Here is a 107786-nt window from a genome sequence, read left to right on the forward strand (position 1 = left end):
CGTACCCGTCTGGCGTCGACTTTTCCAACACGCGTTGGAATAGCGGTGTAGCCCCAGAGTGTTTCAAATGAGTTCAGCCTTCAGGACATATTTTATCTCACCTTCGAATTTGAATGCATTAATAAACATGCATCCCTTATATTTTGTTTTGATGTGTCTCTTATACATATATGGGAGGCGGTTCAAGGCTCCATGATGAAGAAGTATATGTCAAAATATTAAAAAATATCATCATGGAGTCCTCAAGGCTGGCCTGTCTGGATATTACACTGCACAATATTTAATGTATGGGACTAATCTTGAGTTTGACTTCGGCCACAACTTTACCCTTTTGCAGCTTCATTCATAAAAAACGGACAAACTCATTCATCATTACTTACCCTGACAAGCTACAATATGTAGAGATGCAAAGACTACGAGAGCATAACAATACATTTCAAAGAACAGTCCTTCCACTTAACTTTGGGCATTTTAATTAGTTTCTAACAGACGCCAGAGTTGGTACCGGTACCAAAAAGTAGGAATTTTCACTTCGCATCGATCGCACCGCATCGCGTCGGTCGCCAAAAATGCAAAGCCCGCCCTCTGATACCGTCCGCTCTAAGATCTAGCTCTCGATCTCTCTCGATCTATATATCTCGAGACTCTCAGTTAGATCAATATTTTTGTGTTGACGGTTACAGAAGTCAGAACATTTCAACCAAAAGCTGAAATAACGGGAAAATGCGTTTACTAAATACATTGATTCAGAGGTTTCATAGTTGAGATTTCAAGAAGTTAACCATGTCAACGGTAATTATTTTATTTTAATCGTTGGTTCCCCCTTTTTTTCTTAGTAAGTATGTTGCAGTTTCATGTCAAGCCATCATCATCAGTTGCCGTCCGGCCGCGCCGGCAGGCGGCTCCGCCCGGGTATCGGCGGGAGAAACGATCCCGCATCGTGATCCAGGGATTGCTCGGACGTGGGGCTGGCATACTGGCATGCATGGCAGCATACACTCACACTCAGCTCGACCCCGGAGCTCGACAGTTGCAGTCTGCAAAGCAATCAACCCTATTTAATCTGCTAGTATACAACTACAAAGCTGTCAGTTTCAATGTTAACATTTTTGAAATATTTTATTTTAATTTCACCTCGTTCTGTAATTTGTGAGTGGAGCCAACAGAGTTTAAGTGATCATTTCACTTTGTTCTATTTTTAAAAAAATTCTCATTTTGGTTCTTGAATATGGGCTAAACATTAGGCTTATAGTGTAGAAATACCATCCCAAAAGTTTCAAAGTATCATATCTACAGGATCAATTTTAAAACTTTGGAGATGTAAACCAAAGTTTGAAAATAATTGGGAGTTGGTTTCAATGACTATGTGTATACCGGTAGAGCGAATCTGTGCAACACAACACAGTAACTCTAGATGAACACAGCATGACCTACATATAGTGTGTACAAGGTATACACTGAATGTACAGTGCAGCTAATAATAGCGTGTGTATAGGAGATACACACAGGAGGAGGCAGTCAACATAGCCGACGTACTTTTTGAATTGGAGAAAACTGGTCATAAGCTGGAACCCATCTACTAGACGGTTCTCAAAATCAAGCTAATAAATTGCTACTTGTATCTTAATTAGAGTTTTTCATCCTATATTGTGGTCTGTTTCAGGGTTTTTTAGGACAAATACAGGCACTCATACACATTTTTTGTCTCAGTTTGAGAATTTTTTAAATCAGCTGCTCATAAAGTTAAACGATCCCTTTAAGCGGAACAACCACATAGTAAAAATATAGCATAACTTTGGTCTCTTTTTTATGCTATTATTTGGTTGTTCCGCTGCACTCCGTTCAGGATTTTTTGCTCACAGATACTGCAAAATCAGAGCATAAATGTTCACGTCTATTGTAGTGTATCCAGTTTGCATCATTTTAAAGCATCTTCATAATTTGGATAACTTTTGCCTAAGGCTAAGATAATTTTACAAACTCGTTTCTGGATTCTTTCTAGTTTCTGTACATGGTCTAAAGTTAAACTTCCATAAAACACAGGCACACAATATTCTAATACAGGGCGAATGTATCTGATATATATTTGTATTAAGTCAGAAATTGGTAATTTATATTTTTTCACTACCGGTAATCTAAACATATAGAGCTTTTTATTGCACTTTTTTAACATTTCATTTGTATGGATGTCCCTTTTTAAATTATGTTGGATATAAACTCTAAAAATCTTTAAAGTATCAACGTTAGGCAGTTTTGATTCGCCAATATGCGAAGACTCACGAAAGGGTGCATTTTCCATTAATGTTATATTCATGAGTAAATTCTAAGTTTTTTTTTGCTTTTTAAATTGAATCTAAGCAGATGTTGGTATTTGTGTTTGCTAACTAGACCTAGGTCTAATTTTATTTCTTTTTAGCTGCATATTCCATGGCTCTTTCCAATATGTTCGTATCAAGTTCTATCGATGCCCTGTCGATCGTCGACGGCTTTAATTATGGTAAACCTCGCGCACAATATACCTTGAGCTAGTCGGCGCAGTGTCGATGATCACCCACAATACACCACACCTCAACATTTGTTCGAAGGAGCAGACGAGGTTGCAATTTGGCAAATCAGGCCCATATAAGTATTTCCATCAGAAAATCAATTCTTAATGCAAAACTATGTTGTATGATATTTTAAGCATTTTCTGTCATTTTTTAGATATAAATAAGGTAAAAAGTAGATTTTTTGGCCTTGTTTTTACAATCTTGTTCTTCTTCTATGTATTGCTCTGTGAAATTGAACTGCAGAAGTCTTACGGTACGAAATCGTTTTCCTACGCAGTAATATGTGCGCCTGACAGTGCGTCGGGAATCATGATAGTGTCCGCTAATACAATATGTGACTATACTTTGTTTTAGAATGCAATGCAATTGATTGTTGTCCACTGAATTTGTTTTTAACAAGTTAAGGCCTACATGTACTTTTAGAATGAGACATCTGCTACTTGATCTAACTAACTAAGTGCTAAGTTAGATAAATAGATCTAGGATAGGACTTTACAGCCGTGTGTTGCTGCCCTCTACGTTCAAAGATGTACAGCACAATGTCAAAATGGCGGATAGGCGAAAGACGTTGACTGCTCAGAACAATGTCCAAAAAGCCCCCAAATTATCGATAAAACTTCATCCAACCCTATAAAAATAATGCTAATAATGTGAAAGGTGAGGATTAATGCTAAATATGTTTATTAAAAGATATTATTCAATCAACTACATCTGATGAATGCAGATTTTTAAAGTGTTCTTGGCACAGTGGCAGATACAAATTTTGACCAACGCGAGTATTGTGTCATCGCTATAATGCAGAAAAAATGTGTATTGATTAAGTTCTTTTGTCGATAGTTTAGTCATCGATATCGGTAAGATATTTTTAGCGATATATCGACAGAGAATTTTCTCAACAATAACAGCCCTAGTAAATGCAATAACTTCAGTTTAACTTAACCTAGGCTCATTTAATTTGGTGTGTTTGATACTAGCATGGATCCCAGGGATTATATCGATTTTGAGGTCAGAAGGTCAAAGGTGAAGTCACCACCTTCCACTTTCTTGCTTGACCTACGTGTATAACTCCATTTTCGGAGTTCAGGAGGGTGTGTTATGTGCTCGCCTTAAGCCCCTTTCACAATTGACGTACGACCACTTGCGACCTTTTGGTCGTGCGACAGGCTGCAACAGGCATCAATCGCCAGTCATCTCATAATATCGCACAGAGGCTTTCACAGTTGCAACAGCTGTCGTACAACAAAAACAACCAGTGAAACCCGTTGCACGAGTAAGTCGCTTATGATCCTATTGTGCTCGTGCGATCACATGCGAGTGTTGCACGAGGGATTGCGAGGGGAACGGTCGCACACAACGGTAGTGCAATGTTGTAAGCCGTTGCGATCGGTCTTGCAACAGTCTTATGGCCCATCATATTATTGCACCCAGTCGCAAGACAGGTCTCTGTACATGTAGGTCGCTAGCACATGTGCAAGTGTTGTACGACCTCCAGTCGAGTAAATGTGACTACTTAGTTGTGCAACCTCTCGCACCAGGTCGTGCAACGTTGAACAACACTCCCACGATGATCGCCCGACCGATGGTACGACCCCGGATACGAGCTGATGCGAGTGAATCGGTCGTATTTGATCGCATTCGGATTTTGAACATGTTCAAAGTTCAGATGTGACCAGTCACGACCACCTCGAGTTCGTGCGACCGTCTACAACGACTGCGAGTGCTCGCAAGTCACCAAGAGATCGATCGTGCAACAGCAGGAAAAAACTGTTGCAGGCGGTCGTAAACTGGTCGGATGTCAATTGTGAAAGGGGCTGTACGGTCGCATACATGCGAATGCAACGGTAGTGGAATGTTGTAAGCCGTAATTTCGATCGGTCTTGCAACAGTCTTATATTATCGCAACCAGTCGCAAGACTGGTCTCTGTAGGTATCTAGCGCATGTGCAAGTGTTGTACGACCTCCAGTCGACTAAATGCGACTATACGTAGTTGTGTCACCTCTCGCACCAAGTCGTACAACGTTGAACAACACTCACACGATGATCGCCCGACCGATGGTACGACCTGATGCTAGTAAATCAATCGTATTTGATCGCGTTTGGATTTTGAACATGTTCAAATTCAGATGCGACCAGTCACGACCACCTCAAATTCGTGCGTTCGTCTACAACCACTGCGAGTGCTCGCAAGACACCAAGAGATCGATCGTGCAACAACAAGAAAAAACTGTTGCAGGCGGTCGTAAACAGGTCGTACGTCAATTGTGAAAGGGGCTTTAGCGACACTCTTGTTTTAATATCACAGACTAGGTCTAGTAGGTATATCTTGCCAATTTTAGGAAATTGCTGGGTATGTTTGCTAATAGCCTTTTTAAAATTACAATTCTTGAGGATCTTTTTTTTATCACCAGTCCAGAGTGCTCAAAACTTGTATATTTGAGCAATTCAGGGAATAATTTTACTTCTAAACTTTGATGAGCATTTCTTGTTGCTAGAGAAAGCTATGTTCTGTACAGTCCTATGTAAAAGAAAGAAAGAAAAAAAAGAAGCTACACAAAAGAAATTTGTGTAGTCATAAAAAAAGTGTGGACCAATTTTCGATGTAGTCCAATGAAAATTTGATATTGTAAAAAGTTTTTTTTTAATGTAACCAGCAAACTCTCCTTTTAATTTTTAAAAAGTACTAGTAATTTCAAAATTCAATCTAGTTTTTTGACAAGGCAGATCTAAGTGTAGTTAAAACTGACTGCCAAAAAATCAAGCATTTTTTTATCCAATAATAGATCCGAAAGAAAAAATCCAAACACTGGAAACCTTGTTTCAGCACAAAGGCCTGGGTTTTAAAGTCACTAAGTGGTATTCCAGGCTCAAAATTATATGATTTGAACCATAGAGTAAAATCAGACAAACAAAAAGAGTAAACTGAAAGTTTCATAAAAAAAATAAGCAAGGAATAACATTTGAAAATTTATAAAGCTTTGCATTATTTTGGATTTACATTTCTATTCCTGTCTTCATAATACGCATTGAGCAAGCTGATGATGTCTTATCACCACTTATTCTTTTATATTTTGTTATATTTACAATTATATACATTTTGTCCACTAAGAACAAAAAATTTGGATTGACAACTGATAATGCAAATAAACTAAATTTCTGCTATATTGTTTTGTATATGATATCTGTCTATGAATGTCACTCAATGGACATTATGTACATGAATGTTTTATTAATACCAGCAACACTGAATAATAAGGGGCTCATCAATCACTTTCAATCTCAAGTTCTCTCAACTGCTTCTCATGGTAGATCAAGTTACAGTGACTCTTTATTGGAGAGGGAAAGATGAGGCCAAAGAGCAAGAGAGGGAGAGGGGGGGTGCAAGGGAGTGGGAATAGAGGGGGACCACTGTTCAGACAAAAAACATTATTAAAGGACAAGTCCACCCCAACAAAAAGTTAATTTGAATAAAAAAAGATAAATCCAACAAGCATAACACTGAATATTTCATCAAAATCGGATGTAAAAGTTATGACATTTTAAAGTTTTGATAATTTCACAAAACAGTTATATGTACATCCTGGTGGGTATACAAATGAGGAGACTGATGACGTCATCCACTCACTATTTCTTTTGTATTTTATTATATGAAATAGGGAATATTCTATTTTTCTCCTCATTGTCGAGTGAAACAACAATTAATTCCTCCCTGAATATGTGGAATGAACATTGATTTATACTATTTGATTCAAGTCAAATTGGTCCTTATTGTCAAATCTATAAAAAATGAAATATTGTATAATTCAAACAAAAAACAAAAGAAATAGTGAGTGAGGGACATCATCGACTGTCTCATTTGAGTTGTACATATCACTGCTTTGTGAAAAATAAGTATCTCTAATGCACATTTTCTAATGAATATATGGTACCCAAGGCGCTGCATATTAAATAAACAAAAACATTTGAAATATTCACAACTAAAATCATCAAACATAACATTCATATGAGGAAAAACATGGACTTCTCTAATATGATTTCATCTTCATATTGTGTAAAAACTAGAAAATTCGCTTAAATCTGAAAAAGTAATTCTTCATACAGTCAACATTAAAATGATGAGATACAGGTGGGTTTGTTTACACCATTTTTCTGGACTACTTAAAGCTTCACCGAGAATCCGAGCTTGCACAGTGTACATATTTCAGGCTTGAATGACCCCCAAAATGTAAAACTTGTTTTCTCCTTATTCTTTTAAGGCTCTTATTGAATTTCTTCATCATTCAGTCAAGTACGTGTGTAGGTTATTTCAGGTCAAATTTGAATGAGTTATTTATCAATTTAAGTCTGAAGATGTGTTTTTAGAGCTCAAAGATAATCTCAAAATTCATTGATTTTGGGCAACTTATTCTTGGTGGGACTAGGTCATACGCTTAGACATGCCTGTTATGGTTTTAAAAAAAAATCAACTTAAGAATTGTAGAGAATAGAGATCTCTTAAACATATTATGGGTGTAGCTGGCCCTCATTCATATTAGGTTCTTACAGTTTTTTACAAAGCCCCACCCTCTTATACTGTTGTGTCAGGGGCCGCGGAACCGGGGAAGGGGCTTCAGTCCCCCCACTTTTTTCCCAAAACCGTATACAAAAAACCATACAAATTACCATTTGGGGCCTGGTGCGTAATTTGCCAAATGTTTCACCCTGGCAAACTGTACTGCCATTGACAATAACATACTGAAAAACTCTGGAAAAAAAAGCCAGAGATTTTCTTTCATGCAAATTGCAAAGTGCCACTGATTTTTTTTTTGCATGGTCAGCCCCTCCCACACACACACTTTCAAACCCTTTTGTGGTCAGCAAAGCATTTCCTTTGAAGAAAAGCATTAAATTGTTTATGTCTGTACACTAAATGATCATAACGCAGGCATATTTAATTGTGGTACATGTACATGCATATTTTGTAGATTGTTGCCCTTAAATGCAGTGGCTTATGGGTAAAGCTTCGGAGACCAATTGACATGTGAGACCATTGACTTCCTACAGGGAAATCATGCTGAACTAGCTTTACCAGCACACCTTGTATGAATGGGCCTTCAAAGTTGAATAGAAAACATTTTTGCACATGTCATATTATTTTTTTTAAATTTGCAGTCAACTTTGTTGTTTACTCTGAATGGGGATGGGTTCTTTCAGTGGTCATACTTATGTGTTTTCTGAAAATGTTTGTTATTATTATCTACTTTAGATGTAAATGTATTTTGTTATTATTATCTACTTTTTTTTTTATTTGCAGTCAAATCTGTCATTTACTCTGAATGGGGATGAGTTCTTTCAGTGGTCATACTTATGTGTTTTCTGAAAATGTTTGTTATTATTATCTTCTTTAGATGTAAATGTATTTTGTTAGACATTAAATATAAGATATTCATACTTTATCCATTTATGATAATGAATTTTTTTAAGCCTCATTAGTCATAGTTTATTCATTGAATAGATATAATTTTTCTTTCATTGCTACAGATTTCCTGTGAAATCTTAATGATTGATGGAATTTTGAATGAATTTTTCTTCAAATTTGCAGGTGAAAACAGGGTTTGAGGATTCAATCACACTATAATATTTTAGTGATTGTATTTATTAGACCCACCATGAATTAAAAATACTCGTATATTTAAAAAAAAAGATTCAGTATGTGTTAATTTCTCTCTCTCTCTCTCTCTCTATCTCTGACATGAATTTTACTGAACATTCTATTTCAAATGCTATGTAGCCTACCACAAAATATGACCAATTGTCCTGAACTGGAGTAATCGTAGGAACAATTAGAAAAATGTAACATTTCTTTTCCCTTTCTCTTTCCCTGTTGTTATATACATGTAGCCTTTAATAGACCCTTCAGCTCACAGTAGTTCTGCTGGTACATTTGAAATATCAGAAGGAGATCCAAGTGCACAAGCTGACAAACCTGGTACATGGTATGTAAAAACATATTCCACAGTTTACCATACAAGTCATGAAAGGATAAAAGAATCCCCTGTTCTTCTAATCTTTATTGAAAAGAAGTAGCATTCAATTCAACTCAATTCATTTATTTGACATACTTTAAAAATATACAAACGTATGTACAAGTATAATATGATACAACAACAAAAGGGTAAAAGAATTTAAATCACAGTATACTATAAGCAATAAAAATGGTAGAAATATAAAAGAAATGAAAAGAAAATGTAGCGGATGTAGGAAGTCAGAAAGGCCATTGATCTGCCAAAGCCGACTCCCTTGATTACTACATTATGGTACGATTAAAAACACAAATAGAATAGTGCCAAAAAATAATAACAGACACAAACATATCAACATCATCCCCACCCCCCCCCCCCCTTAGATAGGCAGTTGGAATTATATCTTGACTATAAGAAGACAGTTGCTTTTGTTTCAATCTACGTTTAAATGATGAGAATGTAACAGACAATTTCAAAGTATGCTGTGATCAAAATATGCAAGTTTGAAGCATGCTGTGATTATAATATTTATTGACAAACATTGTGGGAGGAATGTTGTGAAGAGTAGCAGATAATTATTCATCATTCTAATGGGCGTATGTATACTTGGTCGGAATGATGCATTCTGGGTAAGGATCCAGGATTAGATCTTGAACTGGATCCCATTTAATATAGACTTATAGTAACTTATACACAATTTCATGAAAAAAGTTTATTATCAAATTGAATGATTTCATTAGCTTTAAACTGTTATTGCAAATTTGTTATTATAACATGTTTAATGATACAGGCCGCTGGTTTTGTTGGAATTGGCATTAATTAGACAGGTCTAATGGACCACATGTTTAAATTAAATCCTACTGTACATGTTTGTTTGAACACGGACTTTCATGAAAACTACTCATTCTCAACATTGATAATTTCTGTTATGCCTATAATGGTTTCTGTAAAAATCACAATGATCATAGCAATGTTTTCCTGGCTTTTTGTCGGGAACCCCACTTTTAGCAGTCAGTCCAGATGATCAGATTTATTTCTAATCATTTTTTTATCATATATATATATTTGATTTTTTTACAGGTGGTTCCAGAAATCAGAGCTGAAAGAGTACAGAAATTCCCTCCTTGTGTCTTTCATATTGCTCATAACAGGATCAGGTGAGTTATCAAATTGAGCAAACATCACGAAAATAATATTTTTTATTAAAAAAAATAGAGTGTTTTTTTTTTCTTCAAAATTCTATGTAATATCTGCAGAAAAGAGAAGGTGGAGGGGGGGGGGGGGACCAGTGCTGGAATGGTCATGCATGAATAACACTGGGTACATATTATGAGATGACTTATTGCTATTTAATTACACCACTTATGAAGACTGGTATATTTTTTTTTCTGATGGTATTCAGTTTAACATAATTTTTCATTTTGTTTGCTTTTTCTTATTTCACAGCCCTTCTCCTGATAGGAATTGTACTTGAAATAGGACAAAGACGTGAGTTTGATGTTTCTTTAAATACTTTTATTATGGCCACTGTATGTCAATTTCTATAACAGATTTTTTTTTTTTTTAAGAAAAGAGGCAAGGGAAACCGAAAAGGAAAAAAGATAGAGAGAGGAATTTTCAGAGGGTTGTAGATTATTATTATTTTTTTTTTACTTTTCATTATTTAAGAAAATGGGAAAAAAGATAAAGAAGAGAGGGGGTCATCTAAAAAGCATGTCAAAAGACATTAAAACAATGACATGTGTATGACATGACAAAATGTATTTATTTGAGTCTAACCCCTCCTAATGAAATTGCATGTTATCATTGTTTATTAATGTTTTTTTTTTTTTAACCTTTTACAGAACATGCAGCTGGTAGTGTGTGCATTGTCATTGGAGTTCTCATGTTCATTCCAGGATGTGAGTATCTCAGGAGAAATAACTTTATGTCACAACCCTTGAACAATCAGCAGAATAAATACAAACGTTTTACGGCAGATACATTCATTTACTATTCACATATTGAATAAATAATAATCGCAAAATATGGAGGGATAAAACAAACATTCAATAAAGTTGTACAATATTTATCTTGAAATCTCTATGATTCCACTGTTTTTTATTTAGTTGGTTTATGTTTTATCTTGTTTACATGAGATATGTAAGAGTTTCTTGTTGTGAATATCAAGAAACTCCTCCCACCTCCCCCATCCCCCCCTTGACAAAGAAAGTAAAAGAACAGATCAAATGGTTTCGAAGAGTATCTTCACGTATAGGTTGATAGTTCCTATCCCCTTTATAGATCCCTACAAATAATGTATTATATACATGTATATTGTATTTTTCTTTGTTGCTGTTCCCTGCTGCATTTCTCTGATTTATTTTATCTTTCTCCCCCCCATCCTTTTCTTTTCTTTCTCTACCCTGTCATTTCTTTCCATTTTTATTATTATTTTTGTTCCCTCTTTTTCTTTTCAATTTTTTCCTTTTTGTTTGGCTTTCCTTTCTTTATTTTCTCTTTCTCTTCATCCTATTTCTTTCTCTATTGTTTTTTATGTTTTATTTATCAAATATTTATTACCTTCTTTTCTATTTTCTTCTTTTCTTCCTTCATATCTTTTATAACAGTGTACTACACCGGCTATGCTTACTTTGCAACCAAGGGTTATCAGGGATTCAACCTGAGTAATCTAAACTACTTCCGGCTCAGCAAATGACGACATGATCATCAGGTTATAAGTATAAACAAAGATGGACATTCATAGCATTTTACATCAAGAAATAATACAATTACGGCCTTACCTTTTCTTGAAATATCAATATTGGTACAAATAGTATATTGTACAATGAGTAATTATCTTTTGCAATATGTTCAATATTGTGTCACAGGTTTGGTTTGGTCGGCATTTGTGAATTTGGACTTTATCCTACATATTTTAATGACTTCTGCGTTAAGGCGACCGCACACCTTACGATTGGTCTGCGACCCGATTTCAGAACAAAATGTTGTAGAATTTGATGCTAATATTGAGACTTGGAATATCTAACTGTGTAATGTTCGAAATCATCGTACGAATACCTATGTTCAAATCTGTGACTATGCTATCATCCTTCTTAGAATAAAAGCAAATTTAATATCTAGTCGTAATGACGTCATAGCAGTCGTACGATTGGCTACGTTTTGAAACTAATTAATTTGGCCTTTACTCCAAAATAAAGGTTTGCAATCTTTCAAAATGGTTATATAAGTATTCTTTTGATTAATCTTAACCTCAAATAAAATGATATGTTCCATTCACATTTTCAGAAAATGAGCAAAGTGCGATTTATTCCAAAATCGGATCGCGAACAGTCGTAAGGTGTGCGGTGGCCTTAATGTGTTTCTTATTGCATTATTAGATTGCTACCTTCAGTATATTTTTTATGCATGTGTTAAAACGGTATTGGTATGTTAATACCAAACAGTGACCAAGTTCAATTGATTTATTTTGAGTTCTGAATACAAAGTATGTATTCTATTGTAGGTTTGCAGCATTTTATTACGTGAGAAGATCAAGGTCCTGTGTGAGATTTGTTTATAAAATTAACTTGATAGCTGATTTATATACAACTATACTCTTGCCACTCTTTTTTTTTACAAAATGAAATTAACTGCAAACTTTTTTTAGAATATTGCTGGAACAATCATTTGTCCAATTTTTGTCTCGCCTGCGTAGCGGAGCGAGACATAGGTATCACTATTTCCGGCGTCGTCGGCGTCGTCGTCGTCAACAATTGTGTTGTACACCCAATAACTTTCTATAGCTTCGAGGTAGGATCACCAAATTCATACCAGAGGTCCATCTCTTGAAGGCACAGGTCAAGTTTGAATATGAGTCTAATTTGATTAAGGTCAAAGGTCAAAGGTCAATGAACTTTCCATGACTGGCACTGTGCTATGTTGTACACCCAATAACTTTCTATAGCTTCGAGGTAGGATCACCAAATTCATACCAGAGGTCCATCTCTTGAAGGCACAGGTCAAGTTCGAATATGAGTCGAATTTGATTAAGGTCAAAGGTCAAAGGTCAATGAACTTTCCATGACTGGCACTGTGCTATGTTGTACACCCAATAACTTTCTATAGCTTCGAGGTAGGATCACCAAATTCATATCAGAGGTCCATCTCCTGAAGGCACAGGTCAAGTTCGAATATGAGTCGAATTTGAATAAGGTCAAAGGTCAATGAACTTTCCATGACTGGCACTGTGCTGTGTTGTACACACAATAACTTTCTAAAGCTTTGAAGTGAGATCGCCAAATTCATAACAGAGGTCCATCTCCTGAAGGCACAGGTCAAGTTCAAATATGAGTCAAATTTGAATAAGGTCAAAGGTCAATGAACTTTCCATGACTGGCACTGTGCTATGTTGTACACATAATAACTTTCTATATCTTCGAGGTGGGATCACCAAATTCATACCAGAGGTCCATCTCCTGAAGGCACAGGTCAAGTTCGAATATGAGTCGAATTTGAATAAGGTCAAGGGTCAAAGGTCAAAGAACTTTCCATGACTGGCACTGTGCTGTGTTGTACACACAATAACTTTCTAAATCTTCGAAGTGAGATCGCCAAATTCATAACAGAGGTCCATCTCCTGACGGCACAGGTCAAGTTCGAATATGAGTCAAATTTGAATAAGGTCAAGGGTCAAAGGTCAATGAACTTTCCATAACTGGCACTGTGATGTGCTGTACACACAATAACTTTCTATATCTTCGAGGTAGGATTGCCAAATTCATACAAGGGGTCCATGTTTTGAAGGTGCAGGTCAAGTTCGAATGTGAATTTGATTAAGGTCAAAGGTCAATGAACTTTCCATGACTGGCACTGTGCTGTGTTGTACACACAATAACTTTCTATAGCTTCGAGGTGGGATCGCCAAACTTGTAACAGAGGTCCATCTCTTGAAGGTACAGGACATTTTGCCCTCACATCTATCATAGCCTTTAATCAAAATGTGCTTATAAAAAAAATGCACTCTTTTAAACTTCCTACTCATACCCTATTGCTTATTTTATCTTGTAGTACTTACTTCACTCTTGCATCATTTACTTATCATATGCACACAGATCAATTTAGAAAACCCTACTGCTAAAATGAAGGCAAGATGGCTAAAAATCACACACAATAAGTTTTTATATTTATCTTTCATGCACAATCTTTCCTCCATTTTTTCAAACAATAAGTTTGCCTTAACACCTTAATAATTAATTTAATTCTACAATTTTACTCACATTATTATTAATTACATTCTTTTTCACTAACATTCATTTCCTTACTTGCATGGAAATAATTATAGCTTCATAGTATTAACAGCATTCTTAGTGTTATCTGATTTTCTAGGGATAAAGTAGGCCTATACCATTAATGCATATGTAAACTGTCAATACCACAATTCACCCCCTAAACTGCTGACAGCCTCAGATGTCATATAGCATAGTTTTGACATGCAGTCTCTTCAGGACTGCAATATGTAGGCGAGACAACGCTTGGCGTTTGCCTTGTTATTTCAATTGATTTAACAAAACAATATTTCTATCAGATCTAACAAATAATATGCCATTTGTTTTTTGGAGGCAATAGATTTTTTTTTCAATTCAATCAATACTTTTGTGCTCTATAAATCATATATCAAATTAATGAAAATATTAGATAGCAACAACAAATTCAAGGTTGCTGTAATTTAAACTAAAAATATTGCTGTTCATTGCAATTCTTAGAAACTTTATCTGACTAAAAATCATTACATGATTCAAAGTTCTTACTATTCACAGTATTAAAGTGCTTACTCAGCTTGCCTCTTCAAAGCCTTCCAGAAACAGTAACAAAGTCAAAGAGTGGATAAATTGTTGATATATTATTCTATTTTTTTGTTTAATGATGACAAGGTCAGCAAACATTTGTAACACAATGTTTTGGTATAGAAACTGTGAGTTATGTAATTACTTTATTTCCATCCATCCATCCATCCATCCATAATTTATTGTTCGAAATAGACATGAAATGTTTGTTTATTATATATTATATATTATTTGTATCTTATCTGGTTATATTTCTTGAAAATACTGAATGAGTTAGAATGTACTTCATAAAAAGAAAAGAAAATAGCAATAATGACAAGTATAACAAAACCAAAACAAACCACTGAAATAATCTTCAGAACTAAGAATTGATTGACTTGTATGTCCAAATGATCAACAATGTTTTTCATTTCTATTAAAGTCACAACCCTTTACTTGACCATTGAAGAAAGTAAACATATCAGACCTCAGATTTGAATTTTCACTTCAAAAGTGGATGAAAACATATATGTACAGTGATCTTGTTACTGTTAGTGAAGTTTTACATCTTTTTCCCCTAAAACTGATTTTTGACCTGAAAGATGTAATTTTATTCTTTTTTTAATGTTGATATTTGATAAATTGTATAATAGGAAAAGTAATTTATCAAAAATGTATCAAGTAACAATCCCTCACAATTTGAATGAAGAATTTTTTGTTGTTGGGTTTGTTATCATTTTCTCTACCGTGATAGTTTTGTCAAACATTTTATATATGCACATGCGGACCTGCCAACTAGAACAATTCTCCCGGAGACTCTATTTAATATGGTTGTTCAATTAAAATATGGGCATGCAAATTTTCTTGAGTTTATTACGACTTTTTGACAAGTAAAGAAAAAACAAACATCAAACTATCCAATCATTCAGTAAAATAGGATAAAATAGCCTAGGAAGCAGAACTTATTACATGTAGTTTTCTACAACATGAGATGATATTGTTGAATCTGCCATGAGAGACCTCATGTTTGAAGAACCTTTAGATCTGACTGATATTATAGTATATCTTCCATTGTGTTTGATTTTTATCTGCATAGCAGTGAACTATATAAAGGGTTTTTTTTATATAAAATGCAGGGCTTGGGGTCACAGAATACAATTTTTAATTCCAGAGGTTGGCAGTTAACTCGTATGATTATTTAACCACTTTAGGGGGTTAATATTTTATTTGACATTATCATGGCTGATCAAGAAACTGCTTCAAGGATAAGTGCAATCGACTTGTAGATGAAAGATTTTGGTTTACATATGTACATACTTTATTATTGTAAGTCTTATTCCTGTATATACTCTAGTTAGGCTTGGTTTAGGGTCATATTTTGTGTCTTCCAAAAGTTTCCATTCTAATGCATCCACAAGCAGCATGCAATTGTTTGCACCTGTACGACTGTCTGTTGTAAATTTATCTTATTTTGAAAAATATAGTCAAACTATTTTTTTTAATAATGACAAATACATACCGTACATCCCTTGGCCATTGAAGAGTGAAACCACAAATCCAGTATTATTATATCGTAAAAATGATGAGGAAGGTGCATGTTACTTCTAATTCTTGGGGGCTACCCGTGGTAGATTTTAATGATTTCAGGCAAGTTACTGCTTTTCAGGGAATTGCTCAGGTGAAGCTTCACTTTCATGGCTCTAATGTATTCTGAATTTTACATTCTTAAATGTATTTCATTGATCAAACATGGACTGTGTCAATTAATCAACTATAAAGAGGAAACAAGTTTTCAGACCAAAATATGCAACACATTCATAGTTTATGCTCTCATTAAAATTCCAATTTTGTGATTAAAAAACAGATAATTGTGGTCCAGGAGGGGGGCGGGGCACAGCTGGCCCGTGCTCCCCCCTTTAGAACCATAATCAAAATTTGTAATGTAAAAATACAGTTTTTAATCAAGTGTGCCCCCTCCCCCTTTTTAAAGTGATGATTTTTTTTTCTTGTAACATTTTTGCGAACGAAATTACCTTCAATTTTAGGTGAAAACTTTTTTTTTGCTTGTCACATTTTCATTGGGAAAATGTGCCCCCCTTTTGGAAAATCCAGGATCCGCCCCTGGATATTGTTGTATTATGCTTGCAGTGTCATATACATACCTGTACATATATGTGTACAGACATGTAGAAGTAGTTTCCCACAATTTGCAAATGACAAGCCAAATGGCATCTCAATCACTTAAAAGTTGAATTAGCAAACATTGAAATAAATTTTAATTGTTGATTCTGTAAACATACATTTTACCAGTGCAAAATATGTTATTAGCCACGATTCAAGTGAACTTCTTGGAATATTATGATACATTTATGAAGTGAGCATTAAACACTGTTAAATTTTGGCATATCATATTCAATTGAGCTGTAAGAAATGGCTCCTTGGTGTGTTTTTATATTATCCTGTTGGCTGGCTTTAGTTTATATTGCTTCTGTACTTCAAGGCCGAGTGTACCTTTAAAGGTGTGTTCATATCTCCTTTGCAAAGGCAGAGTGAGGACACGTTCAAGCATGCATAATATATTTATATATCCTCAACATTAATGATGTTGAAAGAATCATAAATATTAGCCATTTTGTGGGGAATGTTGGCACAGCAATTTGACAAATATTCACTGGAAGAATAAAAAGATTGAACGTATTGACTTTGAGAGGTGATCAATCATTGAGATCGTGCATATCATTCTGGATCGAAGAGGGGGACAATTGTTGGAGCATATAATCTGGGGAGTGTTTCATCAACATTTTTGTTCGACAAGTTGTCAGATCTGACATCTTTCCTTGATGTTGAATGGCTAAGAAGCACTGTTACTATGGCAACTGTCGGATAAAATGGGACTTGTCGGATAAAACGTCTGACAAGTCCTTTTATGAAACGCTCCCCTGCTCCTCAAATATTGAAGAATTATACAATTGGCTTTTTAACTTTGGAAAATGACAATGTTTTTTTTTTCTTTTAATCAACCCCAATTCTCATGGTTTTGCTATTTACATTGCAACTTATTCTTTGTTTTTTAATGAAGATTGCATCACCTTGTATTATCTTTAATGTATTCAAATCTCTTGTTGGCTGTGTTCCTATATGCTATTTATAAATAAATGAATGATAGTGGTTTTGCTGTTGTTGTTTCAGTTTATATGAAACATATCATTCACTTATGAATATTTGTGCCTGCCTGATTGTTAAGGATAGGCTTTGCAAAGGATAATCTATTTGTATGTGCTTATTTTGGAAAGGTATTCATCTTCTGTGTATCTACATTTGTGGGAAAAGTACTAGTATAATTCTCTATATTTATAGAATGATGTGTCTGACTGGTGTGTAGTTTTGTCAGGCATGTTACATGAAACATTTTCTCTTAGCCAATCAGCTGCAAAGATTTCACCTTATTACAGCTGAAAGTCGAAAAAATGATTAAGTTGCATCATATAGAACATTCCTGGGGGGGGGGCGTTCATGAAGCTGTTTGGAAGTAGACGCAGCTTTATGCATGACTGACTGATGAATATTCTAAGGTACCAAATGAAATTCTCATTTTGAATTTTGATACCCAAGAGCTAAAGTTGAAAACAGATCTATGTCGATTCTTGTTGTAAGCAAGGATCTTAATGCAAAGTATTTTATAGTCAAAGTTTGTTTGTTTTGCGTTTGTTTTATAGGAAGTTTATTCCCAGTATGCTATGACAGGAAGATATTGAGGTATATCATTTAGTACAAGAACAGGTCACCGGTCGTGTGTCAAGCGGTGCATAACTTATGGACAGCTTTGTGCAACAACACCCTGGGCCCCATGCATACCACGGTAACAATGCTTATTATCAGCCAATCAAAATCAAGGATTCCATGAAGGTCACCATTGGATGGCAAAGTTACCATAATAGTAACTTCTATGCAACTGGGCCCTGGTGTTTTGGGGAAATGTCAGTAATGTGACAGAATTGTTATTCTTCACTTTGTGTATTCCTATTCTTTGTCTTTCAACTATGATACTCTTGCAATATCAGATATATAATAATTTTAATATAGTCTTTATGAATGCCATAATATCTGTGGTAAATTACCCATGTAATACTTACCATATTACATGTTTGATATAGTTTTGTCGTTTTCATACTTTACTGTATTGTTGTTGATATATTTTGCAAGCACGTAGCCCTAATTAAGGATGTTTCAATGTTGGTTTCCAAATTTAAACGGCAACATGAATCATGATTAAAAACGTGATTATATTACGCGGATATAATAAAAAACAAAGGGTGTTTTCGATGTCGTCTATTCCCGGTTGTAAAGTAAATGTTTTTCAAATCATGATTCGGAGGAAAATTCAAACGTCAAAAAAGATGCGTTTGTAAACGCGATCAGCTCAGATCTTACATGGACCTTCAGCATCGCAAATGCGACATTGAACACGTATGAGTTTTGAAACGTCTTTAAATTTGCTCTCACAGTGGGAACCTACACAAGCAGGTGCCAGAATTGACCTTTCTTGTGATGGGTCAATCTGCGCACTAAAGCTGCGCTAATAAAAGCGGGAAATTTAAAGATGGTTGACAAATAATCAGCTTTATATTTTCAACACTGAACAGTGCACCGCTGATTGTTTTTGGGTCGTGTGTTGCTGTATAAATTTGAAAATCGACATTGAACACACCCTAATATATCCTGAATTCACCATTACAATGATGATGTTTTATAGGCCTCTACCCATGTAGTACACACGGTTGTATCAAGCTGCATTTGAAGGGCAGTATTGGCCATCTAAGGTCCTACAAAATTCTGGATTCATGTTTAAGATGTTACAGTACTTATTTCAATCAGGATAGATGATTTTTTTTATTACCTGTCTACACTTGAAGTGGTAAAATCATTTACCCACCCCCCTGCATTTTCTTACAAACTATGGAAATGGCACCTGATCATACTTTTGTTTTGTTTTTGAGCAAGCAGAGTGTCACTATAAACCTATCTGACTGAATGTATATTGTGTACCATTCAAATGTAACTGCAGTATTCACCTTTTTTTAGGTTTATACAAGGTGTTCAGTAGACTTTAAAAAATATTTTTCTGTATTTTGTCTTTTCCTATAATATTCATATATTATCTATTGGGGGGGGGGGGGGGGGATGGGATGTGGGCAATGCATGCCCCCCTCTGATCATCAGGAATAACAGTAGAGCTTACAGAAAGTGTGACAATAATCAATTTGTGTGGTTTATCTCATTTTATTTTTTTATATTATGTTACTGTTAGCTGGAATGGACCTTTCCTCTCAGTCGGTCGTACATATCAGATGACTTTACATTTTTTAAAAACCTTTCATCAGCATCAGTAACAAGACTGATATGTAAATCTCACTTTTTATTCTAAGAAAAGAGGACAAGGTGCAGCTGTATCTCATAGTATTGATTATTTTTGCCAAACTTGTCGGATGTTTTATAAAGGTGTCCATACGATACGTATGACTTTATAAACAATAGGAACATATCCCCTTGTTCTTATGTGTTAAATCAGGGTCCTGTAGCACAAAGGTTAGCAATTAATTGTACGCTTGATTTTCACAATTGATTGTAGGCTACATTGTAGTCAATGCAATCAATCGTAGCAAAATGTTCTCTGATCATTGCTAAGCTTTGTGTTATGGGCCCCTGATTCTCAAACATTTTGTTTTCCCATCATTTCACATTGAAATCAAATAAGCACCTAGTATGAATTTTGATATTTATCAAAATTTTAGAAGTACAGTCTTCTTTTGTGAAAAGACGAGGTTGAAATTTGGGGTTTTCATTTTCTAATAGTATAAGAACAAATTCAAGCGCGATAGCTCATTCAGTAGTCTGATAGAGCGGGGGTTTTGAATTCCGGTGACGCGGGTTTGATTTCCAATTGTGCGTTGTTAGTGCCCTTTGGTAAGGCATTTAAATCCCCATTACCAGGTCCCTCAGAGAGGACCTTAAGCAGTCAGTCCTCTGGTTGCTTGCTTGCTTATAATTATAAGAATTCATGCTTTCTTAGCAATCAGGTAAAAAATCACAACCATTAGTCGGGTAGATATGATGACTTGTAAAGTTGTGTATTATAATGTGGAGCGTTGTGGCCCAGTGGATTAGTCTTCGGACTTTGAAACAGAGGGTCGTGGGTTTGAATCCCAGCCATGGCGTAATTTCCTTCAGCAAGAAACTCATCCACAATGTGCTGCACTTAACCCAGGTGAGGTAAATGGGTACCGGTAGGAAGTAATTCCTTAAAAAGCTGTGTGCGCTATTAACGCCTAGCTTAGCCGGGTAATATAGGAGCGCCTTGAGCACCTAACAAGGTGGATATGTGCGCAATATAAATACCCTATATTATTATTATTATTAATGGAGCAGCCCCAATGCATCAACATTTGATTCTGCATGAAAAGATCATTTACGTAATTACTGTTTGGGAAACTGAAATTCTACCTTGAAAATGTACTATTTCTTGGACTTGTGTGTGTACTAGACGATATCCACTTTCAATATCCTTTGTGCAAATTAAAAATTTTCTTCCAAAGGCTAAGGACCTATCCTAAGTCAGATCAAGTATTTATTCAGATGTAGATTTGTAAATATATTTTGGAATGGTCATTTTTCACAATCAATAGAATACTTTAGTGCCAAATTATGTATGTTTCTTCCACTCAAAATGAGAAGGTGAACAAAAGTTATATTAGTAAATATTCTGTTTTAGGGTGATTTATCTATTGGTACTTGTATTATACACCTTGTGGCGAATAAAATTATGTATACTTTAAAAGTCCATCCATTTTTTATTTATTCATTATTCATGAATTGGTGTAGATTTTTATTTTCATTATATAGAGAGAAGCCAGTGCAGGGTCTTCTTGGCATTTTCGAATGAAAATACAGGTGCTATATTACAAGACACAGTACATTCGTATTTCCTTCCTTATTCCTTCCTTCCTTTCTTTATTCTTTTTCTTTCTTTCTTTCTCACTATATTTCTTTCTTTATACTTTTTCTTTCTCCCTTTCTTTTTCCTTTCTGGTATCTTTCTTTTTCCCTTTATTTGTCCCTTTCTTTCTCTCCCTATATTTCTCTTTATTTATTCTTCCTTCTTTCTTTCTCCCTCCCTCCTTCCTAATAATTGGACGATCATTATTAAGTGGAGAGCGCAAGACTTAGACGGACTTAATAAAAGGACATACTGTAGAATTGGGATGGATAATAAATTACATGGATATATAAGGAAGAGGGGGTGCCTGTGATAGACAAAATGGCGGTCTTCGTATTTTTTGTTCTATCGATTATTTTACCCCTTTCTGTGTTATTGACTAAATTAATCATCCTTCCTGATACAGAAATGAAATGAGAACAGACAACATCACAACCATTGACAACACAAAAATGTTCTTTTTTGGTTTATTTTCTCTGATTTGAATTTATTCACAAATTAAAATAAGACTGGTACCGAAGACTGCGCCCGTATATACACCGGGCATGCACAGACTCGATTCATAATGCACATCAAATCATATGTATATATATATATAAAAGAATATATAGACAATACTGTATATCAGCTTAGGTAAGATAAATTTGATTAAGTCTTTCTACTAGGAGTTGTGTTAATTGGATAAAGGGAAGAAGAAGAAAGAAATTGGAAAACAATATCGCATCAGCTTTAGATAAAGACCAATCAAACACATGAAACAGCAATATCAATGGATCCTCGCTAGTATATTTTGTTGTCGGTTTGCAGAAAATTATCAGATATTTACATTTGTAAAAAGAAAATAATAATGTAAAAAGAAAATAATAATGTTAAAAAAACACTTATCATTACTTGCTATTGGTTAGCAACATTTAGGATAATTTCGCAACACTGCTTACAAGGTTTTCGTGTAGTTATTGTACCTCTGATCTACATGGGAGCTCCTGTCAACATGGTCAAGGTAGTTGATACACTAAATGTATTTCTTGTGTCATTTATGAATGAAATTAATCAACTAATCAATCACTTAAGACCGATCTAAAACTCAATGCGATCGGTGTTTAGACCCTTAAAATATATTTTGATTTTAAATAAGTCAATTTCTTGACTGAGAAAATCGATTTTTAGGTATTGGTCTTGCGGATCACTTTAAGATTGATAGTAAGGAATTTGAGCTGCTATATTTTCAGGATTGATGGACTCGATGGTCAAAATTGTTTGCTAACCTCAATGATAGTGCCTCAATCTAAAAATCGATTTGATGAATCGGTTAACAATTATCAGGGTTTTTGTTAGCTCAGTAGGTTTTGTCTAAAAAGAAAAAAAAATAATTCGGCATAGATCAATTTTCAATGATTAAAAAACGAAAGATGTGATATAAGTTTAACTTTTCTCGGCGTTCAGAGCCATGGCCCTGGAAAGCGGGGGTGCTGAGTGTATTATTCTCCATATAGGCAACACCCCCTTGGAACTCTGCTAGTGACCCACCCCCCTTCTTTTATCTTTTTTTTGCTTATCAAATTTCTCGGGACCTAAATAAACTTCATTTTTTAATTGAAACCCCCTTTTGGGGGCTTGTCAAATTTACATCAGCACCTCAATTAAAAAATCTTTTCCAGTGCCCTGTTATACAGCCGGTTTACATTTAGATGACTCTACACAAATTCCAATTCTATTCTTACAAAGAAATATTCGGTTGTTACTTATTATAATCGTGTATAAGCGAGGTAGATTATTTATTGATTATAATTATTGGGTTAGAACCTACAAAATATCCATACGTAGTTTGCATGCAGTTTATCCTAAAAATGTCAATGGCATGTAAATTAAGAAGGACAGTAGAGTACATTATCCTGATTTTGTACTCATTAGGCAACACCCTATGCAACGACTTATTGCTAATTATTACTATTCTCAATTATGAAATTAGATATGACAATGATTGTACAAAAATACCAAGGCCACAATTTGGCACATGCAACACTTTCTTACTGGACGGCTGTATCAAAGATTTGAACTAAAGATGTATAAAATAGTTATCACGCAAACATTATGTACATGTATAGGCCTACATAATTATTATGTCAGGCATAATTATGCCTGACATAATAATTAAATAATAATTAAAAAATAATTATAATTTCGTCAAGTTTTCAATATATCCACTCACGTTTTGTGATCAAATAAAATTTGAAATATTCCCTATTTTCAACACAATCACTTTTCAGTTTTCCCATGAAACTGGCGGCATTACAGTACACCTGTGTACTATTTGTTTTACTAGTACTCATTAGAAATTCAAATTAACTTGCATTTCGTTGTCACTCTGGATGTCCTTTTTATCTCCATGTTCAGAGTATGATCAGAGGGATCCGTGTTAGGGTTTTTAAAGACCTCACGAATGCGAAAAAAACGAATTGATCGATAAAAAAACTCATAAGCTACAAAATACAACTCTGCTAATCTCATGCACTTTTCATAACATACCAGCAGAGCATTCATGCTTTAGAAACAGCAAAATTTTCGAACATTAAGTAAGGCTTTTTTAACATTGCACTACTCGCCAACGAGAAATCAATGACGCGATTACATTATGTGAGTCGTATCTAAAAAAAAAAAAAAAAAAAAAAAAAAAAGCTCGATTAGTTTGTTTTCCAAACTTTTTAGAAAATTTATAGATTTTAAAATGAATTGCACAAATTGCAAGCTTACAACATATACCATATTTTGCGATTTACGTAATCTCAATTCTGTTGACATTGACACATTACAATTCAGGAGATTCAGACATGTCAACATTTGAGTGTGTGTTTTTTTTATTCGAGCAATAATAGGCACTCAAAATGTATGTAACTTGCTTTCTTGTATTCTGTTTCTTTAATGTGTTCCATTAATGTAGTTGTTTTGGTTTCTGATGTGGTCATGGTCTTAATGCCGATCGAGTTCAAAATAAAAATGAAGCTGTTTAATTTTTCTTGAAAACGAAGCTGCAACCAAAGAAAAATACGATAAAACAAGACACAAGTTAATCATAATCAACAAATAATTCATGTATTACCTTAATCATGATAATCATGATAATTTTTAAACATCATATATATTATTTTCGTACATTGTTATAGTTGTTTCTCTTCAGACGTTGAATCGCCGATTTTATCATTTTCACACTCCCCCTCTCTCTCTCCCTTCCGTCTTTCTATCTGTCTTATAATCCCCCTCCCTTCCTTCGCTTTATTAATCTCTTGATAATAGCAGTCATTTAAAGTGATCACCTTTCGGCGTTTTATGTTCTTTTAATCTTTATTATTGTCGTAGCTTAAGATAAACCATAAATGTTATGTTATAATCCAATATCAATCGAATTAACATCACCTGCCACTGCTTAAATTGTAGATGGGGGACAGATAGCCTGTATAAACACTCACCCATCTATCAAGGGAAAATGTTCATACCAATTAAGATCGAGATATAATCTTCTTAAGTAGTTGGAAACTCCCTCGGCAGATTTAGTAAAAATTGAAACCCGACTATGAAACTTACATAAACTTTAAAAGCCGAAAAATCTGTCTGAAATACCGTACTCTAGAAAGTCGATCAGAGTAATTAGAAAGAACACTATCGACACTTAATATAATTAACATTAACACTTTGCTGTTCATATATTTTGAAATAATTAAACCGTAAAACAGGCAGAACTTTGCGAGTGTTTCCTATATTCTGAACCATTTCAAGATATTAAACAAGTCCTTCAGCGATGTCCAATATTCTATATTGCAATTCTATTCAGAGGAATTCAAAGAAAACTGGTCCTTAAAGGCTATATCCCGTTGGCTTTCAGTATGATCGTCATCACCCGTAAATTTTGCTTTGCCGTGATTGTTTTGGTTTGCATGAAGAATATTCATCAATAACATCATCCTAATCATCATCATCATCCTAATCATCATCATCATCAACATCATCATCATTATCATCATCACCCTAATCTTCCTCATCCTCCTCCTCATCATCATACCACCAACACCGCATCATGCATCATCGTCGTTGTCATCATCATCATCACCATCATCATCACTACCACCACCACCACCACCGCATCATTATCATCATCGTCGTCGTCATCGTCAGCATTATCATCTATTATCGTTCTGAAAGACGGTACAAAGGATGGATTTCTCAGTAAAGATCCTCATCATGAAGCGGAGCGTGATGTCGGCTTGAAAAGTTGACGGTATGACGCAATAGTGACCGGGTTCGAGAACGAGGCGAGCGACGACCTCTCGATGATTGATGTAATCACCTGACCCTCCGATTGAATGCATGTACATGACGTCATCTCGAGTCAATGGACGGTCGATATTGTTAGTCTGTGAAGTGGAGAAGAAGGAGAAGAAGAAGAAAAAGAAGAAGAAGAAAAGAAGAAGAAGGAGAAGAAGAAGAAGAAATATAATTGTATCAAATACACTGTAAAAAGGTCTAATAATAATAATGGTAATACAATCGAATGATTCCCGCCATAATTTTTCATCATAATTTCATTTTAGGTTTAAGATCCTATACAACGAAACTTGTCTCATAAGATTCAATTCCACACTAAGACATTTTTTTGTTTTTTACGAATAGAAATTTAAAAGAATTTGAAGTTTGGCGCCCGCTTTTTTCTTCTATATAATTGTGACATATTTGTTTGTAAATTTCACCCATAATAAAAAAGGATTTTAGGTCACGTACGTTTCCTCACATTAATTTTGTTCGATGATTGTTTGTTTTACGTAAATCAGTAATAATACACCATGTAAACGTAGTCGTTAGTTTTATCTCAGATTAATGCAGTCTCTTATAATTCATATTGAAAAAAATTCAAATCATCATTTTTATCGATATTTCTTGAATGACCGTCATATGTAGATTTACCCTGTATATTCGGAAGCCAATAGACTGTTTCTTGGTTCGTTTTCTATTCCGTATTCTCCGATACTCTTGAAGTAAGGTGACAATGAGGGCACATTTCCCCCTATTTTCTGATGGCGTTCCGTTGTCAGGATACCAATCATCTGAATGAGAAATAAATATTAAAACATTTGTAGGTCTATGATCATGCGCAAGTGGTGGAGATAAAATCTTCAATTATTTAATTACAGAGAAGAGTCTGGAGCAATCTGCCAGCGCGCTTTGGCGACACTAAGCACTATCAATCTTATCATGTGATAAAAAATGCCTTATTTTAAACCCAGTTTTAACATTATATTTCTTGATTACTTGGAAAATTATTATAATTAGATTTTTATGAATCTCTTCAATTATATATATATAAGTCCACGAAAGGTTAGGGGTCAAAACCTAGGACCTTTGTGCAAAAAGTCTGCTGTTTCATTACGCATAATGATACACATGCTGACAGCTCTGAATCAGTGGCGTAACATGCGGGGGGGGGGGCAGGGGGGGCAAGTTGCCCCCCCTGGCGGATTTCACCTGGAAAATATAAAAAAAACGGGAAAAAAGAAAAGGGAGGGAGAAAGAAAGGGAAAGGGGAAGGAAAGGGGAAAAGGAAAGGAGGAAAAGGAAAGGGAAAAGGAAAGGGAAAGGGAAAAGAAAAAGTGAAAAGAAAACGAAGAAAATATATTTTGAATGAAAAAGGAAGGAAAGCGGGAAAATGAACGAAAGAACATTTGAGAAAGAACAAATCATTCCGAAATAGGCCTATGTTATGCAATAGCATGATGGGAAATAAATTAAAAGATGACAAAGAGGCAAACAATAACGGGAAATGAAGGTAGAATGTAATTAGTCAAAAGCTAAATTGGAAAACAAAGAAAAGGGACAAGAAAAAAAACTTAATAACATGACCGGGCTGCCGAGGATAGAAAATAAAGAGCGGGAAGAAAGATGGACTGCATACAACATTGTGCTATAAGCTTGCGAAATTCAGTATGCAAATAAGCTACCGGGGCTTTGCCCCAGACCCCACGCAGTAGGGGCTCTTCATCTATAACCTTCAAATGGCTCTATAACGCCCCCCTGTAGGGACCCTTCCTACATTAAGAGTTAACGTATAATAAAGTGAAAGGAAACAATGAAATGTGTTATTTGCTGAATATAATGGATATCTATCACATAATTAAAATTCAATTTCAATAGGCTTTTTTTTTTCAGCTCGCTTTGCTCGCTGGCGACTTTTTACAAACTTTCCCACATTGCTATGTTTTGCCCCCTCAAAATATCAACTGCATTAAATAAATGTGTTGTGTAAAAGCTATATTCTGTATATACCCGCGATTTGATTAAAAATAGCGGCAATCTGCGAGCTTTAAATGGCTTTGATATCACGAAGTTCCGGGGGCTCCAGACGGACCCCAACCGCGAAGCACTGCCGTATATGATTATGGAAGGGTTGGGCCATGGTCCCCAAAAGTTCTACAACCAAGAAAAAAAGGAGGAAAGAAAAGCAAAGGAAAAGTGTAGGATATGATTTTATTTACTGAATACATATAAACAAATATCTCAAAGTTAAATTCTCATGAAAATGTGATTTTCATTCTCGCTCGCTTCGCTCGTTCGGGACTTATATCAAGCAGCTTTTTAGCACTTACGCCATACTGCGCCTCTAGTTTTTTTAATATTCACGCTACTGCTGCAAAGAATCATGTTCAGAGTGGCATACAGACCACTATAAAGGAATGGAAAGAGAGAAGAGTGAAATATATTATTTTCTGGATATCATGTCAAAATCTATCACAAAATTGGATTTTTGTATTAAAAATGTCAAAATTTTTGCTCGCTCGCTCGCATCTTTTTTTTAAAAGATAAATTCTGCCTGATACACAATGTCTGGCCCTCTCAAAATCGTCGCCTCATTACACCATTACGCCTGTTCATACCATGATATGACCGGGAAATTTTTGGCTCTTGCCCCCCCCCCCCCCTGGCCACCGACCCCTGTTACGCCGCTGCTCTGAATACATTGTATAACAAAAATCTTAGTGGTTTAAATATAGAAACCAATGGGGTTTTTTACGTGAAACAGCGACGTTCATTTTTCAAGCAATAAATAATAGAAATTGATCAATGCTGTACAAGTGTCAATACTTTTTTGTGAAATTAGAATCCCATTTTATCAGTTAAAAAATCAGGTGCGTTATATCTTTCTAATTACGAGTAATTATCTGGTCTCAAAAAGTACAATAAAAACGATCTTTCAAAAAAAAAGATACTCTGACCAATTTGAAAACAAACCTGGTTCTAACAGTGAGATGATGATCTGGGGATTGGAGCAGTACCCTTGCTGAAGATAGTTGGGGCAACCTCCAGCATTGATACCAGCCTTCCATTGCCCGGTCCGAGTTACCAGATGGAAACCACGAGCTGATCACAACAGAAAGGCGAAACGCAATTTATAAAGTATAATTATCAACCGTTTAAGTTATCAAAATTGTGAGTTGAAGTGGCGAAATTCTTTCTCAAAAACTATGAATCAAAACCAAAAGTGAAGCAATATAGGACAAATTCCATTCACTGTACTGTACTCCGAATATTGGAATATTTCCCAAAATGTCTTGTATCATGCATATTATTCCGTTTGACCGTCATCAATTCACCAACCATCGTATTGTTTAATTGCCTCATATTGGCTATTCCGTGTTTCTATTAATGCAAATTGCTTGAAAACATGTCTGTTTCAGTGACCTTTTTGTCTATGTTTTATTTAGTAATATCATACGTTGTATTTAAAAAAAAAATAATAATTACACTTATCTTCGTTCAAACAAGCAAACAACACAAATTACAACATTACCATCTTTGTTTCCATGAACATTCTGAATACTATTTGAATTGAAGTGAATTCATTGAACCTCACTGGCATCTGCCAGTATTCTGTCCCCCTCAAAAAATATAAAACATAAAAAAAACATATATAAAATTTGTATTATCCATAGTATTAAACAAACGAAATAGGGTGGAACTGACTATAGACACATACCCGTGTTGTTTACAACATCAGGTATCCCATCTCCGTCAAAGTCAGGTCCAACGGTTGAAATGACAACCTTTGTAAACTCAGATAAGAAATCCTTATAAGACATCCTTGAGAAGAAATAGAAAGAATTTTCAATACTCAATATATCAAAATTATGTAGAAAGATATAGGCTGTTGTATTGGCGACTCTTCCGGGCATACTTTGTTAATTCATCGTTTTGGAGCAATACACTACCGTTGACCCCCATCCCATAAACTATCGATATGTTTTCTTTGATATTTCCCCCCCCCAAAAAAAAAAAAAAAAAAAAAAATCTTTCTCTTGTTGTTCGTACAATTAGTGAATGTCTGAGATCAGAATCGCATTTCGTCGGCATCTTGCAAAAATGGGTAATTTTACGATTATTTTCATAATATGATCTTTTTAATTATTGATATTGAGTTTTACTTGAAATTTCGAAATATCTTTTGCGTCATTGGATAGCGTAAGATGTACTCTTTCAATATTTTAAATAAGAAATAACCGTAAAATTATTCTTAATGCCTTCTTCCGGAGAGCCGCCGATTTAATAATGATCCATCTTCAATATTGAAATACTGTAAGGCGAAGGTCCGAAATTACATATGAAATAAGGACTCAGTCTTATTTTAAAAAAAATGTAGGATAAACCCATTGATTTGTCTCTTATGATAATCGTTTGACATAGATTTCTGATCTTAGTTCATCAACTTCTATTTCACTTCTATCCAGGCGCGTAGCCAGGGGGGGGGGCGGTGGGGGCGGTCGCCCCCCAAAAAAAAAACGTCCCCAAAAAGAAAAAAAAAGAAGGGAAAAAAGAGAGGAAAAAAGGGAAAAGGGAAGGGAGGAAAGGGAAGAAAGGCAGCTTTGTCGGGTTTTTTTTCTTTTTATTCTTTATTTTTTTTCTCAAAAGAAAAACTCCTTCACTCTTGCTCTAAATTTATATACGAATTTTGCTTCCGCGCTGCGCGCGGTTAAATGACAATATTGAAGTTCTCCATTGTTTCCCCCACCCTAACCCTGCTTTCCACCTCTGCTATATGTGTTTCTTGCCAGTTAAAGTTCAAATGTATACATTAGGGCATGGAATTAGAGTAAGGTCAGGCAGAAGTATAATGAAGTTATCTTTTTTTTTGGGATCGCGCAACTTCTGGTCGGGTCGGCTCCGGGCGGGTAAAATCTTTATATCAATTTCTGCCGTCACCTCCATAAAGTCAACTTCTCCCACTTTTCAGCTCATTACTAAACAACCATAATTTGGGGCAAACGGGTTCCTAATTTAAAAAGAGGAATGTATAAAATTCGTGTCGTATTGAATAAAAAAGTACAATATTTTTTTTCAAATTCTATTAATCTTCATGTTATTTCCCTGCACATTCATCTCCTGTCCTGTTTTGCGCCCTCAGTTTGAAATTTTGAATGACACTTAGGTTTCTTTATAATTCAAAATGAAGCGCTTCAGGATAAGTCAAAGAAATTAGGCATCCTTTTTTTTTAATATAATTTCAATAAATCACTGAAGTTTCAACTTTTTGCGCACTATTTTCCTTGTAATGAAGTTCAATAATCTTAGGAAATCAATTGAATTAGAGCCGATGGGGTATTAGAGATATCTGCATTTGATGAAACGTCCGCCCTTTGAAATTTCAGAGTTTTATTGCTCTGCGCGGGGAGGAATATCTTCCTCCCGGCATATACACTTCTTCTCCTCTGTTTTGCGAGTTAAAGATATATGCACTGTCGCTAAATTGTTTGTATTCAAATCTGATCTTTCCAAGGGAAGTATTCAATATATCTTTGAGAATACCCTTTTCTCGGGACCCTTTTCATGGCAAAAAAATTGATAAAACGCTTTAGCTTCCGCGCTTCGCGCGGGGTTATGATTTAAATTTCCTCCATTGTATTCCTTTTTGTGCGTTCACAATCACATTTGAAAACAAGGTTCAAAATCACAATATAGTCAACTGAATTGGAGCTGATATAGGTACTAGAGTCAAGAGAGACGGCTCCTTTTCATTTTAATTTATGAAACACCAAAAGCTTCGCGCTTCGCGCGGGAGGGGGAAACTCCCCCTCCCTGCACCCACCCCCTAGGGAGCGCGCTTCGCGCGCTCTGTAAGTGTTGGCACGCTTCGCGTGCATTTACCGCCCCCTCCAAAATGAAATCCTGGCTACGCGGTTGCTTCTATCAACACTTTTCACGAATTAAAGCGAATTCCTAATCAACGGTGGCAGCGCTGGGGTAGAAACAAAATGAAACTTTTACTTTCATGATACCGGTTTACAACATCGGGTAAAGTTATAACTCTAAAACCGAATATTAAAGGTGTTCGTTGATATTTATAAACGCCATTTCAATGTACTGTAAGATCATAATTTTTAAAAATTTTGAAACCTGATCTCCGGGTCTAAAACTTCAAGGAGTCATAGAAAAGTTGTGTATAGGCTTATTCATTTGATCATCTTAGGTTTTGTATTGTATTGTATATAACATGTTCTCTGTCGCAAATGGCAAATTGAGCCCAATTATGGGCCTCATGTTTGGATGTATTACAATCATCATAAATAAACTTTACCCTCATATCAATAACAGAGCAATGCGTAGATCTGAAATTGAATTACAAACTTCACTGTATTAGAATAAGAACTGAGTCAAATCAAAATATATCAATCCTATTTATCTGACCCTATAAGCATAAACAATTACATTTCTAGCTTGAAAAAAAATCAAGTAAGTAGTTGCAAAAATATTGCACAATATGTCTTTGTCACACTCGGGGAAAACAAAACCCGAATAAAAGAAATTCTGTATTTATGGTGGCAGCGGTACTATAAGGGAAAATCGTGCAATTTGAATGGTTTTCATTGTTAAAAACAATACCAGTCGGTGTTGTGAAAGGGTCATCCCTCATTGGTGAAAATATATCATGGAGTTTTATGATAAAAAATATATATAACTATAAACTCGATCACGGGGAATATCTTGAAGGGATTGTTAAACTAAAAAAACTAAAAACATCTTGTTCTTTTGCAGCTGGAACATTATATTGCTTGCATTGAAAGCATGTTTAGGGCCCCACAAATCAGATTTTTGGAAACCTCCACAAAGTTACTCAATCACTTATCACTAACTTCTCCACCTATCTCGCTTAGACTCGATCCTTTGGGTGGGGTTTTTAAACATTATTTTGTAACGATATTTGCATCTTGCAAATTCTCGCAAGGAAACTTACCAAAATTCACCATCGCTCAAAGATCGCTCCTCGCCCTCCTCGAACTCAGCTTTGTTCTTCAAATTATTCCAAAGTTTGGAGCTATTTCATTGAAACACATTGAAAATGTTTTTTTACAATCATAATTAAAAGGCTGTGTTTAACTGAAAATCATCTGTCGCAGGATTTCTTATATCAATTATGTGTATTTTTAAAGAAAGGCTTTGCCCGTCCCATGTCATATAGAATAAGTTAGAATAAACTACAAGGTTTTTATATATAATATGCCTCTTTAAGAAATAAAATGACGCATGTTGACATTGCCTCCCTTTCAATTACACCGACTCCTACTAAAATGGTTTGTTTGTTTATAATCATAGTTAAAATAAAAACTTATCATTGACATGGCTGACCAAAAGTCCTCACCTATCGCTCCATTTTCCTTTCCATTCTGTCGAGTTGGCCCACGGGTTTCTGATTTGGACTAAACGAACCCTGGAACCGTTCTGTAGAACTCCTGTCTGAACCCGGTTTATGGCGTAAGAATGTCCCGTAACTATACCTAGGTTGTTGGTTTCATTGGCTCGCCAATTACCCTATATACAATGAAATAAATAAATATATATGTTATTGTCCAGTTTGATATTTTTAATAAGCCATTTGAACATTTTTATTAAGCCATTATTTGTGCTTTTTATGATCCCTCTATATGGCAATACAAGTATCGAGATGCATATTGAACATTGTATTGATTGTTGCTCTTTTTAAAGTGGAAATGAATTGAATTGAATAAAGAACATGTTGATTATCAAAATAGTAAAGGTATTGCTTCATGTCCATTTTACCCCATAAAAATAAAATGTAGAGGGAAAAATTATATTTGAGAGTCATAGGCCTATCTTTTTAACTCGTCATCCTTGTCACATATTTCATGATACAATACATCAAAACATGATAGAGGTTAAAACGTGGGTTTTTCAGCAGTTTAACAAAGACGAGTGATAATAAGCACTCAATGATTTACTATGGTATAGTTCTTTATCCATTTTCATTTCACCAACTCTTCATGTCGTCTGGCAAGTGCATGGTCAGATCTGACAACTTTCCTTGATTATGTTTATCTGAGAAGCCTAGGTGTTGGACTGTTACTATGGTTACAGAAGGATAGACAAACTTTGTTGGTTACAACACCTAATCAGTCAAGTCCTATTATGAAAAGCTTTCCTGATTATACCACAGGGAGATTTAAAAAAAATGTGAGACTGACATTGGCGGCGGAAGCCAACAAATTTAGGGGGGACCATTAAAAAAAAAATTGACAAGCAAAAAAAAAAAAAAAGTTATCAACACAAAATATAGGCACCTCAAATTTAGGGGGGGGGGACAGGTCCCCCCGCTTCCGCCGCCTATGGAGACTGATACTGCTTTCACACCAAGGTATGAAATCATGGTGTGAAAACATTTCATCGTATTCAGCGATCGTTTTTTGGTCAAAAACGATCGGTCGCGGAGTACGGCCTGAGAGGTACTTCAGGGACCGATGCAAGCTTGATGTGAAAGCACATTGTACTCAGTGACCGATCGAAATGCAATGACCCACTCGACATGCCCAAGCACTATCTCTACTTCCGCTTCCGGCTAGGTCAGCTATACAGCGACCGCTATGGGCCTGACCAAATTTTGACGACGGGGTGAAAGCACGTCCGATCCGTCGCTGGGTACGGTCTCTGCGACCTGGTGTGAACGCGTGTGAGACGCGACTGTCGGATGTAATAAAACGTATTTTTGTATAAGGAAAGGGTTTGTATAAGGAAAGAACATTTTGAAAAGAAATAAAATCCATGATCTTTAGAATGAACTAGAGGCATTCAATCAAAAATATGATTTTCGTTATGTAACCAAATTTTTGACAGCGTCTTTCTCATTATTTTTTTCTATAATTGTTCTATTTGCATGAAACAAATCCAATTCTTGGCAACCTGGAACTTACCAGAGAGTTTCCAGACATAGCAACAGCTAATGTATACAAACACGATTCCAAGTATGAGATATTGCTGTATATTATACACAACAAAGAAACGAAAACAACGACCAATGCAAGTTTATTGTCTGATGCTGACATAGCAACATCAGAATACGGAATCTGAATTTTCAAAACGGGATTTTTGCGTAAAAGAACGTTCAACTTGTCAAAGTTTAGGCCTTGGTTGTAAACAAAGGTTGTTGACAACAAGCGCCGGCCGCAAAGAAACGTTGTTAGCATAACAAAAAACCCAGTCGCATCTTTCGGATTGTGAAGTCAAAACATTTATTTCAATGTGTAAGTAATGCACTGTTGTAACATTAGGCATCGCTGCCACATTACTGGTTGTAACAGTGCCTCTGTTAGCGCGTTGTTAGCGCTAACAACGTTTATGTGCAGTCAAAAGAGAAAGCTTTCCAAGTATATCAACAAGCATGACATGTAAAATATATGCAAACTGGATTCCGAGTAGTACTATTCTTAATTACTAACAGGTTAAAGGAGTAGGGCATACCTCGTTTCTAGGTTCTCGAAAAAGAGCATCCATAAAAATTAATGTAGACCACTTTTTTTAGGTCATTGATCGCCGGAATGCGACAGGGATTTTCCTACATGTATAACAACCGCCAGGTCATGGACCCTACTGAGAATAATGAGTCAATCTGTGATTGGTGGATTGTCATTTTATGCAAATTACAATGGGAATAATAAACATTCGTATGAACATTGCAAACTTCCTATCGGTTGGTTAATAGGGCCTTTTCACACGTTAATCTTGAATCATCATTGTAATGATGATTGCAGTTGGTCTTTATAGAGTCATCGGACCTTTCCGACACTCACTCGAAAACTGTGATTCGAATTCCCGAGTGCATGACAATTATATTATCTACAGAAGTGCTTGAAAGGTCACGTAAGCTCCGCCCCCAAAGATGTTTTGGAGGTCAAGCCTTTCACACGCATAATTCGTACCGTAATTTGAGTGAAATTTAATTGGTATTCACTTCCGGAGTAGAATTTGAATTCGTGATTGTGATAAGCGTTCGGGATTCTATATTATATAGTTTTGTTTCACATGTGCTAAAAATTCATCATCAGCCTTATTTTTTCACTGGAATCATCATTCAAGCTACGAATTTTTACCGTGTGAAAGGGCGGTAATATGGTCTTTTCGTCACCAAGATTTTTTCTGGAATTTGACAAAAATCCCATTCATTTTAGAGCAAAATCTTCTTTTTTTTTTGGGGGGGGGGGGGGGGGGGCTTGTCACTTTTTTTTTCGAACCAGCACCCCTCTTCAAAAATCTTTTGCAGGACCCTGGGCAGCACATGGCGACACGAAACTTAAAGCTAATGCCAACAGAGATACGGTCGGTTACTACGGCCATCATTCACAAAAATAATGAATCCCTGACAGTCAACACTCTTTTGTTCACTCAATGAAAAAAAGAACGCTCAATACTATTGGTCAGTGTCGTTGGCCTAGTTTTTAATCAGATGAGAGGGTCAAATCGAGACAATCCAGTTCTAAGCTTCCTTTATTACTTCATTACATCACTGCAGTTTAACCAACAGTTAAATAAATGAATATTTTTTTTAATAAATGAATTCATTTTCGTCAGATTTCATTAAAGTTGTTCATAATCACAGCCCTTATTTTATTATATAGAACTTACGATCCCAGTGTGAACGCGACTGTAAACTCTTGCGGAATCTCATGCAGATGCAGATTACCCTTGATTCCTGGCATTGCATGGAACCAATGAAGCACTGTGGCGATTGTTCAAGAAGGAAACTATGGATAACAGATTGTCCTATATAGGGAGATTCTCAGTTGCAAATTGTCCTAATACCTAACATAGCACCCAACAATAAAGCTACATTCCTTGTCCCGTTTGGGGATTTTCCACAGAAGAACTGAACATCTCGAGTGTAACCAACCGAAGAATGTTGAAAGGTATAAATGAAGAACCTCGTAGCGCCTTCTTCACTTCTTCGCACGCGTACTAATAGGAGCTGCCACTCGCCCCTGACGCCATCATCTCTACCGAGCTTTCTCGTCGAATTTCCCGACCAACTGCAGACCGAAAATCTCGCCGTTCAAGATGAGGTCCATTGCGTGTCTACTGGTCCTCTTGGCTGTGGCATACGGCAAGCCCATCATCGCCGACCAGGACTCGACGTCATACAGCCTGTCCGATACCAGCAAGTACCTTGAGAGCATTGCTCACATGGCCATCGTCGAGTCCCTCTCGCCTCTACACATCTCGCTCTCATCCCTGGAATCTTCGGTAAATCCTTTTGACATTTACATTTAAATCGTTCCATTACCACATTATTTTGTGTGCTACATTACCTCCAACATTGTCAATTCGAAGGAAACATTGCCAATTCGAAGGAACACCCTTTTCATCATCTAAACTTGATAGGCATAATATTTGTTTTTCATTCTTATAATTATGACGCATTTCGAACAAAGAAAAGATACAGAATGTTCAGGCATAAAATAAAGCGGACATCGTATTTCAAATCGGTTTAAAAGGTATTAATCGATCTTTTTTTTTCTCTCAGTGGATAAACCTTGTGAGCATTGCTATCCAGGAACAAGTTTCCATTCCACAACCTACGGTCCCGAAAAGTAAGTGTCCCTTCTTTAAAGGTCAAGTCCATCCCAGAAAAATGTTGATTTGAATAAGTAGAGATAAATCAAAACTAGCATAACGCGGAAAATTTCATCAAATCGGATGTAAAATAAAGTTATGATTTTAAAGTTTCGCTTATTTTTTCAATATTTTATTTTTTACAGATTTGACAATAAGGACCAACTTGACTGAACCATATAGTATAAAACAATGCTAATTCCACATGTTCAGGGAGGAATTGTTTCACTTGACAATGAGGAGAAAATTAGAATATTTCATATAATAAAATATAAAGAAATAGTGAGTGGATGACGTCATCGGTCTCCTAATTTGCATACCGACCAGGATGTAAATATAACTGTTTTGTGAAATTAAGCAAAACTTTAAAATGTCAACTTATTTTACATCCGATTTTGATGAATTTTCAGTGCTATGCTTTGATTTTTCTCTTTTTATTCAAATCAACTTTTTGATGGGGTGGACTTGTCCTTTAAATCTTTGGGAAGTGGTTCCATTAAGAAAAATAACTGCATGACTTTTGACCATGAAATCTCTTTAACGGTTTTGAAGAGAAGTTTGGAGATTAACCCCCATGCATGGCCATGCTTCAAGTTTTACCAATTTCCAATTGGTTCTTTTTTTATTGCAATCAAGTAGAGGTATTTTGAAAACTATTTTCTTCACTCTCGAGTAGGAAAAATATCAAATAATGGGACGGGATACACTTAGCAATAGCCAATTTAAATTAAAAGTACATGTTACAATTAAGTTTTGAATCTAAAAAAAATGAGGCAGTTGCAATAATTTTTTTTTCAAATTATTATTTTTGAATAATTATTAGTTTTAATGTACTAATATTTTACGTGAATATAGTACTACACGAAGATTAAACATTATATACTGTTCGGGGGGCGGATCCAGGAATTCCAAGGGGGAGCAAATTTTTCCGAGGAAAATTTGACAAGCCAAAAAAAGGGTCTTCACTTTCAAAGGGGGGCACGTTTCTGTTTTAACGGCATTTTTACATTACAACTTTTTTAATTTTGCTTCTAAGGGGGGGGGGGGTACGGGCCGGATGTGCCCCCCCCCCCCCCCGGATCCGCCAGTACTTCTGTTTGTAGTCGAGCTATAACTCATTCTATTTTTTGTTAACTAGTAGCACGCAACTTTGCTTTCTTATAGTTGACGTGATGAGCATGCTGACATGTAAGGCCAAGTATTCTCCCAAATACTCGATGGTCCTAAAGTACATCACCGACCATCGAGACCAGATCCAGGAGCACATCGTGAATGCCAAGAAACTCGAACAAGTTCTGAAGTTCACCTCTCAACTCGTTATGTACAAGAAGAGCGATCCGGGTGAGTAATGGACTCAGCAGCAGAAAAATAATACAATCCTTTCATACAGTGGTGTAAAGAGCCAAATATTATAATGGGCATAACGCAGCATATGGGGTACAAATGTATTTATAAAAAAGGTGAGCGAGCGAAATATAATTCAAATTATGAACGAGTGTAGGCCTTTTTGTTAATCTGAAAATTAACGCCACGTTTATTTTTTTCTCTCTGTCGTGGAACTTGGGGGCAATACAACCGAATCAAATAAATCTAAATGTGATTTTGTAATATATTTTGAACAAAAATTCATTTCAATTCAAAGTCTTCTTTATTCGCATATTGCAATAGGGTAATTTGTACTGTATTATAGTAACCTTTCCAGATTAACTGTCCGACACTTATTATGACACGCATGTGTTGAAAGTGTCGTTAATTTTTTATCAATCAATAAAAATGCACATACAAAATGAGAATTAAAACAAAGATTATATTAAAAGGTATTGGTCGTATTGCAGTAAGCGAATATTGTCATCTTTGATCTGTAGCCTCATCCTCGTCAGACAGTAATCCATCCTATAATCCCGGTGCCGCCCGTTAGTAGGCCTATTTGAAATTAACTTGGAACTTATTAGTTATAACTTTTTTCCGTTTAGATACCAAGGATGCGATGACACGGGTCTCGCAGATGGTGAGCGATTACCTGAAAGAGTATTCGACAACCATCTCATCGATCAAATCAACTATCTGCAGAGATCAACCAGATGCAAGCCATCGGGATCAACAGGAGGACAAACCCGAGGATGATCATCAGGATCAAACGAAGCCTTCCCATCCATTGAGCGAGTAAGTGTTGATTTGTCTATCTAAGAATATCCATTCAATATGAAATGAGCTTTCGCAAAAAGAAATAGTGCGAGCTGTAATTATGATAAGTTATATTAATTACGAGTGTATAAATAAATGAGTGCTCACAAACATTCGTATGGCGTCTCTTGCATATAAAACAGGAACTTCCGTTTCAAGTATAAAATGTGGCAAAATATTATTAGCTATGCTTAGCTATATCAGTTCTGTTCAGTATGGAATCGGGTGATATGACTATAGGTCCCTTGATTTAGAAATTAAAATGAGCTGTTTAATCTGAAAAGAAATTTGAAATGCTGCAATCGATAGTCAAAAGTTAAGATTTTAGAAAATTATATGAATATAAAATGCCTACGAGATAATAGTTGCAATGGCTATACCAACGTTTATTCACAAAACAATTTCTTATCTAAAATAATGGAAGTCTAATAAAATTAAGACTATCCCATTTTGTAAACCTTCATAAGCACATGAAATTGAAGGGATACCATAAGATCGAAGTCTTTATGAAATCAGAATAATATTACTATGTAACAACACCAAAATTATTAGCGTAATAAAGGACAGTCGTTAACTGAACTTCTAAATAAAACTAAAATTAAATACTTTTATAACATAGGCTAATTTCTGACAATATTTTATTTGATTTATAGGGATTACATGGAAACTCCACTCTCCTTGTTCTTGAAAGGGTAGGTGGAACAAATATAAAATTTGAAAATTTAATCCTATGTAAAATAATTAAAACCGGTGTAAATGTCAAAATCCACCTCAGAAAATATGGATTTGAATCAATAGAGAAATCAACAGGCATAATGCTGAACTCAATTCGTGTTTTGTTGCATTTCGTTTGAATTATACAATACTAGTTCAATTTTTACAAATTCGACAAGGACCAACTTGAAGAACCATGTATAAAGTATTAAAACAATGGCAATTCCACATGTTCAATGAGGAATAAAACATTTTGTTTTACAGATCACAATGAGGAAACTTCTATAAAATTCGAGGAATAATGAGAGCATTGTTGACGTCATAGTCTCATTTGCATACCGACCAGGATGTGCATGTAACTGTAAAATTCACCCGAAACTTTAAAATATAATTTTACATCAATTTGAAATTTTCAGAGTGTTTATTTAAATAAACTTTGTGGTGAACTTGTCCATCTTCGATCGAACCTTTCCTAATATAATAAACTTTGTTTAACCATTGTTTTTATGGTATTTTTTTCCTTAAACAGCACCATGCCCACTGTAAGTATTTAACTTTTAAACCTTACATTGCTCAAAACAAAATGCACTTTTAATTTAAGTGTTTTCTACAAGTGGACAGTCACACAAGTTCATAGACCTCGAAAATTTTGTTTTGAAAGATTTTTATCGAAAAATCATTTTTCCTTATTTTATTTAGGGCGCTGGAGTGACTAAGGGGTAAGTACTTTGATTGGAAAAAGGAAATTTCTTTATTTTTAGACTCTTTGATATTTTAAAACAACACAATCCACATGCTAAAAGAAATAAACTTTGGTTTACATTTCATCTATAATGAGAAGTAAATAAGTTTTCATATTTCGTATAATAAAATTCATGAATTACGATGCCTAATCAAATCTGTATCCAATTTATATTTTGTTAACATCAAATTTATAACACGAAATATCTTTTTCCCCGAACTTAATCCCTTTACAGAATCAGTCCGATCGTAAGTTAACCGTTTTATCCATATATCTTTATAAGAATAAGACTGTTCGTATGGATCACTTTAAAATCTATTTAGACCAGTCATCGGCAATCTCGTCGGTGCTTTCATATACTATATTTTTTGTCTTTTTTCACTATTGTCCTTATCATATTAAATGGCTATACGGTTAGTAAGAATAAATTCATGTTACACTATAAAAGGAATTTTCCAATTCTGAAGTCTCTATGTAAACTACAATAGGGCCTATCCATGAAAATATTAACATTCTACATTATTTTCTCCCATGTCTAGCGCGGTATAGTCGACAAGGGGTACGTATATTGTCTTCAAATCGTTTCATTAATAGAAATCGGAATTTCAAGTGTACTTTGGAAATAGACTAAATATTGTTTTTTTTAATTTTTTTTTAATATCTCCTTTCAGAGGATTAAACTTGGGTAAATTGGCTTAAAGCAAATTGTATATTAAAATACGTATCCCCCAATCACTGAAGATAAAATCCAGAATCAATCAATCTTAATTCATTTCGGTATTCTTAACTTAAAAACTAGCAGGGAATAAAGTGTTCAAGAAAATTAACAACTATACTTATTGTAACAGCGCTGTTTAAAATTTTATTTTTACTGTCAAGTTAAACTATACACTTCCATTCAATTTATTTTGAAAAGAAAAATATACTAATTAAAACCTCTGCTCATATTCATCCTTACAGATTCGACTTGAACGTAAGTAAATTCAAAATCGCAAGTATAGATAAATTTGCCATTGCCAATAATTTGACCTAAAATTATTAATTAAATTATCATTTTAATCTTTTTTATCATTTTAGGGCGATGGAGTTGGCAAACGGTGAGTACTGGATTAAATAGACAAATGATATCACATTTGCAACAATGATTTCACGCAACATCGACGATTTTCATTTTTTTTCTTCATTTTTTCCCCCAATGTTTCTCCGTTTTAGGTTCAGCCCGAGTGTAAGTATAAAATTGCAAATTTGTTGGACAGGCGTGAGCCTGATGTGCTACCAGTTTGTTGTCGTCGTAGCGGGAGTGAGATGGGAGAATAGTGAGTTTCATTAAATTCAAACTTATGAAATTTTAAAATAGTCTTTTTTTCCTTTACAGGGCGGTGTAGTTGGCAGAGGGTGAGTACACTTAAAATAATCTTACATTGAATTAATTGTATGGATAGTTCATCGAAAGCTTATATTATTCTCTATAATATAATCTTTCTGTCTCTCATTTTCTTTCCACAGATTCGGCTTGGACGTAAGTTACAATTATTCACTATCCTTAGAACTTAAATCTGCTTTCATTACCATGCAACGTCATTGATTTTGTATGTCTTAATTATTAAAAAAATTGTGTTTTGTTTCTTTTATCTCCTAGGGCGGTGTGATTGACAAAAGGTGAGGAAACTGTTCTAGAACCCCTAATCTATATAGACATGATTTAAACTGCAATATTGTAAATCCTTAAAATCACGTTAAGTAATGGTTAACGACTACAATTCTAAGGTACGTTAAATAATATAGAACCTGTACTAATTAGGGCGATGGAGTTAGCAAACGGTGAGTATTAAATTAGACATGAAATCCAATTTGTAAGAATGGTTTCACGCAACATCAATTTCAATTTTTTATCCCCCCCCCCAATATTCTCTCCGTTTTAGGTTCAGCCCGAGTGTAAGTATAACATTACGAATTTGTTGACAGGCGTGAGCCTGATGTGCCGTTTGTTGTCGTGGCGGGAGTGAGATGGGAGGGTAACGAGTATTCATTAAAATCAGACTATGAAATTTTGAAATTTCTTTTTTTTTCTTTACAGGGCGGCGTAGTTGGCAAAGGGTGAGCACACATCTTTCACGTTAAAATCATCTTAAATTAAATTAATTGCATGGATAGTTCATCGAAAACTTCTCTTATTTCTCTATAATATAATCAATCTGTCTCTCATTTACTTTCCACAGATTCGGCTTGGGCGTAAGTTCCAATTATTCACTATCCTTCGAACGTAAATCTGCTGTTACCATGCAACGTCATTGATATATTTTGTTTGGCTTAATTATTAAAAAAATGTTGTTTTTTTTCTCTCCTTCTAGGGCGGTGTGATTAATAAAAGGTGAGGAAACTTGTTCTAGAAACCTAAAGCTACAGACATGATTGAAACCTACAATATTGTAAATCCCTAAAATCACGTTTAGTAATGCTTAACCATTACAATTCTAGGATATTTTCAACACTTAACAAATTCTTGTATTTTATTTATTTAATCACGGTTAAAAAGCCTGCTTTCAGCTAGAAGCTGCTTTTCAGCAAGGCCGTGGACAAATGATAATAACAAATAATATCAACAATATTCTTACCAATATCAATTTTTACTTTCTACCCTTCGCAGATTTGACTTGACCGTAAGTAATTCGTTAAATTTTTGATGGGGGAATGGCTTAACTACCAAGTATTTCAATTTAAATCCGGCAAAGCCTCCTAGTTATCGCTACGAAGATCACATTTTTAACATTTGTTTTAATTTTTTCTTTCAGGGTGGTGGAGTTCAAAAAGGGTAAGTGATTCCTTTGAAGAACCTACCAAAATATTGCCATTCAAACAAATGCATGCAGCTTTCTAATACAAATTTCTCATTTCCTTTTATGCAGATTCAACCTAGACGTAAGTATAATTTCAAATCTAATCCTTTGAATATTTTAATATTGTACTAAGTTTAAACGTAATTACCCCGTCAAATGATATGTAATTTGGACACATCTTCAGGTCATAACCAAGCTCATTTAAAACACTTTTTACCTTTTTAACCATCTGCATGCAGGGTGTTAAAATTGGAAAAGGGTAAGTTATATCTTATTTCATATTTGTAATACTACTAGGCCTACCATGATTTAGCACAACTTCACAGATTAATATTAATATTCAGACACTTTGTGTTGGTAGTGTTAACCTTAGCAATCAATACTTAAACATCTTTCTATTATCTATTCATTACAAATATTGCACTTCTCTTCACAGATTCAACTTGGGTGTAAGTATATTCTATTTTTGATTTCATACAATTAACCTTAAATAAAAGTAAATTTATTACTTGAGCGTGAGTATAGTTTCTCTGTATTTAAATACTTTCTATTTATAGTCGAGAGTTAACACTATCCACGAACGGTTTCCTATTCCACAGGGATCCGGCGTATGGTAACCAAGGTTGAATCAAATGGCACTTCAGAGGTAAAAAGAACTGTATAATGGCATTGATAATAGCTTATAAAACAATTATTTCATTTCATTTATTGGTTTTTGCAACATTTTTCATAACAAAATTCTGGAATACATATCTGAAACTTGACATCAAGATAATAAACAATAGTTTTGTATATAAATCCTAAAACATATCTTACATAAATGAAAATCATTAAGTTATAGTATCCATTAATAACCTAATACTAAGTGTAATATTTTTATAAACTTAAAATACTGTTTAAATATAACATACTTTGACTCGCGGTAAACTTTCATGAATTCATACACATTAACTAGATAATTTTTGTTTTCTCTGCAGGTCTGAATATCGTCAGTTTCAAACGCCTCTTCATGTTCATCAACTTGGTCACCATGTTTTAAAATCAAATTTTAATTATCTACCATCAAGTCATTGAAGTCTGGCATATTAAATATCTAGCATCAAATGCAATTAAAAAAGCTCTCCCTTTAGTTATTGGTAGTACACATTCTGTGTAAAATTAGTAAATAGACATTCTGTGTGAAAGCGACCAGATAAATGTACGAGAGGAATATGATAGAAAATACAGCGAGTGAATTGCGAGTGTTTTTGAAGTGACCAGTATTGAATGATATGATGGAAAATATTGCATAAAATGATTCAAAACGTAATTGTATCTAAATATTCGATTTGATCATAATTTTATGCAATATTATCGTACATTGAAAGTTTGAATAAGGAATATTAGAACAATATTAATATTTAAGATTATCGGCAGGAATATTTTAGTATATAGAACATTGGTTTTTGTTTTTACGCGAGAGATTGATAAGCGGCATGAGACTGTATGAGTAAAGCGATTAAATTCAGCATCACTTTCCCCCCGGAAATTTGAATCCATTCTAGTCTTTCGCACTCATCCTATTTCTGCCTCATCCCGTACTTGTAACATTTATTTCCAATTCGTCTTCTATAATTTGGTTTACCATCAGATCGTCCACTCACCACATGGTCTACTTTCATTCAGTCTAATGCCATTCCGTCTAATAACCAGTTGGTTCAATACCCATTTAGTCCATATACCATTTGGTCTAATTAAACTGAATGTTAATTGTACAAAGTGAATGAATGAAAAGAAAATGGGTATTAGACCAACTGGTAAGACGAAATGATTTAGATCAAATATTTATTGAACCAAATGGTGGTTAGATGAACTGTTGATGGACGGAACGGCATTAGACTAAATGAAGGTAGACCATGTGCTGAGTGAACAATTTGGCAGTGGACGAATTGGCAATTTACCCTTATAGCCACCTTTTCAAATACTCTCCCCTAATTTTAGCAAAATTCCTCCCCTTCTCTCTGGTCAACTCTCGGTTTCTCTACAAATCTCAATCTCTTTCCTATATCATCTCTCTTCCCTTTTCCGAGTCCACCGCTATTCTTCTCCCCATCTCTAACCCCCTTAGTTCTCTCCAACTGTCATTCATCTCTGCTCCCTTCCCCTCTCAGCATGCATGCCTCTAATATTCGATCCTGCGTCCTTACCCTCGCTCGCAGCATCAACTCTTCTCAATTCATTGACTCACCCCGTTCAAGTTTCCACACTGCAATGCAGAACCAATCATAGAACATAGCTAATGGAAACCTGATAGGTCTTTGTCGAATTGAATCGAACAGCAGTTTCGTCCGTTTCAAAACTTGACAAAATTGCAAAATTATGTCACGGCCGAAATATTTCGATTCACCAAAGATTATCATGAAGGTCATTAAAGCATTCTCTTTTTGAGTTCTGCGTCGATCTCCCTATTCTCTCACCAGGAAAATTGTTAATGACTTGTCCTTTTCCCCATATCATCCGGATCCCATCTATTGTTCTCATCTCCCTCTTTCGTTATCTCTCCCTCGTTTATCCCCCTCTCTCTCTTCTTCATCTACCGTAGAATTTTGTTTTTGTTTCTCTCGACGTTTACCATGAGTAAAAAAACCCTCTAATTTTCGGTAAAACCCCGTATGCATGCCTTCATTAATATGCCAACGTTTTAAAATTAAAGCAATATTTGCACACATGATTCAAAGCATTTCATGCAATAAACGAGAAGAAGTCATTACCCCCTTGTAACATACAAACCTAAAACATTCGTGAAACGAGATGGCACCGATTTGCTATCATGGGCTCTTTATTAAAGTGGTTCATTAAACGTCAAGTGTTGAGTTCCTTTACCTTTCTCGAGCAGCACATGAATGCTCCTGATCGGGTGCCCCGGTAGAGAATGCCATAAACCTCATCCGGGTCATCAGTAGTAAGGTCATAAACCTCTGCTAAACCTCCGGTCAAGTCCACGAATGCATCTGCCGCCATGCCACCCGATAAACCGCTGTAACTCCCATGTAATCTAGAAGGAATGGGCATAGCAAACCAAAGATAATTCAGAATCGCATCCAGGGCCCGGGATTCTCAGTTTACGCAATCTCAAGGGCGTATAGGCTGGGGGTGCACTGGGAGCAAATGCACCCTCCCGATGAATCAGGAGTTCCGACACTGCATGGCAAGCATGACGAAACTCCCTTCTGTTCTCAACACCTGATTTTCCAAACTTTACTTCCACCTCCCCAAGATGTGCACCCCCATACCACTTTATAGTTCCACCTCCCCGTGCTCAAACCAGCCTACACCCTTGCATCTTTGGCTTAATGCAGAGAGTCGGAGAATAGTCTGGACCCCGCCCCCTTTAAGGTCAGTACTACAGGGATGCAGGAGGCGACCACCCATACGATTTTCTAAGCATAGAACAAAATAGTTGTCTTGGTCGTCAAACTCGATATCACCCCAATTTCTATAATACCCTTTTTACACACGCTGAAATTTCCTTAACCCCGTACTATATATAGGTGGGGCTAAATTGCCATTTAGCCCCACCTATAGTACGGGGTTAAGCTTAGCCCACTTTCTTTTTACACAGCATTTTTGCAAAGTGGGCTAACCCCACCTTTAGTACGGGATTATTTGGCCCTGCAAAAAAGCAGGGTTATCCCAGCAATTGCGGTGCTAAGAGCGATAGTACGGGGTTAAGATCGCTAGTGTAAAACGAAAGTGGGCTAAGCTTAACCCCGTACTATAGGTGGGGCTAAATGGCAATTTAGCCTCACCTATAGTACGGGGTTAAGGAAATGTTAGCGTGTGTAAAAAGGTACGAGTGAATGAGCTACCACTAGTCCGGGGTTAGCGAGTTTCGTGTGTGAAAAGCAAGCATTCCTTATCCGGGGTTAGCAATAACAATTTGGCATGTGTGAAAAGGAAAAAAAATAGTACGGGGTTAAGGATAGTACGGGGTTAGCGATAGTCCGGGGCTAAGAAAATCGTGTGTAAAAAGGGTATTAGTTCTCTTTCAGGTCTGGCAGAAACGATGTATAAGCCCATTACTCAAGTTTTAACTTTTAAACAAGTTGCCCAAACTTTTAAACATATTTAACTATTCAAACAAGTCGTTTAAAAAATTTTAACAATTGTTTAACCCGTCGCTCTAAAACTTTTTAAACAGCGAGCTTAAAATGGCAAACATTGTTTTGTAGCTATTGTAATAGATCAATAGACCCTGCCACCAATCCTAGTACTTTACCCCTTACGTCGAGCCAACAGTAAATGTCCAGTCCAATACCATTTCCTAATGGAAATTGATTCAACTTATTTTCTGAGGAAAAATCTGCATGGTCTCAAATTTTGGGACTATACAACCCCCCCATTTTTTTTAACCGCAAACTCATTTATGCTTGTCATCGGCATTCTGTTTTCGGTGCAGCCCCCCCCCCCCCGCCCTCTACTTGTCAAAGTTCCATTTTACATAATATTTTTAACATCTTACTTGGCATACGCCTTCTCAACCAGGGACGGCCAGAATTCGTTGAAATCGCTTGAACGGGCGAACACTCGTTTATTGTGTTTCACGGGAAGACGATCATCAACAACTACAGATATCCACCGTCCGAACCGCCAGAACCGAAACCGGAACATGCCAGTGTAATCGTCTTTGAAGTTCTGGCCGCTTGGTACAATCTATAAAGTAAGAAACGAAATATAGATTTTGATTTATGATGAGACTGCCTTCAGTATTGATAAATCACCCCCACCTTCCTCTTCCACATCTACTCCCCTTCCCCTGTCACTCTCTCTCCCCCCCTCCCCCTCTCTCTCTCTAAGTTATTTTAACTATACCCCCCTACCCCTCTCTCAATCTTCATTAAATCCAAACAATAATTCAGGCCCCTAAATAATGATGAATAAGGTCCCATTGGGCAAGGAGACTATAGAGGATGAGAAAGGTGGTGATTGCATTTTCGACTCATGCAGGGGCCCATTTTCATCAATAAGACCTCCGATTCTGCTGGTAACTTTGCAATTATGATCTCTGCCATATTCATATTGCTTTGATTGGCTGCTGAACCCTATTCCCATTGTATTTAACATAATTGCGAAATTACCATAATTACGTACAGGTTCTCTATGAAACGGCTCCTACTGAATCGAATCAGGTAGAGGGGGGGGGGGGGGGTGGGGTTGTCAAGTAGATTTCTAAGAGTTGGTGCAGTCTAAGATTCATTTGGTGATAATTTTTTTGGAAGCCAAAACACGCTATAACAAAATACATCTGTTTATATTTCAAATGCCGTACATTTCAACATTTCAAAATATATTTTTTTATTCATTTTAGACATAATTACGCATGAACTATATAAGGGCTATCGGTGTAGTACCTGAAAAATCTCGTCGGGTAGAGGGGGAGGGGGTAACACTTTCTGACAACTTAAAAAAGAAGAGGTCAAAGGTAACTATTTCCGAAACCAAAAGTTAAAAAAAATTATAAAAAGCAAGGCAAAGTCTTCCAAATTATGTCAGAATTCGGAGGGGGGGGGTACCTGCCCCCGTCATGTACGCTAGCGAGGGCTATCGTTTACCTTTTGAATAAGAGCGGGCATCTTTGCAACGGCAGAGAGAGCAGCTAGAAACCAGCAATCTCCAAGATTTCCTTGTACAACATCTTGTCGGCTGAAACCATCAACTACGAGACAGGGATTTTGACGGATCTCCTGAAAAAAAAAATGGAAGAGAACGAAGCATTACTGATAACTGTATACTCTGCATGATAAGCATGATAAAACAAACTTTCGTTTCACGTGGAGCTCTAGACTAACCCCCCCCCCCCCCTCCATCCTAGTCTGCTGTGCAATCCCTTCACTCGAGTTAAGGGTCTGAATTGCAGCCTACTCATGCCTTGTGTGCTGAAGGCCCTCTCGCTAGTCTTTGCGTTGAGACACAATACTTGTTGATCAAAGTTTCAATCAGGTTCTGTGCCTGCAGAATACCCCACCAAGCCCCACTCCATCTTCGTCACACATTTTTTTACCCGAAGCAAAACAAGCAAAAATGAAATTTCACCGAAATTTAATATCCAAGAAAACAGTTATGGCATTTTAACAGTTAGCTTCATTTCACAAGAAACGGTTATGCATATGAAATCCTTATTTCTGAAAATAGTGCCCCCAAACATGGAGGTGTATACTAAGGAAAATGGTTAAACCGATCCATGAACATGTGATATCACCAATATTGCAAGATATGATTTAATTAGTTGTTTTTTATTATCTTATAGATAGACATAAGAAAAGAAATAGTTGGTGAGTGCACCATTAACTATTTCATTTACCCCCGTCATTTATAGCTATTTTGGGAAATCACGCAAAAATATAATTAAACGGCGTATAACTTTCTTATATACTTTTCAGTTCAATTCAAATCAACAATGGTATTTTATTTCACAAATTCAATTGCATACATGGCAGCCAAATGGTTGAAATTTTAGCATACTTACAATGATTCTCCAACACATTACATGATGAATTATAAGTGTAGGCCTAATGCTGGATTAATTATTATTATTAATTTTTTTTTTTGGGGGGAGGGGTGGTCTTGGCAACTTACGTGTGGCCTCATCCATGTGATGTTGCTAGCGTCCCGAGAACCGTCAGAATAAATTGATTCCGGTTCTGCTGGAAAATCCGGATCCTCGAATAAGCCGTCAATATTGAGGCAGCTAGCGGGTATTTCATAATCCTGTGGAACAGAGAGGGTGGGACGGAGTGAGGGAGGAAGGGAGTGCGAAAGGTGAGGGGGTTAGAGTGAGATGGATGGGGAGAATGGGTAAAGGGGGTGAGTGGGAGAAAATCAACAGGTGGGATAATGAGAAAAGGGGAATAATGAATTTGTAGGCAAGAAAGAGGGGAAATCATTAGGAGAAAGAGAGAGAGGCAGACAGATTAGTGGAGAATAAGAGGGACAAGGAAGGGGGGCATAATACAGATGAGAGAGAGAGAGAGAGAGGAGATGAAGACATGGGAGGGGGCACATACGGAACATAAAGGGAATTCCGAGTAGGGTGGGAGAGACGAACAATAGATAATAGAGAGATAAGGGAGAGGGGAGGCAGAAAAATTATGGATAATATCTCATCGATCCGTTGTGCAAATGAATGTCACGACCCTTTCATTTGGAAATTTGATTCGGAAAATCGATAGGTAGGCCCTATATACTCTCATCCAAAACATGCCAGTAGATAAACCCCGGAGATAAACTCAAATATCACAATGTTCACTGAGTAGATGGCGGAAAGATGAATAATGCTATATTGAAACATGATTTCAGTATATCATTTATTGATTGTTTGATTATCGACTATCGATGAGCGGCGCCATGGGGGACGACTGCCCCTCTGTTTTTGAACGAATTTGGAAACTTCAGATGTTGTGACGTTCCATGCAAACAGGACCTGGTGATGTCATATGTACGAATTCCCCCAAAATACCATTAATGGTTCATGATTATTTTTTTCAACAGAAGCCTGTATGCATGTTTGAGATATTCAATGCACATGTACAACATAATATACAGAAAATGCCAATTTACGAAATAATTGATATACAATATTAAATGCTGCTTAGCTCGTGCGTAACGAAGAAAATTTAGTTCAGAAATTCATTTATCTGTAAATCTTGCCTTGTTTCTTTGATTTTATTATCTTACATCAGAATGGGCTTTCTGTTTATGAATACTATTTTGTTTCCGATAACATTTCAATCGTAAATTACATTGCAGAGTTTAGGAAAGTTTTACAAATGCTATCAATTTTACCAGTGGCGGATCCAGGAAGGGGGACATCCGGCCCGTGACCCACTCCCACCCCACCCCCTTGAGAGCTATGACAAATATTTGCTAGAGGAAGATGTCTGGTTTATGTAATTGATTGCCATTTTTTTTCCAGTCAATTTTTTTTCAGGTAATATCAAATGGGAGTGAAGACCTTTTTTTTTGGGGGGGGGGGGGCTTTTTTCTGTACAATGATGCCCCCCTTGGAAAATCCTGGATCCGCCCCTGAATTATACAATCTATTAAAAGGGGAGATTGGGTCACTCTTTATATTAACAACAATGCTATTAAACATGAGTCCTCGTATACGTTGAAAGTATACAAAATATTTTTGTTAATAGCCATTTCTATGCCATTTATTTATGTACTTCGTTTTAATCACTCTAGAGTGTATCCACTTCGTACATGTTTAGGCACCGGGTTGCACGATTCTCCTCAAAACTTTTCGGTCATTATTATCAATTTAACAGTGCTTACTTTCATCAGTCACCTATATTTTTAATTACTATGATACAAAACTTTCCATTTATTTCGTTTGATAATTTTATCATTGACATAACATAGAAATTTTGCGGGTCTAAAATACAAGATACACAAGTGATGTAAGACATAGAATGATCAGGTTATCCATGATAACCTTCCTCAGGCAAACAAAAGATAAATATGCATGCATGGAGTGCACAAGGTTTTTGTACTATAGGCATATTGCGTCAATTGGATTAATATGTAATTAATACATAATCAATCATAATGTCATAAAATAATTCATTTAGTTAAAGTTGAATCCAAACCCAACTGAAAAGTTGATACCGAGAAGCAGCATTAAAGTGTGAAAACAGTTTTGGACAAACGATATACAAATTCAAAAGGTAATACTTATAATTTTGTAAGTTGTAATCATAATAATATGGGTTTTCATCTTGTGATAATTTATATTGAAAACATAACCTAGTACTTTCATCATTATATTTCTAGGTGAAAATAATAGCGTTTGTTCCATTTTGTATTATAGCAGCAAACATAATTTATTCTTCCTCAATAATTATGATTAAGCCTATATCATCATTTTCATATTATCATCATCACCAACACCGCCATCAACATCTCCCCCATCATCAGAAGCAGCAGCAACACCACCACAAACATCTCTATCACCATTAACATGCATCATCAAGAACAAAAGCAGCTTTGAACCACCACCATTAACATTATCACCATCATCATTACGCCATCAACATCATTATCACCACCATCACCATCATCATCATCCCCACCAAGGCCACCATTATCATCATCATCTACACCATCATCATCACAATCACCATCTCTCATCACTATCATCACCATCATCAACATAATCATCATCGGCATCATCTCATCATAATCATCATCACCACTACCATCTTCATCATCATCATCCTTTTCATCATTATCATCACAATTGTATTTTGGGGTCTACCTTGTCAGAGGTAATAACAAGCTGTCCATCTGGATGCGTCGCAAAGTCTTCGACATCATCCCCGTTTTCAAGCACGGCCTCACCACTATTGTCAATGGGCGATGGCGGTTGTTCTGAATACAACCACAGGTCACCGGGATCGTTGATCACGCTAGACCTAGCAGTGACCGCCGCCAGAGGCTGAGCAGGGATACGGTTCGAATGCAGGGGTGAGGTATATGGAGGGGGTGGTTCGGCCGGCTTGAATCCAGGTGGGCGTTGCGGGTAGCCATCGCGGTAACTATCGTAAGGATTCTCGACGTCACCGCGGTTTGTGCTCGGTTGGCTGCGGCTATACGGTGGAGGCGGTGGTCGACCGGCGAGGATATCATAACTTTCCCTAGCTTGTATTGGGCGTTGTCTTGGTTGGCGGTGGTGATGCGGTTGAGCTCTGGGGTCCACTGCGGCTGTATCACTGCCGCAGACTGACGGTAATGATCCCATATCTATCGCTGTTGCAATCAATCACATTCCCAAGAATATATAATTTGGCAATTGCGTTTTATGATCATCATGAAGTTCGGCACAATAAGGCAAATAACGTCATAGTTTGTATTACAAATTAAAGCGCTAGAAGAGCGCTAGAAGTACCAGCTAAATATGAACTTGTAGAGGAGGCCTATTATGTTTCCAATTACGATACTACATCATAGGCCTATATATAGTTCAGATCTCTTACATTCTGATTCTTCCTCTGATGATGATGAACAGTCCCCGGGGAACATTCCACAATCCGGGATCGTACTTGTAATGATTATATTCCGTTTCAAACAAAACCGATCATGCCGCTATATCACACAATTAATATAGAAGAAGTATATTTCTTAAAAATCATACGGCCTTCTGTTGAACTGTATCTATCACGAAGGCGAAACGGTCTATCCTTTCGCTTGTCGTAAACACAATGCCCTTTCCATCGTACGTCAACCATTTGTCGGGGGTCGATCGCGCACAAATCATCATCGACCCTTGATTCTATTCATTGCAACGAAATTCAAAGCCAGCCTTTACAGTTACATGATCGACTATCCGCCTCAGGTTCTGGGCGATATAACGCGAACAAGAAGTCCAGTCGGTTGCACGACGAACTCGGGTAACCAAGGAAACCAGACGCGCGCGAACGATTCCCGTGAATAAACCCACCGTCTAGTGTTGACTATGATTCGGTGTGAGAGCGTTGAGCAGAATCCATGCATATAAGAGGTAATACCGTACAATGCTGGTGCTCAGGTGTGGACATGGGCAGGGGTGGAAATCTCTCCCAAAAGGTAGGGGGGACACAGGTGCGGATCAAGCCTTCGCCAATAGGGGGGGGGGCGGAAATTTGTTTTAGCCATATTTTCCCCGATCGGCAGCTCGAAGATGATTTTTGTTTGTTTCTTTGAAGGGGTAGTCCTCATTAGTCACTTTTTAGCTTTATTCTCATAAATTGATATATAATATCATAATCCTTATTCATATGATGCGAGTGCGAAGCGCGAGCTAATTTTTTGGAAATTTTATGTATTTTTTCCTAAAATTTGAACATTCTGGGCAATGTTTGTTATTCTGAAAAAGATGTGTATGCAACTTAATAATTACTACGAACGCAAAGCGCGAGCAAAAATGAACTGATGGAAAAGATACCTGTTAAAGTAGCATTTAACAATCAAATAATGCGAGCACGAAGTGCGAGCTAATTTTTTTTGACATATTGACCTAAAGAATGGAAATTCTAAGCACTTTTTGTAACTAAAGCAGAATAGGTATACAAGTAAACAATTGAGTAAACAAGTAAACAAATTTCGAGATTTAGTCCTATAATATTTACTAAACGAGACACTCTATTCATGTTTTGTAAATCATAAAAAGGATGAGTATTAATAATGATAATGCGAGCTCAAAACGCGAGCAGAAATTTTTTATATACGTTTTGAACTGGTACCTGTTGAAAAGGTAAATGTTAAGGACTGCTTGCACTTAGCCATGAAGGCGTTACATATTTCAACAATCAAAAAATGAGAGCGCGAGCTGAAAAATTTTGAACTTTCTAAAAAAAAGAATGGAAAATTTTAATCAGTTTTTGTAATCGTGAACAGGATAGCTATATAATTTAATAATTGATGCGAGCGCGAAGCGCAAGCAGATAAAATCGAGATTTAGACCTAAAAATGGGCCACTCTGTTCATGTTTTGTAAATCATGAAAAGGATGAGTAATATGGGGTCTTCCTACATTAATAATGCGAGCACAAAGCGCGAGCAGAAAAAAATTGATATTGTGATCTGAAACTGGATAATGATTTAAATAGAGAACAAGTTGAGTATCTGAATAAACATAGGCATTCTAAATACATCTTTAATCATGAAAATCAGGAAACTTTGATATTCTGATCTGCAAAAAAGAGTAAATTTCAGCTTTAAATTTCAAGCACTTTGTAGAAAAATTGTAAGGTGGATATGGATTGCACTTAAAAAAGAGTTGATATTTTTATTATTATTACTCTGAGTTTTGACATAGGACCGGGACATCCATACGACATGTCATCATATGAAAATGATGAATATCTTCCTATTCCTCTTGCTAAGCGAGATGAAACAAAAGGGACAATTTGATTATTAAATTAATATCATATTTATTAATGCCTAATGAGGGCGCAAAATCTGATGATATTATGGCATAAAAACTGAACATTTCACTTTTGTAGAATAAGATGCATCAGTTAATATATTTTCAACCATTAATGCGAGCGCAAATCGCGAGCTAAAATTTTTAATAAACTGTCATGAAAAGGGGATTTTAAGTAGTTTGTTGTATAATCAATATTGAAACATATATAACTCGCCAATCAAAATGCGAGCGTGCAGCGCGCTTGCTGATACGTCTTAACAATCAGACCTGCAAAGGGCTTTTTTGAAAACTTTATGAAATATACGAAATAATAGGTACCTGATAAATCAAAATTTGCGAGCGCGCAGCGCAAGCAGCAAATGTTAATATTCAGACCATAAAACTGACATTTTTACAGAGCACTTTTAAAAAATCAATTTGTAAATCACACAAAATAATGAAAGTTCGATTTCCGAGGTGAAATATGTTTTGTATATTGACTTCCAAACTTGACATTCGAGCTCCATATTGAACAAGATATGTAAATCAACTAACAGGCAATGCGAGCGCGAAGCGCGAGCGAAAATTTTATATAGTGGCACGAAAGATTCTTTTTATTTTCCAAGTCTTCCCCTCATCTTATTTTATGCACTCGTCGTCCTTCTCTTCTTTTTCTCCTCTCTTTCCCTCCCTTATTCCTTCCTTCTTTCCCTTTTTCTTTTTTTTGCTCCGCCAAGAAGAGGGGGGGGGGGCGGGCCCCTCGCCCCCCTGGTCCGCCTAAGGGGACAAGGGGCGGGAAAATTTGACAAGCAAAAAAAAAAGGATATCATCCCAAAAGTAAGGTCATCTCGTCCCAACTCGTCCCCAAATGCATGTTTTATTTCGATTTAGAATGATGTATTTCTTACCATCATAAAATACCAAAAATAGTAGGGGGGACATTTGATATTGTGTCCCCCCTACTATTTTGAGTAGGGGGGACACGTCCCCCCTGGGATTTCCGCCCATGGACATGGGGGGGGGGGGTCAAGTCAGCCCATTGTTTTGAAGTAAGCAATTCGTTTTATTCATTAAATCAGGGCTCCACTGCTGCAAAAGGGTCTTATCAAACAACTCACCCAATGTATACTTGTCGGAGGAGGCAAAATAAAATGGAAGAAAATATAATAAAAGAAAGAAAGCGAAAGAATTACAGATGAAAATTTGGGATTTATAATTCCCTTTCGGTTTCACAGGTTAAACTAAATAAATATAAATCAAACATAACCTCGCAGAGTCATATTGCTCATATTTCCGGAGTGAGGAAATACAGGAACTGAACTAAATATGCAAGGAAAATTTTTGAGCACCCCCAAGTTAAATCAATATAACCGATATTGGTGAAGAATTAATTGCGACCGAGCGAAGTGAGCACATGTTATAAGGTTTCCTGATAATGTCTGTTGGAAAATCTGACACCAACAGGGATGGATTAGGGAAAGAACAAGACACTGAAGAGAGAGAGAAGTGAAAAAAGAGGAAGGAAAAATATTTCACTACGTTATCCCCTCCTCTTTTTCTTTCTTTTGCTTGTTTTCATTCTTACATCATTTTTCTCTCTCCCACTCTGTTTTTTTTTTCCGACGGCGTTATGTAAATATTGAGAGTGGGGGTCCTCAATTAACACTGGGCTCAAAGACCATGACTTCGATATATCTCTTCCCCGTGTTTTCTAATACTTTTTATTTCTCTTTCGCCTTTTTCCATATTTTGTTTGATTCATATTTATGTCAATATAATTTCTCATCGGTCGGCTAAACTTTTGCCCCCAGTTTTCATCCCTCGACCCCCTTCCTTATATCCCATTTCCCCATCCCACTAATTTTTTTATTCTTTCATCTTTCTCTCTCATATATTCTGTTTTTTCTGGACATGATCAGCTCTCCTTTGCTCTGCACCCCATCTCACACCCCACCCCTCTCTTCTTGGTCGTCATGGTCGTAGAAATTTCGGGGCAATGGCCCCCAAGCCTCCCGTATGTAGGCCTACGGCAGTGCACTAACTGTACGACGAAAATCATATTGAAAATACAGCCTTCTCATTTATTCCACGTCTGTTCTAATTTCTAGTTCAAATATGAAGCAATTAGATCATTTACTAATGTTAGCAGAATGCAATGGAGCAAACAATCAATTATCGAACTGAAAATAAAACTCTAATGGAGATTGGAGACACGATTCGGGGGGGGGGGGGGTGGCTGGGAACGATTTTTTTTAATAGGGGGTGCTGTGCTTGAGGTTTTTTCCCATCGCAATCCTTTCATATTAGCAACAACCAAACATTGTTCTCATAACCGTCCTCCTCACGTTCGCCGTCGCACCATCACGATCATATCTTAAGATATCGACATTATCACAATTGATCATAATTTATTCATACTCAACATCATGACAATTATAATTGCAACTACCATCGGCAACATCACCATCAACTACCTTCATCATAATCAACACGTTATCCCCATTATTATCATAACAATTTATCATCATCATCATACTGAATCATCGACGTTAATCATCGATATTTAGGGGCGGCGGAACCCGGGGGGGGGGGGGGCAGGGTACACTTGCCTCCTCCCCCAAAAAAAATCTCCGGAGGAAAAAAAAATGCCTTTTTTTCAAAATGGAAAATGTCCCTTTAAAATGGAAATAAATGCTTTGCTCAACTTAATTACTACAAAACACATCGCTACTTCACACAATTGATAATCTCATGGTGAAAATAACCGTTGGCAGCAAAAATGCCCATTTTGACATGTAGTGCCCTTTTTGGATTTGCCCCCCAAACGAAAATATGTTCCGCCCCCTTTGAGGGCATCTTTGCATTATAAATACTCTCACCATTTCCATCATCCTGCCTCGTACTCCTACTTATCTTCATAATTATAGCAACAGCTCAAACACCAAAATAATTATCATGAAGATTGACATTTCTTTCATACTCACTATACCATCTTCATCGTTCTTGTCCTCCTCATCCCCACTACCACCACCACCACCACCTTCACCATATTCATCATCTTTGTCACCACCACCACCAGCACAACCATCATCATCAACATCATCATCATCATCTCATCTTCCAATCAGTGCCATCCTCCTTTCACCATCATCCCCTACCCCAAGCCCTCTTCATCATCACCATCCTCCTCCTCCAATAACAGGTAGTTTAGGCATTACTACGGGGAAACACTCTACAACGCATCGATTCCTTTGAAAATGCAACTAAAATCACAATGGGAAAGCAGATCATCCGAAGATTTGCACTGGACGAACATTTGCAAATATGTCGTTGTCCAGAGTCAAGAGATTCCGACGCTGTCCCAGTCCACCAATTTTCGACAAAAGCCTCTCAGCTCTCCATTGTGATTTGTCTTGCATTTTCAAAGGAATTTGCGTTGTGGAGAGTTTTCCCGTAGTAAATGCCAAAAGTCGATAATATCAATATCATCAGCAGCAGCAGCAGCACCAGCATAACCTTCGTTTTTCATCAGTATTATTCACATCCTGTTCCTCCAACCATCATTATCATTAGTACAGACAGTCACTTCACCACCCTACCTTCATTACAATCTCCTTCCTATCATTCTTTCAGGGCCCCGGAATACAAAGGATAGTGATCAATCACTAAATGAAATGGCCTATCAAGATCATCCTTGCATGCACATTTTGCTTCGTAGACTGACTAGCAACCAATCTTAGAATTGCTCATTCTTATTAGCAATTAATCACCGAACTTTGTTACGGAGCCCAGGAGGGTGTTTCACAAAGATTCAAGTATGACTTAGAGTCACACTTCACTGCTGACGCGTACATGATATGCAACACGCAATCTTATTGATCAAAAGCAGTAGTGCTCATCCCTCTTGGCAAGATCTGACCGATGCGGTCATGCCTGTTTTACTGCACGCAACTAGGCATTTAAGTGTGACGCTAAATCATACTTCGATCTTTGTGAAACACCGCCCAGATCTGCCTTCATCACAGAAGCATCTATAGTCACTCCATCTTGCTCCTCCCCAGCACCACCCTCACAATACAACAAAGCAAGTACCAAGCTAAAATGAATCAAACATGTTGATAAAAAAACATTGAGTATCACATATTTATCATATCAATAACAATGACAGACATAAACAATACAATAACCACTTATTTAAAATAACATATTCATAACTGAAATGGCAAATTCTGAAATTGAAATTCCTACCATAATGATGGAAATGAAATTAAAAGTAATAAGTCATATACATGTATAAGAAAAAAAATACACAACTCACAATGTACAAATGAAGGTGGATTAAATTCAAATCTGAATAGCATAAATTCACTATGCTAAAGAAAAATAAAAGTGTATGCTGTACGTACAAGCACTGAATATTTCATAACTTGTCGTGACAATACTGTTCGAGTGAAGGGAATTAAAAGATAACGATGAACTGCTAATTAATAATCAAAACATAAAATAAGTTCATAATGATAATCATCATTATATTTGAATTCATTCTTAATATCACCCTGAAAAATTCCACCACTTTACACAGCTCTATTAATAAGTGAAAACAAATTTTGAATTTGCTTCTATGAAATTAGTACAGGGGAATATACAGTGCATTTCATGAACATTTTTCCACCCGAAATTTCAGATCTGACATTTTTCTTCATTTCGATCGGCCGAGAAGCATAATGTTAGAATTGTAACTGTAGGATAATTACCAAACTTTGCCGGATAAAATATTGACAAGTCCTTTCATGATAAGCTCCCCTTGCACAAGTCAACTTTCATTCAGTTGAATAATGGGCTAAGTGTAACATTCAAAACTTACATGTTTACGGTACAAAAAAAAGAAAGTAAAATTGCAACATCAATCATCACGTAAAAAACTCATTTGACACAGCCTTGTTCAAGTGCTATTTTTAGCAACAATGTGGAATTTGAAATAATTTAACTTATTTTTCATCCAATTTCAACAAAATTTTCAGTTTAACATGCTTAATTTCTACATGCATACAAATATGTCTTTAATATATAAAGTGGAATACCCCTTGAACACCGTGTATAATTCACAGTCGGACAATAATTATTTCATTATTCCATACTAAAGGCACACTCTTTGTTCACCAATTAAAGCATGAGGGGTATTCCGTATAATAAATCATTGCTAATATTTAGGTCTAAAAATATTTTTTTACAATCACTATCAACATGCCAGAGATACTATGGGACCAAATAATACTGCATAAATATATATAACGTATATAAATAGGTATAAATACATGTACGTAAGAACTATTTATGCTGCAATTTCTCTGGCATGTTAATAGTTACATGTAATGAAAAAGCTTGACTAAAATTAATTTTTGACCACACTTTACAGATAATTTGTTTGTACTTTGAGGAAATAACTTGCAAAAATTTATCAAGAGCATGTTTAATGAAAATTCATTCATTGTGAGGAGCACTGTTTCTTATAAAAATATTTTTTCATATTAGAATGGAAAATATATATATCTTTAATACGTATAAAGCAGAATTGATTAATTGCAATTTTCTTCAATTTGATTTGTTGTACACTTAATGTACACTTAATTGTATCACCTAATGAATAGTTGATGCCTCTCTCTCTCTGATAGATATCTCTTTGAGGATTTTTCGACTGATATACTTCTGTCTTTGCTTCTTTATTTATTGCACAGCGCCACCTATAGCTCATCTTGTAGACAGTGTATAAACAGTATCTATATCACTTCTTTTTTACAGAGGAAAATCTGTGTATCTCATAGCAAAGATTTTTTAAGCCAGTAAGTGCCATATCATTACTCTAATACTGTAGGTCCACACAGCATGGATGCATTCTATAGCCTCCACTCATTCAAATGAGCTATATTTGATGAAATAGGTAAGTATTCAGTGAACTGCATACAATATACAAGTAATATACTGGTATGCAGACAGGTAGATTTGGACCATTTTTTTAAACCCCCCTCATGATTAAATGAGTAGGTTCAATTTCAGTACATGTATGAGAAGTGCAGTTTGCATTGGCAATTTGGCATGGTGGCTTCTGTGTATGTGAGCCAATGATTTCTCTCCGCTGTGATCGAATTCCCTTTATTGACAGAGGACTTGATATAAAGTAATGCTTGAGAAGCAGCAAGTTACATGGATGAGGGCCATAATCCATTGTTTCCTTGGTTTTCGTTCCGTCTTGGCACAAGAAAAGATTATAGTTGTTACAGAATTGGTTTACAAGGAGGAGGTTAAATTTTCAGATTGTCTAATACCATCCGAGCTAAACCCACTTCGTTTACCATCGTCTCCTTACCATTTGGTCTAACCATAACTTGGTCTAACAATCACGTACAAGGTGCAGTCTAATGCCAAAAATGATCAACTGTAATTTCCATTCTAGTAGTATTATGCACTTTGCCAAATTTAATTCATAAACATTTCATGTAATCTCATACCAAGTGGTGTTAGCCAAAATGGGGTTAGCATAACTGGCGATTTGACAAACTGGTAAATGAGCTTGATGACTGTACACTTAGCTAGACCGTTTGTAGACAAACTAGGATTAGACCAAACAGAAAGTAGATGTAAAGTGGGTGTCGTCCAAGTGGCAATTCACCAAGATTCTGCAGTTGTGCTTCTAGTGGATTATAATCGGGACTGTTTACCTACTCCAGGGCAATACAGAACCACAAGTACTTGTACCTCCAATGCCCACATTCCTATGTACAGTTCAATATTCACAATAATTTAAAATGTTTTGCACCAAAGTGCAGTACACATAAATATATACGGACACAGACAAGGTCCTGCCCTGCTAAATTCATTTCATTTCAAAGATCAATGATGTATACCTTTAATATCCAGAAGTAGCATGGTATCAACATGCACGCTTTAGTTGCATCAACTATCATTGCCGATTTGGGATTCTAAACGAGGCTGCTTGGAAGGGGGTTCATCTACATCGTCCTGTCATGAGCAAAGAATAAAGAAGAAAAAATTATAAGTCTGTATCCAAGAACCCGCAATAGACCATCAAGAAGCAATTTGATATTTCACTTAAATAGTCACGTTAGAATGAAAAGGAGAAGATTAAAAGCTATGGAAATCAGTAAACTTCCTAGATGTTACAGGTGCATAGTCAACATAACCCCCCCCCCCAAAAAAAAAAAATATTTATCAGTGTAGCATATGCCTGCATATTACGATTCAGCCTTAATTCAAATGATAAATTGGCTGTTAGCCAATAGCATGCCTGGCGTTTGTTACTTAAAACAGTCTCGAGTGAAATTCACAGACATATACATGTGTACCTTCGTAAAATATGATATCATTCTAAAATTGTAGTTTGTTGAATATTTATGTCTCCACAATTGTAACAACACTGGGTTATAATTATATGCTTTTTTTTTACATTTTTGCAAAAATAGATGTCACAAATATGGAAAGTCACATCAGGCTAAGCAATAACTAAATGGATATGTATCGTAGCACTGACTAGACAGGGAATGTGAAGCAGTGCTTTAAACAACGAATGCTAAGGATATAAGAAAATGTCAAAAATTCTCACCATAGCAGAATGCGGTCTGATATTCTGTTTGGAAACTGGCTCTTCTGCTGTCAAGAGAGGGGGTTCTTCATTTTTCGATGGTGAGTCTGTTGAACGAGTAAAATGAAGAAAAGGGGTAGGAAGGGTGTTTTTTACTACATGTACATTTTGCTTTTTTTTTATTCATGGAGATGACAAAAACAAACTTCACAGCATCTTAAGTTTTCCTGTCTTGTAATGAGCTAAAATAAAAAATCTGAAGCAAATTAATTTTGAGGTCCTACCAAAACTGGAGATTGAAGGGGAACTTAACTCCAAGCTCTGGTACACAGTGACTATCTTACATAGAACCATTATCTATTAATCTTTACTCAGATAACCTTCCATTAGATAAGCAGAATTGCATTGTGAATTTTGGTTGAAAACAGGATGGTTTTAATGTAAAACAAGAATATTTTAAACATGCAATTTGTTCCTGAGGAAATATTATGGCACAAATGATGCAAAGATTAGAAGTGGGGGGGGGGGGGGGGGGGTTTGGGAATCCAGTCATTTGAATGTGGTGTATATTTTAAGACTACATGATCAAAATGTTGCACCCTTGGAAACGATCCAGTGTGCACATAAAATTAAAGTCTCTGGCAATGTGAAAAAAGGCTGTAGCTTGACTTTGAAATTAACGATATTAAAAACTGATTGTTTTCTATAACTTTTTTTCAAACTTTCATTCTTTTATCTTTTAGTATTAACTTGAGAAAATACAGCTCAGATCCTAAATCAACAACAATCAAAAACAGAAATTGGTTTAAATTACTTATCTATAAAAAAATAGTTTAATTAATAATCTAATGTTCACTTTCTTGATTCTTCTATACTGTACAAACTATATTTCAGGAAGGGGGTGGGTGGGATGATGGTTGAATAAAAGGGGGACATTTTGAAGGGAAGGAGTAGGAGTTGAAAGGAAGAAAGTTTGGGAGGGAGGGAGGGATAGATCCATAGGACTCTTAGGTGTACATGTACAGTAGGTATCAGGAAGTACCTTGTATATCAGTTTGTTTTTCTATAGTTGGCTGGACATCTGGCGGTTGAATCCTATTCTCATTGGATGCTAATCGGCTCTTCTCACCATCTGTGGGTAAGATTAATAAAGAACAAAATTATATTAAATTCCAGAGGTTATTGTAGCATTCACAATATATATCATGCATGTAAATGTACCTAACTACAAACTTTAATGAAGATTATCAATATTTCTGCTGAAAGTGGTAAGTGGTGGTCAGAAGATTTCCAAGCTTCATTGCAATGCTAGTCACTGTGGCATGTGCCTGAGATTCTAGCTATATGGGGCAAGTCACAAATTGATTCAGAGGTTCAAGCCCTTGTTATGTTTTTTTTTAATGGTGACATTCATGAAATATTCTGCTGACATGGCAATGCAGTTTTCAGACTTTCAACATGTCATCGTGCATATCTTCATCCAATGATCAATGTTTTGACAAATTTAATATTGCTTGATCAATGCATCTTCTTTTCTATCATGTCTTGTTGAAAGAAAGAAAAGGAAGGAAACTGTTAATATTACTTGTGTTTGCACTGTCATATCTTAACTCAACTGTTCACAAAGAAAAAAAAACACCAACTCGTTTCACATTTTCACAATATTTGTAATCCAATGCAAGTAAAAATAAGCAACAATTATAATTTAAGTGTAAATGTAATGAAACCCTTAAATTCACAAGCTCATTTTACAAATGATCCTATGCAATATCAGCTCTCATTCATCGTTGTTGGCCTAAATCTTCTTCTGCTGGGGATAACCGTTAGGTAAATGCACTGAAAGTTCAATCTCACTCATCTCATTGGTCTTACCTTCTGCAGGTGGTCCTTGATTACTACTCTCATCTAGATCGCTACTCATCATCGAATCCATCGTTGATTCATCGTAACTCAAGGCTGATGAGGGCGCTATCATGGAAAAAGAAAATTCAATGCATGTTATGAACTTCTGACACACATACCCACAGGAATTTTCTTTTGACTAACAATCTCAAATGTTGAAATGGACCTCAGTTTGCCGCAGCTAAAGGGCATCGAAGCGATGATGTCACAATTATTTTTGTATTCTTTTTTTTTTATTTCAAACATTCGAGGAGCATGATGCAAAACATCCACAGCCCAAATTTGGTAGGAATCGGTTCAACACAGCCCAAGATATGACATGTTTACCTGGTTTTCAATGTTAAGAACATTACTGTTATCATCATTACCATTTTATCATTACACTTGAAAGAATATTTTAACTGACTGAAACGATGAAAAGTAGGAGACAAAACTTACTTAGTCTTGAGTTGGAATCTTCTAGATTAGGGATGTCTCTAAGTTTGACTGGAGTTGTCTGCTGTGAATTGTTATCATCTGAGAAAAAAAGAATAACGTCAAATGTACAACAGACAGAATAATAAAAAATAGGCTTAAACTTGAACAACCATTTCCCTTCATCAAAATTATTTAATTTGTGTACATTTACCAGTGGAGAATGTTAATAATAATGATAATTTGAAATAATTACACACATAACTGTGCAACTCTATCATCTGAAATCATTCAGGGAAGATGGGGGACTTACATCTGTTTTCTTTTTCCTGTTCACCATTGATGCTTTTGGCATCACCCTGGCTACTGGTCTCACTCGTCTTGTCATCTTGACCATTCTGGTCCTCTTTCTTCTTCACCTCCGCAATAGGAACCCACTTAAAGATCTTCAGAGTTGTGTCGCCAATGGTCACCCATTTCTTTTCCCTGCAGAACAAGAGAACACAAACACAGGAAAACTGTTAGAACCATAAATTGAGCTTTATGACTCGGATAACATGGAAAATATTTATTTATAATGAAATCAGTTCGGAGTGCTTAATTAATGGAGGGAAATTCAAACCCATAAATTTACTTTTTGATCTAAAAACAAGAAATATATATAAGAAGTACATGTAGACAGACAAAACTTTGAACAAAATAAGAAGAAAAAAATATAATGAATTTAAAAAAGTTGTTAACCATTAATCCATTATCGTACAATGTACATGTTCATGTAACAAAGAGTTACAAGGGCCTATATATATATACATGTATATATAAATGTGTAAAGTTGTATACTTTCTCCCATACATGTACTGTATCAAAGCAATAGCTTTGATCCAGCTGAAGCATGGCGGCTTGTCATTGTTCGAAACCCACCTTCACCCGACAAAGGAAATTATAATTGGTATAGTGTCGAAAATCTGTCTATCTGACGGTCAATCGGATCGGGGTCGCCCTAGCCACTAACCCGTCTCTGTGGTCTAGTGGTTAAGGCACCGGCGTTCAAAGCTGGGGGCCCGGGTTCGATTCCCGGCAGAGACATTTTTTCGGCATCACCAATTTTTCCAAAGGGTAGATAGCTCTGGGGAACCTTGATTTAAGCTACGCCTACCATTGTTCTCTTCATCCATTTCTTTACAATATATTATATATATATATATGTATTGTACATTTTTTTTAGAATAAGCAATGAACAGTTTAAAAAATAACATCACAGATTTGATGATTTTTCTTGTTGACTTTTAACCTTGGACAATAGACCCATGAAAATCTACCCCCCCTCGAAAAAAAAGAGAACCTAGGAAAGAACCCAACTTGCTGAAGAATTAGAGTTAGAGTCACATTCTTTATTCATACCCCCCTCATCCATATTTCTTTGGATTGACATTTTCAGAAATTATAGATTATAATGATAATTCAGCTAAAAAAAAAAAAAACGTTCTGTCGCGATACTAATTCTTTCAAAATTCATAACAAAATGGCCAATCAAGACTGGGGTAGGAGAGAACTTTTCGTTTTTTTGAGGTTCCAGTCTGTGCCTCGATGTCAGGATACTGCCACACGATAGACCTTCATCCATATCGTGGTAAGTGCATAATTTCTGTTTTCACGATTTCCTTTCCAATTTATTGAGTCTTTTGAGACCACAATCTACCCTAGTCCCGTGTCAATGACAATGTGTAAATGCACGGTGGACTCCTGGGCTCCGGCCCGCTTCACGGGCCGGAGCTCTCTGGGTTACCAAAAAAAGTCCAAATACCAGCTGTCCAGACAGAATTTTTTAATTTATAGAATTTTTAGATCTTGCCTTTCTCACTTTTGTTTTGACTTTTTTTCTTTTTCTTTTAATTCAAGTCCAAGCCAGCAACTCTGTGGAAGTTGCCCAATCTGATATTAATCATTGCCTTGTGGAAGTTGTGCCTAGCATTCTTTTCTTCTTTCCTGAGAATCCTGCCTCGGCCCTGGCCGCTTGCCCCTTGTTTGGTTTGGGGAGCCTGCCCTTGGCCTTGCCTATCCCGCTGGCGCTGGCCGGAGACTTGGGAGTTTCAGCCTTCTGTTCGTCCATTCCACTCAGCTCAACACACACAATCCACAGAAACACACTGCATGCACCATCCATGCACAAATGCAAGTCGAAAAAGACAAGCGATAAGACACCGAGAACTTTACTCACCATTTTCTAACTCTATCAATTGCTTGCATTACCCTTTTGATTTCATCTTTGGCGCGGCTCCGGGTCTCTGCGCGAGAGGACCGTGAAGAAGACATCATCATCCCACGTTCAGAAACAAAACAATGATCAAAATGCAATGTACGACTGCTTGGGAAAAATCTAATGTCTTTCTTCGGATCTATCCGAACGGTCGGTCAGATCGAGACGCCGTGAAAATTACTCTCTATTGACTTTGCGTGCAAATTTTACACAAAGAAATCTTTGCTAGCGCTCCGCTGTATACAATGCACACACATACATATTTCAGGCATACACACTCGCCCGTACCATATATCTTTATTTTGTATATAATCTGAGCTGATGCGATACACAGACACAGATCTACTGTATTGGATTGTGTGTGTCTGTCCGAGTGTAAAGTACGGCGTGTATGCACTGCCAGATAAAGAAAAACCATAGCGTGTCACGCTTGCAATTTGACTCCGAGCGATAGGCAGTTTGTGCCGCAATCCGCATTGTGAATGTGCTGCATTTGACTGTGTACGTTCATGGTACAATCTGTAAATAGCTATGAATTCCATGTACAACAATACGTTGACCGCATTTTCATTCGATGGAGAAAAAGAAGAACGTGAAAAAAATTATAAAAGCGGGAAGGCAAATCGAATCGAATTCCCATTATCATTTGCTTTATTTTTGTCTCAAATGTAATGTAAGTAGTATTGGGGAAGATAATTGATGACGACTGTTCATTCAGAGTATATTTCATTATTGCCGCATATATGTTTTTTTTATTCTGATGCTATTTGACACATCAACAAAGGGAGAAGGTGGAGAGAGATAGGGGAGTGTTTCATCAACATTTTCATCCGACAAGTTGTCAGATCTGACAACTTTCCTTGATTATGATTGGCTGAGAGGCACTGTTACCATAGTAACTGTCGGATAAAACAATACTTGTCGGATAAAACGTCTGACAAGTCCTTTCATGAAACGCTCTCCAGATCCACTGCTCTGCTCTGACCATAGGCGGCCCCCCTAAATTTTTCGTTGATAACCTTTTTTTTTTTTCGCTTGTCAAAAAATTTGGTGGTCCCCCCCTAAAATTTTGGTTGATACCCTTTTTTTTCTTTTTTTTTTTGCTTGTCAATTTTTTTTTCTGCTTCCTCCCCTAAAATTCAGGTGGACCCCCCCCCTAAAATTGTTTTGGCTTCCGCCGCCAATGGCTCTGACCATATCATATAGTCCAGGATAGAAGGGGTCGAACCTTGTTTTTTTTTAGATATAGTATATACAATGTTTTTGATGGTTTCTTGTCAATTCGAGCTAGGGCGCTGATTCCGAATCTGAATGATGCCACATGTAACCTTGAGCATTTTCTGCAAATTGGCAAAATTCAATATGGCCGCCAAAATATTCAAATTACCCATTAAAATCATAAAATTGTCCTCACATTGGCTATAAAGTACATGCATTTGTGCTGCCGGAGTGAAATACTCTCTGAAAAATTGATTTTTGACAAATAAATATTTATTTTCTTGAGATTAAAAATGGCCGCCGCCATATACCCCAAAATTAATTTTCACAAAAGTGAGCACAATAATGCAGGAAATAATGATCTATGAGTGAATTAATGTCTGAAAACTTGATTGCTAACGATATATATCATTTATTATGTCATGTATGTGATAAATCCTGTATTTTGATATTCAAAATGGCCTCCAAAAGCCCTAACAATATTATGTACAAAGTGAATTGGGACAAAAATTCATAATGTTTAATTTTTTTCTGTTTTCTTTACTGTCCCCCTATTCTTTTTTTAAATAATATTTTCCTTTTATTATCATGTTCTTATGATTTATGTCATGATTTTGTGCTTTTTGTTTGATTGTATATTGTACTTTTTATTTTATGTGTATGGACCCCTACGAAAAACAGCATTTGCTGATAGGGTGTTCCATCCCACGAGTGGTAAATAAATTTTAAAAAACACACGGCGACTGACCATTGACCAGTTTTTGAAAACCACTTTTTCTTTTAATCGGTTTTTTGATACCCTTAACGACCCACCGGGCAATTTGTTACCGATTACCAATTTTACCGGATATTACCGGTAATATCACCCGCAAATATTACCGTTATTACCATGCTATTACATTACCGAAATTATAATTCATGTTGCTATCTTACTATTATCACCCTGATGACACCGACAGTTACTTATAGTTACAACAGGGTCATGAATTTTTGAATGACTTTGATTGGTTATAACATTGCAAACTTACAGCAATCCCAGCGAAATTTTCAAAGTCCAGAAAATTACTGTTATCAGCCTGATGCCGGAAACCCCGGATGAAACCAACATTTTACCCATGATGAGGGATTAATAAGGGTAATGTTGAATGGCATTGATTGCTTATAAAACATTGCAAACTTTAGTAATAACAGCAATCCCAACAAAATTTTCGAATCCAAAAAATAACTGTTATCACTCCGATGAAACCCATATCTTACCGAGTTACAACTGGGTGATTGTAATGATGAATGCCATGGCTTGATTGGTTATAGCATTGCAAACTTTAGTAATAACAGTATCCCAACAAAATTTTCAAAGAAAAATACTGTTATAGGCCTACCCATATGAAACCGACATTTTACCGAGTTACAACATGGTGATGAAAGGCGATATGGGTCATGTTAAATGGTTTCCATTGGTTATAACCTTGTAAACTTGAGTAATAATAATCTTACAGCAGTCCCAGCGAAATCTTCAATTCCAAAAAAATTAATGTTATCACCCTGATGAAACCGAAATTTTACCGAGTTACAACATATTGATAAGGTGTACAATGTTGAAACGCTTCCATTCCCAGACAGCAAAGTATCATGATCACATTATGGTTCTTATATCTGGGATATCTGGAACCCACATGGGCCCAGATAAGACTCAGATGGAAATGAGACCTCCATCCCATGTGGAACCCATTAATATTGGGTAAATGGAGTAATATCAGATGGTAATATCAGGAAAATGCTCGGAATATTATAGTTACTCATGAATATTCATTACTACAATAAATGGCCAAAATTTTAGCTAATATAGCTGTAATAATTAATGTGTTTATGTTTATGCAATGATTCCACCCAGAAAAAGTTTCAGAAAAAAATGTAGTTTATATATCAATATTATTCATAATCATGACATTTAATTTTATGTTTTAGGGTTAAATAGTTGTTAACCATAATTTGTCAAGTGTTGTAAACTCGCTCAATATACAGTGCGTATCAAAACAAGTTTACACTTAGAAAAAATCCTGTAAAATTATATATTTGTAATATCCTGAAGATTTTTTCCACATTTTAACATTGGTAGAGATCTATTTAAATTAATGATGATAACACTGTCGAAAAATATTTCCGCTTGAGTGAGCACCAGTTACTTTTGAAAAGTTAGTGAAAAATGATTTGCGCAGAACTTTGAAATAGTTATGCGAATAAAAGTATAGCTTAATTATGAAGAACACATGGAATTTAGCTAGTAAAATTTATTTGAAGATATCTTTTACCTTTTTAAACTTGTTTCCTTGCCTAAAACACTTCGAAGAGTGCTATTGCGCCCCATCCCACTTGGCACACACCGAGGCCATCGTGATGAAATTTGCTTTTCACTAAGCTGCGATGAAATGGCTTAGGCTTGATTTTCATTTTGTCAATCCTTTTCAAGCTTGGGAAAGTGTGGAGAAACAAATAATAAATGACAAATGAAATGTAAACCCACTTTAAATGATAAAAACTTAGTGAAAAAATGCTGGAAAGGTCTGATGTTTAGATTCAGTTATGTCCTCAGATCCAGCTGGCACAAAAAGGGTAAAGGTTGTGCATACTAAGTGTTAACATTTTAATTTGGGTGGCAAAATTGTTTTAATGTATCCGCTTAATTTCAATTGACTAAAAGTGCAAGGGAAATGTATAAGAAATGTTTCGCAGGGTATAAGTTTGATTTCGCCTTTTCCCCTTGACACAGCGTGGAAACGAGCATTTCTGCGCAAACAGATTTCTGCGAGCTTTACAAAAAGGAAGAGTGCTCACTCATCTGTAACAGACTGTTAAAACTTTTAGTTTCATTGGATAGATGAGACCCAAACCCAAGAATGTATGTGAAAAAAATACCCACATGCTGTATATTTTTTAATTCCAAGGCCTTTTTCAAAGTGTAAACTTTTTTTGATACGCACTGTATAGAAGTCAATGACAGGACTCGGTGGATAGGTGTATAGGATAGGATAGGATAGGATTATGATTGGGATGTAGGACTTAAGGATAGGATAAGATGATATGGCTTTGAGTAAGGAGTTTTAAAAATGTGCTTCCATGACCTTAATGACACTTATTGTTTTTTTTTTTAATGAGCCCACATTAATTGGGTAATATTGATGGGTAAACAGAGTAATATCATGTGGTTATATCATGAAAATTCTTGAATATTATTCACAACATACTGGTTATTGGGTAAATCGAGTAATATCAGGTGGTAATATCATTAAAATGCTGAAAATAGTAGTTACATCATACTGAGAAATATTGGGTAAATGTAGTAATATCAGGTCCAGGCAATAACAGGGAAAGACTGGTCTACTATTTCCCTGTTATTACTCACTGTTGTTACCGTAATAATATCCAGGTTATTACCTGTTACAACCCGGGTAATATCAGGTAAAATGTCCAGTCGGGAGTGCATGTCCATGTCATTTTCACCAAATTTTGCAAAGAGTTACTTTGATATCTATGCATTATGAAAATGCAAAAAAATAAGATAGGTTCATGTGCTTATTTTTTTCTACGGGACTTCAAAGTCGCCGTATTTGAATGATATGCAATCTTGCGTAATCAAGAGATTTATGCCTCTCTTAGACCTCACGAATTCACCAAATGAGTTTAAATCATCTTTACACAGTGGATACCGCATCAAACTTCATCAAATTTTCAAGATATATTAAAAAAGTATTTTGTCAGCTGCACTTTTTTTCAAAATCCATGTCATTTTTATCAAATTTGGCTTAACTGTAGAGGAATGTCTAAAGAAGATGTAGGGAAGTTAAAAATATCAATATATGGTCCAAGTGCTCGTTTTTTAACTATGACGTATATGAGTGTCCATAGTGTTGCGAGTTGGCATGAAAATCGCCGATAATGCGCCGAAAACGTCCAAAAGTCTAATAATACCGTCTAAAATGCGAATGGTTCCGTAGTTTTGCTCCCAAACATCCAAAATCCATGTCATTTCCATCATACTCTCTAAATTTGTAGAGGCATATATTCTGAAGCCATTAGAATATTAAAAATATGGGGTCCATGTGCTCGTTTTTAAGTTATCAGTGTTCAAAGTATTGCAAGTCGGCATGAAAATCGTCTAAAATGCGCCAAAACACGCAACAGTCTCATAGTACCGTCTCAAATGAAAATGGTTCCATATTTCGCTCCCCGATTCAAAATCCATGTCATTTTCATCATACTCTCTAGATTTGTAAAGGAATATATTCTGAAAGCGTAAAATATTAAAAATATTGGGTCCATGTGCTCGTTTTTAAACTATCAGTGTCCAAATTTTTGCGAGTTGGCTTGAAAATATTGAAATCCACCTAAAGTGCGCCGAAAACGTGCAAGTCTATAATAATACCGTCTTAAATGCGAATGGTTCCGTAGTTTTGCTCCCAAACATTCAAAATCCATGTCATTTTCATCACAGTGGCTGATCCATGGGGGCACAGGGGGCACACCCCCCCCCTAATATACCGCTCAAAAAAAAAGAAAAGAAAAAAAGGAAGAAAAGGCGCCGCTTAAAAAAAATTATACACTGATATAATATTAGCAACAGTAAAGGAAAGACTATCCCCCAGCAAAGACTTTACCCCTTTTTCAACATTTTCTTTTATGGCGCCGGTGAAGTGCAAAAATAATTATGTGCGCCGCTCGGCAGTACGCCCCCCCCCCCCCCCTTCGCCAAAAGCTGGATCCGCCTATATATGCATCATACTCTCTAAATTTGTAATGGAATATATTCTGAAGGCGTTAAAATATAAAAATGTTGGGTCCATGTGCTTGTTTTTAAACTATCAGTGTCTAAAATGTTGCGAGTTGGCTTGAAACAGCCCAAAATGCGTAGAAAACGTGCAAATTATAGTCTGATAATACCGTTCAAAATGTCTAAAATACGAATGGTTCCGTGCTTCTGCTCCGAAGCATCCAAAATCCATGTCATTTTTATCATACTGTCTAGATTTGTAGAGGAATATATTCTAAAGACGTTGAACAATTAAAAGTATGGGGTCCATGAGCTCGTTTTTGAACTATCAGTGTCTAAAATGTTGCGAGTTGGCTTGAAAATATTGAAATCCACCTAAAGTGCGCCGAAAACGTGCAAAAGTCTATAATAATACCCGCTAAAATGCGAATGGTTCCGTAGTTTTGCTCCCAAACATTCAAAATCCATGTCATTTTCATCATACTCTCTAAATTTGTAGAGGAATATATTCCGAAGGCGTTAAAATATTAAAAATGTTGGGTCCATGTGCTTGTTTTTAAACTATCATTGTCTAAAATGTTGCGAGTTGGCTTGAAACAGCCCAAAATGCGTAGAAAACGTGCAAATTATAGTCTGATAATACCGTTCAAAATGTCTAAAATACGAATGGTTCCGTAGTTCTGCTCCGAAACATCCAAAATCCATGTCACTTTTATCATACTGTCTAGATTTGTAGAGGAATATATTCTAAAGACGTTGAACAATTAAAAGTATGGGGTCCATGAGCTCGTTTTTGAACTATCAGTGTCTAAAATGTTGCGAGTTGGCTTGAAAATATTGAAATCCACCTAAAGTGCGCCGAAAACGTGCAAAAGTCTATAATAATACCCGCTAAAATGCGAATGGTTCCGTAGTTTTGCTCCCAAACATTCAAAATCCATGTCATTTTCATCATACTCTCTAAATTTGTAGAGGAATATATTCTGAAGGCGTTAAAATATTAAAAATGTTGGGTCCATGTGCTTGTTTTTAAACTATCAGTGTCTAAAATGTTGCGAGTTGGCTTGAAACAACCCAAAATGCGTAGAAAACGTGCAAATTATAGTCTGATAATACCGTTCAAAATGTCTAAAATACGAATGGTTCCGTAGTTCTGCTCCGAAACATCCAAATCCATGTCACTTTTATCACGCATACATTCGTAATTCCGAAGCTTCGTTATTCCGAAGGTTCGGATATTCCGAAGGTTCGTTATTCCGAAGGATCGTATTTCCGAAGGTTCGTAATTCCGAAGGTTCGTTAGTCCGAAAACGAAATGAGGTTCGTAATTCCGAAGGTTCGTTTGTCCGAAAACGAAGTGAGGTTCGTAATTCCGAAGGTTCGTTAATCCGAAAACGAAATGAGGTTCGTAATTCCGAAGGTTCGTTAGTCCGAAAACTAATGATTAACGAACCTTATTTCGTTTTCGGATTAACGAACCTTCGGTACAACGAACCTTATTTCGTTTTCGGATTAACGAACCTTCGGAACAACGAACCTTATTACGTTTTCGGATTGACGAACCTTCGGAACATCGAACCTTATATCGTTTTCGGATTATCGAACCTTCGGAATAACGAACCTTCGGAATAACGCCACAAATGTTCGGATTAACGAACCCTTTTACGTTTTCGCTCAAAATGCGCTGAAAACAAGCAAAATTCTGCTAATACCGTCTAAAATGCGAATGGTTCCGTATTCTTGCTCCTAAACATTGAAAATCCATGTCAATTTCAACATACTTTGCACATAGATACTTTAGCATCCGAATATTTCAAATATGCAAAAATAAACATGGGTCCATGTGCTTGATTTTTTGCTATAGAGCTTCAAATATCACCAAAATGAATGTTCTTAAGAATTGTGCATTCAAAAGAATTTGGCAATTTTAGACCTCACGAGATTACAACAATGAAGCTTTATATTACCCAGTCAAAATCCATGAAAATTTCATCAATTGAATTCGCAATAAATTATGATTAATAATTGTATCCTTAAGACGGAAAATCTATTTATATGGATTATTGTTTGCTCTTTTAAGTCTAACAGTATACCCTCAGTTCTTAGAAATTGCGCGAAAGATAACAAAAACTCAACCTGAAAAATGTAAAATTTCAATAACAAACTTGAGAAGTACAAGAAATACTGCACTTTATTCAAAACCCATGTCATTTTCGCCAAACTTTGAAAAGTTGAAGAGGAATTAGGTATACCTAAGAGGTGCAAACATGAAAAAATATGGGTTCATGTGCTTGTTTTCAAACTATTAGCACTTTTATTAGAGCAAATATGCTTTTTAAAACACCCCAAAACCAAAACGCGCCAAAAGCTATTTTACTATCTATGCGATGACAAATTCCAAACCACTCTATACCATTTATTCAAACTCGGGTCATATTCGTCATACTTTGCAGCTCTACAGAATAAAGTATTTGTGAAATTGTAGAGGAATTAAACAAAAACGGTCCATTGAATAACTCCAGCTTATAAGCTTCGTAAAATAACGAATCGGATCTGCAGTTAGTGCAGTGAGAAAAATCAGCTCATACCTACAGCTGATTAATTACCTGTTTGTCCATTGTGATGTCAGCGCACAGAGTGTAAAATATGATTTGGTCACGGGCTACTGCCCCCCCCCCCCGGAATTTTACCAGATCGGCCGCTTGATAAAAAAGCCTTTAAAGGATTTTTTCCTCACATCGATACAAAGCTTTTGACGCGTTTTGGAGTGTTTTAAAAAGCACAATTTGCTCTAATAAAAGTGCTGATAGTTTGAAAACAAGCACATGAACCAATATTTTTTATAATGTTTGCACCTCTTAAGGCCACCGCACACCTTACGACCGTTCGCGATCCGATTTTGGAACAAATCGCATTTTGCTCATTTTCTGAAAATGTGAATGGAACATATCATTTTATTTGAGGTTAAAATTAATTGAAAGAATACCAATATAATATTTTGAAAGATTGCAAGCCTTTATTTTGGAGTAAAGGCCCTGTAAGTTTCAAATCGTAGCCAATCTCACGACTGCTATATATGACGTCATTACGACTATATATATTAAATTCGCTTTTATTCTAAGGATGATAGCATAGTCACAGATTTGAACATAAGTATTCGTAAGATGATTTAGAACATTACACAGTAGGATATTCCAAGTCTCAATGTTAGCATCAAATTCTACTACATTTTATTCTGAAATCGGGTAGGAGACCAATCGTAAGGTGTGCGGTCGCCTTTAGATATACCTTCTTCTACAACTTTGCACAGTTTGGTGAAAATGACATGGGTTTTGAATAAAGTGCAGCATTTCTTGTACTTCTCAATGTTGTTATTCGCATAAAATAGTCCTGCTCTTTTTTCAGATCAGAATATCGAAAATTTTCAGCTCGCGCTTCGCACTCGCATTGGTGATTTAGGAAGATACCCTTTATTTTCATATAATGAAAAAATGGAATGCCCAGATTATAGCCTCTAGGTGTAAATAGGCTCCTATTAATAAAAAAGAAAGAAAGAAAGAAAAAAAGAGAGATCCAGGGCTTCGCTTCTCGCTCGCATGTTTATTGGGACATGCAACTTGTTTGTTTTTATTTTAAAATGCTTACATTATGCAATTTCAGAACAGAATAAAAAATATCTACTCACACTCGCGCTTTGCGCTTGCACCATTCAAGAAGATACTCATCATTTTTATGGTTACAAAATATGAATAGAGTGTTCTAAATCTCTTTTTTTCCCCGCTCATGTTTCTCGTTCTCATAAATGATTGTTTAGTTACAAATCTTTCTCGTTCAAGAATGTCCAGATTTTGGGTCGAAATATAAAAAAAAATTAACATCGCTCACAGTAATTACTTAGTCACACACGCATCTTGTTGATCACGAACATTGCTCAGAATGTTCAATTTTCAGGACAAAATAAATGAAATTTCTAAACATTTTAGCTCGCGCTTCGCGCTCCCATCATTTAATAAGGGGTTATACAAAATTATTTTGTTTAAAAGAATAAAGCTAAAAAGTAAATAAGAATACCTCTTTAAAGAAACCAACAAAAAACAGCTTTTAAGGTGTCAGCCAGGGAATATGTGGATGAAATTTTTTTTTCAGCCCCCCCCCCATTGGCGAAAGCTAGATCCGCCCAAGAAAATAGAAAAAAAAAAGATGGTCCTTCTGGTCAAACTCCGCCCCCTTGGAAAAGGTTAGACCCGCCCTTCCCTGCTGGGCTCGAAATTATGAGGCTTCGAAGAAGCAGTCTATTTTATGAACAAACAAACAAACAAACAAAATGTGTCCCTAGAAGAGGAGTTACCTGATAATCCTAATTGTTGGCGCTCTCAATTCTAAATGCAAGGTTACAAAACATTTACTGTTTTATTAGTATGAATGCATATAATAATTGAATTAATTCCTCTTAAAAGAAGATTATGATCTAGATTATAAAAATATAAGCTTCGGAAAAAATGGGACATCATAGAATTTTTTTTACGAGGGTAATATCCAATTTGAAATTGTGGGATAATTGGGATAAAGCCATCATAACGCAAATATTTATTTTATTCATTTATTATTATTATTTTTTTTTTTTTTGGGGGGGGTGAAAAGTTTCCCCTCTGGAAAAACTCGAGTGCAAACACTTCATCTATTTGAAAAATTAGATAAATAGAGCGCCATCTTCAGGATGAAACACTTTAATGATCAATAAAAATTAAGGTTCGTGGTTGTCAGTTTGTGAGTGTTTTCATTTTTCTGCACGTCAACAGATTTTGATCATGTTAATAGATAAATGTAAGTAGAATCTTTGTAGGATACTGTTACACAAGGATACCGCCTCTCAAAATTAGTGCAAATTTTACCGAAGTCAAGTGGTCGGAATTGTTGATTGTGAATGAAGACGATAATTTTTGTGTGTGTGCACTGTGCAGTCTGTAGTAGTGTAGAGACCCACCCATGGAGTTTTGTGTTTGTAATTGTAGTTTGTACTCGCTCTAGTGATTGTAAAGACAAAGTTAGGCTACACGCCTATTCAATTGCGTGTTGAGAAAGTGAGTCCAAACGCATGTAGCCAGGAGGCTCCTAGAGAGTAAAAATCATTTACTAACATATATGCTTACCCTCCACAGAGCCACCCAAGGGCACTCTGGCAGTCTGGGCGACACCGCTATTCCAACGCGTGTTGGAAAAGGCGACGCCAGACGGGTACGTTTTGGCCTTGAATTTCCAGCCCGTTCCTCTAAATTACGGCCTGAATTTAGGTCTAACCTATTTATTGCATACTAATTGACTAATTATAATGTAAAATGGGTACTCACCGGTTCTTTTCTTTCCAAATTTTGTGTTTTCATCGCCTCTTCTGGCCACTCGTCATCCCCGACCATTTGCCAAACAGCAAAAGGTAGGGGATGGGACTAGAGGTATGTGAGGCGTACTCATAGACAAAATTTGTGATAAAAAATGTAAAAGTAAGAGAGTTTGACTTACCAGTCTTTCCCCCCGAACCAAACGTTGATCTTCCTTCCGTTGTTGCTGGAATTTATCTTGGACTCAACTATATCTTGTCAATTATTCGAGGACTCTTCGGTAAATCGTCAGAATGTATGATGAAATTTGTCATGATCCTCAGCAGCGCATAGACTTCTACGTAGAGGATGTAACGCGCCCTCTTGTGCTCAATTAAAGAAAGCTAACGGAAGCGACCACACCACTGTCCTCTACAAAGCTGTATAAAAATGCTTCTCACCACAGATACCTGTTTCCGGTGATGCTTCTATTTCGGAAATCCAAGATCCAGCGATAGTAGTCTCTTTCTCCCCTGACACACAATATTTTATTTTTATTATTTTATACATCAGAATAATTTTAGCGCCATCAGCTTAGTTTATTCTATAATGAACTGTATCTTGTCGTATGCTGAAAGGAAATATGATGCCTTTTTTTTTTTGGGGGGGGGTTATTGCTTCTTTTCTCGATCCCCGATGCCTCTCTTTTATTGAGTACTATCATTGTAAGGGTTAATTATTAATATTATTATTTTGGTTTTCTATCATTTTTCATATTATTATGGAATATTCATCATCATATCACTTTTGTAAGCCAACATTTTGTACCATCCTGAAATTAAAATGGGTAAAGGCTGAAATGTGAAAAGAATGGAAGCTAGGGCAAGAAACTCAAGACAAAGTGATAAAACAGAACATAATTACGTTCCAATTCTTTTTAATGAGTTTCTTTTATTCATCCAGGATGGGGAGCACATCAGGCTCGTGCCCACCCCCTCGAAAGCCATAGAACACATTTATTTTGCATCCATTTTGTTTGATAATTTGTACTGTTAATTTCATTTGATTGTAATCCTTTATGTTTGGATTTGAAATCAATTAAATTAACTTGAAACTTTCCCGCCCTCCCCTTGAAAATTGTGATCTACCCCTAAATAGGCCTTTGTGGTAAGTGATTTTTTATTTTATTTATTTCTTAATGAAAATCCTTTAGGTTAGGATTTTAAATCAATGAAAACAAACTTGAAACTTCATACTGTATAGCGAGGAGCTGTTATCATAATAAATAAATAACTAAATCAAATAAATCAAAATCAAATCATAATTGTGAAATTATTCGTTACATAAATCTCCTTCACGGGGGGGGGGGGGAGCTTGTTATTTTTTTCTGTAAAAGAAACCACCCCCTCCCCCTTTGGAAAATCCTGGATTCTCCCCTGATTAGACCCACAGTAAAGTTTGTTATTCTGAATTTCTGTTACATAATAATTTGGAAATTAATGCCTAACTTTGTGAAAAGTATTTCTATCGTCAGGTTCATTAATTAGAAAAGAATAAGGGGCTTTTTCATCAAGAGTCCCATAACAGAAAATTAACAAAATCGAAACAACTGAATTTCTCCTTAATTTTTTTTTATTTCATACAAAAATGTCTTATTTCATTCCACTTTCACAACTACTAGTATCACTTTTGACTTTGTATAAACATGAAACAAAATTGCAAATTTGTCTTGATTGAGGCTATCAAGACTTCCTTACCAGAATTCATTACAAGCAAAGTTTCGTCGAAACATCAATGGTCAGTGGTCCAAACGGGTTGATGAGCCTCTATGGTTTCGTGAGTTCTTTTTTCTTTTTCGATTTGTCACTGTCGAACACAATAGACGTAATGGAGGCAGTTGGATGAGGTTCACGTTGAGAAATCGGTGAGTTTTTATTCATTTTTTATATCATATTTATTAATTTAAAGTCATATCTGTCAAAATAACAGTTTACATCAATGGATCAGTTCAAGTATGAACTGATTCGCGATGCTTTGGGCAACAGATGGGGGGAAAATGACCAATGTATATTTTAACAATAGAGAGGTATACAGCCGAGAACGAGGTTATATTATAACCTCGTTCGTAGGATGAGTGCTTCTGGCCCACTCCTAGTACCAATGAGGTCCAAACATTAACATGTATGGACCTCATAGGCAACATTACCCAAATTATGGGTTGGACAATGCTGTTCTGATTTCCAACCCAAGACTTTGGTAAATGTACGCATTAATACAAGTTGCAGTGTTAAGATATAACTTTTATTTGGTCGCATTTAATTGAGTAAGTTCTAAATATAGTTGAAATTAAAATGGATTATTGTTAAACTTACAATGTTACATTTCAGGCCCTTTTTGTTGATTTTCGGTGAGCGTTCCACACACCTGCGACGAGTGATCAACTCCGAAGTGATACGCGTACTGGTCAGCTGATCGGTCAGGTGATCGGTTGGTTATCTTTTTGTCAGACGTTCATAATTTATGTTAAGCGTATCAATCTTCAGTATCTTGATTTCAAAGCATTAGTATTGCAGAGAAAAGTCATTATTGATTGGAATCAGTGGTGGGAGGGGGGGGGGGGGGGGTTGGGGTGAGCATTTCTGCCCGTTCCCCCTTTTGAGATTTATAGTAAACATTTAGGAATTAAATATGTTGTTAATACTAGTTATGTGCCCCCCCTCATGAGAATCACGTACAGCATTATTTGTAATGGGGATATTTCGTTCATATTCTTTTCTCTTTTTGGCCTTTTTTTTTTATTGCCAAATTCAAAATTTTATTGGGAACAAATTAACAATATGACTTTCTATACATCACTTTTAGGGACAAACTTTTTTATGGGGGTTGGGGTTGGGGGCTTGCCAAATATAATCAATGGTGGAAAAAATGACCTTCTTTTTTAGTGACAACTTTATAAAAAAATTGTCAAATTTTACGCGAGACAAAATGACCTTCGATCATTGCTATAGTTAAAACCTTTTTTTTTTTTTTTTTTTTTTTTTTTTGGGGGGGGGGTTGCCAAATATCACGTGGACAAAATGACTTTCCCTTTTCTTATTTTTGTGGGGGGGGGGGGGGCTTGCCGAATATTACGCGGACAAAATGACTTTCATTTTGAGTGACCATTTTTTTTTAACTTGTCAAACTTTACGCGAGACAATATAATGACCGTTTTTTTTTTTTTTGTAAGAACCTTTTTTGGGAGTTGTCAAATTTTACTTGAGAAAATTCACCCCGCCCCCCCCCCTACTTAATTTGGAAAATCTTGGATGCGCCTCTATATAGTTTGAATCATAATGAAGATTAAGATCATGCGTATATATAGCTTACATCCACGGCAGAGGCGTAAACCCCCGGGGGCATGCAGGCTGGCCCTTGATCCCCGGTCCAGTGGATTTCACCAAAAAAAAAACGTGATAAGAGAAAAGGAATGAAAAGAAAGAAAGAAAGAAAGAAAGAAAGAAAGACAGAAAGAGAAAGGGAAGAGAAATAAAAGCAAAAAAAATAAAAAAAAGCAAAAGGAAAGAAAAATGCATGCGAGAATAATTCCGAATGTTATGTCAAAATCTATTGCAAAATTGATATTTGTAATAAAAGTGACAAAGGTTTTGCTCGCTCGCCTCTTCATCTGGTAGGCGCGTAGCTAGGGGCGGTGCCCCCCGAAAAGGTCCCTCCCCCCCAAAAAAATAAGGAGGGAATAGAGAAAATAAAAAGCGAAATGAGAAAAGGGGGATGTATATAACTTAGTTTATAATTGTTTTCCCTTTTTTTGGGGGGAAGGGGTCAAAACATTAACATTATGTTTTTCTATAAATAGGTCTAATTGCTAAATATCCAGAGTTATCGAGACCCACCTGCTGATATTGCACTTGGGGTACACGATGGAAGGGTTAGGCCTAGGGGCCCCCGAAAGTTCTACAACCAAGATAAAAAAGAAATGAAGGGAATTAATGAAAAGAAAAGGAAAAGTGTAAGTTAAGATATCTATCTCAAATTTAGATTTGCACGAAATTTTTTTTTCTCGCTTGCTTCACTCGCTTGGAACATATAAAGCAAATTTATTCCCACGCGCCATGTATGCCTACATTGGCCCTCTTTCTTTCTTTTATTTTTATTTTTTTTACTCATCACGCTACCGTACTGCCACACACGGGTTTGCCCTAATGATCGTGGACAATCATACAAAATATCATTTTCATACCATGTGACTGGGAAATTTTTGACCCCAAGAAAAGACCAGGCGAGTACTATTTATACATTTTTTTCAATTTAGTAATATCTAGAGTCTAATTTAAGAATAGATTTCGTCATGGAGCTCCATGGTAAGATCTAGTAATTTAAGTCCAACATTTAATTTGCGTGCACTCACTTTTTTAACACAGGAATTAATAGCCTTGGTGCTTAGAGTGCTTCTGGCCAACTCTTGCGGCAGCTGTTGTCGCCATAGGATCCTGTACATGCAAATCCAGGGCGAGTTGTTACATGACGCTCGCGAGTCTCTAGGCTTTATGGCCTTTAATCAAGGCGTTTATTTTGTGATAATTTTATAATGACGCTTAAATATCGAAATCAATGTAGACGAGTCTGTGCAGGGGCATAACAGAGATGTTATATTCATTGAAGTGGTTTATAAATCTTATCTCGGGGGTCTATATGGACATTTATCAATTCTTTGTTCTGTGATATATTGTAATATAAATTATGAACGTCTGACAAAAAGATAACCAACCGATCACCTGACCGATCAGCTGACCAGTACGTGAATCACATCGGAGTTGATCAGTCCTCACAGCGTTTAAACGCTCACCAAGAATTCAAGAAAAAAAACTGAAAATGTAAGTTTAACCTCAATCCATTAACTTTTAAACATTGTAAAAGATTATTTATGATGTTAAGAACTAATTCATACCAAAATTTTTACCATCCAATTTGTATTAAGGCGTACATTTGCCAAAGTCCTTGGGTGCAAATAGAAACGGCAATGTCTAACCGGTTTTATCACTTATGTCGCCTATGAGGTCCATACATGTAATGTTTGGACCTCATTGGTACTAGGAGTGCCCAAGGGTTCATTACATGCCGCCGCGCACAGAAAATTCAAGCAATAGAAGTCGTGTGTTGTGGACCCAAGAAGTGAGATCCCAGCACGCGCGACCCACTACTGCACTAGTTAGAAATCCACTGCCAAACGCGGTTCGTTGTGCGAGGTTAGTATACTAATACTAACCTCGCAATACGTGTGAGTGCCACAGAGCCAGGGATTGCGTCCCATTCATGTGTGTGTTAATGTTTGGACCTCGTTGGTACTACTAGGAGTGGTGTAGGCCTAGCCAGGCGGCTCCTAGAGAGTAAAAATCATTTACTAACGTAAGGTTACTCTCATACGAAGCCAGGCCTTCTATCTCATAGACCCACACAAAGGAAGCCAAAACCTGAATTTTTCACCCCCGAGATTTCTACTTTCCTCAGTTCCTTCTAAAAGATCTAGCTCTAAATCATGTACATGGGATAAAACTTCATTTCCGACATTTCTACGCTCTCGTTGTTATTTTTAAAACAAGAATTCATCAAAAAAATGAAAAAATATTGTGAAAAGACGGAAGAGACTTGCCCGATGTTTACGCCGCCATCTTGTTTCTTATTGTACTTCCCCAACGTTACGCGACGCTCGCGTTTTTAGTGCTTGAGAAATCTTCACTGCGTTCGAGCTACCGATTCACCCACAGTATGGGTGATGCCTGTGCCCAGTACACCCAATGACTTTGAGGGCACAACGCACTGACACCGTGACTGAGTCTTTTAAATCTTCCCGCCGTCAATTGCTCTACGGACACGCACTTAGCACGTGTGCTTACTAGGCACTTCCCAGGTCAACTGTCAAAGGAGCACACACATCGTCCGGAGTACAAACTTGCTCACTGATTTCTGCACTCTGCAGTATATTTAAAAGCCTAGCCGATGGGCAAGTGCAAGAAAATGCAGAAAAGGGGGTCGGGCTATTACTGCATGATATTTTGACACTTTCCCGACCTTTTCCTATTTGTCATCATTGTGATATTGGGGCAATGTTGGTCAAATATCAATTTTGGGATATCATAAATTGGTGCAACATTGTGTTGAGACCATTGGCCAACAATTTTGTGAATGACAATATTGTTTACGTTGTATCGATGTTGGTCCAACACTGCTTTTGCGACATTGTAAAGAAGTCGAAGTTATAACGTTGGCCCAACATGTATGTTGACATTTTCCCAAACTTTCCCTATTTGTCAACATTGTGATGTTGGCATGATGTTGGACTGATATCAATTTTGCAATATCATAATCAGGTTAACATATTTACGTTGGCCAAATAAATTTTTGTGATATGTTGCCAACATTTCATAAATGCTGATAATGCCAAAATTGGTATGATGTTAGTTCAATGTCGGCTCTCCGACCGAGATGTTGCTGACACATGTTGGCCCAACGTCGGGTTGGTAGCTGGGAGAACCTCGGAAGGTCATCCTACATACATGCCCCCAAATATCGGATGGATAAAACCCGCAGTTTATGGCACTTTCAAACACTTACAGCACGCGAGAGAGTGAGACACCGTCTGTCAGCAGCACGTGTAAATATGGCTGCAGTGCAATAACGTGGCAATCGCACAGAGATCGTACGTTGTAAGCACATTTTAAGCATGTACTACACACTCACCACTTGCGAATCTTACGATACACGCAACTGCTCACAGCCATGCACGGCATGCGGAACATGTACTTATGCCATGCGCAAACGTGTGACTGATGTGTGTTGACGTACTCCCTACTCTTGCCACTCACTCACTACATTTTCAGAAATATGTGGCGGCCGTGGCCTCCAAAAAAAACGTACGGATAAAAAAGCGCACATCCAGTTTTAACAAGGCTTAAGATTTATTCTCTGAGCAGTTCATTCCAAAGACTTTTTCATGAGCTTTCATATGAAAGTCTTGTCAAGAAGATCATACTGAGCCTAACAATTTAGGATTTAAATAATGCTTTCAATAAAGCCGAACTAAGAACTGAACTCATTGAAATTTAACCTGTGTACGATAGACTTCCTATCTCAAACTCAGCTTACTTCTGAACAGACTTCCCTTCTATCAAGAGCATCAATTTGTATTGTTCTTTTCTTGTATGCCAATCTGTGCAAGCTATTATAATTTAAAGAAGAACTTAATAGAAGATTTTATGGGTTTTTCACAAAAGGTAGGCCATTTAAAGAACTATAGATTATACATGGAAAAAGGTGGTGTGTAATAAAATAAAATGAAATTCTACTTGATGATGATCTATACCGCTGTCTCCTACTGTAATAGGGGCCATCCCAAATAAATCATCAGAATACTTCTGACTGCAGTTAAAAATATGTGAATTTTTGTTGCAAAATCTCAAAGAGTAAATATTGTTGGCAAAAGCTGTGTAGTGTGTATTATGATGTGTCTACAAGAGAATTTAATGTGTTACTCGAGCATTGTGAATGAAATCAAACTTGAGTCAAAGATGGAAGTTCACTGTTTGTTATGGAACTCAAACGAAGTGGGTAAAAAGTGTTAATTAAGTTCTGCCGTAAAAATCCTTTCTTACATACGTCTCGTACATTCTTACATACTTCTCATACCAGTAATTTGATAATCTAGAACAGACTTCCCTATGCAGCTATCAACACACTTTCCCTCACTACCTTCCAGGCGGCTGCCTTCCCAGTTATCAGAAGTTTGCAGCCACCTGCTGGACTTTACATTTGGTTTATATTGTAAACCGAATGGCCATGTTTTTACTTGCACCCTCCACTTTTTATTGTAAATAGGCTTCAAGGTCACTTTCATCTATTTAGTGCACATGCACCCATCCCAGTTTAGCTTCAAAAGGGAATACTTCTTCAAGGTTGTGCTCTTCGGCTAAAAATCTTTGCTGCCTTCATTGTAAAATAACTAATAATTTGCTTTGTCTAAAAGTGGGATGATTATTATTATTTTTTAAAAAGTGAATTATTTGTGAATCATCTATGAGCTATGCCTGATACCAAATTGTGAGGTTGTCAAAATTTGTGCATTTCACTTTTTATTCAGAATTTTCGTGACCATAGTTTGGTAGAGGATGATGAATAACTTCCAAACCAAATTTGGCATGAATTGGTTCATGGCTCATTTAGCCAAATGAGATAGGGCCCCATTTAAATTTAATAGTGTTGATAAATAATAATAATAATAGCGGCATATTTACCCAGGGTAGCCACTTCAGTTCCGAAAACTGTTCTCCCAGCGGGCCCTGCTATTATTACCCCGGCTTTAGCACGGCTACCTTTATCGGGCGCTCGAGCAGTCAAGGAATTTCTTCCTACCGGGTACCCATTCACCTCACCTGGGTCGAGTGCAGCACAATGTGGATAAATTTCTTGCTGAAGGAAATTACGCCATGGCTGGGATTCGAACCCACGACCCTCTGTTTCAAAGTCCGGAGACTAATCCACTGGGCCACAACGCTCCACGGGGCCCATTCCATTGCCAATTTGGCAACTACCGTGGTAACCTTGATTTTGATTTGCTGCTGAGCCCTGTTGCCATGGTAGTTGCCATAATGGAAATTTACAACAGTTGGTCACTCCTTATGAAACGGTGGGGGGGGGGGGCAGATGATTTACACTGATGTCAATGGGGCTTAAAGACAAGTACATGTAGGCATTTACAGAGCCCCATGGACCGATTCCATGGGCGTAAATTCATGACGTAAAAACAAATTGAATATTGAATTGAATTGATGTCATACTCATTGGGGGGTGAGGATGAAACAATAGTTCATCCCCCTCCCCCCTTATAAGTTCACTGCTATGATTTATGTCAGTGACCAATTCCCATCAAATTTGGATTTTTTACCATCATGCTCTGCCGATATATACATTGTAGGAACCCTCTGACATGCAATTAAGAGACATTGTCAGTCACTTTGTTACTCGTTCAACATTTTTGATTTTTTTATATACCCAGGACTATTCAGTTGGGTTGATTATTAAAGAAATCCTCTGCATCTTCTTCTTGTGTCTTTAAAATTCAACAAATTCTAATTCACTATTAGAAGCATCTTTCAAAAGCAGGAAGCTCACACAGTGCCTTTCCCTTGTAATCCTTCTATTTCTACATGCATTGAACATCAGGAAATCTGCTATGTGATCCTGCATGATGGAGATGATTTTAAATATGACAAAAACTTTGAACTGCACCAGCTGAAGATCTATGTAAAACTTATCCTTATCCAGGATGCAGCATTTGGACCTTATTCATTTACTTTTTTTGTATGCTCATTGATAAGTGATTTTCCTCTGCGTATTTCATATCACAATATTTGCTATTATGTGTTATGTCTCAAACTTCCAAGCATTCCTGTTTTTTAATACAGATCACTGGATCAGATGATTATCATCTTTAAAAAAATGAAGTATATAAATTTCTAAAGTGTTTCTGAAAATGTATGAATAGTACCCTAGTGTATGTGGGCCTTGATAAGTGTATACTCTGTGTCTGACCGCTCTTTCACACGGTAATAAAATGTATTTTGAATGATGATTCTAGTGAAAAATGAGGCTAATGACAAATTTTTAGCATACCATGTGAAGCTAAACTAGAATCACGAACGTTAATCACAATCACGAATTTAAATTCTACTCCGGAGTTGAATTCCAGTTAAGTTTCACTCAAATTATGGTTTGGGCTTGACCTCCAAAACAACTTTTGGTGGGCGGAGCTTACGTGCCCTTTAAAGCACTTCCGTAGATAGTACAATTTTCATGCACTTATCGTATTGCGATGCAGTGCTTTGATTGACAAGTCACCAAGGACACATACCGCCTTTGCTCGGGAATTCAAATTCATATCACAGTTTTCCAGTGAGCTTGTGAAAGGTCCGATGATTCTAAAGACGAATTGCAATCATCATTACAATGATGATTCAAGATTCATGTGTGAAAAGGCCCTGAGACCCTTTGAGTTACACACATGTCTATTAAGTTCCCATGTATTAAAGCTACCTGTCGTTTTTTTTTTCGTTGACAGGATGAACTAATTATGTTTGTAATGGGAGAGGCTAAGCACAAAGGAGTAGGATCTCTTCAATAACTGCAGAGAAGCTGTACTGAGTGATCAACTGTGGACTATTGTTCTGGGCTTTCAAGTGTTTGGCAGTAGATGGCAGATGATATTGATAGTGAAGAAGAAGAAAGGAATATGGTAAGTTGTGCATTTAAAAAACGTTTTTCTTTCTATTGCTTTGAAGATGATGAACATTCTGGTACTTGTATCTAGATTTTGATTATATTTTTCCCCTCTTTCATTCCTGTGCACATTATTCATCCCTCACCTGTCCGTGAGCATTTTCTTCGACCTCCTGCTATTCTTTACAATCTTTATTTTCAACCTCACTGTCTGCTCTGAAATCCAATCTTGAACATGTGTTTTGAAAGCCGTTAACCTAGAAAAGCCAGTACTCATTTTTGTCTCACCTGAATAGCAGAGTGAGACTATAGGCACCGCTTTTTCGACGGCAGCGTCAACATCAAATCTTAACCTAAGGTTAAGTTTTTGAAATGACAGCATAACTTAAAAAGTATATGGACCTAGTTCATGAAACTTGGACATAAGGTTAATCAAGTATTACTGAACATCCTGCCTGAGTTTCAGGTTACAGGACAAAGGTGAAAGGTCATTTAGGGTCAATGAACTTAGACCATGTTGGGGGAATCAACATCAAAATCTTAACCTAAGGTTAAGTTTTTGAAATTTCGTCATAACTTCGAAAGTATATGGACCTAGTTCATGAAACTTGGCCATAAGGGTAATTACTTAAGATCCTGCGTGAGTTTCAAGTCACATGACCAAGGTCAATTGTCATTTAAGGTCAATGAACTTTGGCCAAGTTGGGGGTATTTGTTGAATTACCATCATAACTGTATGGATCTAGTAACCGCGTAGCCAGTATTTAATTTTGGAAGGGGTGGTAAGTGCACGCAAAGCGCGCTCCCAAGGTGGGAGGGCGCAGGGTTCCCCCCTCCCTTGCGGAGTGCGTAGTTTTTTATATATCATCAAATTCAAATCAAAAGAAGGCGTCTCTTGTGTCTCTAGTACCCTCATCAACTCGAATTCAATTGAATTGCTGTGATTAAGAAAAAATTTGTTTTCAAAAGAAATTATGAGCTTGAAGATTTGAAATAAGATTGAAGAATTTGAAATAATTCCTCTTATCGCGCGAAGCGTTGAAGCTAAAACGTTTTATAAAAATTGAGAACAGAAGTGGTATAAAATGCCTACCTTGGTTACATCAGATTTGATTTAAATTTTGTTAACTGAAGTTAACTCAAGTAGCAAAACAGAGTAGAAGACGGGTATATGCAGGAAAGAAAATAATAGGCCCTATTCCTTCCTTCCCGCGAATGGCGTTGAAACTCTGAATTTTAGAAATATCCCTGAAACTTTAATCTGTTGTAATTTTGATATTTTTTAGACTATAACCCGATTAAGTAGAAAAACAAGCTCAAAATGTGAAAGGGGTGATGCAAGCTAGAAGAGGGACTTAATTTTCCTTTCCCATGCTCGCGAAGCACCAAATCCTTTGTGATTTATTTTGGAAGAAATAAAATTGTGCAATTTCGCTCATATTAAGCACTTTCTTTTGTTTGATTAAGAAACTTCAGTGATATTAAAGATTTTAAATCAATGGCACAAACAAGACAGGAGAGAGATGTGCAACGATATGATATCGTACATACTTTTGTATATAGCACGGCACAAATTTAATGCCTCCCCTTTTGAGCAGATATACTTTGCCAAAAAACTGCTTGCTTAAAAGCGAAAGAAATATCATTTGGGTTGTCGGGAAGTGACGGTAATGTTTACCTGCTCCGAACAGAAGAGCCGACATTTTGTGTCAATGCAATAAAAAAAAAATGCTTTTCATAGTATACTCTTTACACCCATGTACAATTTATAATTTCTGGCAAGAATATATGACTCCCACAGCCGGGAAGGGGGAAAACGGAGTAGAAAAAAAGGTGTGGGAAACAAAAGGGAAAGGCGATTTTGATATTTTTCCCGCGCGGAGCGTGGAAACAAAGTTTTGTATGAAGAGAGAAGAACAACTTTTCGTTTAGGTTTTTTTATACTATACCTTTTTTCCCTTTTCTCCTTTTCCTCTTCTTTTTTTGTCTCGCCCACCAGAGGTGAAGGCGAGACTTATGCCATGGTCACATTTGTTCTACGGCGAGTCGAAAACAGCCGTTTTAACATTTTTTGTCCAACTACATATAGGTGGTTTGAATCAAAACTGATAAAACGGCTGTTTTCGACTCACCGTATGGCCGCCGTAGAACAAATGTGACCATGGTATTAGGGATCCAAATGTCGTCCGTCATCCGTCCGTCACAAACCTAATGACACATAACTCCACAACCGTATTAAGTCGCTTTTCAACCAAACTTGGATGGTAGATGGACTTGGGGGACCTGCATGTTATGCTGCAGTCGGAGGTCACATGGTAAGGTCAAAGGTCATTTTACGGTCAATGTTAAAGTTTACCTGCAGGTCAACGTTAAAGTTTACATGCAAGACTCTCTTATGACACCTAACTCCGCATCCATAAGTCACTTTCTACCAAACTTGGATGGTAGATGGACTTGAGGGACCTGCATGTTATACTGCAGTCGGAGTTCACATGGTAAGGTCAAAGGTCATTTTCAGGTCAACATTAAAGTTTACGTGCAAGGCTCTTATGACAAGTGTTATTCCATCCCAGTCATTTCACAATAAGGTTTCCATACAATTCTGTTGCGTGCCCTCGCAAATAACAATATTTCTGGTTATTTTCATAAGTGGGCGAGACACAAAATCGCTTTTGCCTTGTTTTCTTTTTGGGGGCGTTTGGGGGGGGGGGGCGACCACCCCCACTGCCCCCCTGGCTACGCGCCTGGGATCTAGTTCATAAAACTTGGAACATCACTGAACATCTCATGCGAGTTTTAGGTCACATGACCAATGGCAAAGGTCATTTAAGGTCAATGAACTTTGGCCATTTTGGAGGTAATATGAATTATAGGGATGGTCCAGGCTGGAAATATTTCTATCTCAATAAACAGAGCAAAATTCACAAAGCAAAATGCTGAAAATTTGATCAAAATCAGATAATAAACAACAAAAGTTATTGAATTTTAAAGATTTGCATTATTCCGGTGAAAGAGTTCTAGGCATGTCTTTATTAATATTCATTAGGTGGGCTGATGATGTCATATCCCCACTTGTTATTTTGTATTTTATTATATGAAATCAGGTTTATTCAAAATTTTTCTTCCAAAAAACTAAAACAATTGGATTGACAACTGATTAAGTGCATTATTTATTTATTGCCGCAACTTATTTCATCATAACGGAGACACATCATTTACACATGTATGAAAAATGAAACCTTTATGATTTCATGTAATAACATAAGAAAAAAGAAAGTGGAGATGCGACATCATCAGCCCACCTAATGAATATTCATGATGTGCATATACATGTAACTGTTTTCACAAAATATCTATAAACTTTAAAATTTAATAACTTCGTTATTTTTTATCCGATTTTGATGAAATTTTCAGCATTTTGCCCTGTGAATTTTACTCTATTTATTTAGATAGAATATTTTCAGCCTGGACCATCCCTTTAAGGATAAATAGTGTAAAATAATGTAAAAACACGATTTGTATATTATTTTTATCCTGTTACATTATTTCTCCATTTTGATAAGAATCATAAAATGTTTATTGTTTGTTATTATGTTGAATGTGGAAATGAAAATGAAATTGTTTTAACTGAATATTGCATGAATTGATAAAATATGAATCCTATGCACAGCAACAAATTCCAGGGTGTACAATCATGATGATACTGATAAGATCTCTACTACCCTTGATCTGTTGAAATTCTTTTTTATTTATAACCCAGTTTGGATGTAATGCCTATCTTAAGTCACAATCAATGCTTGGATCAAAATCCTTTGTCAACATTTGTTTAACGTAAATTATACACACTTAGCAAATTATAATTTTTTGTATTATCCAATTGACCTTTGTTGATGAAGAGTTTCAGAATTTCAAGTATGTATTAAATGGAACTCTGAAGTATTGTGAGAAGTGAAATGGGAGTTATAAAAGAGTGATGGGGGGGGGGGCCAATTTGTACTTCTGAGGAGAAATTAAGGAAATAATGCAATTTAAGGAAAGAGGGAGACAAGGAGGGAGAATGAGAAGAGGAATGAGGGAGAGGAGAATAAATAGGAAGGAGAGATGACTAGGAAGGGGGTAACAAGAATGAAAGGGAGAAGAGGGAGGGGGAGGTATGGAGGATGGGGTGAGGAAGAGGGGAGAGAGGAGAAAGGGGGGGGAAGGAGTTTCATGAGTACGTGTATTACAAAGTAGTGGTTGATATCACAAGGTATGAAGTCAACATGTATTGTTTGTATGATTAAGATTTGAGAGTGTGCAAACAATTTTAGAAGAAGGATGACTTTGAAACAAAAAAAAATGTATAAAATGTATGATCCGGCTCTGTGGTAGTTACGAGTGTCCTGGTAGTGTAAATAATGGATGTTTGTCTGCTCTGAAAATCTCTTCCTTTACTACTTTGACTTTGGCCCTTTAAATAGTGCACAATGTGTAGCACTGATTTTAAAAATCTGATAAAGATCGTACATGTAGTTTGGACCTCTTGGGTAGAGTCACAGTGTCAATAATATTATTAAAAGAAAAAAAAAATCTGCCATCCAAGACATGTTTCCTACTCAAAATCAGGACATTCTTGTAGGGTACATGTATGCTTTGAAATGCAGAAAGTGGAAGTACGGAGGCATGGATTCGGATACTTTACGTGATGAAGTGAGTATTACATAGATATTGGGTGGAGTTGGTCGCACAAAGAGAAGTCAGAATTACTGTGCAGACTTTTGATGTTATATGCTTGATTTTAGAATTATTACATTACATGTACATTGCATGAGTATTGAGTACCTAGCTTGTATTCAGAAAAAAATATGTTTCAGGAAATTAAACATTTGTACTCAGCAAAATTTGGTATTCTGTTGAAATTGGTCAAGTATTCTGCTGTACATACTGTATACACATTGACACAGGTATAGATTCCTCCCTAGTGCACACAAGGGCTTTATAACGCAAAATAATTATTTTTTAAGCCTGCATATGTATATTTATGTATAAATTTTGTCATCACAGTCATTCTGACTATTCTGAGCAATACATGTAATGTAATTGTAGGTGAACCAACATTTACATGATCTTGCAAATGTAAGCGATGTGAGATCAGAGTGCTTCTCTGCATTCATTTATCTTTCAACTTGGCTTTAACCTTAACTGTCAAATGAACATTTATACAGGGTACACTCAGGTACATGTACATCTATCAGCGAAAATACTTCTGGCAAGAATATATGACTCCCACAGCCGGGAAGGGGGAAACGGAGTAGAAAAAAAGGTGTGGGAAACAAAACATTTATACAGGGTACACTCAGGTACATGTACATCTATCAGCGAAAATACTTCTGGCAAGAATATATGACTCCCACAGCCGGGAAGGGGGAAACGGAGTAGAAAAAAAGGTGTGGGAAACAAAAGGGAAAGGCGATTTTGATATTTATACAGGGTACACTCAGGTACATGTACATCTATCAGCGAAAATACTTCAGAAAAATGTTTTACCCAATTCAGTTCAAAACTTTCCTATTTACATGACAATGCATTGAAAGATGTATTGCCAATTTTCATTCCGAATCTTTGTTAGGTCCTAAAACTTACTGCTGTACCTTATTTGTTTACTTGTTCTATGCATACAGGATGATGAATTTCAATGGCTCTTGAAGGCTGAGGTACATGGTGTACTCAGGCAACTCAATGCAATTCTAGAAGTAAGTTATACTTTTTTTTCTTCTGAGTGTCCAATATCTCATTTATGACTATTGTAATCACATCTGAAGTGTGGAAAAGTGGCTTCATTTTTGGAAAGGGCTGAGATTACTAGACAGGGCATCACATTTGATAGATTATCTACAAACTAGTCATTAAAATGAAGTGATTTCACCCCAAATTTTATATGCCTTCTTGCCACCCAGTCACTCTCCACTACCTAACCGTTGCACTCTTCTTTCTAATCCTTAAGTCCGTCTTTTCATCTTATCATGCATCTTTGTTATAAGATATAACCAAAGCTCTTTGTTTTCTCTCTCTTTTGATTTACAGGATAGCGGCAGAAGGTTTAACATCCCTGGTACTGGTGAGTGAAATTTATCATTGCAAAATAAAAAAATTGTTAAGTCTCAACACTGACCTGCAGCTAAACACCCCATGCCCTTCCCCTTTGTCTTTTCTCCATTTCTATGTCCCTTGTTCTGTCCTTGTCTCAATCCTTCTGTACCTGTACCCCTTCTCTTTCCTGCTTCACATTTGGTCACTTATCTCCTTTCATGTACATCTTCTGTTTCCCCTCTCTTTCCTACCCATTGCCTTTCCTCTTTCCCCTTTTTTTTCTTCTTCTTTAGTTTTCTTCATCCGTTTTCCAACCCCCTGTCCCCCTCCTGGGTCTCCTTCACCCCCAATGACACTCTCCTCCGCTGCCCTTGCCCAAGTTTAATCCCATTCTCCCTGCCCTCTTCTTGTTCCCCTTCCTCACCATCTTCTGATTTCCCCTTATATCTTTTCCACTCTACACCTTCAACTTTATCCTCCCATCTAATCTCCCCCCCCCCTCCTCCCCCTACATCCTTTTCACTCTTTTTCCGCTTTTATACATTCTGCACCCAAACATACAGTACTTGTACATATATTTTTCTTGTACACACTGTATACTTCGTTGTGTCAGTGTAAAAATGCCCTTAACACCACACTTATGTGCATGGGCGCAAAAATGCCCTTAACAGCACGCATAATGGCATTTTGAAAGGGTGTTTCTGCACCGATGGGGTGCGCAAAAATGTTTTGCTAGGGGCGTTCCTGCACTGACACTACTAATTGTACATCATGATTGTATCCATCCAATTTTAGCTCCTGAAAACTCTATTCAACTAATGTGTGTACTTCAACTTGAAAAGGACTTTATTAATACTTTGACCTTCATCAGAAACTAGCTGGGTGTTCATGTATTCATGAGAAAGATTATTTGTGATATTCTGAATCTCCATTTCCTATTCACCTGTTCACATTTATTCATATAAATTGTATTGTGGTGGGTAGTGAATTTGATTGCCTTCCTTTGTATTTCTACTCGTGATGTATGGGTTTTCTTTTGACGAAGGACATTGCAGTATTGGCATCATGAAAATTGCATGAGTCGATTTTGACAAATGGTCCCTCAAGTGACAAAAATGAAATATTGATGATAAATAAATTATGAAGGGAAAGAATTTCATGCAGTATGATCCCATTGTAGCTTTCCATCTTAAAGAGTTCTTAGCTATGATTAAGCATTAAACACTCAAGATACATGCTTGATGTATTATTAATATTATATGTAAATGTTAGGGGTTTAATTTCAAAAGGTTGATGAACTCATATCAGACTGTTTTTCAGGGAGGAAAATGTATAATCTTTGTATAAACCATACATTTTGAGACCAACCATGAGATACATGTAACACACTTTTTACTGGATCACTTTACCATAGATACCTTAACTTAACATGGTAAATAAAATGTATTTTCCCTAAACAACAAAGGAGAAAGTACCTTTAATAGTTCTAATGTTTTCATAGTACACATTCAGATTTAATTAGGTGATTAAGTATAGATTGTAGGTGGTAAATTTTAATCAGTTTGTTTCATGGCAGCCCAACCGCAAAATGACTTCATAATTGGTTCGCAAATCAAATGATTTCGCTTGTCTGTATGTATTACATGTCCATTTCACAACCACACCTACATGTATACATGTATGCTCTCTAGAAAAAAGGATACAAGATGAAGAGGTTCATATGTAAAACATACTTTGTTCCTGTGTTCCTCCTGCATTTGCTTATTACTATGAAAGAACATCCTGGCCTCCTTGGCTCAAAGAAATAAAACACCCAAATGTCACAATAACAAACTTCTCGGCAAAGCCAAGTCCTGAGTATATTGTATTTTGCTGTATTATACCATTCTTATTGTACTGTACTTTTATGGTGGTATTTGAACATGAAATTTTTGATTTCTTGTTACAGCTGAATATACATGTAATATCTACATGTATAAATGTATATACAAGCATGTCTTGGCTGGGCTGCTAAAACCTCATATCTCAAAAAAAAAAAAAAATTGACTCATTCAGACAGTATGAGACTGCCACCAATGCTATATTTTCAAAATTATACAGCCTTTTCTAAAGCTACCCTCATTTTTTTAAAGCTTTGAGATATGAGGTTTTTATCAGCCCTGCCACGATGTGCTCATATTTCCATGACAACATTGATATTGAACATTATGTACACTGTAGTAGACACTGGATCATATTACCCCATATATCACACAGGAACACAATCTGTCAGTCACAGGGAGATTTGATTTAAAGGGAAGTTCCACCAGATGTTAATTCAATGATAATTTTTTTTCCTTTGTAATAGTTTTCTTCCAAGAAAATGACCAGCTAGAAAGAATATGTTTTAACATACCTAACAGAAATTACATTTATATTGTGCCTACTGTATGAGGCAAATAAATCACTACCAGTTTCTAAAATGTATTGTTAAGAGGAAATGACAATATCCTGTTTTAATATTTTAATATTCCACGCCCATTTTCTTACTTTTTCTGATATCACTTTGTCCTTTTTGAAATGGAATTGTTATGATATGCCTCTGTTTATTTTGATGAGATGCTCAAGGCACTTTATAACATTAAAGAAAGAGTAAAAAAAGACAGTTATTTACACTCCTACCTGTAAATATTGAGATTTTATTGCCTTGAAAAAGATATTGTCTAGAGAATAAATCCATGTCCGCTTTTATTCAGAATTTCATCATCTGAATCCGGGCAATGCCCTTTTAAGTCAAGTTGTTACCAGGGAAGCTCTTAAAGCTGCTAATGGGTTCATATACTCATGACACACTCCATAGAACTTATTTCACAGGGATTTAAGTACCCTGAAGGATAAAGGATCTCATGCCAATGCCCCCTCGATGCAAAGGAGAGGCCGTCCCGCCATCTTGAAAGAGTTCTGTTTGATCAGTTTATCTAAATCATTCATTGCATCTCTTGCGGGTACCTCTTGAAAAGGGTGTAGTTTTTTAGTTTGTTTTAGAAAGAGACTGAAGGGCATTGTTGAGTGGCAACAAGTGGTGGGGCATATTGTAATATCGTAATAACTTTTGGTATTTGTCATAAGGATGAGTATATAATTATTTTTGGGGTGATATATGTGCTGGTTTGTATCACAGATTTCACAGATTTGATAGTTTTGGGAGTCTGAGGACCTGTAGGGCCCTGGTGACTATTGTTTGAATTAGGGTGCTGATGTAAATTTGACAAGCCAAAAAGAAAAGGTTTCTGTACAAAATTTAGGTCATTTTTGTTACATTTCTCCATTTTGTCACACCTCCCACCCCCCAATTACGTATATACATTGTATCTGTTTTACAAGGAACAGCACCCCTGCAGGGGCCATGTCTGAGGAGAATTTCATTTCTTGCAGTTACAGTATGAAGTAGAAATGCTTTCCCTTTTAATGACTAAATTTATTTGCCATGTTTACAATACATGTATGCCTGAGACTATATGTATAAAACAGATGTGTAACATAATATTTTTAGCCCGTGGGGGGGGGGGGGGGGTGGCAGTCAAATGTATTGCTGTACACATGCATGACCAAATAATTTCTAAACACCCCCTAAACGAGTTTTTTCTCTGTGTTGAAAATAACCCCCTGAATATGTTTTTAGCGAGCTTTACACATTTTGGCCCCTAAACAAGTTGTCGCCAGAATATGACCCGGGGAAAAAGCTTGGGGAAAGAACATACCCTAAACACGTTTGGCTAGTCTTAAAAAAAAAGCTTTGGAAAATTAAACATTCCCTAAATAAGTTTGAGCCTGCGATTGACCATTGACCAGTCTTTCAAAACCACCCTTTTTCTTGAAAATCAGTGTTTTTTATACCCTTAATGAGTGCATGCGCGGCCTGCATCCAAAACTGATAAAACACCCCTTTAAACACGTTTTTTGGTCACGCGTGTGTACAGCAATATATTTGACTGCCCTCCCCCCCCCCCCGGATTTTTAGACTTTGTCTTCCAGATGTATTTCGCAGAAAATTCTTGATTTTTTTCTGCCATGTGCATTATCTGTATAAAAAAAATGAATGCAAAAAAGTCAGGAATATTTGGTTTCATTTGACAGTTTTTCAAATTTCAAAGTCATATTTTTTAAAGCTACATGCACTGTACATTGTGTATATTTTCACTATAAGAAAATGTTCATTGCTCATTTCTATATGCAGATTGAACTCATAATTTAAACAACTAGATCTATATGACTATCTATTAAACAAAATGTTTCACATGAGAGAGTCTGAATGTTTATTGGGTTTATGATGCAGATTCTCTACCCAATTCACATTCTACAAACTACATTACTGTATGTAAGAAATAGACAAACGAATTTCATGTTTGATGTCAGTTCTTCAACATCTAACGCAGATTGTGCTCGTGACTATCAAACAAAACATCTCCTGTGAAATGGCCCTGATTGGTAGTTGGGTTTATGATGCATATTCTCTACCCAATTTACATTCTTTAAGATATTCACAAGGAAATTAGACAAATGACTTTCATTTTCATTTCTTAGTACTTCCACATCTAATGCAGATTATGCTCATGACTAGTATACAAAATGTCTCTTGTGAGAGAGTCCTTAATGGTTATTAGGGCCATGATTTAGATTCTCTGCCTAACTCACATTCTATAAACTATAGGTGGGCAATTCCATGGAAAATGTTCACTTTAGAGAAAAAAATAAGTTTCAGATTTCACTTAAGCAGTCAAATTTTCTTAAAAAGTAATCTATAAAGTTTCAATTTCCAATAGAAAAATCGCAATATTGATAAAATTTTATAGTTTTTTCCACCATCAAAAAAATAGAATAGTAAATTGCAAAATCTAAAAAATGTGGCTATTTTTATACAATTCATCTTTCCTGTCTCTACTAAAAGCAAATAAGGTCCCAGAGGTCTCTTTTAACTTTTGAATAGTTTATTAATGTTTACATTAACAGAAAATCATCGTTAAATTTTATGCCATTCATCAATTTTAGAGAAATTGATCTTCAGATTTGTGTGATTTCTTTATCATTATCAGTGTCATGTCCGTTACGTTTTTCACTTAAAGTTTTCACAGCTTACAGGAAATCTGTCTGAAGGTACTGCAGATTCAGATTCTATGTTAGAATTAAACCCCCTACCATGTGTAGCAATCATTTTCCCTTACCACTTTTCATTTTCATAAAAATGGCGTAACGGACATGACACTTCGCGTAACGGACATGACGCCTTAATATATGACAAAAGGCAGCATTCACGAAAACAAAATATTAGGCTCAGTGTCACAGACTGAGGTCAGTCTCAATTGCTTGAGGATAGCTGGATGTAATAACTCCTAGAATCTGTATGTCATTCAAGCTATTTTTTAGAAGTTGGTTAATGATGAAAGTTCAGCTCTTGTTTTGGTATATTTTTCTGAGAATTAACGGTATGCTACATAATATTAGGATAAGATGAAGCTAGATCTGGCAACATACTCAGATCACAATCTGTATCACTTGTGTTTGAACAATACAATTGATTATCTTGGGTGTTTGCACTGACAGTTTGGAGCATGATAAAATTCCAACTTGTGAATTCATCAGATCATTGATGATATTGCTTCAAAGTATCCGACTTTCACCAACCTCAACTTCTTCAGTGAGGGCACGGCTCACATTTAAAAACAAGTTTGTATTCAGATATCTGTGTTACATGATGTAGCTCTGTGAATCCATGAATCTACAGTGGCACTTCTTTGCAATATCACAAAGCAAAGGGACTGTGGAAGAAATGTGGCGCGATCAATAAAATAAAGTAATGTCATCATAGCATTTTGGTCAGCCATAAGCACGATTTGAATGATGTATCTTCATTTTTACACAAGCAGCGCGGACAATGCAACGAAATTAGATACAGCCACATTTGTCAGCAAGCAAGATCGTAAGATTTAGAACATCCAAGATATGAAGGATGATTATACTCAGGATGATATTTATTTTGAATGAAAAAAATCTCAGAAGCGATTTACAAACATTCCGATTACCTTTCAACTCATATTCGATAATGAAAGACTGGTTTCCAGGTACTGCTATTAAATTTTAAAATACTTTTTGATATCATTTTTTTTAATCTTAAAACTGACATTAATACTAGTACATATTCTCTATCATATCATACATTTCATACTATGTTCATCTTGGATTAATACAGGTCTGGTACATTTTGTTTTCTTCTCTCAAAAAATGAGATTTGGTCTTCTCAGTGTGTCGTATAAGCATTGTATTCTATAGATATAAAATTATCATGTAGGCTATAGCTATTAAATTAATAATACCTGCCAATAATATCTACATGTTTTTCTTAAGAATGTTAGTAAAGGTACTTTGCTGTTACATAATTACATTCATTATTCATATTTCTTTCATTTTGAAACTAAGAAGTGCTGATGAAGTTCACTTCGTAAGGGTGTCATGTCCGTTACGCTAGTGTATATTGTCAAATAGTAAGCCATGAATAAAAAATAATCTTACTATCAACTTTTTTCTCTTTTAATTAGGTGTAGCGGATGGTAGTAACTGGAAAATACTCATAAACTGTTGTTAACTGGTGTAAAAGTAAATTTTCTAAATATTTTTTTGTTTCATAAATATTGTATGAAAAGCCCCTCTTTCAAATTGCAAAATAATAGGAGATATTACAGATTACCAGTTATGATGTGTGTCTCTAACCTCTAGCCTTAACATGTAAACAATTAGACTTGTACCATATCTTGTAATAAAATATTTATATTCGCTTACAAAAAGTGGACGAAACTGTCATGTCCGTTACGCTTCGTGTGTCATGTCCGTTACGCTACATTTTGAGCTATGAATACAGAATGCACTGCAAAACTGTTGTTAAACACCTTTTTATGGATAGAGCATGATTTTAAGGTTAAATTAACACCAACATCGGGTGCATACAATCTAAGAATTCACAGGAATTTTGATAAGCAATAGGAGATAAAAATGCTTCGTCCATTTCGTGTCATGTCCGTTACGCTCGCAAAGAGTGCAATTTCTCCGCAACTGTTCAACGGAACGATTTGTGATTTCATGTGTATGTAACTGATACTTAAATGTGTCTGATAAGCTCAGTAACAATTATCAAAAGACTGCTAATTCTACTCTATAAACCTTTGAATCACAAAAATTTGTCTGAACGTCATGTCCGTTACGCTGGAATTGACCAGATGCATTTCACAATTTAGACAATTATTTTCATGTTCGTTTCACATTTCTTCAACATCTAATAAAGATAGCAATTTATGACTAATTGAACTATTTCAAGCAAAATATCTAGAGTGATCCTGATACATTCATGTTACAGATTTACGGCCTTATTCATATACATACACTAGCTTGTGTAATTCACCTAAAAACATTGATTTTTGTGTTCATTTCTCAGTTCTTCGACATCTAATCAAGATTGTGTGTTATGAATATCGAACAATATTTTGTATTGAAATATTCACAATTCTCTATTTGATTCATGGTAAAGGTTCTTGTGGGGTGATTATTATTATTTTTTGCTGTCTCCTATTAAATCTAAATAATAAATTAGATTTCTCTTTTATGTACTTTAACATCTCATGAAGATAGTAGTAACACTTTTTATGTCAAAAGGTCTGCATATATTCAATTTAGCCATAGATATCATATTCTTTGTCAGAATTTAAGCTGTACAACGTGAATTTTCAGCTTCCCTATGCTCACTTGTTTCATTAACTTGCAATGAAGATTTGCTTGTAAATTGTTCATGTGAAAGGTCCTGAAAAGGCCAAGATATTGTTCTTATCATTCTTGGGCGATTCCTTATCAAAATCTTTTATAAGTGTTGTGTACACAAGGACCCATACTTATTTTCAAGATCTATACAGCTCACACGAGATTTGTTCTTCCAAAGGTTAGCAGCATAAAAGCTCAGGATATTTTCTCTCCTTGTGGATGTATCTCTTCCCCTGGGCCTGCATTATTCACACGGTGCACTTCAAGTTGGCAAGGTGTCCAAATAGTGATGAAAGCAGGTGTCAAAAGAAGATTATTTATGCTTCAAGCAAGCGATGCACCCCCTTCCTTGCTGGGCATTTTTTCGCAGGCGGGGATCCAGACGTATTAGACACAATAGTTTTTAGGGGTCGACTATTGTGCAAAAACAATATGGAACCTGAAATGGTATTGTGTTCAACCTGGCTCGATCCGCCAATGTTGTGCTACCATTTATGACCTTTGGGATTGTTTTGAAACTGAACATTGTAACTGATTGGTCATGAATGTGTACATGACCAAATGTAAGAGTCCTTTTAAAGAAAATGTTTATAAACATGGTTTTTCAATGACTTATTCATTTGTTTGGTTCCCAATTCGAAGGTTGTGGGTTTGAATCTCGATTGACCGTAATGATAACGCTATGTTACTCTTATGTTCTTCACTCTCCACCCAGGTCTAATTGGGTATGTGGCAGGAAAATATTGTTGGTTGATTGATTCGTTGTGTCAATGCTAGAATGCCCTTAACACCACACTTTTGTTTGCATTGCATGCACGCAAGAAAGCCCTTAGCAGCACACATAGGGTGTTTCTGCACCGATGGCGTGCACAAAAATACATGTATCTTGCTAAGGGCATTCTTGCACCGACATGAAGTAGCAGTTAATTTCAAAGTGGCTAAAGGGTTCATTCTGTTGGTAATATAGTCCATTAATTGGTGTAATGCCCACACCTACTACATGTATATTGGCCCAGGCGGAGGGGGGGGGGGGGGTCGAGATCAAACTGTAATTTCGCCTTTTTAATCATGAAGGACATAATGGACATAACTCTGTCAAATTTAAAGATTTGATACTGTTGGCAGATAACAGACCCATATGTGTACCCCCAACATCTTTGACATCAATCTTATGAACTCCCTACATGCATGAGTTGATATGAATAAATGAGAAGTGCAGATAGCAAATGGGTCCCTGGAGTCTTTGTTGTAAATCATCTATCAGTTGGACTGCTGTTCAATTGGAATAAATAATGTTTTCATCAAACGAAGGAGATGAGTTGAGTAATTGTAGGTAAACAGAATGGCTTAAATTGGAGGGAAATTTATCTCTGCAATTAAAGGGATTTGAAAGCCTATATAATTATAAATGAATATTTTATTCAATTCAAATGATTTATAATGTGCTTTTGATATACAAAAGTGTCAAATCACAAGAAAAAGAAATATTGGATAGGCAGTATGAGCGTTAAATAAGCAAAATTTATACAGGAAGTCTGCATAAACGATGGGTTCAGCCTATGGTTTTCAAAACCACATTTGTGAATTCGGGCCAATAGTTTCGAGTGGTCAACTATTGTGCTAAAACAATATGGACCCTGAAATGGTATTGTGTTCAACCTGACTAGATCCGCCACTGTTTGGTTGTGCTACCATTTATGACCTTTGTGATCATTTTGAAACTGAACATTGTATCTGATTGGTCGTGAATGTGTACATGACCAAATGTGAGAGTCCTTTTAAAGAAAATCTTGAAAAAAACTGAGTTTTTCAATGACTGTGATTCATTTGTTTGGTTCCCAGTTCGAAGGTTGTGGGTTTGGATCTCGATTGACCCTAATGGTAATGCTGTTACTCTATGTTCCCCACCCTTCACTCAGGTCTATGTGGGTATGTTGCAGTAAATCGTTGTTGGTTGATCGATTCGTCGTGTGGGTGCTAGATCGCCCTTAACACCACACTTCTTTTTGCATTGCATGCATGCAAAAATGCACTTAGCAGCACGCATAAGGGCATAGCTTCAGGGTGTTTTTGCACCTATGGTAGGGGCTATGGTGTGAGTTAAAATATCTTGCTAAGGGTTTTCTTGCACTGACATGACAAATTAGCAATTACATGTCATTTCAAAGTGGCTAAAGGGTTCTTTCAATTGGTAATATAGTCCATTTATTGGTGTAATGCCCACATGTACTATATTGGGGGGGGGGGGGGGGTGTAGGGATCAAATTGTAATTTTCAAGTTTTTCATGCAGACAATTGTCGAATGAAATATATATATCAATAGAAATTTTGTACATCATTTGAAGGGAATTAATTGCCATTTTGTCCACATCTGTACTTAAAATTTTGCCTTTTTTAATCAAGAATGACATCATGGACATGATTTACTCTGTAAAATTTATAGATTTGATACTGTTGGCAAATAACAGACCCATACGTGTACCCCCAACATCTTTGACATCTTATGAACCCCTGCATACATGCATGAGTTGATATGGATAAATGAGAAGTGCATATAGCAAATGGGCCCCTGGAGACTTTGTTGAAAATCATCTATCAGTTAGGACACTGTTCAATTGGAATAAATAATAACCTTTTCATCACATGAAGGAGATGAATTGAGGAATTGTAGATATATTGGGAGTAGGTTAGATCTGAGGGAAATTTATCCCTATTATAATGATTTAAGGACTTTGGAAGTCTGAATAAATATTTTGTTCAATTTAAATGATTTATAATGTGCTTGTCAAAGCACTATAAAAAGAAAAAGATAGGGAGTATGAAATCCTTTTATAATAAACACATGAATGATGCGAATGACACATATTATGGCACAAACATTACTGCAACTGTTTATTAGAATACAGTATGGAAAATTCTTGGTTTTACCATAAAGAATTAATCAGACATGTGTAAATATTTTTATTCAGTATTGATACCAAACACTTAAATATTCAATCCATTTTAGGATTAATGTGATTTACAATGTGAATTAACTGAGGGATTATCTAAATAAACTGAGATTTATAGGTATATTATAGGACCAGGAATGTGAGGGTTTTAAGCAGATCTATGATTATATGAAGGCCTGACACTGCATCCTCCATGTCAGTACTGCTCCTCGTATATGTTTGAAGCCATGATAATCTCTGACATAGATTTCTAGATAACCATCTTTCCATATCATAACATTTGTTTTTCATTTTGCATACATTTGCATACATTATGCAGCTCATACTTGAAAGCATTTATGCCTGCTACTAAACTTTTGTAAACAGTTACAAATGAAACAATATTTTCAAATGTTTAATTTTCTTGCATACAACTCATCAAATCAAAACAGGGATTACAGAAGGTGGTTTCAGACCGCCTCGAAGTTCGTCAGGTCCAGGTATTCTCTGATCGGGAAAGTTACCCCGATCAGAAAATACCAGGTATTTTGGTAATGTGAAAGCAAACTTCGCGTAATTTCCCCGAAAGAAAATACCCGCTAAATAGTAGGTACTTTTATTATTATTTTTATTTTATTATTTTTCCAAGGTCGCAGGTATTTTGGCAATGTGAAAGCAATTTACGGGAACTTTTATTCCAGCGTGTCGTTGGGCGCGGGCGCCGTGGGTGGCTGCTGGGCTAGTGGTTTTGAATCTCGTGCCTTGCCTGCTTATTAGACCATACTGCGCATGCTCCTAACTTCAGGAATTTATCCCGAAGGATATGTTTCGGGGCGGTGTGAATGCAGGAATAATTAATGGGTATTTTTTAGCCTAAAAATGTTCTCGTAATTTAACGGGGATTCTTGTGATCGAGGCGGTTTGAAACCGCCTAATAAGGGCACACTTATCTGTGTGATACAGGTCTTCTTATCGATAATAAAGTAATATTGAATACCCCCCTGCCCCCCCCCCCCCAAAAAAAAAATGATGTGAAAAGTAGGTGCCAAATGCTAGAATGATACATGATACAATTACAAATAAAATATACTTTTACAGAAAACATCCCATGTATATTGCATTCTGGAAGTAGACAAGTGATTATTTTTTTCAAACTACAGTTTACATGTAGTACATGCCCATGTGTACTTGGTGTTGGTTATTTTCAGCATAGATGGTACCATGATAGAGGTCTCATTGTGTCGTATTTGTTTTTGCTTCCTTGTGTATGCCAGAACTTTACCATTGGTAAATACCAAATCCATATTACCAGTAGGGGAGATCGGGCTTAGTTGGAATGCGGGGTAAGTTGAAACATTGTAATTTTCTTTAACGCCTGTAAAATAAATTTATGCAATACTGCCCTCAATAATACAACAGTGTTGTATTATTAATAGCAATAAATTGAGGGCAGTATTGCATAAATTTATTTTACAGTCGTTAAAGAAAATTACAATGTTTCAACTAACCCCGCGTTCCAACTAACCCCGATCTCCCCTACGGTGACAATTCATCTCAAGTGATTGCACCTTGAATCTGCGACTACTCCATGTAGG

At 36.2% G+C, this 107786-nt stretch overlaps 5 protein-coding genes and 2 long non-coding RNA genes across 9 annotated transcripts; 4 read left to right on the top strand and 3 right to left on the bottom strand.

Moving 5' to 3' along the window:
- The first annotated feature begins 626 nt into the window (after positions 1-626).
- Positions 627-21191, top strand: LOC129254533 (transmembrane protein 134-like). Of its 3 annotated transcripts, none has more exons than XM_064113764.1 (7): positions 627-792; positions 8428-8522; positions 9630-9706; positions 9996-10037; positions 10394-10450; positions 11159-11262; positions 18070-21191. In XM_064113764.1, exons 1-6 carry the CDS (start codon positions 784-786, stop codon positions 11245-11247), a joined length of 369 nt encoding a protein of 122 aa, XP_063969834.1. In that variant the 5' UTR covers positions 627-783; the 3' UTR covers positions 11248-11262; positions 18070-21191. The 3 variants fall into 3 exon arrangements, with proteins under 3 accessions (XP_063969834.1, XP_054748971.1, XP_063969839.1); XM_064113769.1 differs by having other exon boundaries at positions 648-792; positions 11159-11269; XM_054892996.2 differs by lacking the exon at positions 18070-21191 and having other exon boundaries at positions 11159-12165.
- Positions 21192-22897: 1706 nt separating this feature from the next.
- Positions 22898-36364, bottom strand: LOC129273491 (calpain-A-like). Its single transcript, XM_064095568.1, has 8 exons — positions 36291-36364; positions 34193-34352; positions 33019-33188; positions 32614-32694; positions 29365-29468; positions 28620-28748; positions 26301-26440; positions 22898-25753 (listed from the first exon to the last, which is right to left on the bottom strand). Exons 1-8 carry the CDS (start codon positions 36362-36364, stop codon positions 25520-25522), a joined length of 1092 nt encoding a protein of 363 aa, XP_063951638.1. The 3' UTR covers positions 22898-25519.
- A 256-nt stretch (positions 36365-36620) lies between these two features.
- LOC129282642 (sperm-activating peptides-like) lies at positions 36621-42313 on the top strand. Its single transcript, XM_064095569.1, has 13 exons — positions 36621-36905; positions 37186-37252; positions 38439-38615; positions 39248-39437; positions 40112-40150; positions 40702-40714; positions 40872-40891; positions 41150-41162; positions 41454-41473; positions 41875-41887; positions 41992-42011; positions 42127-42139; positions 42290-42313. The coding sequence occupies exons 1-13, from the start codon at positions 36720-36722 to the stop codon at positions 42311-42313; spliced, it is 795 nt and encodes a 264-aa protein (XP_063951639.1). The 5' UTR covers positions 36621-36719.
- Positions 42314-42419: 106 nt separating this feature from the next.
- Positions 42420-43285, top strand: LOC135157585 (uncharacterized). The gene is made up of 6 exons (XR_010296580.1): positions 42420-42433; positions 42554-42573; positions 42837-42849; positions 42992-43011; positions 43134-43146; positions 43266-43285. It is a non-coding gene; the product is annotated as an uncharacterized LOC135157585 (long non-coding RNA).
- Positions 43286-43679: 394 nt separating this feature from the next.
- Positions 43680-54250, bottom strand: LOC129282631 (calpain-11-like). Its single transcript, XM_064113778.1, has 5 exons — positions 53047-54250; positions 50367-50498; positions 49343-49474; positions 48253-48443; positions 43680-46785 (listed from the first exon to the last, which is right to left on the bottom strand). The coding sequence occupies exons 1-5, from the start codon at positions 53527-53529 to the stop codon at positions 46593-46595; spliced, it is 1131 nt and encodes a 376-aa protein (XP_063969848.1). The 5' UTR covers positions 53530-54250; the 3' UTR covers positions 43680-46592.
- A 5538-nt stretch (positions 54251-59788) lies between these two features.
- On the bottom strand, positions 59789-68329 carry LOC129254532 (B-cell CLL/lymphoma 7 protein family member B-A-like). The gene is made up of 7 exons (XM_054892994.2): positions 67805-68329; positions 65900-66072; positions 65611-65688; positions 65143-65238; positions 64313-64402; positions 63292-63377; positions 59789-62690 (listed from the first exon to the last, which is right to left on the bottom strand). Exons 1-7 carry the CDS (start codon positions 67903-67905, stop codon positions 62625-62627), a joined length of 690 nt encoding a protein of 229 aa, XP_054748969.2. The 5' UTR covers positions 67906-68329; the 3' UTR covers positions 59789-62624.
- Positions 68330-89252: 20923 nt separating this feature from the next.
- LOC129273465 (uncharacterized) lies at positions 89253-97506 on the top strand. The gene is made up of 3 exons (XR_008585831.2): positions 89253-89426; positions 95071-95142; positions 95474-97506. It is a non-coding gene; the product is annotated as an uncharacterized LOC129273465 (long non-coding RNA).
- The last annotated feature ends 10280 nt before the right edge of the window (positions 97507-107786 follow it).

The sequence above is a fragment of the Lytechinus pictus genome, chromosome 2 (assembly GCF_037042905.1).
Source record: "Lytechinus pictus isolate F3 Inbred chromosome 2, Lp3.0, whole genome shotgun sequence".
NCBI lineage: Eukaryota > Metazoa > Echinodermata > Echinoidea > Temnopleuroida > Toxopneustidae > Lytechinus > Lytechinus pictus.

Coding starts and splice junctions, on each gene's coding strand:
- LOC129254533 (XM_064113764.1), top strand. Junction 10,038..10,393: donor ACTTGAAATAGGACAAAGAC/GTGAGTTTGATG, acceptor AACCTTTTACAG/AACATGCAGCTGGTAGTGTG. Junction 10,451..11,158: donor TCTCATGTTCATTCCAGGAT/GTGAGTATCTCA, acceptor CTTTTATAACAG/TGTACTACACCGGCTATGCT.
- LOC129273491 (XM_064095568.1), bottom strand. CDS start 36,364: ATGCCAGGAATCAAGGGTAATCTGCATCTGCATGAGATTCCGCAAGAG. Junction 33,189..34,192: donor ATAGTGCTTGGGCATGTCGA/GTGGGTCATTGC, acceptor CATTGTATATAG/GGTAATTGGCGAGCCAATGA. Junction 29,469..32,613: donor TTGAGCGATGGTGAATTTTG/GTAAGTTTCCTT, acceptor TTTCTTCTCAAG/GATGTCTTATAAGGATTTCT.
- LOC129282642 (XM_064095569.1), top strand. CDS start 36,720: ATGAGGTCCATTGCGTGTCTACTGGTCCTCTTGGCTGTGGCATACGGC. Junction 36,906..37,185: donor TCTCATCCCTGGAATCTTCG/GTAAATCCTTTT, acceptor TTTTTCTCTCAG/TGGATAAACCTTGTGAGCAT. Junction 38,616..39,247: donor GTACAAGAAGAGCGATCCGG/GTGAGTAATGGA, acceptor TTTTCCGTTTAG/ATACCAAGGATGCGATGACA.
- LOC129282631 (XM_064113778.1), bottom strand. CDS start 53,529: ATGGGATCATTACCGTCAGTCTGCGGCAGTGATACAGCCGCAGTGGAC. Junction 49,475..50,366: donor TCACATGGATGAGGCCACAC/GTAAGTTGCCAA, acceptor TTTTTTTTTCAG/GAGATCCGTCAAAATCCCTG. Junction 48,444..49,342: donor TGCCCGCTCTTATTCAAAAG/GTAAACGATAGC, acceptor CTTACTTTATAG/ATTGTACCAAGCGGCCAGAA.
- LOC129254532 (XM_054892994.2), bottom strand. CDS start 67,905: ATGATGATGTCTTCTTCACGGTCCTCTCGCGCAGAGACCCGGAGCCGC. Junction 64,403..65,142: donor TCAAGGACCACCTGCAGAAG/GTAAGACCAATG, acceptor TCTTACCCACAG/ATGGTGAGAAGAGCCGATTA. Junction 63,378..64,312: donor AAAACAAACTGATATACAAG/GTACTTCCTGAT, acceptor CTCGTTCAACAG/ACTCACCATCGAAAAATGAA.